Source organism: Pseudopodoces humilis, chromosome 6 (assembly GCF_049639895.1).
Source record: "Pseudopodoces humilis isolate 2021_Gansu_Grassland_sample_001 chromosome 6, ASM4963989v1, whole genome shotgun sequence".
In the NCBI taxonomy this organism is placed as follows: domain Eukaryota; kingdom Metazoa; phylum Chordata; class Aves; order Passeriformes; family Paridae; genus Pseudopodoces; species Pseudopodoces humilis.
Window position 1 is genome coordinate 45,788,383 of NC_142205.1, and position 144,179 is coordinate 45,932,561.

Consider the following 144,179-nt stretch of genomic DNA (forward strand, 5'->3'; position numbering starts at 1 on the left):
GAAAACTCCAGAAGCACCTACTGTTCCTGAAAAAAAGAAATCACAGTTGATCTTTTCAGTGAAAATGAACACATAACCTTGGGTTTATTCACCTTCAGTCAATAGGTTTGCCCATATGTCAGAATTCTGGTGCGTTTATGGAATGTCAACTTGTTGCCCTTGTTAGAGGCCTTTAGGATTAGCTGGTTTTCTGCAAGAAATAGGAACTTTTTATCTTCATTGACATCTAAGCAGTCAGTGAAGGTCAGGCTCATACCTCAGTAGAAAATTTTAATGGGAGTCCATACTAGAAAAGTCCACTTCCCAGGTATACCAGTATGGTGCATTTGTTGACTTTGGGAATGTTCTGTCTCAAAGAAAATCTCTGAAGTATCTATGATTGTTGCTTAACTTTGGGAAGATGTAGAACAATGTGTAGGTCAGGTATAAAAAAATGTGATGGGATATTCTTCCAGCTACGGGATTTTCTGTCTGGCTAGAGACACGTCACCTTTTGTTTGTTCTGATAGAAACACTGAAAATCATGAAACTGAGAAAAATAGTATCTCATTTGCCAGGTATCTATTTCCCTTCTCAACCCCTTACAATTGTATTGACTCAATTGAGCTGATGTAATAAAGAAGTTGAAATTACCTCTGAGTTTTGTTACTGCTCAGTTCTCTGCTTCATCTGCCAAAAAAATATTGGAGTTTAATGCATGTGTTACACATGTATGGTACCTCCAGTAGGAATTGCTTCAACTAGCACTATGTAGGATTTACTTTGAACAGGAAATTCTAGGAGATTCTATACAATCTAAGACTAAGTGTAGTAAAAAAATAGTAATATTTCTTTTTATGCCTACAGTCAAGATCTTCTTGACTTCTCCTTGCAAACCTTGTCCTGGAACATTTCCTGGAGTAAATTTTGATCTTGATTTACTGAAACCAGTGCAAAGTTTTTTCATTGACATAGCAAGGATGTGGTACAATTGTGTTTAAACTGATCTTGTGTCTCTTTATTGTTGTGCTTGGTGTTCTCAGTGTCACCTCCCAAGCTTACATAGAGTTCTCTTTTGGCAATAGAAGTGCTGGCTTCCACTAGGATTCCCAGGGCTGAATTTGGACCAAAACCTCAGAGTGCTTTCAGAGTGCTTGTGATTTCCTTCTGAAGAGACTTTGATTGTCCTACAAATATCATTGAAGTGTCTAAAAACCTACTTGTCAGACTCTTAAAAGACTAGCAGTGGTGTAGATCTCCAGAGTTCATCCACTGGTTGATGCCGGAGTTCAACACCCAAACACCGTGATTAGCTGTACCAGATTGATGTTTGTATATGGAACTAGAGAACATTTATAGCACCAGCACATAAAATATCACACTGCATCTTTTCCTCTTCCTCACAAGTACAAATAGTTCAGAATATCTTAAAAGCCATTAAAGATGCAGAGAACTAACAGACCTAGTTTTTATTTTAAAAAAGTTCCCCTTGCAAATCTATTAGATCAAATCCTCCAGTCTCACTTCTGCATCCCAACATTTCATCTTAGTGTCATCACTTTCCACATAAATAGGAGCAACCAAGTGTGCAATCCTTCATACTTATGAGGAATTTCTCCCTTTCTGACTCTGAATTTTATTTGTGAGGAGCTGGGATTAAATTCTCATCCAAGTGTTCTGTGTTTCAAAATAAGTAAGTTTTCATTTACCCACAGATTAACTCCATGAGTGTATCATCCTCAGGACAGATAAGGCTTTGATGTTAAAGAATTAAGTCATTAATCTCTCTTGCAAGACTCTCTTGCAAAGTCAGTGTGCATTTTTAGAACTCTTTGGGGTTCTCCTAATTTCTATCAATTTGTGTCTGCATTTTGCATTTAATGTGTCCTCTTTTTTCTCTTCCCTAAAACTTTGTACATCTTTGTCTGCTGATTGTAATTTCTTTCTTGTCTTTTCTTCACTTTTTACTCCTTTGAGGAAATCAATTCTCAAATTTTTAATTAATTATCCTAGCACTGTCTTTATATTGGGCATGACCTTTGAGATTTTACAGTTTTGGCTGATTTAACTGACCAAGTGACACCCTCCTCCTGTTTACTGAATTCCTCTCCTTGCTGTAGAATCCCATTTGTTACATCTGGGTGACAGAGTTCTCTCAGCTGCAATACTTGAAACTATTTCAGAAGAGCTTTTTCTTCCTTATCACTCTCTTCTTTCTTTCAAAATAAATTCTATTAATTAGTTTTTAAATCATAAGTTGGAGTATCTCTGTGTAGTCTCATTCTTATCTCTCAGTCCTTTACACTGAGGCTGTCCTCAATTAGGTTGTGATGGCTATTTATATTACTCTGGAATGTTCATCTCCAATTATAAATCTGTACAAAAGGCCAAGTCTGAATTTACTCGGAGCATACTTCACCAGTTCTCATAATATAACTGACTGAAGTGTGATCAAAGAAACTAGAGAGAGACTTGTGAAGACAATTTAAGGTTCTGTTGAAGTCATTTAAGTTACTGAGGCTCTATTAAAGTGATGAAATCAGGATTTGATGCCAGAATGGGAATTTTACATTAGATTTGGTATCCTATCTGTCAGGCTGTGAATTTCTTTTCTATTATACAGAATAAAAATAAAAACAGATCACTTAACATCATCACAACTAGTTTACAAAAATATTTTTGTTCCTCTATACAGATATAAACTTTAATATTTGTCTTGGGATTGTTTTTTTTTCCTAGCTACCTAAGCTCAAAAAAAAACCTGTCTCTTTTCTCCCAGCTGAGTATCCATTAACTTCAGGTGAATTTCATATGGTCAGTCTTTCTCATAAAATATTTATTTATAATTGTAAATCTTTTTTTTAAATACAGTACAAGGGAATGGCATGCTACATTTAATGTAATAAGCCTCTGGGTAAAAGGTAGATGCAATCAAAAGATTGAACACTAGTGAAATCAAGGTAAAGATATGTGGGGATATTTTTCTGCTGTTATCCTTTCTTTCTCTTTCCTTCTTTCTCTATGTCTTCTTCTAACTTCTTCTCCAAATATATTGTAAACCAGACTAAAAAATCCAAGTCAATGCCTCAATAAGATCCTCGTGTCTGGAGAAGTTAAAGTTGGATAAATTTACGTTTGCAACGTTAAAATTTATTAAGTACCTTACTTTGTCTATATGTTGTTTTCAAATTTGCCAAGTACGTTATTCTACCTTAGCATTCTAAAGTTTGCAAGTAAAAGTTTGCCACTGAAGCTTCTGAGAATGTTGCTGTTTCTCCCACACACCACCCAGAGTGAATCAACCAACCTTCCCCTAAACTCACTAAGCAGACCAGGGCATAACAAGGTGTTTTCACCTTGTCATTCACCTGTATGATCCACCCACAGATGCTTTATTCCTACTGCTTTAATGGGCTGGAATATATTGTTCAGTCAGATTGTGTCATGGAGGATGACTTCAGGATTTTTACAGCAATCTAGAAATATCTACTGCACTGAATTTTAGCTAGAAAACTGCTTATTTCTGAACCCTGATTTTGTTTGGGCACTCTGTAGAGCTGGTTTTCTCATCTATGTCAAGATCAGGGGTGAAACATCCATGGAAAAACAGTGCCTCCAACACTAAGACCTAACTTCAAATTCAGGGCTTTAATTTGGGTGTAGACATCTAAAGGAAACTTCACTATTTACTCAATTTTATGCATTATTTTCCTTCTTTGAGACCTGTGTGCTTCCTTGATTAGTTAGGTGAGGAAATTAGTCTAACAGAAGTTGTAGTGACTGGAAAGCACCAACCAGTGGTGGATTTTAGTGTCTTTTGTCATTGGGATTACATGAGTGATGAATTTAATGCAAGTTTAACAAACACAGTCAGACTATAAAAATGTCTTGTATAAAGCTGAAAATTCCTTTGCCCAGTTCATTAAACAATCTCCATACTGGAGAGTAGTTCAGTGACACTGTTTCCCATTTGTGAACATTTTCCTCTTGCTTTAAAATTCCCAGTTATAATGCATCCAATTGTAGATCTTATCTACAGTCTAGGGTAAACTGTACAATAACACCCTTTAAAAATGGAAGTGTCTTTCCTCTAAGGTTCTATTGTGAAAGCTCCTGCAAGGGCTAGGACTGTTTTCTTCAATACTTTTCACTAGATCACAGAATCTCTCTCCTGCTTTCCTGCTAAACAGGACCCTGTCTGGGGTAGCATTGGCACAGAAGATAACTGATTCCTGTTAGAATTCTTCAAACAGCAGAACTGTTTGGGAGTTCAGGCTTGTTCATAGTAGTCCCAAAAAATATTTGACTTTCTAGAAGCTTATTGTTAAAATTCTAGGTTTAATGTGAACAATATTGTTCTACAAATGGCAGAAAAAAACAGCAGCTGTACTAATAACCCTCATTTCTTATTTTCCAAGTCAATGTTTCTCAGACAGTATGTTGTGGTCACTGGGGATCAAAGAGGAGGAGTCAGAAATCTTCACAATTGAGTCTAATATCCACCTTGGTGTGACTGATGTCCTGTCAGCAAAAGTAGCTCTTATCCTGGCTTGTGTAAACTGCAAAAGGAGATGCATCTGCAAAAGGTTTAAGGAATACTGCTTTAGGGTTTGTATAGAAAATGACAGTTTCCTGAAAACTGGTTAAGTGTTCACAGTCTAAACTTAAAGTCTTGGAACAGATGGATTTGTGGAGATGAGGAATCTGATGTTAATTGTGAATTTATTGAAGGAGAATATACTGCAAATCCTCAGGATCTATCTGAAACATCCTGTTTGAAAATGTCTATTTTGAAGAAACTACTCATGTATTTTCCTTTTCTCTGTGAAGACCTATAATGTTTTGACACAGTATAGTTGACTAGATCAACACATTCTTGCAAGTTTTCTTGTACACTTTTCATGACTTTTTACCCTTTCACTAGTTTACAAATCAAGCAGGAAACTTTAATCAATAATTGCCAGCATTTTAATTCTCATTCCCACATCAAAAGTAATCAATCCCCTTTATAAGTCTCCCCATACCCTTTGTTGTCCTGTCAGCAGATAGCACAACAGAGCTGAAGGAAATAAATTTAAACAGACCTGAGGGAAAGAAGTTCAGTGTGAGTGGTTATTATGTCTTTCTTTCCATTGTCCTTGTTTCTGTCCTTTGCATGGAAAAGCAAATGGATTGTGAGACTGGGAGGAACTGAGAAGAAAAGCTGTCCCTTTTTGCTTGGTGAAGAACAGAGTGAAGCAATATGTATCCAGCCTACTGTTAGCAGTTCCCATTTACCAGCCCACTTTAGCTTGGAATGCACTGTGTTCATTTTGTACTTATATCTGCAATTGATGCACAGATCCTGTAGAGAACTGCCTTGAGAAAATAAATCCTCTTCTATTCCTCTAATGGTGCATTTGATTTCCTGAGACCAAAGTCTCAGTTTATTTAAAGCTTTCTGAGCACTGAATCTCTAGTATGTAAATAACCTCAGGCAGTCCAATCTATTGGGAAGAACATCTCCAGTTATTTATTGTTTTTCTGTAAAATGGCACACATGCAAAAGCAAACTGTGAAAAATATCACTGAGTAATAACATTATATAATTGTGTATATCATAAAGAGGGAAATGTGCTATCTACTCTTAATTGCCACTTCCACTGTAGTATCTTGAGGCACGGGTCCCTTCTTTCAGTAGTACACTTGTTTACAGAAATGGTAACTCCCTGCCAGACAAATGGTGCTGTCATCATCCTTACCAGCTCATAGTCATGTCCTATATGCAGTATTGGGGCAGGATTTCAAACTACTTTGTTTATCCATGTTTCCCTTGTTGTGGATAGCTGTGTTTGTGGGAATAGCTAACACAAAGTAATTGGCAGCATTTTTATATAGTTTTTGCACTAACCTCTCTTCAGTTTTGCTGGGGTGTGCCTATGGGTGGTTCAGTACAGAGCAAAAGCTGACTGTAGGTGTTAGGTTTTACTTCCTCTATATTTTCAGTAGTATGTGCACAGTGTGATCATCTGTCTGAAACAGGCAAAAGAAAAATTAATTCCAAGGAAGCAAAGAGCAAACTGTGCCATGTGGGAGTCCATTCCAAATCAATTTTCTCTAAAGACAAATACAGCAAAATTCTTCTTTCTGTACTTGCTGTGAAACAGAAGGTGAGCCTGCATACTGCTGAACTTCTTGCTTTTCCATTTCCAATTCCCTATTGGCAAATGTAGTTTAAGTGCTCAGTGCAGTGGGATAAGCTCTGTCAGTACCTCTCAACAGAATCACAGAATCATTAAGGTTGGAAGAGACCTCTACTCTCATCAAGTCCAGCCATTCATCTAGCATCACTATGTTCAACACTAAACCATATTGAGTGCTACCTAGAGCCAAGCTGCCAAAGGCAACAAACTTGAAGCACATCTAGAGCTTCAAGGAGTGGGTCCCAGGGAGTGCTAATATTGTGTTGCCTTCCCTCTGTAGACGTTACCTTTGCAGGGAAGTTTGATTTTTTTTTTACCTACTTAGCACCTTTGGGGCACCTAGTGCAGCATATTGGGAGGCTGAAACAAGACCCCAGAAACAAATAATTCTGTTAGCTGAACACCCTAGTTCTGTTGAGGAGGAAAAGATGTTTAGAATGAAGATTTCCTACATGAGCCAAGTCAGAAGCAGAGAAGATAGAATATCAGGTATAACCTGCAGAATGGGCAGCTATAGCCCTGAATACTGAGATACTAGTTTTGGCTGATCTGTATTCCACTAAGAGAAGTTTTGAGGCATTTCTGAGTTCATAGCTGGTCTTAGACATGGGGACAACTGAGAGGGAGGAGGTCGCTGCTGTTGTGCAGAAGGATATTGGCAGGGTTAGCTCCTGCTTGTTTAGTGAGAATATCTGTGTCTGCTTCAACTCTCCCAGCCTTTTTTCTCATTATAGGAGAGCTGCTTCAGCCCTCTGACCCACTTTCTGGCCACCTCAGGACTCACTCCAAGAGGTCCATGTCCTTCCTGTGCCGGGAACCCCAGAGCTGGTGTAGCCCTGCAGGTGGGGTCTCACCAGAGCAGAGCAGAGTGGCAGAATCCCCTCCCTGGCCCTGCTGCCCACACTGCTCTGGATGCAGCTCAGGACAGGTTTGGCTCTCTGGGCTGGGAGTGCCCATGGCTGGATCGTGTCCATCCTGCACCCACCAGCACCCCCAGGTCCTTCTCAGCAGGGCTGCTCTCTGTCTGTCCATCCCCAGCCTGTGCTGGTACCAGGGGTTGTCCCAGCCCAGCAGCACCTTGCACGTGGCCTTGTTGAATCTCACAAGTCCAGATCCCTCTGGATGACATCTCATCCCTCAGGCATGTCAACCATACCACTAAGCTTGGTGTTGGGAATTTTAATTTAATTCAGTTTCTTGAATAATAATTTATTCAGCTGGGACTAGATCTCATTAAAATACCTAAAAGATATTGACTGTACTTTTGTCCATAAAGAAGTGTTATATTTCTCTTAAAATATGATAGTACAGTGCATTTTTGCAAATGGAATTTAAGTTCCTTTCTAAGCTGGATTGTTTTGGACAGACATAGAGAGATTTGGGATTTCTTCAAATGGAATAAAATGGTACCTGAAAATATTGTTTCATGCTAGAACACAAGCTAAATTAGAAAAATAGTATTTTTTACAAATAGTGGGAATTAAACTTTAATTAAATAAAACAAAGAAAGTATTTTCAAGTGTAATATACAACATTAAATTAGCAACATGTCTGGCAAGGATTTAGTGCATTCTGGAATATCTTTGCAATTGTCAGCTGTTTAAATTGTTGTTTCATGATCAGCAAGGTAAAGAGAACTGACATAGGATCAGAAAGTTGACAGAAAAAAAAAGGGTGAAAAGAGATAAGAGTAAAAAGTGAGTTATGCAGCAGCAAAAGAAAAGAAGGAAGCCTCTGCCCATTCAGCTGACTACACAGCAGCTCGAAAAAATAAATTCAAGCTGTGAAAGGCCTCCTGTTACTGGCATCATCAGTAGCCTTTAAAGACATGAGGGGGAAAGCAGAAAGCTGTCGTGCATCATCCTGTGCTGTACCAATTAATATCTGCTGCTGAGGACAGCCCAGCTGGCAGTGGCAGCTGCCTTGGTGGCAAAGAGGTGCTGCTGCACCTTGAGCCTCTGCCCCTCGAGGCTGGCAAAAGGAGCTGTGCAACAGAGGCTGTGTGACCCAGTGTGTGCTGGAACAAGGGACTTCCTTTTCACTGAGTGCAAAGTTACCTTCTCCTGCATTTAACAAGGCTCCCGAAAGTGGGGGGTTTTGATGCTTGCAGTGAAAATAGGTCATTATAAGAAACAGCTACTATGTCAACTCTGTGATACTATTTTTGGATATCAAAACTGTCAGAGTTACTTTTCAAAAAGTAGATGAGAGAAGCAGAAGAGCAACCTGCTCCTGCAGGATATGATCAATTTTGTCATCACACAACTTTTTTTTCTATTAATGTCTTTGATAAACTTATTTACAAAGGAGTAGTAAAAGTGAGTGTTCAGTGTATAGTTTGAATTGCAGTACAGTCAGACCACTAGTTTTCTTAGCAGACTCAGCTACTTTTCAAGGGTTTGCATCAAAGGTTCAAGTCAAGTGCCAGAAAGCAGATATTCAAAACACATACTGAGGTCTTTTGCAGGCTCTGCAAAGGCAGATGTAGCAGTATCAGGCAGAGGTGACCAGAGAAGCTCCTCCTACCATGCTCTGAAACCTTCCTTGAGCAGGTCTGCCAGCTGCTCCTCTCATCCACCCTGTCCTGCCCCCTTTGGGGCAGTGGCTGTCCTTTGTCATGTGATTCTGGTGTCCTGTGGCATCCCAGAATCACAGAACCTCAGAACATCTTGAGTTGGAAGGGACCCACAAGGATCAACGAGTCCAACTTCTGGCCCGGCACAGGACACATAGAGTCACACCATATGTCTGTGTGTATTGTCCAAGAGCTTCTTGAACTCTCTCAGCCTTGGTGCTGTGACCACTTCCCTGGGCAGCCTGTTCCAGTGCCCGACCACCCTCTGAGGGAAGAACCTTTTTCTGATATCCAATAACCTTTTTTCTAATTTTCTAATTTTCTAATATCTAACTATCTACTAACCTAAACCTCTCCTGACTCAACTTCAGGCCATTCCCTCAGGTCCTGTTATTGGCCACCACAGAGATCAGTGTCTGCCCCTCCTCTTCCCCTCATGAAGGAGTTGTAGACTGCAATAAGGTTTCCCCCCAGTCTCCTGTTCTTCAGGCTGAACAAACCAAGTAACCTCTGCTGCTCCTCACACAGCTTCCCCTCAAGGCCCTTCACCATCTTCATTGCCCTCTCTGCTCTGTAACAGCTTAGTGTCTTTTTTAAACTGTGGCACCCAGAAGTGTCTCCAGCGCTGGAGGTGAAGCTGCCCCAGAGCACAGCAGGACAATCCCCTCCCTTGCCCAGCTGGTGATGCTGGGCCTGATGCCCCCCAAGGACATGGGGGGCCCTCCCAGCTGCCAGGGCACTGCTGACTCATATTTGATTTGGCATCCTGGTCCCTTTCCACAGTGCTGCTTTCCAGCCTGTCATTCCCCAGTCTGTCCAAACACCCAGGGTTGCCCCATCCCAGGTGCAGAATCCAACACTTTCCCTTGTTGAACTTCATACATACCATGGGAGTGTTAGAGATATAACTGTGCTACATCTGGAGTTTTGGAGGAAGTCAGGGTAGGTAAGCAAACTTCAGCTCCAGCACTTTCATTTAGGGGTATTATCACCTCTTATCTCTAAGCTATATTAATTCTAAGGGCCTCTCTGCCTTATCTGCTGCCAAATAAAAAGGGAGTCCAGATATTCTGGCAAGGTTTTATAGGCAGCCTGTCGGATAAAATCTGAAGAAATACAGGCGTAAAAAGACTACAGACATCATATTACTAGCCTTTCTTTTTATTAAGTTGCTTTACTGGAGAAAATGGTTTATTTTAGGTAATTCCATCTTTTCTCTGTCTCTGTGTGTTGCAGACAGACAGTGGTAGCTGTAAATGCCGTCGTCTTCCTTCCAGTGACTTAGCAGAAAGGCAGCATGTCTGCCTGGCAAGTACAATAGAAGAAATTGCTAAGATGGTTTTGAAACACTGAGTGAGGTCGCAGAACCTGGAGTGGCAATGCTTCTGCAGGTCCTTTAGCACTACCTTCCTGCTTCACTCAAATAAATTGATACATTCAAGTTTGCTCCTGTATATTGTGCCCTGTGATTGTACCAGGTATCTGCTACCTGCCTACGTACATTTTTATCAGCTGAGCAGTACCTTTCTATTTTGAGATGGTTTTTCAAGTGGGAAACAGTCTCATGAGAAGCTACAGCAGTCAAAGAGCAGTTAGTTAGCAGTCATGAAATGCTGCTGGGAAGAAATGTAATTCCCACAATTTAAATATGCCAAACACAGCCCTGCCGTTTTGATCAGAAAATAATCTTTCAATTCTGATTGTGCCTCCATTCAGACAGCGGCACAATTTTGGTTGCCAGGCAGGGCTGCAGTTGTGTGTTAGCAGAAGGCAGAAAGAAACAAAGCCTAATATTTTACCACACTATTTCCCATTGCTTTTTTAACAGGTCTCCTTAGGTTTGGTATAGTTTGGCTTCTAGAATGGCCCATGCATTTAAGCCAGTCCTATAAACCTGTTAAGGAAACAGAGTAGACCAGATGTAATTTTTCATACCTTTTGTACTTAGTTGCCTAACAGTAAATAGGATTTGCCACCTATTTTTATCTGATTATATAAACCAAGCTTGATAGTACTGCTAGGCACTGATTTAAAGCTGAGATAGTCAAGGTCACAAATCCACCATTTACTTGTGAGGTCTGTCAAGTGTTGAGGCAGATTTATGGGAAAATGTGGGAGGAAGTTTGTGCATTTCCAGGGACTTGCTCAGACTGTTGGTCAAGGTGCTTTGAGCACAAAATTAATTTTATGTTACTTTTAATCCCATTCATTTCTGCCATGGCAGAAGGGTTTGTTTCTCAGATAAGGTTTGGAAAAAAGTAGTTATACCAAGGGTAAGACATGTGAGGTGCTTGCATTTTTCTGAGACTGTTGACCTCTGAGGCTCCCTGTCAGTCACACTGATGGAAGTGTGCAAGGAATTAACCCTGGTTCAAATTTCCATCACACTTCACAAACTTCTTTTTTTAATGAAACCTGGAAGCTGCTTATCCTAAAATATTTTAATGAACTGGAAAAAGCAAATGCACCTTCTAACTGATTATGGATAAAATGTTATGATAAGCATCTCTGGGATTTTTTTTTTTAAATAGTAAGATTGATGGTCAACTTTTAAATGGAAAGAGCTGGCTGAGTTAGACCAGCTTTGATGCCAAGTTCTATAATGGAAGGAGGAGATACTATTAGTTCCAAAGTATTACCACTTTATTCCTAAATTGACAACACCATGCACATGGGTGAAATCCATGTTCCCCATCAGGACTATATAATAGGAGTCAAGATGTGGTTTTGGCAGGACAGTGGAGTAGGAATTATAGGAGCAAAATGGCTCTTTACATACTCGATTAAATAATAAATATCTAACTGACCTAAAGCAGAGAAGGTACTCGCTCATACCACAGAGCATGTTTACTCTGGGAGAGGAAGTGTAATTGATTTATTAAACTAGAATACTTTCAACTTTAAATTCAACTAACCAATACTTAATAGTTGATTACAGCCCACTTAAAACACTATAAGAGACATTGGCGTGAAGCTACATTTAGCTATAAGTGATAGACAGTGTTCTAATATAATATCCTTCAGCTATATACAGCATCCAGCCACAAACTGGGATTTTTTAATTTCAGTGTTCAGTTTGATAGGAGAAAAGTGGTCAACAATTCTAGAAATGTAATTTCCCTTTCATTACGTGAAAAGGAGTCAGGCATAACTAGTACTAGCACTCTCAGGGACAGCTATGGGCACTGTCCTACAAGAGCAGCTAATTCAGCTGCAGCCACAGTTCTGACTGTTAAAATCAGCTGTCAGCATTAACTGGGAAAAAACCCATAATTTTTGCATGGAAGTTGGAGCACAGTATCTACCCTGTGATATTCACTTTAAATTTTTTTTAATTGGAATGGAGCTGAGCCAGTAACAGCAAAAATCAGCTTTTTGTTTAAGAAAATGCTATAAATGGAGGTGTAAAGTACTGGGCAGATACTTTTTTAAATAGATAAGGAACTGTGCTTGAAAGAACATGTAAGAAGGGGCTGGGATCTCCCTTGGCATCCTGCTCTTGGCAAAGCACAGATGGAGCTCCATGACTCAGCTTCCTTGTTCTGCTGGAATGATAGGACAAGTCCTTGGTAGATCCAAAGTGTTATTCTCCTTGTGCCTAGACAGCTTCAAAGACAAATTCAGTTTGGTGGTACATGCAGCCTTCTGCCCAGACCAGAGTACTCTCTCCCTACCTGCTTACACAGCAGATGGAATGCTGTCGGCATTATGTTGTATAACTGTCAACATATTTTTCCTGTACATCTACTGCCAAGGTAAAATTGCTACTTATCCATAGGCTAAAACTGTAACTCATAGATCTTCATGCCCCTTAAACCCCTTAAACTGCTTGCTGAAAATGAAATATGCAGTCTGTATGGATACAGGCATTTATGACTGACTGGCGATACCAAGTCTTCAGAGAGAAACATTATGCAAGCAGATGGTAGCTGCTTTCAGCTGCCTTTAACCAGGAGACTAAGGGACCAGCTGGAGTCTTACTAGTGCTTGAAAAGCAAAGGCAGCCACTCATTGACATTTCCCTGAGCCACCCAGTTTCCAGAAAAATGATTTTTAATGTCTGTTCTGCAGTGCAGAGTTCCAGCCAGGAGCTACAGCCCAGCAAGTAGAAAAGGAAGAAGAGGTTTTATCAGCTGGGACTGATACTGATGTTGCCACTGGCTGTGAGAGCAGAATTTGATTGCCATGTAGGCATAAGAGAGGGAGCCATCTCAATCAGGAATTAATTCTTAGCCAGGCAAACCACTGACAATAGTAAAGTGTTGATGGGGTTTCTACACAGAAATGTGTAGTAGTTTAAATGTGGACAGCATGTGCACCATCCAAATTTCCCTAGTGTAGGACAGCTTGCTGTTTTTTCAGGCTGAAAACTGGAAAAAATCCTGTTTATATGTTACTCAGGAGTGGCAAAATTTCTCTGATAGCTTAGTGCTGTTTGAAAACTATGCTATGCTGCATATAAATGGCTGGTTACAATATGGAAAAAAAAATACACTGTGATTGCTTAGAATTAAGCCACACAGGTTATTTCAATTATATATATATATATAGAGAGAGAGAGAGAGAGAGAGAGATTTTCTCCTTTCAGTTTGGACAGTCCTCTCTCTTATCCAAACATCATGTATGCCAGGACCAGCCTAGAAGGAAATCCCAGGCCCTTTCCTTTCTGCTTGCAATCCTTCTAATGACTGCAGGCAGTATTTCTGTTTCCGTTGAAGTACAAATTTTAAAGTAATAGAATGGATAATTTTGGAAAATGGCTGGCTGAAGTATGTATGTATGCAAAGGCAGTGAGCAGATATTGTTGGTTCAGATTGCCAGCATCCTCTTCACTGCTGTCTGGGGTGCAAATTTCTGCTGTACTTTCTCAGAAGCTGTGAAGCAGGGGCTGGAGGAGCGCTGCTGCAATGCTGTGCTCATATGTAAAGCCTCTCTGTACTGTGTGCACATCATCACTTGCATAACCAATGCCCAGCTGACCACCAGATGGCCTTTGCAGAAGCAAGAAGTTAAGGTCAAGATTTTTATTTCTGATTTGCAGGTTGGCACTGTTTCCAGTCCTGCATAATCAGATTCTCTGTGCACCAACTAATTTCCTGAGGCATAATGTATTTAGATGGGTAGAAAATTGCTTACGTTGTTCCCAAAGCACTACAAAGGTAAGCAACAATCCTCAGTATCCTTCTTGCAGAGAGGCAGGATAGAGACATGAATTGTTAATCACACAGGTTCTCCATTCATTCCCAACAGGCACTGCAGGGTTGTGGTGCCTCCAGCTGGCTCAGGAGGGCTTAGTTTGCAACAGAGTGAATTACATCTGTCTGTTGTACCCACAACATCAGGGACTGCAGAAAATGCTCCAAAATGGGTTGGAGAAATTGAATCAGCAGCAGGGTGGGTATTTCAACACTGAGTTTTACAGATGTAGCAGTAGCTGAAGGGTTTCTAACTTAGGTACATCTGCTGTATTCTGTCATTGTGGCAGCAAAGTCATGGTCAGGAAGCTGAACACTGAACGGTGCAACTTTCAGTATCGGTACTGATAATGAATCCATACCTCAAACCTTTACCACTGGTGTACATGGGAAATAAGAGTGTATATAAATAAGAATGCACTGGAAGGAGTTACATCTGTTTTCAGGGAGTTGGACGCTGAAAAGCATTCCCAGATTATTTCAGTGCCAGTTAGAAATCACCCTTCCTGTGCCAAACTGACACAAAGCTCTGACTCCTCCTTCCACATGGCCCCTCAGATCTACAGAATCCCAAATCATTCTCTGCTACCATCTCACTTTTGCTTCTGCTGCAGCTCCAGGTCATCAGTCTGTGTGTGCATATGGTATCTGAGTGTGCAGTATTGCCTCTCACAGCAGTCCCAGGGAGTCTAGATGAATAGGTGTGCTATTTCATTATTCAGTTTTCTCAAAGACTGTTTCCTTCTTTCTCATTCCAGGTGAGGCAAAGGATGCTTGTGACTTTGTGTTTATATTTCATGGGGTGCTGCTGAGGGAGGGACATGGCATTTTTGGTTATGAAAAGATGAGGATGCCTGGAGTTCCCAGAACTATGTCTGTCTTTCTTCCTCAATGCTGATGGGTTAGCAGTCACCTTAAAGCCTTCAGAGATTCATAGCAAAGGGTGGACTTGAAAATACACTAAGGAATTACATTCAATTGTTGTTTTTGAATTAGATGGCTGGAATAGTCTTCATGCCCTCTTCCAGGTTCAAGGAAAAGTCCGACCAAAATACTGATGAATTTTGCCTTTCACCATCAATAGAGATTTATGTGAGTCCTGTGACTGTGAGTTTATTGAAGCCACCTATTTCTTGTCATTCCCAGATATATGCCACAAAGTGTGAATGAGTAAGACTTCACTTGTGAAGAAGCTTGTGAGCTTCTACATATAGAACCACAGAAGCATTAGGGTTGGAAAAGATATCCAAGACCAAGTCTTGAATCTAACACCACCATGTACATCAGACCACTAAGTGCCATGTCAAGATATTTCTTGGAACACTTCCAGTGGTGATCATTTCCCTGGGCAATTTCCATTCCAACACTTAACCACCCTTTCAGGGAAAAAGTTCTTTCTGGCATCCAATACGAACCTCCCTCGGTGCAGCTTGAGGCTATTTCATCTTATCCTATCACCAGTTGCCTGGGAGAAGAGACCAACACCCACCTGGCCACAGCATCCTCTCAGTCAATCATAGAGAACAAAAAGGTCTCCCCTGAGCCTCCTTTTCTCCAGGCTAAACAACTCCAAGTCCCTCAGCTGCTCCTCATGCGAGTTACTCTCTAGACCCTTCACCTGCCCCATTTCCCTTCTCTGGACATGCTCCAGCACCCCAGTGTCCTTCTGTTTGTGAGGGGCCCAGAACTGAGCACGGCATTCAAGGTGTGGCCTCAGCAGTGCCAAGTACAGGGGGACAATCACTGTGGACAATCCTGCTGGAGGCACTATTGACCATACAGGGCAGGATGCCCTTGGCCTTCTTGGCCACCTGGGCATGGCTGGCTCATGCTCAGCTGCTGTCAGCCAGTACTCCCAGGTCCTTTTCCTCTAGGCAGATTTCCAGCCACTCTGCTCCCAGCCTGTAGCACTGCCTGGGGTTGTTGTGGCTCAAGTGTGGGACAGGACACTTCTCCTTATTGAATTGCAAACTGTTTTCCTCAGCCCATGGATACAGCCAATCCAGATCCCTCTGCAGAGCCTTCCTGCAGTCCAGCAGATCAACACTCCCACAAAACTTGGTGTACTCTGTGAACTGAGGGTTCCCTCAATTCTCATGTTCAAATCATTGATAAAGATTTTAAACAGAACTGGCCCCAACACTGAGACCTGGCGAAACCCCCTTGTCACCAGCCACCAACTGGATGTAATACATTCTCCCCCACTCTTTGGTTCCAGCCATTTGGCCAGTTTTTAACTCAGAAAAGAGTGCACCTGTGTAAGCCATGGCCTGCTCACTCCTATGCCATGTGAGACAGTATGAAAGGCTTTTCTAAGTCCAGCTAGACAGATCCACAGCCTTTCCCTCATCCACTAGGCAGGTCATCTGGTGACAAAAGATCAGGTTGGCCAAGCAGGACCTGATTTTCCTGGATCCATGCTGGCTGAGCCCAATCTCTGGCTGTCCAGTAGGTGCTGCATGATCACACTCAAGATGATCTGTTCCATAACTTTTCATGGAACTGAGGTCACATTGACAGGCCTGTAGTTCTCTCAATCCTCCTGTAACCATTCCTGTAGCTGGGTGTCACATGGTCACCCTCCAGTTGTCTGGGACCCCCACAGCTGGCCAGGATTGATGATAAATGATGCAGAGTGGCTCGGTGAGCTCTTCCACCAGCTCCCTCAGTACCTCCATGTGAACCCATCTGGCCCCAGAGAGTTCTGAGTTTCTAAGTGGCACAGTGGGTTGAGCAAGGATGTCATGGGTGGTGTTGTCATTGAATATACCCTCCAAAAAATGTGGGGGCAGAAGGCTATGGAGGAGCAGCCAGTGGACTCCTGCAGAACCAGGAAGAGTGCAAGAAATTCTCCCAGAAATACCACTGTCACAGCAAAGGAGAGGGTTGTGGTGCAGCTTATGAGAGAAAGCGTTTCTACAGTATTCCTTACCACACAGGTTATATGTCAAACCAAAATCACAACTATTAAATGGATAAAAGTGGGAATCCTGAGCAGAAGCTATTATAATGGCTGAATTCACAGATCAAATATGCCTAATTCTGTGCCATCACTAATAGTTACTTCACAGGCTGCAATCAAGCTTTGGATGAACAAAGCCACAAAACAGGGGTCTTGCTTTTATAAGCCAATACTTTTTGCTGGGTGGCAGGCCAAAACTGTGGGAAAGGTTTACATTTTTTTCCAGGTCAACTTGGAGCCCTGTTTTGGCACAAAATCAGGACATACCTCATTCGGCCAGAAAAATGCACCTTTTTGGCCAGCCAGGAAAATTCACCTTTGGTTTCTGACCCACCACAGTTCTCCTCATTTTGTTTCCTTCCCAAAGCCAAGTTTCAATTAGTGCATTAAGAGCAAAGACTCGTGCCCCACATGGCAGTGTTTACCTCAGTGTGGAAACCACAGGAGATTGCTGAGCAACCAGGACTGCTAAATAGTTCTTGGGAACTAGTGCAGAAAGAATAATTGAGGAGCAAATGAGGAGTTCATGTGGAGCCCGTTCACACAGGCATACACAAGCCTGCTCTCAGTTGCAGCCACTGAGGTTGTGCCTACTAACAGGTCTCAGCTGAAACCGTTGGTTTTACAGTTGACAAAGGGTGTTTGTGCAGTGACAAATAGTTGAAACATAACAGGTTTGGCATTTTTTCCCCATTTTTATTGTACTATATGTTTTGTGAAAGCAATCACTTAGAAATCTCCATTATGTAATGCTGTTTTAGAATGTTCTTAAGCTCCATGAAAAAAATCTCTTTTAATTATATGATCAATTTCTTCCTTTAGCATGCTTTTTTTGCATGCTACATGCCTTTCATTCTACCTTATCTTTCTTTCTACATTATCTTCATGGGAGGATAAAGACAAGCACTGTTTACTGTTCTAGGATTAGAATTTCATAAATAAAACATATAGTGAGAATCATCATGTCTAAATAGGATTAGCATTATTTTTCTACTTATTTTTTAGGTGGATTATTTTTATGTAATTTATTCACACCCATCTTTTGTGTAGCAGTAGAATAGCTTTAAGCTTCTAACCCTCTTCTTCCCTTCCTCTTCCTGCTGAATATTTTCTTAACATAGAAGTTGCTAGAGGCCAGGTCATGTATGAAACAGGATCTGAACCTATTTATTTTTTCTTAACTGGAGATATAAACTGAGAAGTCTATATCTCTCCTTCATCTTTCGCTTCCCACCAGAAAACATGCACTAAGTGGGGCAGTTTAGGAGGGGAAATGTGCCTTCCCTGAGTTTCTAAGAGGTATTTTACAGGCTCTGCCTAGAGAGTGCTGCTGGCAGGGCTCCACATACCCCTACCTGTGGGGACAGCCGGGCCATAACCAACTCCTGGAAGAGTGTCCTTGCTAGACCTTGGCCCCAGCTGTGTGGAAAATGCTTTAGGGAGTGCAGCTTGAAGCCTTCACCTCATTTTAAATCCAGGCTGGTGGTAATCCGCTAGGGACACTCACAGTAGAAATGTCCTCTGAGGCTAAGGGCAACAGCTAGCTCCCATCTCCTCAAATCAAACTGAAAAGCCCCAAGGAGCAGGTGCCTCTGCCTTTCACCCTGCAGGTCACCTCCTGGAAAGGGCATATGGGGGCTCAGAGCTCCCCACTGGGCTTTGTGCAAGGGGCAGGCTCAAGGGGCTGCTGGGAGACACCTGGAGTGTTTGCTACGGTGACACCTGGGACAGCTGCTTTTGAAAGCATGATACACAAACAAAAGAAACCAGTTTGACTGTTCAGAAGGGATTAATTTCAGAGACAGAAATACAGGTGCAATTGGGATGCTACTACTTCTAGGGGTAAGTGGCAACTGAGAGAAATCTTGAGGGCACCTACCTGAAACATGGAGTCATCACTGATAGTTTTGTTAGACAGTCTCACTTTGTTCCCAGAGAACTCTGGGACACATTGGACAAAAACTTTGTTAAAATATCCATTAAAATGAAAGAAAGAGACTATTTTTCTTTCTCAGCAGCCAGGAGTTTTAAATGAGGTGGTTGAGGACCTCAGTATTTCTAGGATGAATTTTAAATAACTATTGCAAGACAAAGGCATCTTCAGCTCTATGCCAATGTTTACAATCAGAAGATGGCATGATTCAGATGCTTTCAACTGCTATTTCTCATTCTGACATTCATTCTGGGTAAAATATTTTAAATGGGATAAAATAATAAAATAGAGGAGAGAATTAATGAGTTTATAATTATTACTTCTTGCTATTTATTAAAAAGCTTAAATTATGCTTTCATATTTGAAATAGATTGCTACATAAAAGGATAAGTTTGGCTAGCATTGGAGAGCATAATGTGCTCAGACATTTGGTAAGAGTTTGATTAGATCTTACACAATATTTTGATAAAAAGTAAGACTGCCACAAAATTACCATTGCCCATCTTTAAAAATAAGATAGGTGACAAGTCTTCAGTATATATAAGCAGGTAACCATGAGCAAGCATATGTGCCTCCACAGCGGTGAGCTGGTAGCTGCTTCTTGATCATTGACTAACTGCCAGAAACCAAAGTGGTTAACAATGACAGCAGTGTTGAGCTTAAAAGCCAGACAGAACGTGGTTCTCTGAATAAAATGAGAATAAGCTAAACAGTGTAGGTCTTAAACTGAAGTTTATTACTCAAATACATGATCTAGGTGCAATTTATAATAATAAAAAATGAGGGGAGGAAATCTTTCTGTGTCCCAAAAAGCAGCATATATGTAAAGGGTGGGAAGGGTAATTTGAACTGTTGGGGTAATAAGCTTCTTCTTGAAAGGATAGGGTCTAATGCAGTCCTCAGATGTACAAACAGGGGTAGCTCAAATAGCAATGAAGCAATGATATTTGTGTTTGGCACTGGAGAGAGCACTAATGGAATCTGTGTCCAGGTCTGTCATTTGGAAAGGACGTTGGCAAACTGAAATGGGTTCAGAGAAGAGTTAGAGAACAATTAAGAATCTGGAAAATACTTATGGACAGAAACCCCACAACCCAGGAGTCAGTGTGTATTTTATAAAAAGAAAGTTAAAGAGTGTGTTATTTGCAGTCCATGAGTTTACAAGGGAGGAAAACTTTGGTGATGGCTTCCTGCAGCCTTGAAGCCAGAAAACAGGAAGTAGAAGTATGGCACGGGATCTAACAGTAAGGATCTCATTAAAAGTTGTGGTAGCAATTGTAAAACTTTTTTTTTTCTTGTTTTTTCTTACAGCTACACTTTAGTAAGAGTCAACACAGGGGAGTGCTGCTCGAGAGTCATCCCCATTGGCCCCAGAAGCCATGAGTCTAAGAAAACTACTGAGAGTATCTCAAACAATAAGTGAGTTAAAATTGCATGATCATCCACACAGAGCCATAAATATAAGCATGAGGTCAGAGTCTTACCTTAAACTAAATGCTTTGAATATTGAGAAAATGATTCTAGACTATTCACATGTACACAGAAGACAGGCACCTTATGGCACACTGGGTGTCAAGAGAGAGGTAAGAAAGTTCCAGTGTTTGATACTGAAATGAAAAAGGAATCCAACATTACAAGTGAAAAGGTTTGGTTGGGCAAATAACATGTAAGGTGTGGAGCAATGAGAGTAGCAGAGAAGCCAAGTAACTCCCTGCCATCTGTCATGGGGTAGCTTTACCTTTAAGACAGCTTAGAAAGAGGGGAAGTTAGAGCTGCTGGTAGCTGATGGGAGTTTTTCCTCCTGACCAATTATCAGTCATTTCCAAGAATTGACAGCAGATCTGACCATTAAAAAGTGAATTCAACTTGTAAACACCCCTTTAAGAAGTACAGACAGAGTTCTCTTGCCCTTTTTGGTTTCCGGCTTTTGACAAGGTAACAAGGTCTGTCTTGGCCTTCTTCCCCCCCCCCCCCTCCAGGCCGACAAGGCCGCAGGGAGGAGGGGGGGGAGAGAAGCAGAGTCGGTCAGCTGAGCTTGGTTTTCAGTTTCTGCTGCTGGACTGAAACCTGACACTATGAACTCTTGTAGCTTTCCTAAAGCTTTTAATTCTTTTACTACCTGGATAAATGAACAGATTACTCCTTTTTTCTCAGAAAAGACAGAGAACGAGAGAGACAATCAACATGCAAAAAACATCATAGAACCACTAAAAACAGGGAAAGAGTTAAGTTTAAATAAGAATAAGAAGGTGCTTGCTGCTGAAATATCTTTCTGTTACAGCTATGGAAATGGACGATAGTAGTTTCAAAGACTCCTTTAATTCATGACTAGAGTAGGGAGGAATAGAGTATTCAAAGTGTGGACTTTAGAGAAAAGAGAGAGTAGTTGTGGTACTGTGAATTGCTGGAAATGAGTAAAGTGAAGATTTTGAAGCCTTGGGGGGGCAAGGGAAAAGCTGTTTTCCAGGAAAGCTCACAGAAACAGATGAAGAAGACTTATGCCTTTGAATACCTCATCCTTAAAATAGCATCCCTAGACTCATTGACCTATGCACACTTTGGAGTAGTGTGGAATAGGAGGAGTGAACTCTAAAAATTCCATAGATTGGCAGAAAGAGACTTCTGTTTCTCTACAAAGACTGAAGAAAAGACTCTAGCAAAAATTGAGACTGTTTTAAACCACCAAAGTTCTAAAGTTTTTTTGTCTCTATGTTATCATGTGTACAAAGAAATGGTCAAGTAGTGAAAGATAAAAGGGTTTTCTGAAAGTTTATCTGGTGTTCTTATTCTTATGGTTTGTTAATAAACTGTCTTTATTCCTTTTAAATTTTAAGCCTGTTTTGCTCTTCTAATCCATATCTCACAAGAAATAAATAACTTTTTTAGTTACTGGTTTAAAACCACGACACCATGGAAGGAGGTCTGAGAAGAGTGGGGTTTTATACAAACATATGAGGGTGAAATTAATCCTGAAAGGAAAATGGACGAGGTAGGGATTTTTGTTGGGCTCAGTTTTTACGCAGGTGTTCTCATTAAGGTGAGAGTAACGGAAACTGCAGATGATGTGAAAGTATAAGTAACTGCCCTGGAGGAAATATAAAAGAAGATACAAAAAAAAGTGGTGGAAGATAATAACACAGGCACAGAATAACAGTGTGAGATTCAGAGTGAAAATATGTAAATTGACTCATTGAGGCAGAGGAAAAGATGGAATTAATCCAAAGGAAGGGAGAATTGTACAGAGCAGCTATGCTGAAAGATAAGAGATGTGCAAAGATGGAAATGCAAAGCCAGTGAAATGAGTCTGCTGTGTGATCTGGTAGCTTAAAAGATGACATTAGTTCTGGATTTCACATGTAAAAACAAACTCAGAGTCTAGACCTGCAGGAAGTTCTGCTGCCAGGCCCCAAGCACAGCGTGAGGTGAAGATGTCCTCCTAATTGTTGTTTTCTTGGGAAGAAAAATACCACGTTGTGAGTTGAAATATCAATAATACAAGGCAATTTTGGAGTCACTGAAATTAGTTCAAGCAGGATCCAGACATGGGCCAAAGTATATTTGAATCAGAATTTAGCTGAGGTATTTTGATATTAGACAGGATTTAGCTTGTCTGCATATTGAAAAGTGATGCAAATTGGATTGAGGCATGTTGCTCAGGAAGCTACAGGCTGAAACTTGGAGAAAATTAGTTCTGAAACTGATCTGGAAATCTGAGTCTTCCTTGGTTGTCAGACAGGGAATTTCCCTAGAAAACTTACAACATTTTCACCGTCTTAGCTACAGCCCTTGTACAACTGTAGCATAAAGAAAAATGTTTCAGAGGCAAGGAGATGGATTAGAATACACACTGGGTTTTTTCCACCTTTGTGGTGACTTTATGAAAGCACTTTGTCAGTGCTTCACTAGCTACTGTGTACTTAGCTCTGATCTGTCCTGTCAGACTATGGTTAGATCTAGGGAAGTTAGATTTAGCTATAAATTCCAATCTGTCTCTCTGAAATCTAAAAATAGAATAGTTGAGAATGTATGGGCTGAATTATGGATCAAATGTGTCACTGCAGAAATCAAGGACAAAATGTGTGACATTAAACCAATGTAAAAGAAAAACTCTTTCCTTGACTATTTCTGTACTCATGTAGTACATTTTTCAAGCACAGAGCTCTGTGAAGACATTAGCTAATTAATCCTCACAGGATGTCAGGGGACCATTACTCACACTTTCATTTTTTAGTCAGAAGAGAAAGTTTAGAGACTCTTTCCATCTACAACTGGAACCTGGAATATGCATATCTTGCCTATTGCCCCACGCTGAAGTCTCCATACTGCCACCTAATGCCTGTCTAATACATGTGAGAAAATGCAGCTTTGAAAAAAATGGAGTAGATATTTTCAAACTACTCACAATGTTTAATAATTAAAAAACTTACATGATAGATAGATTGAGTCCAGGGGGAGAAAAGCAGGAGAACGTGTGATGTGAAGTTGATGGTAACTGCACAGAGAAACATTGTTTCCCCCTGTGAGAACTAGCAGATAGCCTTCCTGGGCTGGGCTGGTACAAATGTGCCCTGTAGCAGCACAGGCACAGCTTCTGAACATCACTAATGGGTCACTCTGATAACTCCTGGCTGGAACAATCATTGGAAGGAGTTTCCTCATCACTTAGGGGGCTTCAGGATTGATATTCCCCACTATTGCTGAGGCAAGCATTGGTGTATGAGCTCCACCTTTGTGGTAGAGGGGGAAACTAGGCCAGGCTGTGATTGCAAGTCTTCTCAGAGACCTCAGGAGCCCAGGAATCCCAAGACGTCATTTGTGATTACAGCAGCTGCTTTGCCCTACATACTGATGAGGCCAAAACTTGTCATGGGACCGCAACGCTGAATTGCTGCTCCCTCCATTGCAGTAACTTCTACCGCATCATCAATCACAATTTCATCAGTTTTCAGATCTGCCACAAGCTGTTACAGTAGCTATTATTCACAGATCCATCCCCAGCACGGTAATATTCATAGCCACACAGGCCTCTGTGTGCTGCCCCTGGATTGTTTGCAGCTGCTGAGGCACACACAGACACGTCCACGCTGGCGCTGGACCAGGGGCACGCAGTTTACGCAGCCATCGACTGCGAGATGCCAGTGTCCTTAAACCAGAAAGAGGTGGCACACTTGTTCCACTGAATTAACATTCCTGATGTACCTACACTCTAGACTTGCTTAAAAAACATGCTTGTCACTACAGCATGCAAGTAGCCATTGTCCAGAGGCAGTATAAAACAATTGTTAGTCTTTTTCTCAAATTCTCCAATAGTTAGAATATTCCATTAACAGTAATATTTGCATGGTCTTGCCATGCATTGAGCAATTTTCCTGTGACTATTATGTTTAGTACTGGTTTAATGAACCCTGATATTTTATTGTCCCAGTGGTGCTGACAGCATTGCCACAGGAAGAAAATAACAAGGGAGAATTGTCACTAAAGGACACAAAATGATTCACACGACCACTCTCAGAGTTAGAATAAAACCCACGACTTTATTCTCTGACTCCAGTATTTATAGACAATGACCAGGGATTGGATAATTAAGTTACCACCTTCCCAAGCACACTGGTCATGTAAAACGTCCATCAAAAGATATTTCTTAGAAAGAATGTGATAAATAACTTATTTTTACAGGACTTTAATGGGAAAGTAACTAAAACTATGAAAACATTATCAATAGGCTTGACTTTCAGGGCGACAGATAATGAACTTACATTGTCATCTTGTTGACCTTGTTATAGAGGTGAAATTCTGTTTTGCTGTGGTTAAATAATCTTTTAACTGGGGGAAAAATCAGGCCTATTGTGTTTTGATATACAATATGCTGAATGTAGGGGATTGCTGACAAGGATTCACAGTGAAAGCCAAGCTTTTTCCATTGGAGAACATTTCTGTCTTTCTGAGACATTTCTGATTTCATTCAGAAATCCCTTATTAATCTAATGCATGACATGTCCAAAACTACAAACCTATGCACAGAAACGTAATGCTATGCCTTTGAGGATCTGGAGATTACACAGTTTGTTTTTGTCCTAATTGAAGTGGAAAAACAAAATGTTTTGAGTCATTTATGTCAGCACTTGAAGGCATCCTTACTCTTGACTTACGTTATCTGCATAGCAGATATTGCTAGAGCCTTCAGTCCTAAAATTACCCAAAATTTGTGCCTGCTGGAGATCTGTGCACCAGACAGACCAGCTCACCTGGCATCTTTTCCTTTCGAAGACAGCTGCCAACTGACTGGGAAATGGAACAGGGAAGAAACCTGCTGAAGAGACCTTGTTTGTTTTCTTCCTTTCTAAATTTCACTGGCACAGACACACATTTGCAAAGCATTTCAGGCTCAGTTAATTCAGTAGCTTGTAGTGAAAAGAGAGTTTTCTCTGTTCTTCCCTCCCCAAAGTGGTTCTAATCTTACCAGAAGATGGCTAAAATTACTCAGTATTAACTTTCATTAGAAACTGTCAAAGAGAAAAATTCATAGCCTGATTTTTAAAAGGTAATGACTGCAGACTTTCCCACTGGAGTGCACATACTTGAAGAAATTAGGTTATTTTCCTGTTTCAGTATCTTTCAAAATAGGCCAAATTCAGCCTGGGAGGAAGTAATTTTATTTATTACAGGAGAACTCAGTTTTCTGGGAAGTCAAGGTTTTTTTTCCAGGATAGCTTCTGTTATTGTTACTGCTATTGGTAGTGGTGTTGTTTCTGTTAATTCTGTATGGCAGTCCCACTATGCTATGTAATATAAAAGAAAAAACACCCCCTACCTCAAAGAAGGTAGATCCCAGGAAGAGCAAAGCAAGGAAAAGAAAGGAAAGGAGAGAGGAAAATAGCAGTTTTCCCATAGGAATCACATGTATAGGCCGCACTGTTCCTTATCAGTCATCTTCTAACTTTCCCCCACTACCACTCGAGTTTAAAAAGGAAATGTTTTTGATGGCACCCACCCCCATTCAGAGCACCACAGTGTCAGTGCTCTGTACTGGATTTCCAAGTGCATTCCCAAACAGCCAATTAAAGCAGACAAGATAGGTACCAAAGGAAAAAATATTTGTCAGCTGCCACCTCGTTATGGAATGCAAGTGCCTGTCTCCTGTCAGAATCACTGGAAGGTTTTTGCAAATGCATAAGTGCATAAATTGTGTCTGGGAAATTGTAGCTACCATTGCTCACAGAGAAGTGCATCTTGTTAGCTTGCTTTTTAGATATAATAATTAAAGGCATAAGTGAGGATTGTGCAAAATTCAAACATATTGAATCTAGAACATGGACTTTTGCAATATTAACAGGCCTTCCATTCTCCACATTTCTTAGCAGATATCCTCCTTTGCCAAATATTTCCATTCTGCTGTTTACTAGGCATGGGACAGGCTGAATTCAGGAAGAAGCAATGTCTTGGTTTTGCCTAAGAGTGCAGACACAATTTCTTGTCTGCACAATCAGATACACATAGTAACCACTCAAATGTTGAAACTTAGTGTGTTAAGAAACAGAGAATTGTCCTTCAGAAGAATAATATGCCTATGAGGCAGCAGACATCAATTTAGATTATTTATCACAGATCAGCCATAATTAGCATGAGGAACACATGCTAGGCTTGAGCATTTTATTGCCAAAGTTATGTGGATACCGTATTTGTATAACAGGAATGCTGTGCTTTTTGTTTTGTTGTTGTTGTTATTGCTAAAACCAGCACATTACAGTGTTATTTGTACTGAAATAGTGACTGTGGGCAGTAGACCTTCACTCTTCCCTTTGAGCAGAGGGTGGAACAGAGGACATTTTGTGATGTGATTTCTACCTTTAATTAGTACTGTTTTGTCCTTCGAGGTAGGTTAGATAGAATATGTATTTCTGAGCCTGATAAAAGAAGCTGAGATCAAAGTGTTGATCTTTTTTCTTCTTAGTGGCATTGCTGTAACTAACTAAATTACTTGGGAATGGAAAGATAATGAATACAGAAAATGGATTGTAAATGTTACCAGAATCCCTTAATGAAATTTAAATTTAAAAAAAAAAAAATTCAGCAACACACTGTCCCTCACAAAGTCACACCTAACAGTTAGTGCACAGTGCAAAGTGCAGGAGGAGGAAGGGCCTACCACAGTGACCAGCTTCCATTAAGTATTAATGTATTAATACTTAATGAAGTATTATTCATTAATTAATATTAATGATTAATAAGTATTAATTTAATTAATTAATACCTAATTAATTAAGTATTAATACCTAATGATGAAGGTTTTGTCCTTGACCTCACCTTTGATGAGCCTTCTTATTCTCCATGAACTTACTTATGAAAGATTAGGTTCTTCAGGGGTTCTTAGGACAACAGGAGTGAAAATCTTGCCATTGTAAGTTGTTGGTTTAAATATAATCCCAGTTGCTAGTGGCCAGAATTCACCACTGTGTGACAACTGCTTGCTGGCACACATGACCAATGCTGGCATCCAGGCTGTAGTGGGATAAATGTCCAGGTCCCAGAGATCACCATGACTGGCTTTACTTACATTTGCAAGGAAGGGATGTAGCTGGAAATTGATCTGCATTTCCGCTTCTGGAGGCCAGCATGATCATGCATACTGCTTTTGATATTTCTTTTCCAGAGGCAGATGATTTGCTTTCAGTCCTATCTGAGGCTCACAAAGACACCTCACTGCCTTGCTGGAGGGGAATGGCTCATGCAATAGAAAAGCAGGTTTTCCCCCACACACTTTTAACTCTCTGACTCCACATCAACATAACCCTTACAGACTGAGTACCCCGTAATAATGCAGTAGGAGTAGAACAGTACTTCAATTCTGCCAATTCCCAGGTGTGCTCATGTAACTCTTAAAAGCCTGGCACCTTCAGAAGTAAAATCCTGCTTTATAAAATCTGAGGTGCTGTTTTTCTGGCAGAGCTGAGAAAGTTGTTGGCATCCAAGCTGCACAGAACACCTTATTGTTCTGCTTGTCAACTACGATGCTGGGATCATTGCCTGCACGCTTCAGTGCACATCTCACAAATTATAGCTGTACCTGTCTCTGGGCTCAATTACATTTGTTTGTGTTCACGGGAGCTGAGACATTTCAGTACTGGCTTTGGCAGTGCCTATTCTCAACATTCTGATGTGGAAAGAAAGAACAAAAAGACTCCTTTTCACAAGAGAGAGCAGAAAAACCAGACAGGAAACCTGCAGTAACACTGGTCACTGCTGCCCATTGTATTTCCTACAGAACACGCGAAATGATCCAGGGTAGTAGTGAGGGCCTGAGATGTGCACAGGCAACTGGGAAGGCAGGGAAGGTGCACCAGTAATATAGTGGGGAACCCAGGCCAAACATTGAAGGACAGAGGGAGGTTGGGAATAGAAGCAATGAGCTTGAAGCTGATTTAAAATCATCTGTCTGGGGTTTCTTCCTTCTCCCTCCTCCCCAAGTAAAGAATGGGACAACAAATTAATATTTCTTTAGTTTTCTGGTAACTGAGGCCTTTAATTTTACTCATAAGATGGAAAAGCAATTAGAAAAAACATTTTCTGAATGAAAATTTGAACTTTAAGGTTTCAAAGGCATTGAGATGAAATTTTGATAAGTTATCACGACATGATATGTTAAGATATTATGATAAGATATGTTATCACGACAGAGGACAACAGAGGACCCAGCCTAATTCAGCTGAATTCATGTGTGATCACTTAAGATTGAATTCTTTATTACACTTAGCTGCATTTGCTAACAAAGTTTAATCCAGTCTTGTTTTTTGTTTTTGTTTAATAATTTAAAAAAATTAAATTTTAAAATTAATAAAGTTTATGGTACTATGCTCATGCTGTAACCTAGATAGTTCCCACATGTTCATGTCTGGCTGTAATGTTATTTCTAATAAATTTGGACTATTTTTTTATTTTTTATTTCTTACTATTTAAAGAAAATGATTTCTGATATGAAATAGATGTAGATGTTGAAGAAAAGGTGATATAAAAATATTGTATGTTTGAAGATTTGATTTCAGTAAATTCACATGGGTTTGGTCAAGTTAAACAAATCTTGCCAGAAGATCCATTAAATACTTTTTATCTAGGTGGTGGGAGATGCTTATAATTTATATAGCAGGAATTGTCCTTAAAATGTCTTCTGCAGTTAAGGTCCTTATGTCGCCTGTATTTATGAATTTTTTGAATAAAGGGGATATTGACCAGTTCCTTAACATCTGACTGAGGTGAACATTTGTCAGCCAGGCTCTGCAAATGTGAAGACAGTGAAGAAACAGATGTTGGAGCAAGGAGGTGATTATTATGGCCAGCAGGAGGACAGGGGCTACAGATGTGCTATTAAAGCCTGAAACCTGTAATTTCATCATCACGCTTGTACTTGACTTGGTCTTCCCTGCAGCTTGAGCTACAACACAGCTTTTTGTAGATAGAGCTTGTTCTGTTAGAAAAAAAGGGTGGTGACCTTCCAGGCTGGAGTTACAGATGAATGCCTTTAGAAAGGCAGCAGGAAAACTGTCCTTAGTTTCAGCTGTCAAAAATGAAAGGCATGTCTATGTCAGTTACGATACATACAGGCACACACAGTTTGAATTGATCTCTGGTCCTTCTTCAAGTTATAAACAGGTTACAAAACCCAAAATGCTATTTTCTTGCATGTTACATTGCATTTTACAAAATACCTTACAAAAGAATTGCATTATTTTACATTGAGGGTTAATGTTGTTTACCTTTAATAATGTGTATGGTAAAGAAAGTGCCCTAACCTGTGCTTAAAACACAGGCATAAAAAAAAAAATTATTTTTTCATAATTTCTATACAAAGAAATCAGTGGTGACGAAGTTGAATGAGCATAATTATCTAACACTCTCCCAAAAATAATTCCCCTTCTACTTCAGTTTCCTTTCTCTCTGCTCTTCATAGTCCCTCAGTAGTTTTTGTCCCTGCTATTTTTCTTCTAGTTCAAAGCATGGCTTCCCTACAGAGAAAAGAGGTGAAAGAAGTTTTGCCGTTGATTTCAAAAGGGACTTGATTTGACTCCAGATCGTCTTCCCGGCCATCACAACAAAAGAGTAAGGGCTGAAACACACAGTCTAGGAGCTTTTATGGAAATTCAGGGCTTTATTCTGAATGCACTCAGGTGCAGCATTTCACAGGAAATTTCCAAAGGTTCAGCCAAAGGATAGAAATCAAAAGTGCAATCTCACAGCCAGTCTGACCACTTCGTCTGAGACTGAAAATCATGAGGATTTCCTTTGAGCAGGGCTGATCCCAACAAGTGCATCAGGCCTTTGAGGTTAAATGTATTGAAAGGCAGTCATTAATGTCACTGGAGTTACAGCAAGGATGTATTTATGCTGAGAGAAATCTGTGGTGTAGAAGTACAAAATGCCAAGCTCAGTTGAAAGGTTTTGGGGCATATGTGTGCAGATGGGTAGAAAGATGTGATTCCTTTCTGCTCTGTTTGGTATTTGTTTTTTTATTTTATTAAATTTTTGGAGTAGTAATTTATTCTATGCAGCATGTAGTGCTATTTATCATCCTTATTCCTTCAACTATTCCAAAACCGAGGCTTACTAGTTTTGGGTGACACGTTTCAGGTCACTAATTTGGGAAATGAAATTAAACTGGAAAGCCAGTAGAAGTAAACCACCAGGAAAATCTCCTTAAGGACTGCTATTACCAGAGCATTGAAGAACAAATATGGGAAAAATATGCCTGTTTCCTATTTATCTGAGCAAACCAGTGACTGTGACCTACATAAGTTGTGCACAGGACAAGGTCTGTTTGTCTAGACCCCAACCACAACATGGATATATACAGTGCTTTCTTCAGGGCTCCTAAGGGAACAGCTTAACCTATCCACAGCAAGTCAGTCTATAATATTTCATTTATAAATGCCAGAATACCAGTAATATGAGAAGGTTTTCCAGTTTTGCTCTGCTATTGGACCAAAATCTCTCTCATCTCAATACACAGACCATAGTAATTGTTTGTGTGCATGAATATTAGCTTTGTTGGAGCACAATCTCCCTACTAAGGAGTCTCCCTTCAAAAATGCCTAATTATTCTAAGGTAAATTCAAGGTGAACCCACAACCCTTCTTGAATGTGAGTGCAGAAACTATCTCCAAAATGCAGATCAATGAAGGTGTCAATGAAGGCATCTCAGAAAGAATGTCACTTACACATTTTATTATTCATTTTGATCTCTCAGGGGTCTTTGCAAAACCATTTAATTAAAATGTGATTTGGGATGTTTGCACTAGAAGTGGAGGTGATACAGAGTCCTTTTCTACATTGCCATTGGCAGAGGAAAAAGCTGTGATGGAATTCATAGTAGACTTGAACCAGCTGATATCAACTGCCCAACCTCTGCTGACTGCCACACAGCTAAAGTGGTTTACCCTCAGTAAAATCTGCCCCAGTAATTCTGATCCTTCTCCAAATCTGTCTCTTATTAGCAAATGAGTTTCATGAAGTACCTTCATCCACCTTGTGCCCCTCTTCCTACCTAATATTTTCCAGAGTGAGACATCCTTCAGTAGAATACATTTCACTAGGTTAGTTCCCCTAAGGTTTATAAATAAGTTGCATAAGCACAGCATCTTATTTGCTGTATCTGCTTCATTTATTTCAATACAATTCAGTTGTATTTCCCTGCATGGGAATAGCAGGAAATAGCCTACAAGTACCTAACAGGACAGTACAGAAGATGGTACTGAGTAATGAACTCAGCACAGCTCAAACATCCAGGGACAAAGCTGTGACAAAAGCCTCTCACAGCCCACAACTTACAGAGCCAACCTCCAAATTATCTCTCGGTGCAAGAGTCTTGATTGTCCCTGCCAAATAGAGGGAAGCAACACTAAAAGCTAGTTCAGCAGCTGGACCCACTTATCAGGGTTTCTCAGTCCTAAGGCTGGTGCTTGCCATCCCTCTACTCAGTAGAGAGAAATGGAGTTGGCATTGGGGAAGAAAGCCTGCTAACAGGCTGGAAATTGCTGTATAGACTGCAGGAATTAATTTAACTTCCCCTGGAGCAGAGAGGAACCAATAGTGAGAACTCTTGTGCTCTCCACCTAAAATTTACCTGGGAGCAGAACACAAGAGCTCAGGTGCCTGGCTCTAGGGTTTATTCAGTGCCTATCCCAAACTCAACAGTGACACCATTGCAACTAACAGGACCTTAAAACCAGTGGGGGAGAACGGCTACTGGCCCCAACCCTTGAATCAGCAGCCTGGGGCAGCCCTCAGGGGCACACACTGCTGGGAGGGGGACTGTGGAGGGCTTGCTTGGATTTTAGCACTGGCTGGCCCCTTTGCCCAAGCCTGGTTTTGGGTCTGGTCATTACCCAGTGGTGTCCAAAACGCAGGCTCCAGCAGAGGGCACAGCCAGCCAGCGGAAGAGGGGAGCTGGGCCGGCAGCAGAGGCAGCAACAGCAGCAGGATGTTCCTGGGAGCAGAGGTCACAGATTCGCAGAATCTTCTGAGTTGGAAGATACCCACAAGGATCATCGAGACCACCATCCCAGCCCTGCACAAGGCCATCCCCAAGAGTCACACCACGTGCCTAAGAGCATTGTGCAAACACTTCTTGAACTCTGTCAGGCTGGTGCTATGACCACGGCCCTGGGCAGCCTGTTCCAGTGCCCAGCCACCCTCTGGGTGAAGAACCTTTTCCTAATATCCAACCTAAACCCCCCCTGACACAACTTCAGGCCATTCCCTCAGGTCCTGTCATTTGGTCACCACAGATCAGTGTCTGCCCCTCCTCTTCCCCTCATGAGGAAGGTGTAGACTACAATGAGATCTCCCCTTAGTCTCCTCTTCTCTGAGAAAGACCAAGTGACCTCAGCCCCTCCTTCTAAGGCTTCCCCTGAAGGCCCCTCACCATTTTCATTGCCTTCTTTTGCACACTCTCTAACAGCTCAATATCTTTCTTACATTGTGGCACCCAGAACTGACCCCAGCGATGAAGGAGAGGCTGCCCCAGTGCAGAGCAGAACGGGACAATCCCCTCCCTTCCCTGGCTGTGCCTGATGCCCCCAGGACAGGGTTGGCCCTCCTGGCTACCAGGGCTCAGTGACTCATATTTAACTCGCCATTGACCAGGACCCCCAGGTGCCTTTCTGCAGCGCTGCTCTCCAGCCTCTCGTTCCCCAGTCTGTACATCCCAGGTGCCAAATCTGGCACTTCCCCACTCTGTACATCCCAGGTGCCAAATCTGGCACTTTCCCTTGTTGAACTTCATATGGTTGGTGAAGTCTCAACACTCAGCAGAACTGGCTCCTGCTGACCCCAGATGCACCCTAAGAGGAGCTGGGGTCTTTTCTTAAAAACACCCTTGTCCTTGCCACTTCCAAGAGAGGCACGGCATCTGCTTTTAGCACCAGAGCACATGAGCACCTGGTCTGGGCAGGTGAAAGGAAGGCAGAACAGCCAGAATGTTGCATTTTTTTCTTTTCTTGCAATGTTATGTTTGATCTTATTTTGGATATGTGCATCAGGCAGGCTTCCTGAGCTGTCAACAGAGGTTTACCATTTCTTCCCACTAAACTCCGGTACTAGACTCAGGGGTATTTGGGAGTTACCTGGTGAGCAATGTGCTTGCCTTGAAAGAAATAGAAGACCCACCAGGTCTAACCTGTAACTAGGTTTTCTGCCTAGTTCAACAGGGAGCCATGGGCCTGAGGAAGGGCATGGAGGCCCTTCCTCTTCAAGCTGGGACAGCTCTGCTTCCTTTCCACTCTATTAGCCTTTGCAGCATTTCAAAGGAACCAGAGCAAAGGGAGGGTATTCATCTTTTTCAGCCAACATGTAAGGAGAAAATGATAAACATCCTTCAGGGAGTTACAAATCACGAGATGTGCCTTCCTTGTGCAAGGGAGAGCTCAGGGACCCCTTCTTCCTGTGATGCCTCCCAGTGTTCATTTTAGCTGTCTTCTCCCCAGTCAGTCTCCCTCTGTGGCATGATTAAAAGCACACTTGAGTTTTCTGTTTGCCTCAGTAGAGCATCATGGCAAGTGCAATTGTCATATTATACAATATGACAGCAATTAACACCTAGCTACAGCACTATGGCATCTAGGTCTTTCTTCACTGATGATCACAAATGACAGACAAACATTTGCACTATGAACAGTATGAATAGGATACTGTGGATAATGTGTGTAACAGATAAGCAACATAGCAATTATGCTTTGTACATAAAATAGCACTTTCCTTCTAAGGCTCTCTCTACATTTAAAACTTGGTAATGAATTTAGTCTTCTGTATCAGCTGTGATGGGAAAGTTTTGCTCTTTAGAGAGAAAATGAAGCAGAGAAGTGACTTGTCAGAAGCATCTTGGAAACTCTGCCATTGACCCATTTAGGCTTAATGAATAAAACCCATAAAGTTCACAGGTTTGGGGTGTGACCATAAACTGTGTTTGCACATGCCTGCTTCTGGGGCCTGACGGAAGCCCAACAAATATTCTGTTGATTCCCGTAATAAAGAATTAGCACTTTGACCTTCAGAGAACGTGCCATGACACAAGTTATAAGAAGCAAGTGATGAAATTTCCTGTCTTCTGGGTGTTGATTTGAACAGATGAGGGGCTCAGATAGGAAGTACATTGACTTGCCGTCCTTCATAAGGAAGCTAGTGAAAAGCCCTATAAGGAAATGCAAAGATTCTTTCTCTGGTCAGTTCCTCATGCTGATCAGTGCTCATATCTGACTTATGTATATTCAAACCTTCATCCAATAGTCACATTAGCATGGTGGAAAATTCATCTCTCTTCTTTGGACTGTCCTGGACAAGACAGAGAGAGAAATGACAGGAAAAAGGATCTTGGGATCAAAGACAGTGGTATATCTCTGTGTCTTCCTATGGGAAGGCAATTTTTATGGAATCTTCTTATCTCCTCTGGAAGGATCTTTCCCAGTATCCATACCTTTAAAAATGCTGGAGAAAAACAACAAAGTTCCAGATTTTATCACCCTTTTTTCATATTCAGTATTACTTAAACTGATATAATAATGTCCTACCTTATGTCCATATGACAACTTATGTATGGCCTTCATACCAGAACTCTGAAACTCCTCATTTCCAATCGAGAGCCAAACTTTAATTGGAGCCCTCTCCCACACTGAGCAGAAGTTAACTAAGCTGAGCAAACTTGAACCTGCCCCTTTCTGATCAGAATAGTTGGCCCAGGGCTAATCTATTTCAAGCACTCTGCTTCTCTGAATGAGAAGTTGTTTCTGCTGTAAGCTTGCAATGCTGCAGGCTTCTCCTTGGACAGCACCTGGCTGTAGCAATACACATTTCCTAGTTTACAGATTGGTAGATAGATGACCACTGAAGCAGTAAAACAAGATTAAAACAAGCAGATAGCTGGAACTGAGGAGCAACCTGTCTGCTCAGTAATATATAAAACCCAAAGAGAACTGACACTTCACATTTTAGCACCCTTGCCATACTTGGCAGGTGGTCTTTCTTTCCTGCCCATCCCACAGCCCCTGGAGATGTTTCATGATTTGGCCATCAAGTTGTCTTGCTGGCTCACTTGGCCCCTTTGAGAGAGTGCAAGGAACCATCCCAATTCCAGCTGCACCACCAAGTACAATACTCACCCTTTCTATGGGCCAGATCTGACCTTTCAGGAAGCCAACACGATTCATTGCACAAGCTATTTACCTTTCTTTTTTTAGCTGAATTACCTACTGTAGAGAGCTGCATCAGCTGATGGAGGGGACGAAGGGAATGCCAGGGTTGCAGAAGTAGGGGGAATTCATGACCAACAGGAGAGCAAGGAGAAGAAACTCCCCTTCTGTGGCAACCAGGCTGGCTCAGCCCTTCCACCCAGGCAGTCTCTTCCTGCCAGTGTGGCAATCATTGCAGTGCAGAGAGCAAGATGACTTGTTATTTTGGAACACTCCCCAAATAACATTCATCCTCCAAACAACTGTCATTCCTGTGGCTCTTCTGTTGGAATGCAAACAGCTTGAGGTGCACAGGCATGATTATGTGTCCAGCTGCAGGTGACTGCATCCATGGGTTGGTAGGCAAGGGTATCCAGCACACTTCTGGGGCTGGCACAAAGGACATGAGGTTTGGGGGAACAGCTGCTGGAGGCAAAGAAAAATACTGGAAGACATCTCAAATAGCAGCACCAGACACCCACCTCTCTGAAAATGAGTCAAGACTGAAGCAACTTAAGGGTGCTCAGCCATGACATAACATAGCTCCAGCTACACTAATGAAAATGCTGGGATAAAGGATACTCCAAGGCTTGATTAGCAGGGGAAGAACCTTCCCACGGACTTCCCCAAACCTCTGAAATAGTGACAGCAGATTTAGCATATAGCTGGGTACCAAAACTTGTCCTTGATCCCATCGACTTCCTACAAAACTCCTTGTAGTTTTAATTTGTTTTCCTTTTTTCAAGTATTCAATCTAATACTATCATAGGCCACATTTTTATGCCAACAAAAAGCACTTATGAAGCCAAAAAATACATGTGCAGAAGATGTTCAAAGATGTGTCTAAAAATTAAAAGAAGCCATTTAAAAACAGCTTATCTGTGCAACCGTGCAACTTTCTATAAAGCATTTATTTCTTGTACTTTAAAGTGCATGCATCTCTAAAATGCAAAGTAAAGTTCTTTTCTATACTATTTTTGCACAGATTCCAGATGGCACAGAGCAAGTGACTTTGCTATTGAGAGCTAAAGGTTTTAAAGAAGGTGACTGTAAAGATTTCTTCATCTTTTGCACCCTCTTCCTCATTGACTGCAGGGTTTAGTCTGACTGATGAAGTGAAAGACCAAAAGAAAAGCTCAGCAATCATTTGCCATTTTGAGTCTTGTAGAATCAGCCTAAGCATTGTTTGAGGCACCGTTACTTTTTTGATAAATCCCCAAAAGTGAGTACAATCAAATATTCGTATGGTTAAACGTCTCATTATTACATGGAAGAGTGAGACCTCCTTTTTCCTTTTTCTAATCAGTGAGCCTTTGTGCATACCTGTATGATCTCATCAGCAGCAGGAAGATTATGCAGCATACCTATGTCTAGTCCTGTCCTTCATTTTGGTAATCTCTACATGGCCCTTTTGTAGCACATTCACATTTGATCTAGTAACAGTAGTAAGTAATCATAACCTTAACAGTTAATCAATAATTAACAGGAATTAATCCTGTTCCTGCTGTGAAGGAGCCCAAGTGATAATTTTCATCTTCATCTTTCCAGATCCCATTGCTGGCTGCATTCCCTCAGATAGCAAGTGTGCCGCCACATCTAGTCCCTGCTGAGTGGCTTTCCAGAGCCACTGCAAGATACAGCACAAAACTGCAGCAGAATCGCAATCTGTTTGTACTGCAAGCTGAAACAGTTGGGATAGAGCCTGTAAGCCATTTGGCAATGCCACTGTTGCATTATCAGGGTTTTTTTATGGAAGGGAGTGAACTGGTTTGTTCAGGAGTGATAGCAGTATCAGTTGTGTTGGCTCTGGAAGTAGTTAAACCTGCACAGGGCAGAAGCAGATGAAAAGTCCAGGCCTGTTTGATGACACTTTCCTAATCACAACTGGCAAGCAATCTCACTGCTAGAGAGTGAAATCATGAAAAAAAACCCCAACCACAAGATTTTCAGGGTGCTCAGTATTTTGCTCTGTGGTCACTTTATCAAAGCACCTGTCAGCTTTTTGCTCACTTTCCAAGACCACGTAATATGCGGAAACAGGCTTTCAAAAAATCCAAACTATAAAAAAGCATGGAAAGTAAAGGTTGAAGTGCACACACTTGTTGCTATGTTTATATCTTACCCCTCTTCAGCCAAAATACATGTATACCTACCCAGACACTGGTCATAACAGAACTAGGCATCTAGAGCCATGTTTTCTCCTTCTGTCTCTTTTGTACTGTAATGTAAAATTAAAATAGTCTTTAGAATATGAGTGCACAGACCCCATTACTTCAACCGTATTTTCCATTTTTAAATTAATTCAATTAAAAAGTAATACATAGGAATGTCAAGAAAATACATGGATTAACATCAAATACCATAAGTCAGCTCCTATTCCAATCTCTGCCATAGACCTTTATCATGACCTCAGCCTGCAAACAGGTAATACAGCACAGGCATCCAGCTCCAAAATCATGTATTTCTTTCTTGCCTTTTGTGCCTGCATCTTGCCTCCTAGCCTTACAAAACAGATTCTTTTTGTTGAGCTCTGAACAATGAAAGCCAGTTTATTTTCTCTCCCGTTTACTGATAGCATCCTATCCAATGCTTTAGGGATGGAAGGACGCTGTTGGTGTTGTGCTTTCCCCAGCTTGTACAGATGAAGCACTCCACAGGTCTGCAGATGTACTGGCAGATAATGCAGAAAGAGACTCGTGTCTTTTGCCTATGAATGAATACCATCTGGGATATGCTAAGAACTGCTACTAGTGTGTGCAAAGATAGCAAACACAAATTTGGTGATTTATATGGAAATGGCTGTAAGGAGGGAGATCTTGCTCTTGGATTGTGCTTTATATACAAGATGTCATGTGATCCAAACCCACAGATATTTTCCACTTCTTGCCACAAACCATGGCCTAGAGTTTCAGCTCAAGCTGAAGAATGCTTCTGGTTCTTATGGCTGTGAAGGAAATACTGAGAGGGGCTGAGGAGGTGAACCATGTGAAGACAAAGATAAAATTACCCCACTTACAACAGTAAGCTTTTATCGAGCCAATCTAAACCAAAGCCCTGACAATGAGGAGGGGCAGATTTCCATCTGAGCTACCCACAAATGCTGCACCCTGGAGCTGCTGCCTGGGCCCAGCATGCACTCTGCAGCTTGCTCGGGCCCATCATCTTTTCTGTGGTAACTGGCATGAGCTGCACTAAAAATATTTCAGAGCTCAGATCTAGGTGGTTTCAGAGCACACAGGTGACTTCTAAGCACGTGATCAAGATGAAGCCCCTGGGTACTGTAGCATGACAGAAGGGAGTACAATGAGACATAGGCTATTTTACAGGCCTTAAAGATGACACAATAATTCTGCTTTAAATTTCCTTGTAATTCAGATTAGTGTTTGCCATTAATTTGTTATGTGCTAACACTTCCTGTGTACAACAGTTGGTTCATAGGCTTAGACTTAGCATGGAATCCACTCAAGCAGCTTCCCAGCTGCCCACGGTTGAGACCAGGAGTAATGCAGTGGCACAAGCAATTTGCGGGCCTGAGTTGTTAGGTAGACTTGGGCTGACCATAAACATCCTTTGGACATTTTTTGTTCATTGCCTGGCACTTGATGAAACCTTTCTCTTTGTTAAGACCATTCATTCTTGATACTAACTCCCATCTCCTTATCCAAGAACATCACCGAATTGTTTCCAGATTATGGGGTATATAGAAGAACTCAGTTTTCCATGGCTTCCATTATTGCCTGTTGCTTTCATTTCAAGTATGGCAAAATCACAGACAGAGAGATTAAATCCTTTGATGCATTAATTGATACAGCTGGAAATAAGCTCTGAGCACACAGGCCTCCTTCAAATCTTTGTGTGTTTTAGTAATCGATGTTACATTTAAATCACAATGTCAACTCTCATTGCCACTTACTATACCTTATGTTGACTTGTCAGTAGTACAGCATCTCATTTTCCAGCAGCTGCTAAGAGTTTAGTTAAGACCTAGCTGTTCATCAGCAAGACTAACTATTCAAAATTACTTCTTACAGCAATAGTAGCCTAATGATTTTTGCAATAAATTAACTCTATGACAGAGAGGGAAAAGTATTTGCTTGGTAGCAGAAGTGATAATGATAAGGTGCCCAACCTGATTAGAGAGTTATCTGTGAATCCTGAATGAAGCTGCTTGCATTATTCAACCAAAGGGTCTTGGATAAACAGAAACAGCATAAACATATATCTGGTATAAAATGTATCATTTACCTGCTATGCCTTCTACACAGCCATAGGAGACATGCTAAATAAAGGGAATAAAAAGTAATGCTCAATAACTATCCGCTCACTGAATGAGATGGGCATCCCATAAAAAACCACAATATAGAGGTATGCACATGAACAAGCTCAGAGTGACTAACGTTGTACTCCCTGTCTCTTGAGACCACATCATTCTCCCCACATCCTTTCTCCTGAGAGGCATTTCCTACTTTCACTTCAAGTCTGTGCTTTTATGTGAGAACTAACTGAATTGCTTCAAAAACAGTTACATAAAAGTTATTTTCGTTTAAAATAGACTATATGTTTTTGTTTACTGTTCTTAACTGTGATCAGTATAAACTGGAGTAGGTCTTACAAACTCCTTGAGGTCAAGAAGGTTTTATATGCTCTTCCATTGTTCACGCAGATTTTTCAACTGACCCCAAGCCTCATGATTAACTGGTAGACAGTAAAGTGCTAGGGGAAATTTTCAGGTAGAGCAGGACAGGAAAGGAAGTAAGATTCACTGCAGATTGTTCAACCTATGCAGAAGTCCTGAGAGATATAGAAAACTTGGGAAAGTCCCCAGTGAGTTTTTGAGACTCACGTGAATCTCAGTAGGGTTTAGTATTTCCAGGCTGTTAATGTATTTCCTGAAACTGTTACAGTAAATTTTCAAGTGTTGCTATGACTTAACCTCTACCTGATGTCTTGCACTCCACAATGAAGGCTGAACGCCACACGGATGCTTTCTGAGTTTGGTTGGCAGCTGAGCTCCCAGCTAGACAGAAACCCTGTGGGGGCAACAGACAACCTCATCTGAAGCCCTATGGCCATCCTACCCCTAAAGAAGCCGTTGTCATAATATTTCATAACCTTCGGCTTCATCCTGTGAGCTCCACCAGCTCTGACACCAACTTTAGGATGCTGCCAGTATAAGGGAGCAGGTCTTCAGACCTTTGGGTTAATGTGCTGAAAACCATGACTCTGAAGAGCATGGTAGTCCAAGTGCAAGCAGGATCATCAGACTGGTTAACAGTTGATGTCTCTGTACTTGAGGGCTCTCTTTTTTAATTTTCTCAGTGCTTGGGTTTAATGATACTAAAGCCTTCCATGTCAATGAGAACTGAAGTCCAGGAGAGCCAAGAGCATGCTGACCTTGCTAGACCTGCTTGCTTAGGCTGGCTTCCTTGACATCATTTTCCTCCTGCCTTAAGACTGCAAGTTCAGTGGGGGCTGGGACCACTCTTTTAGCTCTGCTCGTACTGCAGTGCACATCCAGGATGCTGCTGGAATCGGAAGAGCTCAGCTGGAAACATCAGCAAGTGGCAGATGAGACGGGAAGGAAAATTAAGGCTACATAAACACTGTGTGACCTAACTGCGAGAGCAGCTCAGCAGGTGATGGTTAGACCTAGGGTCTCTTCCCCACACTCCACCAGCCCCATGCCTACTGTAACATCCAAAAGCGTGTATGTGCACAGCAGGGAGCTCGGGGCAGCCTGGCTACAGGACGGCGCCCCCCGCATGGGGACCCCCAGCTGCAGCCCCTGTCCCCATGCAAGCTGGACCCGGCTGGGCAGGGGGGCAGAGAGCCCCCTCCCGCGGGATGGAGGCACCCGCAGCAGGTGCGCTGAGATCTAAATGCAAAAGAGGACATATCGCGGGGTGTGTAGGCTTCTTCTGGGGGAGATGCATGCGTCTGCCCTTCTAGCTAAATCTGAGCTTGTGCTTCTTTAGCTCCCGGCTGGCCGGCGAGGGCACGCAGGGCGCTGCGGCACGGATTCAGCACAGGGGTGGGGGCTTCCTATTTTTGTAGCTATTTTTGACACCTGGGGTGGGGGGGGAGGTGCCGGGGGGGAGAGGATTCCTCCCTGCCAGGAGCGCAGCCCCGCCGCGGTGCACCAGGAGCACCAGAGCTGTGCGAGGGGCGGCGAGGGGCGGCGGGGGGCGGGTGTCCCGGGCAGCGGCGGCGGCGGCGGCGGCGGCGGCGGCGGCGGGCGGGCACTAAGACCGCGCCGCCCCCGGGCGCTGCGCGGCGGCCGCAGAAGAGGAGGAGACCGGCGGGCCCGGGAGGAGAGGCGCGGAGGGGAGCGGAGCTATGCTAAACCCGGGGTACCGCTGAGGCGGGGCGGGCCAGGCCAGAGGCGGGGGATCTCCGGCGGCGGGCGCGCAGGGGCCCGGCTCCCGAGGCGGCGGCAGGCAGCATCTCGGCGCGGGGAGCGGCTCCGCAGCCACCGGGCCAATGAACATGTCAGTGTTGACTTTGCAGGAATACGAATTCGAGAAGCAGTTCAACGAGCATGCGGCCATCCAGTGGATGCAGGAAAACTGGTGAGTGCCGCCCCCGGGCCCCGCCGCCCGCCCGGATCGGGGAGGCGCTGAGCCCATCCGGGTGCGCGGGTTGCGCCCGGCCGGCGCGGTGCGGCTCGGCTCGGCTCGGCTCTGCGCCGCCGTGCACGGGCACACGGGCGCTGCCGCCGGCGCTACCTGCGCGCCCGGGCGGGGTTCACCGCGCCGGGTTACACAAGGCCGGGGCATCCCGCCGCCGGCGCGGTGCGGTGCTCTGCGGGGCCCGAGCCCCACCGCCGCCCCCTCCCCCCGCGCCCCGGCCCTCCGGCTGGCCCGGCGGCGCAGAGCCGCACACGTGCCCCGGCTCTGCCCTCGGCCTCCCTTGCCTCCATCCTTGCCCGAGCCTAGCGCTCCCCGCGCTGCAGCCTCGTTCAAACAAGTTGCGCCTTTGCCCGCGCTCCCCGCGAAGCCCCTTTGCCTTCCCCCTCCCCTCCCCCAGCTCGTATTAAACTTCATTTGCAGCCATGCGGTTATTAACTTTCCCGGCGTGTGCGTGTGGCCGGGGAGCCGGGGCGAGCCGAGCCGCGGCGGGACCGGGGCTGCGCAGGGACCCGTCGGGGCTTCCCGGGTCGCGGCGAGCCGGAGCCTGACGGCCCCGCGAAGGGGAGTGGTTGTGCCGGGAGACTGCTCTCTGCCAGGCGCTGCCCCGGGGGCATCCCTGGGCCTTGGCCGGTAGCAGGGAGACGAGGATGGAGAGCGCCCCAGCCGCCCTCGTCCGCTCCGCGGGGCCCTCTGAGCTGTCCTCGGGGCCGGGATCCCTCTCTCCATGACACTTGCCCACCTTGCCTCAGTCCTCATCCTGGCTTTGTCCACCTGCACGGGCCTTGTGTTCACAGTCTGCCCCCGCTCACCTGTGCCTTGCTGATGCACTGTCCCTGACCACCCTTTCCTAGTGCTCAGTCCTGCCCTTTCTGCTGCTCCTGCAGCCCCCAACTTTTGCATTGCCTGCATGCCCTCCTGTGGCTGCGCTGTCTGCCCTTTTGAGCTCCTGAGGACCTTCCCCATGCCACCCTCATGTGACAGTGGTAGGATAGGACTGTCTCTGGGCCCAGGCTTTGGTGTCTACATTTGTAGGGCAGAATGGTCCAGGATCCTAGGTGGACCTCAGCCAGGGATTTGCTAGAATCCTTTATTGACTTGTCTGGGGAACGTCAAGGGCGGTATAATTAAAATGACCATTTAAGTGCATGTATGTATCCCTCTGTTCTGCAGGTGAGTTCATCACCTCTTGAAGGGTGCCTGGTGTCACTCATGTTTCAGGAGAAAAGAGACCACATAGATATTCTTGGGCTGGGAATATTGGATGATTCCCATTCTGTCCATGTTCCAGAAGAAAATTGGTATCAGAATAGGACATGCTGGTGAAAGAGGCTGGAGGGGATGATACATGAGTATACATAATAGTCAAATAACCCAGGAGAGGTACAGTTTATTTTAAAGAACATGCCTAGCAACTAACACTCCTGCATCTTCTCCTTGACTCTCCTGTGCTTCATGATGTGACCTTGGGAACATTACATAACCTCTCCTGGGCCTCAGTTTCCCCAGCAAAGAAAGACCAGGGGAGTGCAGAATAATAATGCTGAAATGCCCTTATGAGGTGCTTTAATGACTTAGGTAGTGTTTGCTGAGTGCCTTGAAGATGTCAGGTACTATGTAAATACTAAGCAGTGTTACTAAAGTCTCCCTGGCAGTTTCATGTGCTGCAGAGGTCGCCAGCTGGGACTCCATAACACCCGGCTCCCACTTACCAGGTTCAGAGGAGGAAACACAGTGTTAAACTGCTGCTGTACAGCTAAAGAGACACAATCATACATGTCCACATGCTTTTCAGTCCAGTTTCACCTTCTCTGAGGGAACCGATGAATTAATATCCTTGATTCTCGTGAAAGTGAAGGAGAATGATCTTCCTGTGTCCTGGGAATGTTTTTGGAAATGAAATAGAGCTGTGGCCTCTGAGGTCTCTGTTGTGACAGGCTTTTCCTGAAAATGCTGCTGAAGACTCTTCTGAGTTTCAGGTTAAACTGTGCATTTTTATTTGAATTTGCATATTTATTTGCATTTGAAAAAATGCTCTTGCTTAATGAAACAGGTCCTGTTCAAGCGTTAGAGTTTTGCAGGGAGCTGAACTGGTAAAATATAGCAGCTTTTTTTACTTCCTATCAGGATGACTCAATAGGTTTGTGTATGCAGACATCAATGGCAGTATATGGCTCCTGCACTTTGTAGGTGTAGCCTTAATGTGCACAACCTTAACATAAGAGCCATCCAAGGTGAGATTGTCAAGTAGTAGTATGTAGGGATAAACATGTTCCTTCCCTCTTTGAGCAGGACAACAGACTAGGGGGACTTGCTTAAGGGAAGACTGTGGCAGGATTTTATACTGTAATTATTATTTAAATTTGGGTGCAATACTATTACAATGTCTAACATGAAGGTAAACAAATTCTGTAGGTGTGGCATTTGCTATTTTACCTCAGAACTATGTCTTGTTACCTTGCAACATATACACACACAAAAAAAAGGCTGTAGGGTGTTAGGGGGCATGAGTTGGCTCTAAGGAGTTGACCCTGACTTCAGGATTTTGAGATGTCTGACTAGGTTCCATATAAAGATGTAGCCTAGTTTGAGGATGGATATGAATAATTTTACATATCCTCTGAGTTCTGAGCTGGTTAAAGCACCATCAAGCCCTTTTAATTAAAACTAAAGCTGGAAAAGCTTGAATGCAAAGCCTAGGGGTAGTGGCATACACCCCTAGGTACTGGTGTGGTTGGTCGGGAAGGGTCATGGTGCAAAGTCTGGTTCTGTTCAGCCAAGGCTTGCACCTCTTTGCCTTGGTCCTTTGAGTGTGCTCCAAGCTCCATCATTCCCTGGGGCAAGTGCATGTCCTCTGCCCTCACCAGTAGCTGGCACCCAGTCTTTTCTTCCCCATCCTAGGGCTTGTTTCCTTACTGCCATTTGCCCCTGAAAATTCCATCTGAGGGCATATTGGTCTAATGGCAGTGAATGAGGTCCTCCTTCCTTCATTCCAGATGTTCCTGCTTCACTGTATGGAGGACCCCATCCTGCAGCATGCATGGCACTGATACCTCCTCAAAATTTGGGCCTGGATTCACAGTGGTGTAAAGAGGGTGCTGTTTTTGAGCAGAAATGAATAGTCTGTTGCCTGATACTTACAAGCTGATGGGTTTCATGCCTTCCTGAATGCCTGGCTTTATATTTATGTACACCTTTATGGTATAGCCACCATAAAGGTGTACATACATACACCTGGCTCTCATGCAGGGAGGCAGGAGTGGCAGAGCGAGGTTGGAGGCTGCAAACTTGGACCTGCAGCCTGATGGTAAGAACTGCCACTTAGTTGCCTTCCCTAAACTAACAATGACGGGATTTTTAAGGAGGTTAAAGAACAGCAGGTCCGTTTACTGTCATGAAACTCTTTACACTTTATGTTGTGGGAAAACTGTTGTTAATACACATTGAAGTATAGTGCCATTGAATAGCTTTGAATATAAAATTCTGTCACTTTAAGATACTTTCATGGTGTGCTCAAACTGTCAGAGGTGTGAAGTCAGTATGTTCAGGTTTAAGTCAAATGTTTATTAAAATACTAGCTTAAAATTATTTCTCTAATCAAACTCTCAGCACCTCTTTCCAAACTTCTTCGAAGAGGGAAGTGGTATGAAGTAAATAGTCTGGAGAAGATTTTTTTTCTTTAAACTGCTGCATGAGAATTAATGCAGTTACAGTCCTTTATGTAGTCCTTTATTTCTTACGGATAAGTATATTAATATTTTTGGAGAAAATTCACGGTTTTGTCAGACCTGCAGCTAAAAGTGTTGTAGCTCTGAGATCCCAATTCCCAGCTGCAGCCAGTGAGGCAGCAAAAACTGGCTGGTGCTCAGGAAAGGCAAAGGGACAGAAATGCCTGGACGGGGTGGTGACCACCACCGGAGTCCTTCTCCATCGTGCTGCAGAGCACCAGGTTCAGGCATCAGCAGAAAGTGACAGTCGTTCCTGTTATAATTGTCTGGCCAATAATAATTATCTTCAGATGTCTGCTGACGAGGGGCTCGCCAATGGGGAGGCAGGAGGCCTGTGCTGACTGCGCCGAGATTATCTGGGAGAGCTGACGTCACACCAGGGCTTGCCTAAAATCACAGAAACTTTTCCTCTGCTGCTCCGCTGGCTGCTGCAGCGCTCCGGACATCCCTGCCCCAGCCTGATGTCCTCCTGCCAGCTGCTGCCCTGAGCAGGCTCTCCTCAGTCCTCTCTCTCTCATTCCCCTCCTGTTTTGCTTTCTAAAAAGCCAAGGTTTAACCCTTGGCTGCCAGCAGCATGCTTGCAGGTAGTACTGGGAGGAGGATGAGCAGGATGAAAGTGAAACTGGTTATTTCCTAAAGATGCTGTTGGGCTCTGCTGCAGAAACTGGCTGGTTTGGTTATCATTAACTGAAGTAATGATTCAGTAAAGAGAGAAGCGCTCCATAAGGACTGCTGGGTATTTTTTGGTTTTAAGGGGATCTGACAACTCAAACTTGATTCTGAAAGCAGTTTAATGGACCTTAGATGAGGATAAATGTTTACATACTTGGAAGAAAGCATCTGTTTAGGAAGTTATTTTTAACCTTTTGTTACCAAAGCTTTTATGTGGCAGAGGCAGGAAATGGAGCCAGTGCTGGGAGAAGTTTATCCTTTGGTGTGATTTTCTTTCAAGTCAAAACCAGAGATAAATGTTGAAGGGCAGAGGGTCAGCTAATTTGGATTTGTAAATGCACTTGCCTTTTAATAATTCACAGAAGTACCATCGTCCTAGACAGGTTTGTTTCCTAAATGCAGAACAAGCTCTCCTCATCCACTTAAGGTACTCTTGCCTCATGCAGAAATCAAGAGTGAGAGGCTGTGAGCGTATCTCTCCAGGCATATGTGTACAGCAGCCAAAAACTGATGTAAATTACTTCCCCCCCCAAGCTCTTGCTAGATGCCAAGTGAAGGATGTAGAGAGGGATGCTGCAGTCAGCCTGTGCTTTCCTCTGTGCTGCAGCAAGGACTCAAAGGGAAGATGTGAATTGGTTCTTTTCAACAGAGACACTATTTTACTTGAGCAGAATTCTGTTGGCCCAAAAAATTTAGCCTACCTCCTACACATGTCATTCTCCAGAGGGGACTTTTCCTGCTTTCTTGTGCAAACTGCCCATGAAGCTGAGCAGAGCATGGCAGAGATTAGAGGATCCACTTCTTTGCCTTTCTTTCATCCTGCAGGCCTTTCTGAGCCAAAGACTGATGTTTTGGAGTATAACAGGGTTTTGGCTCTTTGAAAATAGAAGGATGGAATCTATGAGGAATAACAGCAGATGTCCTTTCAGAGTTCAGGTGTTTTCTGTCTGTGTGGGCTTAGGGAAAAAAAAAAATTAAAAATATGGTGGACACCAAAATATCATCCTGAAGATAAATACATCAGTGTTTTCTTGATTCAGCCTACCACTGAAGCATTGGCCTTTTTTTTACTCTGTCCCTGGAGTATGAACACATTTGTCATCATGTTGCTTTCGTGATCTTAAACCTCTTGAGAGTGAAGATTTCTCTTCCACTTTGTGAAAGACCACATACTTCTGGGAAAAATAAACTTATAGGAGTGAAGCAAGGAGTAATTTAGGAACTTGACATCATTTTCAGAAGTGAATATGATGTTCAGGAATGTGGATGTTCCAAAACACTTTCTGGAAAGGTTTGTTAAGAATTTGGATGCTTTTTCTTTTAATGGAAAAGAGCAGAGATTAAAACTTTATTTTTAACTATAAATTAGCACTGTCTGAAGTATAAAATAAATTTTTCACTGGATTAAGCTATATCAACATGTGAGATGTTTGTGTAACCACATTACCTTTGTGGTGCTACCCAATAAATTTCTTCTTGCCAGCAGTTTTGTCAGCCCACTTGAGCCTTGCCTTGGGTTGGAGTGGTAGGGTTTTGTCTTCTACTGTGCTGCTGCATCCCTGACCAAAGTGTCCCAGACTGCTGCTACTACTACAGGCTATGCTGTTCCTGTGTGCATCACAGCCTCAGGTCTCCTGGGGCTTCCTGGGTTCTCTGGGGAAGGCTGGTGCAGCCCTGTGGGGAGCTCTGCAGGGACACCCAGGTTAACATTCCACAAGCTGTCAACAGAACAGGAAACAGCGAGGCTGTGGCTGCACCTGGGCTAGTAGAAAAAGAAAATCATATCAGTTTGTGTGCAAGGTTTGCAAATATTATGACTGCTTTCAGAGCCAAAGTAGCAATGGTACTGATACTGCCCTTCAAGGTGTGCCTTGTACTATGTGCTCTGTTGCAAACCGGCAATTGCAAGTCTTGTTGACTTTTATGAGGACACAATTTTTTTTTTGCTGTGAATTTTATTTACATACTAGGACAAGGTGGAAGGACTCCAAAAGCAACATGACCTCGCTTTGCCTAAAGAAGGGACCCAGGTCCCACAGAGCAGACATGGCAGAGCTTGCATCTGCTGAGCAGTCCTTGACCTCCTGTGGGAAGAGCTGGTATTCAGAGTGGGGCAGAAGAGGGGAAGATGCAAGTGGTTTACCTCATGCCAGGGGAGCTGGGACCTTGCAGAGCACAGGTAGTGTTTTCTGCAGTGCGTGGCATGCAGGGGAATGATATCTCTTGAGGATGTGGGGAGCCAGACTTCAAACTGAAGGCAGCCATAGCCACTTTTTAGATGTTGGGCATCAGTCAGGTGCCTGAGTGCCATCATTTCAATGGAAACCAAGGACCTGTGTCATTTCTGAAAATTGCTCTTTGTGCCTCAGTTCCTCTGCTGTAAAATAGGGAACAGTTCCTTTCTGGGGATATTCAAAGTTGGTTTTCTGCCATGTCACAAAGATGATCCTGAGGTGGTAAGATCTGTATATAACTACAATAAAACAGTACAGAAAACATAATGGTCTTACACTATTACTGTGCAGCTTTACATTTGTACTAGCAGTGAAGAAGACTTTATTCTTGCCAAGGATGTGGGGCAAAGTTTGTCTCCTTGATTGTGGTAACTGAGGACTGAGAAGAGCTGCTGTAATATTAGAGGCAAGACAGTTTGGTGTTGGTATCGTGGGATTAAACTGCAAAAGTCCAGACCATTTTTAACTGCAAATTTATGAAAGGAACTGTCCTTCAAATAGTCCAATAAAACTTCAGACTATTCAACATCTGATGATAACTTCTAAACAGAATTTTTAAAATTTGTTGATAATTAGTTTCAGTATGTGAAGTCTGCAAACTGAGTAAAAAAATGAATTGGACATCATCCAGGGTGTGAGCTCGTCAGATTGAATGTGTTGATTTTCATATCTGATGGCCTCAGTTACCCCTGGACATAAAACTTAAGGTCAGTCAAGAGTGTTATTAAGGCCAAATGTCTGTTCTATATGCCTCAAGCTATCAGTAGTATAAATACGCCTGGAAAGAGCAATCCCAGGGAGTGCCAATTAATATTTTAAGGAGAAGAAACAATGGGCCAAGTTAATTTTTGAAAAAAGAGGAGTCTTACCTTTGACTAATAAAATTTCCTGTGTTTTTCTCTTTCTCTCCATCCCTTCCGTCCTGCCTTCCCTCCTGCCTTCCCTCCTGCCTTCCCTCCTGCCTTCCCTCCTGCCTTCCCTCCTGCCTTCCCTCCTGCCTTCCCTCCTTCCCTCCCTCCCTCCCATCCTCTCTTCCTCTCTCTTACGAGCTACTTAAGATAGCAGTAAAATCCCCTAAGTCTAAACAAAAGTGGGATGCCAAAGTTGTTGCACTGTGCCATTCAGATAGTGGGTTTATTAACAAATGTTTATAAAGTCTGTCTTTTTCCTTATGTAATTTTCCTTTTAGCTTTAACTGGAAATTTACCCTCTAGGTCCCCTGATGTGATTCTTCTGAATGCAGGTCCTCTGTAAACATTAATGGGAAGTTTGTTGTCGCCAACATACATCATCTCCAGGCAGCTGCAAGCTGTGACTTTTCTTCCTTTTTGTTCTCCCTGGAGGAGCTGGCTGTCCAACTCCTTTTCCATGTCTTTGCAGGACACAAGCAAAATAAATGTTAGTTATTAGCTGGAAGTGATGTAGACACCTTACATTTCAATTCCTTCTTGTTTCCTCGCCTGCCTTGTCTTGACAGCCAAGCAGAAAACTCCAAGCTCTTTTGTCCACCACATGGATGTCTAGATACTCTTTTCTACCTTGACTTTCAGAAAGACTTTTGCTCTGCTGGCACAGTAGCTCTGGGGCTGCCAGCTGCCCTGGACCCTGTTGTACTTCACCCCAGGACAAGGATCCATCCTATTCTATGTGTGCGTGGCGTCTTCCGTGCTCATGGGCGTCTGGCCCAAACCCGTGAGTGATTCCACTGCCATTCCCAGGTAAAAGCAGAAGCTATGAGGATGAACTAAGTGGAACTGCTGATTAGAGTGTGCAGCATTCATTTCAGACCCATGATGAAACAGGTTGCTTAGCAGGTAGAAATATTTCAGAATGCATAATGTTTGCTTTACATTATTTTGTGAGGGCATTTCCCCATTATAGTTTTCCATAAAATATTGCTGTTGGCACTGTCTGAAACAGCATACTGCCTGTTTCAGTCTTTGATCTGACCTGACTGCTCCTGTGTGCTTAAATATACCATTTTTGGTCACATGCCTGATAAAGAAAATACTACTTTAGGTCACACGACAACTGTCTGGAAGTGACATTGCCTCTTTCAATGACAGTGTACACAAATGATCAGATTATTTTGTTACACCATTATTTGTTGTTTTAGAACTCTGTAAATACTGTGGAATTAAATACATTATTTTTAAATCTTGCTTGGGAGTCTTATGCTAGGCAAGGTTCCTTCTGGGCAAGGCACTGCCTGTGGATGCAATGAAAAACTCTTGTCTTACCCCAAATTTGGGCTTTAGTTTAAGACTAGTACCCCAAGCAGACAAAACTCACTATTTTTTAAAAGTTTAGGTAAATTATTGCTTGGACTATGAGAGCCAGATCTGTGCAGCATTGCAGGCATTGCCACTATCTCTCTGACCCGGTGGGAAGTTTTGCTTCTGTTCCATTGGAGAGAGAATGGCTCCAAACAGCTGGAGACCACAAAGAAAACTAATGTTGTAGCACTGAAAGGAATCCTCAGTGTCCTTGTTCACTAACTTCTAATACCATGACTGAAATGCATATTTTTAATTTTTAAGAAATTCACATAAGCTTTCCAGCATTTTCCAAGAGCTCCTCTCCTATATCAGTGGTTAGATCATGGACAAATTCCAAAATTTTGTTTGAAAGATAGGATCAACACCAGCTATTCCTATTGTAACACTTGGAGCCTGACTGTTTCAAGGCTGTTGTATCCAGGATGCTCACCCTTGTTAGGAAATAAAAGAAAACTTATTTTCCAGTTTTTCTGAAAGGAAGATTCTGAAAACCAGTCCTGATGTTCATGAGAGGTGGTCCTTGTGTAATGGTGCCCGTGCATAAAGATGGTAGTTACAGTAGATGTGCTTCCCACATCCTTCCGCATGATTTTTTTGATCCTGCTCAGGATGTTTGCTTGGGATGTTTTCTTCAGTGTCCAAGATTCTGGTATTTGATGATTACAGACAGTTTATAGTACTGTTCACTCAGTCAGGTCCTAGGAGCACCTTGCAGGCACTGGTGATGGCATTTGTTGACCACACATGCCTGCTATGTAAGGTGTCTGAGTCAACAGGAAGTGGGCAGCTGAGAGAAATTTTATTGTAAGACCACTCCCTCTCTTACCAAATACAGAGACCCAGGGAGTGAGCCAGACCATAGTTATTTCTCTTGATCCTTCTTCTCCCCCATAATGCATTTTCTTCTTTTTTCAGATACTTACTTGGTTTTTACTTCCTACCACCCTTTTCCCATACCCCTTTCTTTTTCTGTATATCTTTTTCCTTTTAGGAGCAGTCAAGTCAGCAGCGCAGGTGGCTGGGGAAATCCTGGATGTTTCTGTAGAACACTCTGCACGGTGGGGAAACAGCTCGTGCATATTTTGGTGTTGGGCTGGTGGAGCTGGGAAGCACAGGCTTGGCCTTGTGTTGTCTCTGGCTGAACACAAAAAACAGTGCATCAGGGTAGTCCCACTGCCATCTTCTAATAAAATCATTTGGATCCTGGTTTCTTGAATAAGTCAATAATAACAAAAGAGAAGAGTGCTTGCTTGTACCTTTCCACAGCCCCATCATATACTGGTATAAAAGGACCCTCCCTCTTAAAAGCCACTTCCCAGTCACCCCGTGGAAAAACATTAAATAAAATCCAGAATTAAACAGTGGTTTGCTTCATTGTAAAGATTTATTTCCTAAACCTATGTGTGTTAGCTAAATGTAATGTAGGATCTGGTATGTGAAACAATTATGACAATTCACACATTTTGAAATGGTCATTACTCTAAATGAAATATTTGGAAAAGATGTTAGGAGAAAATGAAGAGAAAAGAAGTTGTGCCTACATGTAGAAAAAAATACCCCAGGCTGATAATATGGGCAATCCAGAGATTAGAGAGAAACCGTAACTGCAAGACCTGCCTCACAGCTTTTTATTGTGGGGCGAACAAGTAGAGCTCCTTCCTCTGCTTTCTGTAGTGGCATGCCCTTGATGGAGAGGAATTGAACAAGGGTAACAAAACAGGATCTGTTAGCATCTATCATGTATCAGCATTATATCTGGGAATGCAGATTTTGACCTCAGGCTTTCCAAATATTCTTCTTGACTTGGCAGTCCTTGTGACTTCAGCTGTTGGGGTGTCATGGGGCATCTTCCCTAATGAGTGCTGGTGGCTCTGGGGTAGGTGTGCTAAGTGTGTAAGATACTGAGGGTGGTCCTTTGCTGTGTCTCAATGTACTGTTACAAGTACTGTGAGCAGTTTTCATTGCTTCCAATAAAATGGCATACAGGATTAAGGGAGATTCTTGGCAGACCACAGGTATCTCGCCTATGCTTTAATAATCGTGGTCCAGCATTTTGTCTTCATAGGCTCTGTCCTGATGACCTTAGTTACAATCCATATTTATTGCTGGCAGAGAGTTCCTTTCCATTAAACTAGATAGTGTTATGTCTGTTTACAGGGGATATGAATTTGGCTTCAGACATCTTTAACTCACTTACCTTGTTTAAATTTTCAAGAATGAGTCTTGACTCAATGGAGTTTCAGGTAGTTCTTATGTTGTAAAGTAGCTGTGCATCTTGAAAGAGGAGCACTTGTGTTCACTGTATTACCATCAAGAGTTATGGTATTTTAAGAATCTTTTTTCCCTTTGTTAAGATAATACAGAATCCCGCAGTCACATTCTTGGTGAGTTAGATGCTTTAACATAGCCACAAGGGCTGCTCTGAGTGTTGCCCGAAGCCACTACAGCTGGAGGTCTTCCCAAATGAAAACAACCATTTCCATTGACTTTCAGCTGAGGTCTCTCTTCTTAGCTTCCAAGTCCTGTGCGACATTAAAAGAAAGCAAGACTTTGGTTCCCAAGACTTTGGAGAGTCTTCCATTGCATGTACAGACATAAACTTGGTACTATCATGCATTTTTCCTGACTGCTGGATCACATGCTCCCTCCTGAATGTCAGCCAGTCTGTGAAGCAACAGGGACAGCCTCCCTGTCAGCCAGGTTGCACAAGGGGCTGATAGCGGGGTGGGTTGCCTCGGGTTTGCTGGCACTGGAGTAGCTTGCCAGGGCTGAACTTTGGCCCCTTGCCACAGCACTGCCACAGCTGGGTAAACTGAGCCTTTCATGACTCCTCCTGGGTCTGTGATCTCCTGTGGCAGAGTGGAAGGGACCAGCAGAGGCAGTAAACTATCACACTGCTCCAGCTGCCTTGCCTGTATAGCTGTCCTGAGAGCAGTCCTGGAGAAAGCACAGCATGGAGGTGATGTGTCCTAAATAGTACCCATGATGGCACCACCCACTGGTGCTTGTGTGTCCAGAATGTTGCACCCATGCAGTTTGGGCTGTTTAATTATGGCTGCAGGAGTGGGGATAAACACTCTTAAGCTGTGAATTTGACAAACATCCCTCTCCTACTGGATCCCACGGTATGCTGTGATAATGCCCTGTGGTGTGGTCCCTAGACTATCTTGTTTGACCTGCTTCATTCAAAGAATGGGTAAGGCACCTATCTGGAGAACTAGAGACTGTCAAGGACCTTCATTATTAAAATTGGGGCCTGGGAATCGTCCAAGCCAGTATCCATGATGGGAATGGTAAGAGGATGTAAATTTTTATGAATGAATAATGCGGTGGCTCTACCATTACCTGTAGCTTTGGTGCAGACAGAGATCTGCGTGCTGCTGAAGTTGGACCACAGGCTTCCTGCAGAAATGCCCATGAAGAGTTTTAAATGCAGGATCTGGCTGTGGAGTAAGTGGGTACGTGTGGGAGATCACTAGAAAACAGGCTAGATTGAAAAGGCCTTGTTTCCCAGAGACGGGCTTAGATGTAATTCTCTCTGTACAAGTGCTCCTCTTCCAGAATAGAACTATCCAGTGTTGAATGAGTTAATATGAGCAATGGCTTAGGCTGCCTTCTGCCATGCTCTTAGGTAGTGGCTGTACACTGCAGAAAGCCTTACAGAACAGAAAGAGGAAAGATGTCATTTCAAGTCAGGCTGTGTTGACTCATAGGAGACGTTCTGAAGGTTATGGATATATGTTAAGCAGGTATTAAATAGCTCTTGCTTTATAAATATCATTTGCAAAAGCAAGTATCCTTGAGGCGCCAGAGTATATAAGCATGTGAGTTAATTAGAGTCTGCATTTTCAAAGTGGCGGAACAACAGGATTTAGATCAGAAAAACTGCAAATAAGTTTGCTGGTGACGTGAAATCCAGTGACTTCTGTAAAACTTCCTGGCTTTGTGCCTTGCTTTTTATTCCCCCTCCCTGCTTTCTGCAGCTGTGTCCCTTGGACTCAGTGCAGTGGGTTGTGATGTGTGTGGCCCCAGAGAGGAGAGGTGCAGCCCTGCTCCCCACGGCTGTTGCGCAGGTTCAGCACTGATGGGGATGTCACAGCAGTACTCTGAGACACTCAGTCACTTCTTTTGCAGAAAAAGCAGGCTGACAGGAGGAAGAGCCAAACCACAGGCTAAACAGGCTCAGTGGAGCATTTCATGGCCTGCAAAGTGACCAGGCTAATCCTGGAAACCTGCAGCCTTTATCATGACACCTGACACAGCAGCACAGCCAGCCTCCTCTGCTTTACCAGATTTCCATGCTCACATCCCTGTCTTTCTAAACATGGCACAGATTTTTTTCCTTTCTCAGGCTTAAGGATGGGGGTGGGGTGGGAGCAATGGAAAAAGTCTACATTAAAGTCTTCCCAAAACCAGTTCGAAAATGTAGAGGTCCCCCTGCAAAAGGGTGGGGGCCCTCACACCAGGATGGTCTTCTAGGTTGTCAGGGCTATGACTTTGCAGTGTGAGCAGCCTCGTGGTGCATTCAGAAATGCTTGCCTGACTAACATATTGCTAACATTTGCTGACTCACTCTTGCACTGCCTTTTCTTTCTTGTTCCCTGGGATGTGTTGATTTTTATCTCTGTTACTAGGGCTGTGACCCAGACACTTGTGTAATCAGTGTGTTTGTGTTTGGCTCCTGTGTCGGTGAGAGGTATTTACATTTGGATACCAACGTTAATATCATTCACCCACAAGTGAATAGCAGCAGAGAAATACCGGGGTCTGAAGACCCCTGGCACGGGAAGGAGGGCAGGAACGCTCTGCTCTTGGCCAGGGCCATCCCCAGCATCACTGCCTGGCGTTTCACACCACCACCTGCATTCGGTTTTGCTGTCTCTTCAAGCCCTGCTCCCCCAAACTGTTTTGGACAATGAATTCAAATTCACAATCACAGAATATTCTGAGCTGGAATGGACCCACAAGAGTCATCAAGTCCAGCTTTTCAATGAATGGGCTGTTGGCAGCTTCATGCTTTCACCTGCAGAAGACTCCAACGCAGGCAGCCTGTATCTGAAAGCACTTCTTAAGTGGGAGCCGTAGATGGGCATGGCTAAGAACTTTGGCAGAGCTTCTGGGTCTCCACTGTCCTGCTTTTCTAGGAGAAGCATGGGCGATCAGAGGCCCTGATTACCACCTGTCCTGGTTGTAGGTTGCTCCTGGAAGGGCTTCATCTGGCTGCTCTTCACCAGCTGTGCTGCAGCAGCCCTGCATCCTCACAGCCCAGACTGCTTTCCCACTTTGATCTCTCACCCGGAGCCATTAAGTGTCTGTGTCTCTTGTCACTTCAAAGAATGCCTGTTCTTGATATGCAGTGTTCATATACTTCTGGAGGTACAGCTCATTTCTTGCATGTCTTTTCAGATACTAGTGATCCTAAGTGATGGTCCTAAAATATTTGAGGGTCCATATTAACCCTTTAAATCTTAGGCTCCCAAACATTTTGTATGAGTAGCACAGATGATTGCAACTGTCTTGTCTTCCCAATGGCTTCTAAACCAGCCACCACTGAGTTTTCTTGTCCAGCTTGTTTAGGTCTAGTTTGAAGACCATCTCATTAAGATCCCGTCACATTACGCTCCTTTCTCTTGTTTTAATCAGATGATGTCCAGTGTATTCACAGTAGTCCTCATGCAAGGACACTGCATGGCCAGTTACCAGGGAACTAATTAGCAGCTTCTTCCTCGTGGTTCAAAGAGCATTATGTACGCATTCCCATGAGATCATATCACACAGCATCACCTTGCAGCAGCATTGCTGTAAACAAGACATGCTGTTTGCCTCTCTGCCTTCTCCTTCCTGCTCACCACTTTTGTGTCAGTCTAGGTGCAAACAGACAGCGCTCCCCAACATCACCAAGTGGAATCCAGCTTCCATGGTGCCTTCAAAACTCTCCCTGTGTTGAAACTACAGCCTCTCTGTGCTGGTTCTGCACATCAGCAGCTGAACAGAGCCAGGCTTCTGTGTGCCTGGACACTTTGAAGAACTTTAGCCTGGAAAAGGCTGCCTTTTTGGTGCTTCTTAGGCATGATTGTTTTTTCTCAAGTTAAACAGTATTTATAGGATTTCTTATTGCAGGTTTCAGTATTCCAGATTCAGTGAGATCAGTGATATTTAGCATTTGCAAACAGAAACTTCAGAAAAATCTTGGCATTTTTGGTTGTGACTTTTGTAAGTGCTGGAGGGAGTTTAACATGCAGCTTCTCTGGTGTCTTCTGTTAGCTGTTTCGTCATTGTGGAAATGACTGTCAGCTTCTTGAATCAAGCTCTGAAAGCCCTCCAGGCATTTCAGTGGCAATGCTAAGGACTTGTGCCCAGCTTTACTCACTTTAGCATTTACATTTTGTCATTGATTCTGAATACATAATGGACCAAGTATATATTCAAACAATATCAGGACAATGTGTGCTTGCACACGTGCTTTTGTACATTTGTTAATGCATTTTTCTCAGTCCCTTTGACAGCAGAATGCAGGTTACAGTCTGCTTGGAGGGGCATGCAGTACACCTGAAATCCACTGCCCCAGTGGTAGAAATACAGCCCTGCCATCTGCCATGGATTTACCCAGACTACACTGGAGTGGGTTACAGCTGTATCCCACTGTAGTGGGATACAGGAACACCTGTCATTGGTGATATCACCATGTGGGGCAGTAAAGCAGAGGAAGTTCTTAAAAAAGGGAAGAAAATTATCCAAATCCTTCTGAAAGCCACTTGTCTTTACTGAGTTCCAAAAGCAGTACCTGGCACCTTGAACCCATACAGTGAGAACTAAATGATGAGCAGAGCTTTTGTTTTACATTAAATTAGCCCGTCTTCTCCATTCCAGCTGCCTCTGAATTTGTGCTATACTTACTGGCAAAGAGTATCTGGCATGACCTATTTGTAAGTCATATATTTAGATTTATTTTGCTCAAGTGAACAGAAGCCAATTCCAGAACCCACAATAATATGAGAGCTCTATCAGTTAGTGGTAGTGTGTATTCTGGTGAGGTCTGCTCTACTGAAATATTTCTTAATTTCTGTTGCCTAAGGTGAGCAGTAAGCTTTTTCTTCAGCGTGACACTCTCACAGGACTGGGTGAGCAGTGGCACTTCTCCACCTCCAAACTGCAGCACCTGCTCCCAGTAATGTTTTATGTTCCTTTGTGCAGCTGGATGATGAATTTCTGGGATGAAAATCTGCTTCAATGCAGAGTATAAATGGAAACCAGGACTTTGCCACCCAGCTTTCAAATCCCCTCTTTTGGAGAGTTGAGAAGGCTTTGTTGCCTTATCAGAGTACCCAGTAGTCTGGAAACCCTAAACCTGCACCCACCCTGGTTGACCTCCAAACTGCTGACCCCTTCAGCTTTGTGCCACAGGCCTTCCCCAGCCCAAAGCTGGCCACTTGGCTTTTTCTGTAAGATAAAGAAAGAGGTTTGTACCTCTGGAAGGTGCTTTAGGCTGCAGTCAGAGTCAAGGAAATATCCATATTTTAGTTATATGGATAGTTAGATCTGATTTTCCAGCTGTTTATTTTACAAGCATGTTGGGACATCTTAATGCAGTTAGAGGTTATTAAGTCCAAGTTGTTAATTTTAATGATTTTAATAGACCTGTAGCATTCCTGTTTAATCCAGTACTACTTACTGGCCTACGTTGTATGTTGATACCATTTAAAGCTTCAGATTTGCCAGCTCTCTGAAAGAGTACCTGTATTTCCCAGGTACTTGGATGAATTTCTTTCTGCTGCTGCTAACCAACATAGATTTCCTACCTGCATTTGGACTAAAATGTAAAGCCATCTGCAGAAAGGAGCCTGATGCTGTCATTGTAAGCAGCATCACTGACTGATTTTGAAAATGGTGCCTGGATGTGTCTGCCAGGCAGAGGCATTGGGTGGAAGGCTGATTGAGAGAGAAAGGAAAAGATTTGGTTTGGTTCAAATGAGGCATAAAATATTGTACCAGCCAAGGAGGTCTGAGAAGCTGCCCAACAGACCATGTGAGCTTGATCACTGAAGTGAAGCCTAGCACAAGATGCTTTCAGCCCTCCCCAGATTCCCTGGGAGAAACATCCTGCTGGCTACAGGACAACAGAGTAAGTATCAACAACCACTTTTTTTGTGTTAGTTGAACGTCTTTTCTTTAGGTTTAGAAGTGCTTCTCTACTAATTCAGTTTTAAGTTTCAAAGTTTCTCGACTACATTAGCATTTAATCTGCCTTCTACTAGCTGGCAGTTTCTATCCTGATTTGCAGTGATTAAAAAGTAATCTAGGTAGGATTTGATGGTATTCCAGGATTCAGGCATTTTGATCTTTTAAGTCAGATTTTAAACTAAAAGCACATTATATGTACACCTTATTAAAAAAAAAACAAAACAGAATCAGAGTTTCATTTTTCATGTAAGGACTATTGATGTTTTTCTGATTTACTCAGAATTCTATAACTGAAGCCATACAACGGGAGAGTACTTTTCGTTTGACTGGGTGCATCTTTTGTGGCTGGTATCAGAAAAGTATAAAAGCAGTTTGTAAGCCCTTACCTGTGGCTGCTACATTTTTGCTGTTGTGTTGCAGGAAGCAGACCCAGGCAAAGCTTCCACTAATGCCATAGGACAAGTTTTTTCTATACCATGAAGAACCATAAAAGAATGCTAACTCAGAAAAAGAAGAGCCACGAGGCCATATAAATACTTGTTTCTCTTACAGAGATTATCCCTATGTGACTTTATGTTTTGTCAAGCTTTTCTGTCTCTTGTTTTTGTTAGTGTATGTTGGCACTGCATGTCTGCTGAGTTTCTTTGGATCAGCCTTCATTGTTTAATAACTTGAGGTAACGTGTGCAGATCCTGGTATTTATTTATTTCACTGGTTTATGAGTAAATCCATCTCAGTGTTTGTTTAAATCTGCTTAAGTCTTAAGCAGTGAGGATGTTGATACACTACAGATGTATTGCAGGCATATTGCAGGTACTTGCACATGACAAAATTTTTTTAATTATAACAAATTACCAAGTGGGAGTGCTGATTGGGGTAGATGACATAGGCCTGTTGGAGTGAGTCCAAATGACGCCACGGAGATGAGCAGAGGACTGGAACGCTTCTGTGAAAACAGGTTGAGGGAGTTTGATTTGTTCATTCTGGAGAAAAGGAGGTTCTTGGGAGACCTTAGAGCAGTTTTCCAATACCCAAAGGGGGCTGTAAGAGAGCTAGAGAGGGGCAGTTTACGAAGTCATATAGTGATAGAACAAGGGGTAATGGCTTTAAACTTAGTGTAGCTTTGGATGCGATACAAGGAAGAGATTCTTCACTGTGGGGTTGATGAGGCATTGGAACAGGTTGCCCAGAGAAGCTGTTGATGCTCCATCCTTGAAAATGTTCACATCCAGGTTGGAGGGGGCTTTGAGTAACCTGGTCTAGTGGAATATGTCCCTGCCCACAGGAAGGGGGTTGGAAATAGATGATCTTTAAGGTCTCTTCCAATATAAACCATGCTGTGATTTTATACTTTTCCATAAACACACTGTAATTAGTATTCATCCAAATTCTTCCTGGCTGCTTATTAGTTCATAAAGGGCTATGCTGCACTTTCACTGGTTAAATTCAGTGATTAAACATGTATGAAAAAACCCATCTAATCAAAGCTGTAGTCTGTGGTTCCTGGTGTCAGTGCTTTGTCCGTATGACTTTCATGGCTTGCCTCTCACTTTTTCATGTTATGATCTGTTTAGCTTAAGATATCTTTTGATCTTTGGCTTGTAAGCAAAAGCAATAAACAGTTCTGTAATGTGTCAAGAGCTTTGTAGAGAGAGGAGTCTGTTGTGCCATTAGGTAACTGTGTAGTGAAATAGCTTATCCCTGTAGACACTGAAATGCATTTAAATGGAAATCCTATTTCTAACCCAGGTTAGGCAAATAACTGTATTTGGAGTCTTCACCAAAGGTTGGTGTGTTACCCAGTAGTGTAGTCACACTAATGTCAAACACTGTTTTATCTCCGTTGAGTAGAAAAGGCATCCTTGGGTAGCATCATGCAGTGTCTCAATTTTAGGCACTGCGCAAAAGCAAATGTAATGAGCATTGTTTTTTAAAGACTTATTGTATCTGCAGTCATTGACACATGGGGATAACCCATCTCCATTTCACTAAGCATGGTGTATACTCTTGTGTTTTACATCATTGCATTTTACTTGGTACCAGCCTGGACTGTGGTCCTGCACGAGGTAGTGCCCTTTCTCTTCTTCTGGGACCTGCTTCCAGTTCACCTCAGGGTGAAGATGCAGCAAATCTGTGTGCAAAAAGTGAAAGATTCAGACCCAGGTTTCAACTATATTAGAGCTTTTGAATATTGAAAATCTTTGATTTAGATTCTTATTAATTTCCTACAGTGAATGTGAACTAGGTCTAAAATTCCAACATGCTGTACGTTTTTAAGTCAATATAAGTTCATTTCATTGAATTCAGAGAGTTTAAAACCTTTTAGGGTTACTTTTTCCAAATGAAATCCAGAACAATGCTGTCATTGTTCTTTTGTATATAATTCTGTTCTATGACTTCTTCAGTTATGTGCAGCACATTTTTGCTATTACTTGGGTAACATTCCTAAGTCTGATAAGAGGTTAATTTAGAAGATCTAATTCCCAAACTTCTGTCATTTTAGTGATGTGGTCTGGCATATATTAGCAGAGTTTTCAGCATTATAAATTTGTCATATTCTGCAAGTAAATTCATAAGTCAGAACCAAGTTTTAAGTCAAGTAAGTAGGAAATAAAATATCAAGTACAGACTTCCAGAATAAAAAAGCACAAGGCTTTAAGCAAAAAACCCACAGGTTTTAAAGAGATGTAATGTTCTTACCTTGCAGAAAAAGCTCTCTAGAGAAAGATCACTGCTGTCTTTAGGTTATTCTCTAGAGTCATATTTTTTTCTACTAACAGCTAATCTCTAATACACTTACTGTTCAGTTATAAAATAATTGTGCTTGAAACACCAAAGCTCTCTTCTATTATTTAGAGTTTCTTCTTTTTGCTCTCCATAGATGGGGCCATGATGACTGTCCTACTATACAACAGGTATAACAGACCAAATACAGGCACAGTAGTGTCTTGCCAATTTTCTGACAGATCAAATAGGGCAAAATCAGGTAGCCAGATTCCTGAGAGCATTGAAACTTCAAAAACTTGATGTGTGGGAATCTGGATGCTCTGCACTGAACTTCAGATTGGAGTTAACTCCAATGGAGACAGACCCTGTATTTAAATGGTGAGCTTTCAGAAGGTGATAAAATACATGAGCTATTCCTCAGTAACAAAAGGTGATGCAGGAACCCGCACAGGTTGGTGTAACTAGACTAGAGTGTCCAGTACAGAATGACAATAATGCTGTTCCTTACTACCTATTATCAGTAGAAGAATGATGGACAGCCCAAACTGCAAACTCATGTAGACACTGCATGCTCTTTCCCCCTTCCCATGCTTGCAGAACTGTGCAGAGATCCATCTGTTCTTCTCTGCACTTCAGAGTCTACGTGGGGAGAGAAAAATCACAGGTTTGCAATGTTTTTAGGCTCAGTCAGTCTTCACAGAAGGCAAATTTTGAAGTCATTTTGGAAGATCATAATGAATGAATCAGCTAGCCCTGTACTTTTCAGTTGTTAGAATGATTACATAATTCTATATTAGATTTAGTTCAATTCAGTGTAGTTTAGGCAGTTAAAATAGTAGGGAAATAAGCAGGAAGACAGGAGAATGAGTCCAGGGGAAAAAAAATTACGCAAACCTGGTCAGCATCTCAAAGGCTTAAAAAATTAGCTTATTTGCAAAGAACTTCAAGCTGCCATTTCCTTTAAGGCCAAAAGGAATTTCCTGTATTCTGTCAAATATTTTTGGATCACTCCTTATGGCTTCAAAGTGTAAAGGTGGCTAAACCTAAATTTGCTTAATGGTCACTAGAAAGGGGCTATGTATTTTTTAACTCTTCCTTTCAATCCAGGATGGAGAGAATTAGAAAGAGGAGAAAAAGCCTATGAAGCATGGTCTGTACCTTTCACTGCAGACCTGATTAAGCTGGGGAGCTCTTAGTAATTATGGGGTTTGTCTTTGTAGTGTCTCTTCAGTGCTGGGCTATGCAAACAGGAAACAGTTGGAGAAGAAATACAGCGCTCTATTTCCATTGCATTTCCTGTGCAATGCTGAGGGTTGAGCCATTTGGGAATTTTCCCTTAATTGCACCCTTGGTTGTGAGAGGCGTGTTGATTGAGTTCAACAAGACCCAAGTTCTGCGTCCTGGACTTCATCCACAGCAACCCTGGGCAGTGCTACAGGCTGGGGGGAAGAGAGGTTGAAAGTGGCCCTGTGGAAAATGACCTGGAGATCCTGGACAACAGCCAGCTGAAGATGAGGCAGCGTGTGCCCAGTGGCCAAGAAGGCCAATGGCATCCTGCCTTGTATCAGTAATAGTGTGGCCAGTGGGACCAGGGCAGTGATGAGGTACTCAAGTCCAGTTCTGGACCCTTCACTACAAGAAAGGTATGAAGGTACTAGAGTGAGTCTACAGGAAGATGATGGAGCTGGTGAAGGGTCCAGAGAGTTAAATCCTATGAGAAGCAGCTGAGGGAGCTGAGATTATTTAGCCTGGAGAAAAGGTGGCTCAGGGGGATTTTATGGCTCTCTTGTACAATTACCTGAACAGAAAGTACAGCCTCATGGGGGTTGGCCTCTTCTCCCAGGCAACAAGTGACAGGACAAGAAATCTTCATGCCATAGTCTAGTTGACATGGTGGTGTTCAAAGACTGGACTTCATGATCCTGGAGGTTTATTCCAGTTTAACTGATTCTGTGATCCTGTGGCTGATTTCACCTCACACACCTGCCTACACACACACCCGCTTGGAAGTGATTAGGGCAAATTGCCTTGTGTAATGAATGGTGCTTCAGCTCAGTTTGCTAGCTAAAAAAACCTGAGGGCTGAATTCAGTCCTCAGTTATGCAAGATAAGTTGCAGAGAGATTGTGACCCTCTTGCCAACTGTGGGAGGAAGATAGCATGGTATGAGCTTGGCACCATCCTCCCTTCAGGCAATCCCAGAGAAGTATCACCGTGATTATGGCTTCTGCTGGTTGCAGGTAGCTACACAGTGTGGTTGGGGAACGCGCCCCTGCCCTTTGGTCACACATGGAGTTGTGTGTGTTGCACAAATAAGCATTACTATATATAATCCTCTGAGCTCTCCGGGATGAGCTGCACTGCTTGCCTTGGGGCTTCCTGTTTGTTGCCATGTTGCTGTAGTAATAGTAATGACATAACTTCAAATCAGAAGAGACTGTCTTAGGCAGGCAAGTCCTTTGAAAGTTTCATGAGTGCCAGCAAAATGAAACTAGGACATCAGGGTATCCATAACCCCTTGAAAGTTCAATGAATTTGTGCATAATTAATAGCAGTAACCAAAGCAGAGCAGCAGTTGAACATTGGTCTTGGCTTGTTTTGGAAACTGCTTGGTACGTCCATTTTCTTGACTGAGAAGGATCAAGACCAGAAGCAGGTTTCATTGCTATCAAACTCAGTGCCACTGGTAAGCTTTAGCACTGTTGAAGATCTCAGAATTGTGTTGCTCTTTCATTTGCCTTCAGAGTTGCATTAGTTCTAAGGTATCCAAAGGATGATTTTGGCTGCATATACACTAAAAGATTCTAGAATTGCCCAAGATGACTAAGATTTTTCCAGATTTCTGTAGTGCTGATATGGAAGAGGGTGCAGGCAGCTGTTCTCAAAGTCCTCCTGTAAGTCTGGAATTAAAAACTATAGGGTTGTGTGATACTTGCTAGAGTATTCATCTGGATTCTCCAGAATATGTAGCTGTGCTGTAGGGAGGGATGCATGTATACAAGTAAACTTTTGAAAGGCAATTTTAATGGAGAAACAATGAAATGACACAGTACGGGGATTACTACCAGAAAATGCTTTAAGCACAGAAAGGTAAATAAAAAATAAGTGCATGGTCAAACTTAAAATAAATTACTTTATGTTGGTTGGTTTGTTGGTTTGGCTGGCTGGTGAGATGTGCAGTCTTTGGTAAGATGGTTTTTCTTGGTGTGATTATGTATGTAAATATCACTGGTTGGATTAGAAGTTTCTGTGTGAAATGCCATTTGGCTTCTCCCTGAGTTTTCATTAAAAAAAAGCATTTTATGATCATCCAACTTGAAGTATGAGATTGGATTAATAAGATGTTCATAACTATAGAAAAGAATACCTTTTACATCTAGTGCAGAATTACTCTTTTTACATGGTTGTATTTGGAGGGATGGTATTTAAATTACAGCCTAGAATAATTACAGGAAAACAAACAATTACATTCATGCATCTACATTTTAGAAGTTCAGTTTCTTAAATCTATTTGCTGAATAAATATTACCTTTCTGGAACTTTCGCAACTGGGTGATTTGTTCACTTGCACAATCCAGAGCAATTCAAAGAAGGCAAGAGGACAAAGATAAGCTTGGTTTTGTAATGATAATGCCAAAGGCCTTTATTTTTATGCAATTAAAATTTCACCTTAAAATTGCGTAGTGAGTTGTTTGCAAAGAATTTCCTTTGATTCTTCAGCCATCTTATCACAAGAAATATATGTAAGACATGTGTTAAACAGGTGCTGAGCTGCACTTTGGAGCTCTTCTGGGCTGTGGTGGTTACTTCTGATGAGGCAGTGGTTAAGGTCTCAGGTAGCCATCTTAAGTTTGTCTGCTTTCTTATTTCTTTCCAAGGGCTGAGAATGACCTCCAGTGAAACATTTGTGGGTAGCTTAACCATTTTGCAGTTAGTCTTGTGCCTCTCGGCCTCTGAGTGCTTTGGTATTTGTTTTTTATAGCAAGAAGGAGGAAATCCCAGCTTTTCTTGATTGTTTTTAATCTTTGGTGAAGTGCCTTGTAGAGAAATCAAGCACAGAGGGCCCTTGTTTAATGGTACATCCAGTATGCTTGGGGGTCGTCTGATTTCAAACATCTCTTTTGGAGGATGTGCCAGTGCATCAGCTGTTGTTGTTATAGACAGGTCAGGTTTTTCCTTCCACAGAACATGCTCAAGTCAATGTCCAAAGAGACAAACATGGAATAAAGTAAAAAAAAAAAAAAAATGTTTTGGATATTGAAAAGTTATGTATGTATCCAGCATTGACAGTATTATTGCAAAGATGGAAAAGTTGTGAAAGAGCTGTCAGATGATTCAAGGGCTGGAGAAGATGCCCTCTGAGGAAAAATTTAAGCATTTATCTGATGATTTTATCCAAAATTGTCATGTTAGTGCCAGAAAAGAAAGAAAATACTGGGTACTGAAGAGTTCTTCCATCTTTTAGAGGGAGGATAAACAGGGGTCTGTGCCTGAGAGGTGAAGTCCTATGCACAGCATTTGTGACTGGTAATAAGCCTGATTATGCATTGGAACAAATTAGTAACCTACATAAGGAGACTACTGTAAAATGTTTTGGCACCTAGGAAAATGTCATCCTTTCCTTAAGTGTATCCTGTCAGTTCTTCTTGTGATAATCATATCTTTAGAAAAAGCATGTATTCTCATCAGTCCCTAGGTAGAAGCCTTTGATGTAGAATTTCTGGAATTTCAGTAGTGAAACAAGGTTCAGAAGTTGTATTGCTTTAACTGCCATACATGGTTCTTTATTTGTAGCATTTCATGTGTTACCAGTGTTGATGATGGCGTTCTGGGACTTAAGGCTCATTGTCACATAAACAGCTGCTGGAGACAAGACGCCTCCCTTTCTTTACTCTTCCTCACTGTTGTTCACAGGATCAACATAAGTGTATTTTCAGTCTGTTACCTGTATAGTTTCATTGCATTAGTTTTATTTATTTATTGCTGTGAATGTGACAATATTTAGAGATACCGTTGCCTTTCATTTTCCACTGGATTATCATGTTTGTTTACTTACACCTTTGCTGAAAATATTTAGCCAGAAGGTGAAGCTAAAATGAGGGAAATGAGGAAACTAAAACTACTGAGGCCACTGAGCTTTGGTATGGGTAGCAAACCTTTTTTTATTTTTTAGTTTTGGGGTTTTTTTTAGTTTTTTTAATTATTTTTTTTCCTGAAAACAGAAAGTGTTTGCAGTGGGTAAAGCCAGGGGATGACAGAATTTTTGATCAAATACTGCTTCTCAGAGCTGCCACTTGAGTTTCAGAAAACAAATCTTTGGATAAAATAGAACTAAATACTTGGAAAAAAATTATTAATTAAACCCTTGTGAATTAAGTTTGCATCAACATGTAATTTTCTGCCCCATTGTTTGAACTGTATTGAATGCTGCCTAATTTTTTTTTCCGTAAGGCACTAGTTCTGAGAGTTTAATGATAACAATTTAAAAGCATTGTTTGCTGATTCCTTTGTGGGCAAACACAAAAGAAGTGGACTGGAGACATCACATCTGAGTGCTGTCTGTCATCAGAGGTGTGATGGGCTGCGTCTGAGAAAGCAGTTTTGGGGTTCGTTCCACTCCAATTCCCTCTCCTCCCCATACAGCCCAGTATCAGTATGCACACAGTGGATGTGTAGGGTGTGTGTAGGTATTGCTTTTGCGCAGTGCAAGAGACATAGATTTTCCAGATAGTAAATTTTGCAAGCTTGTCTTTCCTAAATGCATGTATTAATAAAAAGCCCATTATTGGCTGTTTGTGGAGCAGAGGCAGGAGAGCTGATGGTGGGCAGCAGAGAGGAGCCTGTCCCTTATGTAAAAGACGTTTCCCCAGTCCAGCGGAGCTGCGGGCGGTCCCTGCGGGTGCTGTGCTCCAGCAGCAAGTGACCTCATGCTCTCTGCAGGGACACGGTGACTCAGGAGCAGACAGATCCCGTACAAACACCGCGGCGCTGATGGGAGACTGCTCAAACACAGCGGCCAGCCGGGATCTGAACAGTGCCTGCGCTTGAGAAAATGAATCAGAGGCAGTGAAAAAATAAACACACTAAATGGCTGGAAATTAAAAAAAAAACCCAGCAACCAAAAACAAACCCCACACAACAGCCATAGCACACTGATCTGCTTATTGAGATATGTGTGTGTGTGTCTGTCCTCTCTCTTTCCAGTAATCTTCTACACTGTTGCTTGGTATGTCTGATTTTTGAAAGACTAGGATTGTTTTTTATTAAGAAACTAACAAAAGCTCTATGTCAGTTAGTCAATTGTTGTGGAAGCAGGCTGCTTATTTTAGTTTATTGTAGGAGTAAAATATGCAGTTAGGTCAGCAGAGACTAGCTAAGCCTTGTAAAGCTGCTTATGTTGTATTAGAGAACCTGTAAAGTAAGGGGAGGCTCATTATTTCTTCTTCAAAGTTATTTCAGGAATGTCACTATGAAGTGCAGAAGATCCCACTTCAGAAGAGTCCCAAATACTTGGAAAAAAAAATAAATTATCATTGCAAACAATAAAGCGATCTGTCAGTAGTACAACAATGCCATACCTTGCTGTTTGAGGAAAAATATAAATACAGAATAAAAAGCCCCATTTCTAGAGAATAAAAGCTTTGTGTTCAAGCAGTGCTGTTGAAAGTGCACATTCTTCCTGTCAAGTCCCTGAATTCAGACAGATTTGGTTTTGCTACACTGAGGTAATTCTGTTTCCTTTGCCTTGAAATATCAATATGTTTTGGAAGCTCCCATCCAATCTGTTTAGAATAACTATTAAAGTCAATAAACAAATAATTTGAATGTAGTTATGATGACAACACTGACTGATGGTGAGGCTTCCTACTAGCCACTCATCAAGACATTGTAGTGTGTCAAAGATTTCTTTTGGTTGGAGCCTTTTTTAGTGTTGAGGGTTTTACCTAGGAAGGTTGTCTGTGTGCAAGCAGGTGTTTATGCAAGGACCACAGGGGTGACTCCGTATCCCAGCTGGAGATAAGTGAAAGCACAGAGTAGCTGGGTTATTACTGGAGGGTGTGTGTGTAATTTAGGTGAAAACCATGTTTGTTTATGTGGTGTCAGATTTGGAGGGTTCTTAACTAATTAAAGAAGTATTTGTTTGAATCTTAACACGTGACATTCATTACTCTGCTGCAATATTTGTATGAAATTTGGAAGTGGTGGGAAAAGAATGCCTGTGAGCAGACCAGTAGCTATGGAGTTAAGTCTGCCCCATGTCATGTGAAAGTTTCTCTTTGAAATGTGTATTGAAGTGAGGTGTTTAGTCTTGGATATCTGCTGTGTCTCAAGGTTTTCAAAGTGACTAGTAGTTAGAATATCTCCCCAGGAGTTTCCTAGTGAGAAACACCATGTGAGAGTCTGCAAAAGGTACTGAGCAGCTCTGCTCTGAAATCCAGACTGGCTGCCAAGATCTTGGCCACAAACATTTACAGTCACTATCTCCTGTGACATCTAAGACAACACTGCTCAGAAGTTGTTCTTGGCTCTTTCATGTATTGCCAATTGCTGAGGCTCAGTCATATATATGTAAAAGTAAATATATGACAAATTCCCAGTTAGGTCAATGACTGCTTTTTACCCAAGCTGCAATCCTTTTTCTTTTTAAAAAAGTAAGCCAGAACTACTATCCTGTACTATATGACTAAATGCTAAGCATTATTTTTTTAAAATTCAATAAATAACAGTGTCCTGCAAACATTTAATTTATCCTACATCTGCATACATGGACATTGCAAGGTCATAGCCTATAACTGCATTTGAAAGAGTGCTCTGATCATAGTGTCAAATCCACAGAGGACTGGGTGCTACTCAGCAGTTTTAATTTCATTTCCCATGGCCAAAACAATGGTGAGGGTTTGTGAGATCTCCCACCAGCAATCTCTTGCAGAAGATAATCCAGTCCACATAAAACTGTTGTGAGGAGACTGTGGAAGGGGAAGGCTGAGGTAAGCTAGGGAATTGCGTTTATTGCGTACATTGCCTATTTTGTCAAAATCGGTGCTTGATGAGGGTGCTTGTTCAGGATTGATTGAGTGTCTGTTGTGACTCCATGTAAAAGCAAGAGTTAGATGGCAAGGTGAAGGGTCATGATGCTGGAGGTATCATCCTGTTAGTGAGACACATAACCTCGGTCAAGCCCATGTGCAGTCATAAGAGAAGGGTTGCCAGCTTGAGAGCTTAGAATTTCTGATGGTAGGTTGTGCCTACCCATCCTAAAGTTCCCCATGAAAAAGTAGTAAGTCCCAATTTATTTAAGTCCTTGAGAAAATAATTTTGTTGCATGTCCATGTCACATTTTACTGTCTGTGAAGAGGCAGCAATATATTTTAAGGCTTGCACTGGAATGCTGTCAGGGTGAATTTAATATTTTTAGTATGTGCTTATGTATGGGCTGAATTGTATCAGTACCAAACAGAAGAGTATAAATTTTTAAAGGAGTGGACATGGACACTGTATGTGTTGGCTACCGCTGAAAGTTGTGTGTATTTTGGTTTGCTGGACTGACAAGAGGGTACAATATACCAGGATTAGTATGGTTCACATCCCTAAATGCATTTCTGAACCTAATGAATGACTAGCTAAACCTTAGACACAGTAGGATCTTTTATGGGTTTAGTATTTATTTTCCTGTTCTCTTTACAAGTGTGCTAAAAGCAAACAATCTGTGACAGTGAGTCAGAGAGACACGTGGTGTCTTGCACAAAAAATCCACAAGCTTTTTCACCTCCAATTATTTCTTTTTCACCTTCATTTAATTCATTGCTGATGAAAGATGCTGGGTGAACAGTCCTAATGTCTCAAATTTTCTGACCACAGCTGTGTAAAAGTAGCAGTGACCTTCCTCAGCTTTGCCTTTCTGCTGAGAGGAAATGATAAGGCTGTTTCTTGCTTAAGGCATGGGCTTAATGCTTAATGCTACCAACTCGTCTTGTGCAGGTTATCAAATAGTTTCCAGGTAGTAATGACCTTTGGTCGTGGTGGACATGGGCCAGATCTAAACTAGCAAACTGTAAAAGGATCTATATCCCATTACCAAGCCACTATCTGGTCTTACTCATTAACATTTTAGTGGCAAAAGTTCAAATGAGTTATTTCATTAATAGTCATGAAACTAATTACATTGAAGTGAATCTGTCAGTGGTAAAGACAGCTGACTTGTATGCATCTGAATAAATTCAGTCTGTGTTAGGAAATGTTATTCTGCTTCTAAATGAGAGAAATACATTGCAAATCATGAAGATGTATTAAAAAGGAGAATGTAAATGTGTCCTACATGTGAGGTGCTTGTTGCTGCAGTTCCCTAATGCAGTCAGTTAATGAAGTGAATAATCAGAAGTGCACTTGAGTAGAGGCAGGGTCTTGGGCAATATTTTGTGCCTTGTTTCCTCCCACAGACACCAAAGATTCTGCAAGATAAGAAAGGTTATGGGGCAGAAGGGTTGTCACTGACTTGAGTAAAACTAAATGCACCCCAGTACCAAGATTAGTTTGGGCATATAGAGACATGGGTATAATGAGAGTGTGTCAGGGGCGAGAGAGAAAAGGGAAGAAGTCTTAAATCTGTTCCTGCTAAGTTTTGTTGTTGGACAACATTCAGCCACTGAAGAGACTCAAAAGCACAGGTAAGACTGGGGCCAAGCCTATTTTTTTAACACAGTCTTCTGTCTGTTAAATGGCACTGGCCTGTTCTTGGCTGAAGTAAAAAAGTGTGTGAGAAGAATGTGAGCAGTAACAAGGTTATGCAGGCATTTAAAGCAGATAAACCACTTTGTGTAGTAATCATGGCCTGAAGTCATCTGCATTTACCAATAGTCCACTGTTAGGAACAGTACTGTATGTGAGTGGTTGTTACTATGAATCTGTCCATATTAACATGTCTTTATGTGTCCCATGATGCTGTGGCATTTTGCACAGGTATGAGAAAGTAGCAGAAAAAGATAGTTTTCCCTCTTGGCTTTATTATTTCTGATTTTTGTGCTTTAAGGAGGCTCTAGCAAACAGTTGTGTTCCAGGACATTGCAGGAGGTGGGAGTCTCCAAAGTTTTAAGAAGATGATGCAGAGAAAGAAAATATAATACATATTTATTTTACCTCTGGATAACCAAACTGAGATACTTCAAGTGACCAACAGTGAAGTTCATGAGGTGGTACTTTGATATCTAACATACATGCTTGCATCTAGTGAGCTATTGTAAACCAAAGATGAAACTCAGTTACTTCTGCTCCTGGTAAATTCTGGTTTTATTTCTGTTCTTTAGACATTACTCTAGAGAAACCTGCACTAGAGTAAGTGTACAGTGGAGTTGTTCAATGCAGATTCACAGTGCAGACAGCCTGGCACCAGTGCAAATTACAGTCTTGTAGCACTGCCACAAATGCCAGTGAAGTGAACTGTAATGGGCACAACTGGGTTTTACAGGCCAAAAATTAATAGAAAGAGAAAAACTGGTTTTTTTCTTTAGTAGAGTGCAACTTGCTCCTACTTTGTATGTACAATGTTCTCCAGCAGCCTGGGGACTCCTGGTTTTTCTTGGGAAGAAGCTAAGCTGTAGTGGGCCAAGGGATGATGCTACCTGTATGCAGTGAGTGGGAGTCTCACAAGGAAGCAGGAAGGCATTGATGTCTATCCCCTTCTGACTCCCAGCTAATGTCTGTTGTAAGGATGCAGAGGCTGTAAGTGGCTTGAATTGACTCCTGTGGTTGACCACAGCAGGAACATGGTCAGGATGCATAGTTCCGCCTTTGAGATACCTTTGTTTAACTCACTTTTGAAAGCTGGACTGAGTGAATTTTTTAGATGAGGAATAGCTTTTTGAATTGTTTCTTTTTCACTTACTAAGCAATATAGATATAGTCAACACACCCATATAGGGAGTGGTAATCTTGCCAATCCAGTCACGAAAAGGCAGAACACTTCAGAGGTACTGCAAGGTCCCCCATGGTAGGGGAATAGATGTTCAACACACTTCTGCCTGTGAGTAAGTCACACAGAAAGAGAGATCACCGAAAGCTGATCAGTCCCTTAAGAAAGTTTGCTTAATCAAGAAAAAACATTGGGTAGGGACTTGGGGGACTAAGAAAAAAAATAAGATTGTTAAAGCTGTTGAGTTTTGCTGTCTGACTTAGGAATGTCAAATGACAAAAACAGGGTCCACCAGTTAATATGCAACTTTTTCAAAGTGTTCCAAAATTTTAAGGAATTTTCCATTAATGCCCCTAAGCTTGGACCAGACCTAAGTATTTTTCTGGCAGACAGAGGGAGGTGAAATCTTTTCTGGCTTCTGTGTAGTTTCACCACATATTTTGGCAGTGTTTGGCATCCTCTGTCTATTACTTCCCACTGGGCCTGTGCAGATAAAAAAGACAGGACACAAATATGTTTGTTCTTTGACAGGCAGTAGAGCAGCTTTGCCTGCAGCATTTCTGTTTGGCTTGGAGTTGCTGAGCTATGTTGCTCAACTATAGAAATAGGTGCTTTCTGCCAGCTTATGCCCTAAGCAAGAGTTGTTCCCTACCCGCCCTGCCCAATAAGTTGCACTAACTTAGGAGTGTGTCCAAAGAAGGACAATGAAGCTGGTGATGTGTCTAGAGGATGAGTCCCATGAGGAGTGGCTGAGAGAGCTGGGGTTGTGTAGCCTGGAGAAAAGGAGTGACCTTTACCACACTCTACAACTGTATGAAAGGAGGTTGCAGTGAGTTATGGGGTGGTCTTTTTTCACAGAATGATTTGTGTTGGAAGGGACCCCTGGACATCATCTAGTCCAACCTCCCTGCTCAAGCTGGGTCTCTTAGCCCATGTTATTCAGGGCTGTGTCCAGATGGCTTTTGAGTATCTCCAGAGAAGAGACACTACAACCTCTCTGGGCAACCTGTTCCAGAGCTAAGTCACCCTCATAGTAAAGAAATTCTTTCTCATATGGAACTTCCTGTGTTCCAGTTTCTGCCCATTGCCTCTCATTCTGCTTTCTGGCACCACCAAGAGGAGTCTGGCTCCATCCTCTTTACATCCTTCCCAAGTAACAGGCAATGGGACAAGAGGAAATGGCCTCAAGTTGCACCAGGAGAGGTCTAGATTGGATATTAGGGAAAATTTCTTCACATGAAGGGTTGACAGGCACTGGAGCAGGCTGCCCAGAGGTTAGTTGAGTCACTGTCCTTGGTGGCTTTAAAAGTCATGTAGATGTTGTACTTAGAGACGTGGTTTAGAGGTCATCTTGTCAGTTCTGGGTTAATGGTTGGACTCAATGATTTTAAAGGTCTTTTCCGACCTCAAAGGTTCTATGTTTCTATTTTTTCTTGATACATGCATGGTTACACCTAGATAATTACATGGAAAAACACATTTAGCACAGTGGGAGTGCCATCTTGGCAGCCCTTTGTCCAACCTTACAGGCTGATCAGTGCAGGTCTCTCTGCACCACCTCAGCTGTGACCTGGGCTGACCTGAAGTGAGAGAGTGACTCAGTTAATTCCCTGTCAGCCCTTTTGGCGTCAGCTGCCACAATGGCTGAACTGCCAAGTGCCGTCAGTGCAGTGCCGTGCTCTCCTTAAGGAGGTCTCTTGGGAAGGGGGATGAAACTACAAAAGACTTGTCAACATCAGTTGGTAAAAACTTCCAAGATTTACCAAGTCCTGAGCTCAGATAAATATTGTTATCACTAAGAGCCAGACTCCCTTTTTCTCTCCTTTGTGCACACACAGTGTAGGGACAAACCCTGAAATCTTTATCCTATTTCTATTCTGTGGTGATGCATAATAAATGCCATTGATCCAAACCAAGCCAGACAAAAATATGCTCTTACTACAAGTGACATATTTGCTAGGAATGGGCTAGAAAATAGTTGACTGTTTAGTTCCCAGGAGCGCACTGTTGTCAGCCTAGTGAATGCACTGCTGCAGCAAAGCAAATAAAAAGAAGAAGGAGGAATCTGTGCATGGCTACTGCTCAGTAAGCTTTTTTTGAGTAAGGGGTTTAAACATTTGGCTCTGAGTTGCCCTCTAAATTGGAGCCCTCTAAAGTGTTTGGGTAGCTGCAGGGATGTGGGGTGTTGAGCAAAGCTGGGCTTGGCTTGGGGAGGTGTGGGAGCCTGTTCACTGGTAAATTGTAGTTCACTGTTCTGCTGTGAGGGAGGCGAGCACATGGGGGAAGGGAAGGACAGGCCAGTAAAAGACTTCATTTCTGTTATGAGTCAGCTCCAAAGGAATCTTAATTTTAATTTATTAGTTTTGGGTTGAGCTACGATCTATTACCAGTGCAGCCAAAACCCCTGGATCTACAAAGCACTGCACTGGAGGCAGACTTGATACCATGACAGGGACCACTTCAGGATCCTTGCTGATTCCACTGCCACTGCAGCCCATCTCAAGGTCCAGAGTAATGAGATTTTCTCAAGCTTCATCCCAAGTACTGGTCTCTGTGTCTGAGTGGTTTAGACAGCACTTTTCTTCAGGGGCCCTGGAGATAGAGACCATCCTTTGTCACTGGGCTCCAAGGATGCAGAAGATGACGTACCAGATGGGTTGGACTGACAGTCACTATATGGCTGTGCAAGGGCAGACCTTTGTGCCTCTTAATGCTTGCAAACTTACTTTTCCTTTCCTTCTTTCCTTCTTTAGATTTCCCTTCCTTGCTGATAGCTCTGCAGCTCTCCTAGGTATGTGGTTTATAGGAAGTTTGCTTCCCAGAGGACGGCTGTATATCATCTTTATTGCTGTTGTGCTGTGCAGGAGTCTCAGTCAGAGTTTCACGGTGTACATCTTGCTCAACAAGTCCCAGCCTTGCAGACTGGGGGATTTGCGTTGGCATTGCAAGTGCTGAAAGGCAAGGGAGAAGTTTTTGCAAATTAAAGGTGCTAGGCTTGTATGCTTCTGTCTGCAGAAAGACTCTGTTGTAGGGTAGAGGTGAGACTTGTCTGCCACCTTTGTGCATCACATGCAGCCATACCCAGCACCACCAAGCTTTTCCTCTCCTGGGTCTGTGTTCCCAGTGACAGCTTTCAGCACAGTCATACAGGAGTTGATGGGGCACAGGCAGGAGTGCCCAAGCTCAGTTTAATTTTGTAAGGAACCTGAAGGGTCATGCAGCCCATCACCTAGTCTTTAATTATTTTTTTCCCCAAACTTGCCAAGCACCATCTTTGATGCAGGCAAACTTTTTTGCACTTGGAAAGCAGAGTCTCCCGGAGTTTGGATGTCCTAATGACTGGGAATCATCTTCCTGCCTGCACTTAGTGGTGGCTGGCGTCTGTGGGTTTGTTCTGCTGCCAAAAAAACTGAAGCAATTATATACGTTCCTCACCTTCCCTCTTGCATGAGAGCAAGCTCAACCTGCCAGGGCTTTTTAACAGACATGAAGCAGGGAAGAGTTGTGTGAGCCTATGTAAGGCATCAAAAGATCTTTTTTTTAAAAAAATAAATTAAAGCATGTGTAGTTAGTGCAGACTGAAGAGCAAGATAATCCTTCAGACCTTGTGAGATCAGCCACCCGCTGTGTCTGTTGTGATAGATTTTCCCAGCCTAGCCAGCTTGTGCTAGAAACTGTTTCTCACTGTTATTTTGTTAGTGTTTATCATTTAATATGAATGCAGAAATCCTCTATCATTTAAGATGCTTGCTTGTTCCCCCTCTCTCTCCCAAGCTAAAGAATGCTGAAAAGTAAGGCTGTACTTAAGCAGAGGCAGCAAAACCTTTTCCTAGTATTAAAAATGGAAATGGATTATAAAAGGCATCTGCATTGTTTGTTTTTTCTTTTAGTGCAGAGAAGCATGTTTCCTTTTCATTTGTTAATTATGAAAGAAAATTCACCAAGGAGAGTCTTGTAAAACAAGTCTGGCATTGAGCAGGGAAAGAAAGCAAAGAAAAGGACCTGCCTTCACTCTGTAGCTGCTTGATCCAACTCACAGCCATGACCTGAATTTAGTTTCCTTCAGCTTTTTCTTTCCACATTTTTCCTCCAGTTTTTTTGGTCCAGTAGTGACAGCTCCGGGAAGGATGATAGAGCCCTATATTTTACCCCCAGGCACCGCATAGAAGCGATGATTTAGAAATGGAATCGTCAGGTAAGGACTTATTTCTTGTGACACGCTCTTGCAGCCCAGGGAGCTACCGGAGCACTGATGCGTGCCCATTGCTGGCAGGCAGCTGCAGGGACTTTAATTTCCCGACCTTCTCACTGCCTGTCTGACTTCCTCTTCCTCAGACCCATCAGAAACAAATATTTCCCCAGCCCATTTTATCTCTCCATAAAATGTTTAATTTGGGGGAAGCAGAGATTTTTTTTTCCAGACAGACTAAGAGGCAGTGGGTGTGTGAGCATTTGGGTTGAGCTCCCTTGCAGGATGCTGACCTGAATTCACGGAAACATCTCATGAAGAGCTTTTGACTAATGAAGGGAAAGAACTGCAGCTCTAGGTCTAAAACTCTGCCCCCCGAGACACCATTCAGGAAGCTCACAAAGTTTGCTGGAAAACCAATTAAATAGTGAAGGAGCCTTCCTTTTGTGAAGGAAGTCCTGGTACGTTCACGGAGCTTTGGATGCAGAGAGGTTTCCAGGACTACTCACTCTCTCCAAAGTGCATTAGCATACAAGAATAAGCCATGTGGGGACATCAAGACATTATTCTGTCACTTTCCAGTTATATTAGCTACAGGATGATTAGGTTTTGTACCAGGATTTTCACATTTTCATTTTGGCTGCAGGACATATGCCGGAAGGGTTCTTAATGTGCCACCCCTATAGTTTAAACAACTGTATGGTTTAAAATGCTTCAGTGTAGAATGGTGAGGAGGAGAAGCAGCTGCTTGAGAATGTTTTTGCTCTGTTGCTCTTTTGGATCAGTGCAGCCACTAAATTCACATAGACACATTACCAGATTTTTCTTGGTCTCAAGGAGCTCCCAAACCATTGCTTATTAACACGTCCTGTCACCAGTAGGTTTTAGAAGGTCTAATGGAATCAACTCATGAGTCTCCTCAGAAAGGTGTCAGCCTAGCACAGCCTGTGAGCACCAAATTTAGCCAAGTCATCTGAATGTAGTTTTACTCAAAGTTTATGGTCTTTCTGTGAATGCAAACGTAGCGCTAGGGTTAAGGTTCAATTGCATGGTGCCACATTCTCAACTAGTTAACTCTTTTGTGAGTAAATCCATTTTCTTTAATTATTATTTAAGAGGCTCATTTAGTATATTACCAGTAGTAGTATTATCAGTAGTATTTAATTTTTATCCATAGTGCTGGTTAACAGAGTGAGTTAGGAGTAGGAATGGGATTTATTCTTCTCACCATTCAAGCAAACAAGCACATGTGAGACATTAATAAAGTGTGTTATAGTGCAATAGGGAATTTGGTGTGTATCAGCACAATGTTTAAATAGAAAGATAGAAGAACAAGGAAGCACAGGCTGATTTAAGTAATAACAACTGATACAGTTGTGACTAAAGTCTAGTTATGTCCATCATCTGGTTTGTAGCCACGCTACATACCTTGTTTTATTTAGAGCAAAAGCTACCAGGGGTGGAGCAGGATGGGTGTAGCAGTAACTGTAACACAGATCCAGCATTTTCCAGAAATGTGGATGAGAAGCTCAAAGCTGTATTTATGACAATTCTGTCCCCAAAAGAACAAACTTCTTCTGCAGCTGCAGGCTTGATACATCTTTGAACAAGTCACCTGGGTCCTATGAGATTACTAAATGTCTAAGGCGGGGAGTTACTGATTCTTTTTGCTGATAGAGTAGACAGGTAGAGGGACTAAAAACATAAACAGTAGGCTGAAATAAAAAAATTTGCAATGAATCACAAACTGACTGTGTTTTTGCTGAGCCCAACCTGTTCTACCAACAGGACTGAAACTGCTGAATCAAAACTTTGAGCATGAATGTTGTTCCTTCTTGGCAAAAGACAGACGACTCGAATATTTTTCTTCAGTGGTTTCTCTCTGTCACTTGTACTTGCTGTCACTTCGGTGATTCAGACTAGCAGGAAGGACCAGACTGTAGGGCTGCACTGGACATGTCCACATGAGCTGGTGCACCCCTGCACTGTGCTGAGCATGTGGACATAGCAGCTTGGAGCCCCAAAGAAGCAAAGCAGAGCTTGAGCCCGAGACCATTGCTGCTGGCTCTCAGTGCAGGTACAGGCTGACTGCACCACAGCAGGCCTGTGGCCAGGGTGCAAGCAAACGCAGGGGCACATATCTGTGTTGTGGTCACTTGGTGCTGGTGCAGGTCAAGGTCTCTAAAATGTTTTTAGTGAGCTGGAGTCCCAGTGATCTGGAGAAATTGGATAAAGTAGAAAACCCCTTGCAATGGGACAGAAGGGAATCAGTGGCATAGCTCCCTAAAACATGAGTAAACTCCTTCCCCTTGATGCTTTCAATTCCAAGACTATCTGCCTTTTGGAAAACAGGCTGGAGTGAAGTGTCAGTCCAGATGCAGAGTAATTGTGGAAGTCTCTAATATGCATTTATAGCATGCTTACACTCATAAATCTCAAAGCAAGCTATAGCAACAGACGAAACAAACTCAAAAGCAGTAAGCATTAGCAAACTGCCATTTGTTCTAGGGTGCCATGGAAGTGAAAAAGCTAGTTGAATACACAGCTGTGCAACTTTTTCTCCGGGCACTTAGGTTAGCTGGGTTGTAAATGTGCAGTTGTGTTGATCATTACCAATTTCAAAGAGATAGCATTTACCTTCCCAGGAGAGGCTCATAAAAGCAGGATAATGTTAACGTTTACTTAATGCCCAGAAACTGGAGTGCCCCACCCCTGGAGAGTGTGGTAGGTGCTTGGGTCGTACAGGTTTAGCAAGAAGGCATCAGATATTTCCCAGTTGCATGTGTGCGTTTTGTGATGGGGCCACCAGGTTCAGGGGCAGTGAGGGTGACCAGTGCCTGGGTGTTGCTTTTGTTCAGCTGGTGGGCTCTGATGGGAGAGTGGCAAAGCACTGGAGCACCTCAGGGCATCCTCTGAGAAAACATCATCTTTGGGAAGATCCATTTCTTCCCTCTCTCTTGCCCACCAAATCCTGCACGCAGGGGCCAAGGGACTCTTGTATTCTGTTTGCCAAGGGAATAGAGCATACTTGAAGGAGATACTGATGCAAATCGGTTCATGTGTCATCTGATCATAACATGAGAGAAAGAGTGGACAGATACAGGAGAAAAGCTCACTGCTGACTTTACAACAGACCCGCAAAAGAAAAGCGGTAAGCATAGGTGATGAGAGAGGAGAGTATTCTATACAGTAGTTGTGTGATACAGAAATTAATGTAGGACTAGCCTGGCTTTTGACCAGAACTTTTTGAACTTTTTTTTTTAACCTCTTTATAGCCACCCATAAGCTAGTAAACCTGCCATGAAGAGATATTTGAGCAAAATTCACAAGTTACAGTGGTGTACAATCCAATGAGGAAGAGAATGGCAAGTGGAATATATTAGGAGATGTAAAACAAATTTTGGTTATGTGACTTTTGAGAACAAACCAAGGTCAGGTAACTTAAATAAGTTCTCTACCTTCACAGGAGGCTGCTTCCTGTTTGAAAAGAATCTGAAGCAGGAACACTGACATGCTAACAGGTTCTGTTCATTTGCAATGATCTGGTTCTGCTTTTTGTCCCTTAGTGACCACAGTCATTAAATTCTAACTGTTGATGCCTGTGAATTGTTTAAAAATTTATTCATATTTATGTCCTTGCTTGTTCCATTTGTCTGCCTGTCCAGGAGAAGTGTCAGTCACTGCTCTCTCCTCATAATGCTCCTTTTCCTTTTCTTGGGTCATGCATGCAGCCACTTCCACCATAGTCCAGATTCACCACCTTGTTTGTCTGTGATTTCTTTCCTTTTGGCATCTCCTGTCTTTTAACAGGTCCCCTCTGAGCAAGATTTAGCAGAGACTAGGACAGGCAACTCTCTTTGTGTATATAACACTTTAATGTTATACTTCCTAATCCTTTAGTAACCTGGTCTTCTTACACTGCGATGGAAAGTGAAATACGGCTAAGTAGTTTAGGATCCCATCTAATTAGGTGAGGGGGTGGCTAAGGGCAGAATGCAGTCAGTCAAACCCTCATGGCTGGAAGCAAAAAGAGATTCAGACTCTTTAATTTGGGGGACCCAGTAGGTCCTGCCACCTGTTGAGACAGAGGGGTGTGTGCCAAGCATGACGCTGTAGGCAGAGGTGGAAAGCCAGAGCAAGCTGTCACAGCCATATTGCTGACAGGATGAAGATAAGCTACATTAATGCCATGTACTTTGTACTGCTTTGTGCCACTCCTTCTGGTTTATGCCGATTGTTTTGGACTTGTTCAGGAGTGCAAATGGGATGTCTGCAGGAAATAGCCAGAAAACAGCTGAGCTGTGATATTTAGCTGAGGAATGGGTGTTAGTGATTGTACAGTTTTTGCTACATTCCTTTGTCGCTTTAAACCCATGACAGGTTTAGGAATGTCATCCTGCTTCATAAATTTTCTCCATCTCAGATCCTGAAAATTCTGACAGTAATTAGAAAATTACCTCCACTGGTTTATTGCTTGCAGTATTTCTCATGGTGTTTAATATACTCCTCAGAGACTTTTAGTTGGATTCAGGCCAGTTTGCCTCTACCTTTGCGTTTGAAAGGGTCTGCTTTAAAGATACTGCCTTGATGGATTTCAAGTAAAACAATTCTGGATTTAATGGAGAAGCTATAGGTCACGGTCAGTCATATGGGAATTGTGACAGGTTGAAAGTACCTGGAAATATATTAGCAGATTATTCTGGGTATTGAAGCTTCCACTGGGAATGAAAAACAAGAAACTCTTAAATAAGTAGTAGTGATGTTTAGTTCACAAAAATGCCATTCAATAATGATAACATAATCAAATAATGCTACCTTCTCTGCCAGTGGACACGTTGGACAAGTGGCAAAGCATTGTGCTGGAAGGAGGTAGCAGCACGTAAACCTGCCTCCTAGCTACTCCAAACTGCTTCCTGTTGCAAGTCTTGAGCTCTGCTGAAACACCTTTCTCTTTGTTCTGACCAGATTCCCAGCTGATTAAGAAGGAAAACAGCTGTTGGGAAGAGCTGTTTGTTTTAGAGAGGTAATTGAAAAGATTGTGAAAAGATTGCCCCATTTTTAATCTGGATTTTTACAGCTTCTAATTGGTCAAGAGTTAGATCTGGGTTCACTGCGGCGTTAGCATGTCCATTAGCATCCGTTGTCACTTGCTCTTTCACCCACAGAGAGAGGTCACTTGTCCTTGAAGATTTTATTATATACATCGAGCAGTCCTTGACATCTTGCATCAAAAAGTACTATGGGACCAGTCAGAGCAGGCAGTTGTTCTCAAGATGACCTGATTTTTCTTCAGTGGGGAATGTTGGAAGATATTCTTTCATTTGCTTCTCCACCAAAATGTCCTTTTTTATGAGTTACATTTGCTCCCTTCCCTTCCACAGGTTGCCTGGACATTCAGAAAGTTTGAAAGCAAGACATTTTATTCCACAATTCCATTGCTGCAATACCACTGGTACCAGTATCCCCTTTTAATCGAAGCTAGGCCACCAAATTATATTGCTGGCTTGCTCTCATCCATGTATATGGTTTTAGATCTTTAGGCAGGGAAGAAAGGGGGAGTTAGTGTATATGTGACATGGTTCAGGAATGGTATGTTCCAATTTAGAATTCCCACTAAAACCAATGCTCCTCTCACTCCCTCCCCTCCTGGCCACACCCCTGCTGTAGAGGAGATTTGGAGGCACCACTGTTTGAAATAAGAACAATTTACTGGAAGGAGCAATGACATGAGAAAGCAAACAGTGGCAGCAACAATACCAATGACAGAGGGTATAGGAAAGGAAGGATTCACACAGAAAACCCCCAGCAGCAGACAGGACTGGACAGCTCCCCCTGCCATGCTCACTTGACCAAAAGGAACCCCTTCTCCCCAGAAGACACTCCCTAACCTCCACCCTGGGCAGTGACACAGTGCCATGTGATGGTACAGAATAATCTCTGGGCCTGAGCCGTGCCTCATTCCTGGCTACTGCAAAATTAACCCTATCCTAGCCAGAACCAGGACAGTATTCTAAATTATTATGCTCTTCAAGCACCCCTTTAGTTTGGTTTCCTCCAGGATCACTTAATGCTTTCCAATACTGAAAAAGTTATACAGTAATGCTTTCTGTAATGTGATCAATAAGCCCTGGCTGTAAGGTCTTATCTGAGCACTACCTTTTGCTGTCCTGTTTTTGCACTCTGCTCTATGGGAAAATCATGCATGCCTATTTTGGCTGAGAACACACTCAGGGAAATCAGAGCTGTTTTATTTATTTGTGTTTTGCAATCCACTGACAGTTGTAGCAACATCATTTTCTGAGGTCGTATTGCAGAAGGCTGGAAGGGAGCAATGCCTGCTGGAATGTCTTTTAGGGCGGATAGATAGAAAAATAACACACTACTCACAACCCCTCCATTTTCCATGTTTCATCTTGAATGACTGCTTTTATTTTCACTTGAATATTTTTGGAGATCCGACAGACACTTTTCCAGTATATTTATAAGTTGCTTTGCAATGGTAGAGGGACCTGATCTTGCCAGTGTGGTGCTGAGGCTTTCCACAGGTGCACAGGCAAAGGCTGCTTCAGTAAGGTATTCTTATTGATCTTTTACTTGAGTTGTGTTTTGTCCTGTTTAATAAACAAATATGTATCTGCTGAGCAGTTTAAAAAAACAGCAGTTGTCTATATAAATAACATTTTGATTTTCTTCCTGGATCTGAAAGACTTAGGTTGACGTAGTCCTTTAAGTGTAAAATTACAAAATGTCATAACCATTGATTAACTTGATCAGATAAAGCAGATCAAAGGAGAAAGGCAGTTTGGAAATCTAGTTATTTTAATGCTATGTGTGTATGACATACCTCTATTAACATCTTCATTAACTGCTTTCAGGTGAAAGGCAGGAACAAACAGAATGACTTCAGCTGGGAAGGATGTAGGTTAGTAGTCCCCAAGTTCACTTGCAGTTGTGTTTACTAGCTCCAGGTTTTTACTGTAGTAGCCAGAGGTTTACATTTACATTGATGAAATTAAAAGTGAAAGTACTGTAGCTTTTCATCAGAACTGCAGTGCCTGTAACCTACATTATCTCCTCTGCTTTCTGCCATCTCTCCACCAACTGCCTGAAAGTCTCAGCAAAGCCTGGAAAAGCCTGTGGTGGGTCCAGGGGGAGTTGGGACATTCTGATTTGTCACCTGTTATAACTCCAAATCTTTGTCTTAAGAACTATATATGTTGTCAGAGTGATACCAATGGATTTAGCAGTGGCTCCCAGTCAAGGAGTTTCTCTGACTACACTGAGGTTCTGTAAAGGTTCGTAATAGGGACAGGGATGGTCATTTTTCCAGTAGGCTCCTGTGAGGCTAGATTCAATTCTTAGCACTGGCACTGTAAATCTTGAAGGGGGTTGTGCAAACATGGTTGTTACATATGATCAGTGCCAGCAACAGTGGGGTCAGATGCCATCCCTGGGATGTGGCCCATCCTTGGGATGTGTGGTGGCACTGAGGATGGGGTGACACAGGCTTTGACTTAACAGATGCAACCCTCAGGGAGGTGCAGGACATGAGCCACCTCCCCCCATGCCCCCGCACTTCCGTGCCCTTGTTTCTCCTCTCTGTAATTTTAGGGCTGTTGGCTGCCCTGCCGATGCAGGAGTGGTTTCCTGCCCCTGGGTCTGACTGAATGCAGCGTGGGCAGAGGCTCAGGTGGGCACAGCCTCTTGCTCCCCTGGGACAGTGCTCATGCAAATGGGCTGGTGGTGAGCTGGGGCTATCTCCACTGGACCAGAGCAGGCTATGAGCTGGTGATGTATCACAAGAAGATAGTTACTCTGCTCTCCAGAGGTTGCTGCCGCTGCAGTTCTCACCTTTGGCGCCCTGACCCGGGCAGTGGGGGACCTGGGCTTCAGGCTGCCCCTAAGCTCAGGCACTGATCCTCACAGAGCAAGAGTGCAAGTCGTCCTCATCTCCATCCTTTTCAGCAACGTTGTGTTTGGGACAGTTCCCACAGCAGTCTGGGCAGCCTCCCAGCCCCATGTTTCTTTCCTTTGTGTGGGTTAAGTGGTGGGGGCAGCAACACAAATACTGTCTGGCAGTAAGGGCATGAATTGGATGATGGGAACAGCACCCCAGAGAGAAGGCAGATGTGGAGGAATAACAGTTCCTGGCCCATATGTGTTCCCAGGGCCCTGACTCCTCTTTCTTTGCTCTCAGACAGTAGAGAGGTGCCTGGAGAACTGCTCCAGCTTTGGGGGAAGCACAGACTTGCACAAACAGTACCATCCAAACCAGACTATTCAAACAGTACCTGTCACAAGGAGGCTGAATGGCTTTTTGAGACGCAGGCTTCAGAAATCAAGGGATCAGATGATTGGGATAAGATACGTCTATGTTCACTCTCTGATAGCTTTTTACGTCAGACCATCATCAGTGAATCACCTACATGTGTGTGTGACTGTCATCATTGCTGTGCTAAATATAAATGTCAAAGGACATTGGGCTGTAGGAATAAATCAGACTCTGTCAGACAGGTCTTCCTCTTTTGTGTGTCCTTCTCTCTCTGTTACGAAGGCTGCTACGGTCAATGGGAAGCAGCTGCAGGAACTCAAATCTAAGCCAGGGGAGTACAGGTTATATTTTTGTATAGAGATCTGTCATATCCATACAGTGGATCTCTTCTTGCTGGTTCTGTCAAAATTATATCAGTGAAGAAAGAGAAAGGTTTGCTTTGACAGTATTTCTGAGATAGAAACACTGAGAGTCTGAGAAGCATTTTCACACCCTTTTTTATACAGAATGTGTGATTTTTAAATAAGCACCAGAGAGAAAGTAACTTTGCCAAGGCTACCAGCCCTGCTGGCTGATTTTTGGACATCGGTGTGGTGTGTCTTTCACATGGGTTCAGGTAAAAGCTCTTGAGCTAGACTCTCAAGTTAGCAGTTTCAGTTATAAACACAAGTGATTGTTGTTATTTTCTGTTGAAAGCTGGGAGAAAGCAGTAGGAAAATTCCCTTATATTTAATGTAGCCAAACATTCTTTCATTTATTTTTTTTAATTTTCAGTGTATTTTTTTTTTTTTTTTTAACATCAATAAAATGGTGATGAAGAAGGCCAAGAAAAAATGTCAGGAACCTGAAACTGCCTGTTTACTTTCCAGCAACACTCTGCTCTGGCAGTTGCAGTGTTTTGTTTTTTTTAACCTGTTGTGCTCCTTTGGCAATAGATGAAGAAGCAGTAGCGAATTTAAAAATGAGCTTTGAATGTGCAAAGTAAATAAGTCTTAATTTTAAAAAAGCTTAAAAAAATCCTATGGAATAGGATTTAGAAATAGAAAGGGGCCTAGGACCATTTTACAGCTCCCCTACTGAATGCTGTTATGCAGATAATCCTGTATTACATGATAAAAAGATAGTTAAGCAATCTGTGATAAGGTTGTCCTTTGGGCATTTCTATAAGGACTTTCCATAATAATTAAGGAAAATCCTGTGGAAATAGTCAATTTTATAATGCGCGCACACACACATATCTATGTGTGTATATATATATATATATATATCTGTTTCAGTTTACTCATTAACATCGGAGAATGCTACAATAATGACTCAGTCTGCTGTTTTCAAGGGGAAAAATGGCAACAGTGCATCTGGGCTTGAAAGCACCTCCCTCAGCAGTACTGCAATATTCAGGGCTATTTCACTTTGCATCAGAGATGGGGGGATGTCTCATGCTGCACATGAGGCTCACCCTCAGGCTTTGGCCCCTAATTTTAGAACACTGTGGTAATTCTTATATTTTCAGCATTTTATAAATAAGTGCTTCTGAGGAAGTCAGGATTTCTTAGTCCTTAGCCATTTGTTTACCACTGCTTTCCACTTTGAATTATTTGCTGCCCCTTCCCAGTGTTGTTGTGTTTTCCTGCCTGAGGCTTGGGTGGCTGATGGTGCCTGAGTGGGCTTTTCTGCGTGGGACTTCCTGGCTGGAAATGAGAAGAAGCTTTGTCCCTGTCTTCCTTCATCATTCTCAGTTTCTGCCTGCCTCTTCTCAGCTATACTCTTCCTCTTTCCTGTCTCTGCCATCTTTCCACTGTTCTTCTGCCATAGGTTTGCCCATGGATGCAGGAAGCATCCTCCCAGCATTCCAGCACAGAAAGGACTTCAAGCCTCCTTGCCTTCCATGTTGTCCCAGCTTTATGTCCATTTCATGGCTGCCAGCTCCCATCATTTGCTGCCATGCTTTCTATTCATCCTTCCTCTTCTCTTTCTCCTGTCATGTCTCCCATCTTTTTCCTCTCCCTTTGCCTCATGACACAGCCATCTCTCTACTACTGTCCTGGAAGATGTGTCTCACATCTTCAGCCTGTAGCCCCTCTTGCCTCCCTCTCTTGTAGTAAGCCCAAATATAGTTTTTAATAGGTTCTCCAGTAACATATAAAGGGGGAAAGAGCTGGCAACTTTTGTCACAGGAACATGGAGTTGTATTCAGTAGAGATAGTACTTAGTCCCTGAAGTCTGAAAATGTAGGAAGGTGGGAGACAACTGTGAGAAACATAAATGACAGAAAAATGTGGAGGATTTGGCAGCTCTGTCTTTATGTCTACTGTGTTACCCTGCAGAACAGAATTGAAGACAAACATATGAATGTGCTAACATTTAAGTTATTGGATGCAAGTCTGTTACTGAATTACTTTGAGGGATTTTATTTATTTTTTTTTTAGTTTCAGGGTTAATTTGTTTTGTCATTATTCTGCTCTATTTAGTTTCTCTTCAGGTAATAGTATTGAAAAGTTATATTGCTCCAGAACAGCTCCAAACCTCTGTCTTTCAAAATGCTTGTTCAATATTACTCTCCTTTGGCTAAAATCATATCAGGCTGTCCTGGTTTAGGGCAAATTTGGGAGAATTCTGTTTGAATTCTGTCAGATTGCCATTGCTTTGTGTCACTAGCCCAGGACCAGACTGTAGTATGAACCTTTGGGAAAATCCATCACAAAAACACTAGCAGAAAACTGGTTAATACCAGTCTAATGGAGTTTATCAGATTAAGAGTACATACTTGTGCAACCCCTTTGTAACTCTATCACTTGGCCTGCCCAGTTCTTTTAACCATTGTTAGGCTGAAAAAATGATGAAAATTTGAAGTCCTTTGAGTGCAAAAAGTAGCAGGCATCAAAACAGTGGATGATTTCAAGATCAGCTTAATCATTATTTAGTATTGTGCTTACCTCTGATGGGAGATAATACTACTGTGTCCCTCCTTGTCTGAAACTGCTTACAGCTGCTCTCTGCAGTTCACATCATGTGTGCAGTCAAATCTTGCCGTGCCTGCCACTGCTGATGCAAATCTGCCACTGCTGAAACAAAACTACATACTGTGGGAGTACCATTTACCATCATTGTAAATAATGCTATACTCATTACAAAGCTCTAAAGTGACCTAAAATATATCTGTTCTAATTTCTGTAACGTAACTATTGACCTCAATAAATTGATTGAACTCACAAAAGATAGTTTCAGTAATAAGAAGCAAAATGAAATGTGTCTTGATGTAAATACATAGATTATCTGGCTTAGGAAGAAGTGAAGACAGAACATAGGCCTAAACTGCTAACTCCTTCAGACTGCTTTTTTTGTCTTGAACTGGAACTGAAGTCAAACCATTACTTTGAAGTCTCGGCTGTATTTGATCTAGAACAGAACGGTTTCCAGCTTGCCTTCCTGCAAAGTGTCTTACATACTGGTCTTGAATCCTGACATCTTTCTGTGCCAGCCTGCATAGCCTGTGCTGTGTTGGCAGCTGCATGGCAGCCCTGTGTTGCAGTCTTTTCTCCTGCAGTACTTGGGATGTCATCCTGCACTGCTCTCGGTTGCTTTGGAGATCCATGCATGGATAAGTGCAAGACGGACCTCACCCATGCCCAGCGTGGCAGTGGGCTGCACTTCACACTGCTGCTGAAAAAGCTGCAGGGGGAAGGAGATGGGAATGCAGTCCAGACTCACACTAAGAGCCTGCTTCTATCTTTAAACCCATAAATCTTGTGTAAACAGTTAGGTGGTTCAGTACGAGCAAGCTTGAGGTGGTTCATCATTACCCAAACTGGTTAACAAATATTTGCTGATCTCCAGCCAAGTTAAAGTGCACTCATGCTTTCAAAGTGGTGATTCTGCCCCTTCCCTGACCAGTGAAGTACAAGTAATTGTTTTTTTTCCTGTATTATATGAATAAGGGTCGAGGCTTTGTGATTTTCAAAACCTGGTCATGATAACCAATGCCATGGCAGTTAGACCATCTCAGTGCTCAAGGTGAGGGTGCTGGCTCTGCGATCATCCTGATCTTCCTGGGGTTTTTGCCAGCATGGATGCTAAAGCTCACCCTGTGGATTACAGGCACTGGGCCCTCCCTTCTCAGAGCATGAGGTGTATTTTCATGCAGTTACCTGTGTTTTACAGCACAGAGCTATAAATACATCAGTGAAAACAGATTTTCTCAGTGTGAAGAAAATGGCATACTGCAGAATGTGTACTGATACGCATCTGTCTCTCTGGAATTAGTTTTTACTTGGCTTTCAAACTTACATAAAATTCAATTCATTTATCTTGATTGAAGGTTACGTGTGCTTTCTTTGTATTTCCGGTCAGATGTGCTGCAGCTGTTCTTAGTTTTTCTGAACCTTCCAGGAAGACCCTGGTCTATTGAGGGTCTCGTGATCCATTACCAGCGGCCTTGAGGAGACACAGGCACATGCTGTGCTGTGCCACACCGCTTGGCCCTCAGGACCATGCTGTGCTGGATAGATTTCTTGCCACAGGGTAACCTCAGCTGGCCAATCACAATGGAAGGGCCCAGAGGTGGCATCTACTTGGTACCAGTAGTGACACCACAGCACAAGTCTTTTATCTTGAGGTGAAACAACATACTGCCATTTAAACATCCAGTTGAAAATCCCATGAAAAGTCTGAAGATGTCGATATGGGTGAGCCTCTCTCCCAGTGGGAAGCCTGGGCAGCGTGCCATGCCCTAATCATAGGCCTTTCTGCTACTGGTGCCCTCAGGATTCCAGTGTCAGGAGATAAAGGTCTTGTAGCCTGCTGCTGTCTTTTTCTGTCACATTAATGAAGTAGTTACCTTCCTTGGGAGTGTTTGTCATTCTTTCTTGGTGTACAATAGGAACCTCCTCGTTCAAAACCATTGTCCACCCTGTATTTGTGAATGTAACAATGAATTGTGTAAAGAAAATTCTGTTCTTGAATAGATGCCCTCCCAGTTAGGGCACCATTAATGGTGTACAACATTAAGCCTTAGTCAGTGTAATATTGTGCTGTGTGGGAAGGAATCCCAGGCTGAGTCTATTTTTGACCTCTAATGTTTGATTTACAATGCGTTACAGTAGCAGAGTTCAAATATTTGGTGATTATTGCTGAGCTGGACTACTATCAGGCAGTTTTAAAAATAAAATTTGCAATTCGAAGAGTATAATTGAAGTTCCTTAAGAGAGCCATGCTTGACTTTTCAGCAAATGCACTGCATTTCCTGAACCAGCACTCATGGGCAGGGTGATGCCACAGGGCAAGGCCGACCGGCATGGTCCTGCTGCTTAATGGGGCTATTGACCTCTCCTGGCTGATTTTCTGCTTCTTGTGAGGCTCATCGCAGTGCTCATGATCCTTAAGTGTCTTTTTAGGGGAAACGTGGGAAACTAAATTGCTACGTAGGGAGGATCCCGCAGGAAACAAAAATTCGTATGAAAAAGGTAAATGAGGTGCAAAATGTGATCAGCTGGTTCAAGTACCAGCAGTGTTTCGCTTGCAGAAGTGTGTCTGGGCTCTGCAATATCTATTCTGTTCCTCACTGAAGTTCAGGCTTCTGAAACTGGCAAAGAATGGGAGCCAAATTGTCCTTTTCCAGAACTTCCCCAGGATCAGTTTTGCCTGCACCCAGCCCTGAGTGTGTGTAGTTTCATACAGAAACAATCAGCTCAGCTGGGATGCAGGAATGTCTCCGAAAGAATTTCCTTTCAAGGAAGCACACAAGCCCTTAGCCCTTAGCAGTCCATATGTGACTCTGCTGTGTATCTAATACTAATTAAACATTTGACAGGTATTTTTTGGTTTTGTTTTGCAGGAAGAAATCATTCCTGTTTTCAGCTCTGTACGCTGCCTTTATATTTGGTGGACGGCACCTAATGAACAAACGAGCAAAATTTGAACTGAGGAAGCCGCTAGTGCTCTGGTCTTTGAGCCTCGCCGTCTTCAGGTAGGCACTTCTTCACACCACCTGCCTTTGACATCAGGCCCTGAAGAGGTTCTTCACATACAGCAGCACTGCTAGTGCAACAGCAGGCTCACACAGAAGTGACATTTCTTTGCTTCATTCTGGTATTCAGGGTTGTGTCCTGATCCGCTCCTTAACATTGAAATGATCCCCTTTGACTTACAAGACCATAGAACATTTGAAGAGGAGAGAAATCAATAACCCTCTTGAAGAACAAAGGTGAAAATAAAGGAGGACATGAGAAAAAGTGCTTTGCAATACATTTAGCATGCAAGCTACAATTGGAAATAAACACATTAAGATGTCCGTCTTGTTCTCACATACTAGCAGTATTATGTTTATGTGGTGTGTATACATAGAATATTTAGTCAGGACTCTGATCTCCATTACAGTGAGATAAAACAAAAGTCACTGCTTTGACGACAGGTAAATTAGACCACTGCAACTGGTGTCAGTTATTCCATCACAAATTGCTTGTGACTGTAGCAAAAAGGTGGCTCCACAGAGAAAGGCTGGTTTTTAGTGATGCACATCTCTCAGCTGTGTGTTGCCCCTGTATTTAGTATGGGGAATGTCATGTTCAGATTGTTGGTAGTTGTTGAAGTCAGAAGTAAAATTGACCAACCTGAACTCCCCTTTATATGCTTAGTATGCTGCTTTTTAATGAGGCTGAAGATAAATGAATGAATAAACAAACGCTTATAAAAATAGCCCTTACAAACACCTGACTTTTGGTACAAATTACTAGTAATAGTACACAGATGACCTGAGGACTATCCTTCGTATCAGGGACTATTGGGACTGTAAGTTAGAGCGCACTAAACAACATATAGACCATCCACAAATCATTAGCAAACACTGCTCCTTGTGTCTTTCTAATATTAATATAATAATTACTGATTATATTACTCCACAGCTACATAAAACACATTTGCTTACTGAGCAGGTGTGAATGGTGCATTATTTTCCGCAGAATGGGAATAGTTTTTGCCTAGAGAGTCTACAGAGTGAAATAAAGCAGGAATGGAGAACTCTGGCTTTGTTCATGGCTTTTCCATTTGTTCTCCAAAACTGTATCATCTTGAAACTTTCCAAAACTTTGGCAGGGGAAAATAAGTTGTATTTCTAATAGCTAGGACATGGTAACAAAAGAACTTTAATTTGGCCTTAATTTGCTTTGAATAGTTCATCAACACATCAAAGAATATATCAGAACAGACAAAACTTTTAGTGGTCTGAATAACTTTGAGAGCAAGTTCTAACACTGTGGAAATCTGTAATTTGCATTTGATTGCACCTGGTGCTGTATTTCTGGCTGTGAGTCTAACATAATTTTGCTTTAAGGTCCTGTAAGCAATTGTCATTGTTTGTTCCAGAAATGGCTGAATCTCAGCAGCTGTTGAATTGGTTCCTAGATGGCATTTTGGTTTTGGATCAGTTTGTAAAATTGTTTGTAGCCAGCAGGATCGCAGTTCTGATAGCACTTTCTTAATGAATGTGGACACTAGGAAATAGCCGGCTTACACAAAGCATTTGTAGTTTAATTCTCAGTCTGAGGTGGGGAAGCATGATTTTGGAATTCTCCTTTGCATAAGATGTCTAGGGCGAATTTAAAAATCAAATTATTTTGAGATGTGGCTGACATTCACAGTGTGGGGTTTCAAAGCAATTTCACTAGCTAATTTCCTCCCAAAATCACAAGTGATCATTGATCAGTGGATCAATGAATAGCATGAATTTACACTACACTGCCTAGATGGACTTCGAAATCAACAAATTCATTGCTTGCTTATTGGAGTTTCCCATCATAATCATATGAAATATATATATATATATATGCCAGCATGAGCTGCTGAGTGATGCTGGATGATAAGAAAATGTGGACTTGATGTTTTGAAGCTGCAAGCTGCCAGGATGAGTCTGCCACAGAGACCACCTCAGGGCAGGCACACTCTGCTTGTGCAGATGAGAAGCATTGGCCAGAAAGGTTAGGAGAGGGATTCTCCAGTTAGGAGAGGGATTCAAAACTTCTCCATCTGCTTGCTCCATCAACTCAAGTAGCACCATTCAGGGTTCCCCCAGCACTGCAGAACTCACCCTTTCCTCTGTATGTTAGGAAAAGAGACAGCAGAGTGGAGGGGGTGTGTGAGACATTTGGCCTGCACAGAAGCACTGTGCATTTAACCTGCTGGATTTGCCGTGGGCATCAGTTGATTATGAAAATTATATGACTATGCTTCGCTCTTCTGAGGTTCCCAGTAGTGTGCAGAAGAGTGAAATAGGGTAGGGGGAAAACCAACCCCAAATGTTAGCAGTGAGACAGAGCATGAAACCTTTGTAGCTTCCATAGCAACCAATATGCAATCGCATACAAAACCCCTTGACTTCTTGCCTGGAAAACAGGAGAAGTGACAAAGTATGCATTAAAACGTGAGACAAAGACTTAGAGAAGTGTTCACAGGAACATCCATTACCTGGTGATTCAGCACCAGTGTCCCTTCTGAGGCTGTCACTCACAGTCTTACTGACTGTCTCAGCAAGCAGCACTTGAAATGCTGCAAATGTTCAAAGTAACTTGGGTTTTTTCTGGCTCCTGTCATAACTAAGTGTTGCATTTATTTATGCTTGGTCTGAAAGGCATTCTGGCTCCCAGCAAAGGTCAATTCAGGTACGTTTAGAGGGCTGTAGACTTACTATGGATCCAGGAAAATGCTCCTTAAATTTCAAAATACTTCCTCTGGTTTTCTGGGATGCTAAAATGCTCCGACTTTTATAATACCTTGCAGAAATTCTAAGTAATATACTTGTCTGCCGTGAGTGGTTGTACTGAGGAAGAAAAACCTGCCTGGAGAGCCCTCAGTATTCTGCCTCAAGGTCAATGTGAGGCTTTTTTCTGGACTCCTTGTTTATCTCACTTTTAGCACTCCTACCATTTTACCTGCTTCAAATATCCTCAGAAATAGTAACACTTAAGAGAGGCTGAAAAGATGTGTTTTGGGCTTTAAAAGAAAAGGAAATTGCCTGCCAGGCAATCACATGGTCCTTCTTCAGAATGTATCCTGCATGCCCTCGCACTTGCCAAGATCATTTAAATGTGGTAGCTGCTACAGTAGGAAACTTGCCACGCTTATAAATAAACAAAACAATTACACCACCCTGCTGAGCTTGCTGAGCATTCAGGAGCCTGGTCAAGAGCAAGTTTTGTGTCAACACTGGCAGCCAGCAGGATTTCTGAGAAAAATAGCAGCTTTATTCCCCTTTGAAAAACATTGACTAGTTTTGAACATTTTGTCACTGAAAACTTCAGTAGGAGCAATGACAGCAAATCTTGCTTTTCACTTGGAAACCACTGTGAAAACATCATCTCCTGAAATCTTTTGCTGAGATATCAGTTTAAGACACTGGAGTTGCTAGGCTGTTTTATTTTTTGGTCCATAGCAGGTTTGTTGACTTGTTTCTGTCACTGAAGATTTGTTCTGTTTTGTTTTGTTTTCTACACTTTAATTAGGTATGTTTACCCAGCCTGGTTATGTACTGAGGTCGTGGGGGAGCAGCCCCATGTTGCTGTGTGGTAACAGGAACCTGCTGTTAGGAAGCTACACAAAAGATCTTTCTTCAGTCCAATAAGACCCCAAGGAAACCACTGCTGTTTCACCTACACAATCAAAGTGACAGTCTGTCCTGTATTTCTGAATGTTTCTTGGGGTTAAAATCTGCAAAACACATCAAACCTGAACTATCAGTTTTATATTTGTGACACTTTGACTATAAAGTTGGGACCATTCATTGAATGTTTTACTTGGACTCCATCGAAAGTGTCATGCTGGCATTTGTAGAAATCAGCAAAGCTGAGGCCAGGACTCGAAGGCTACAAAGTCATTAATTCATGTTTTCATTGCATCTCAGATTTTTGTAATTCCTTTTACATGTGTATGGGTAGGTTTTCTTTCAAGGAGCTTAAATGTGTTTGATTGCCTCATCTTCACAGAGGACAGCAGCATGGCACCATTTTCTTGTGCATCCTTAAGGGGCTGACAACAGAAGTTTCAGGGTGAAGGCTCTAACTAATAATAGTAAAAGGTTGTCTTTCCTAGGGAGTACTGTCACATCAATGCAGGAGGCAAAGAAGCTAAAACATCTAATGTGGTGCAATCATTTGTAGGCAGAGGCTAAGCTTGACCATGGCTGGTGGGTGCAGTGAGAGGAGGAATATCTCTTCATCTAGCCAAGCCATGCCACTATAACGCTCTTATCATCTCCTGAGATCGCTTAGGTTCTAATCCAAACCCAGCTACCCAGCTTTGTAGCAGTAGTGGAAATGAGCATGTCAGTGCAGGGTTTCCAAATAGCTTTCTTCCTGGTACGCACTTTCTGTAAGCAGTGGAAATAGTATCAAATGTAGCTAAAAGGTAGCTAGCTGCTTGCCACACAGCTAGCCAGAGCCACAAAAGCGAAGTAATTCCCACAAGAACAGGTCATATATTTAAAAGACAAACCCAAAAAGAGTCACTAAAGGAGGGTGACTCACTTTGCCTTTACTGACCTGGTGTTGACTGATTTGCTACTGAAAGCACAGCAGCACATGTAGAGGGGTTTGCACCCACAGAGGACTCCTGACAAGGAAACCTGAGACATGCCTTTATGTGAAGAGCTGTATTCTGAGCTGAATTAAACAGAAGAGACAAAACAGATGTTTAAAGAAAAGATTTCAGTTGCTTGGATTTGTGACTCTGAAATATGTCCTAATTATCATGCGTGTAAGTAGGAAAATTGATGAAAGATGATTGAGATTTATGTCCCATTGTAAGAATGGTTTACAGGTACTTGCCATGGAGATTTAAACACAACTTAATTTTGTGGGTTGCTGAGCAACCCATCAAAATCATAAAACACTCTGAAATTTTATAAGGTCCTGACAGTACATTCAAAGAGAAAGTTAATTACCAAAAAGAGGAATGTTTGCCAAATAACATTAAAATTAATAAGCAGCATTTAAGGTGAATTAATAATCTTCTCACTTATAAATTTAAAAAGAAATTAATTCAAAAGTAAAACATTCCCTGTATTTGTAAAGCATTAATGCATATTCTCAGGACATTCCTCAGAACCCAAATCAGTAAAAGACTTAATATACACCTGCTTAACAATTTGTTTCTGTAGGGCCATGTTCATCTTTACATACTTATCTGATTTTCTTACATAACAGATAAAGAAACCACTTTTAATTACCATTTTGGAGATGAAGTTGAATGTTGGGTGAACAGTAGAAATTTAGAATGATTGGAGAGAAGACAAAAATCCATTGGATGAGATTTAACAGTTTAAGAAGAAATGTTTATTTTCCATGAGTTACTGTAATTCCAGTAGGAAAATACAAACAGTGTTGTGTAGAGCAAATTCATACTATGCAAAATAAATGCTAGCAGGCTTTTAAAAAATTGTGTAGAGGTGATAAAAATATACAGACTAAGAACAATAAAGTACTGTCAAGAAGATGTATCTCCAATATCTACCTTACTTATTCTAACTATCCTTATTCCCAGATTTGTAATTGATGCCATGTGACAAAATGCTGTGCCCATCTTCTAAAATCTCACCCCTTTGTTCACTCTGCTCTTACTCCTGTGGACTTCTTTGTCCATCAAAGTAATTTTGAATGTAAGCTGATTTTACTGTTTTTACTTATTCAGGCCTAATTAAAAGTAAAACAAGGAGTCACTGTGAGACCTGGCTGATTCTACTTTATGGGAGATATGGATAAGACTGTCTAAAAATTATTTAGAAATTATTTAGAAATAGATTGAGAAAATCTCTTTTCTCAGTGCTAAACTGGGCCTTCTTTCTTTAAAACATTTTCTTTCTCTCTGACTTAGCTTGCTTGTCTTTATTGCTGGAAAATGAACATCTTAGCAAAGTGAATTCAATATATCATTTGAAAAGCTGTTGTTGTGCTCATTTTGGCCCCGTTCCTCCCCCTCTCTCGGAATCAGTGAGTCTGTTGACATTCAGTGTGTCACCTGGAATTACACCTTTCTCATGAGCCAGCCTGTCCCAGCACACAGGAACCCTCACAGGTCACCCATGCAGCATGAATAATGCCCGAAGCAAAGCCCCTGAGAGTGAAACTTTGCCTCAGTTTTATACAGGGATCAGGCTGAAGTGCGCATTTGAGTAATAAAGAACATCTGTCTGGTGGCTTAAGCAGGGAACTGTACCAGAGAGAAAGTATATAATTAATTTAAAAGCAATCAGTCAAACCTCCCTTCTCTCTGAAGTGCCCATGTGGCGGCACTTCTGTATTTTACTCAGCCTCAATACTTGCTTCATGAGCATGGTAAAAGGGCCTCCTCCATGCAGAAATCCCTGGGGAGCCGGTATCTCCATGTATTTTCTTCTGAGTAAGTCCCTGACAGCTTGTGCTTGTTGGAGGCAGCGGGAGTACAGCGCTGAGAGGTGTTAACTTGCATGACCTATCAAATCTAAGCTTCGTCTGCGGACGAGCTGTTAATAAACACTGCCAGAGCCAGCAGCGCTCGCTGGCACGCAGGGCTTGGCTGCGTACGGGTGTCCGCCCGTGCTTCAGCACAGCCACTGTTTTGTCACAAGTTTAGCTGCTTCCAAACAAATGTGCCCCTACCATTCAGAATCTTCCCCCTAGGTTGTTGAGTTTAGAAAAAAAAAATTATTTTCCAACTGTAGGCGAATCCCTGAGATGTGAACTTCCCTAGGTGCTCACCCCACTGAGGACAGAATGAAAAAGAAGATCAGGGGCTCCAGACCAGCAGCTGGTATTAAATTTATGGTTCTGAGCAGTTCATTACAGTTGTATTATAACTTCTAGCTTATTTAAGCCTCCTTTATTCTGTCAAATACTACTGTTTCCCTGTAACTTGGATTTTTCTTGCTTTATTATCTGCTGGTTTTACAGCTTTACTGATGGCTGGCTTCATTGGTTGGCTTGAGTCTTTGCTAAATCTTTTTACTTTTTTAGTGTTTGTCTTTATTTGCATAGGATAATTTCAAACTCCTGAATAGATACATTTCAGTGCTGTACATGACAGTTACTCTGCCAGCCTGATACTTTTGATCCTATAAGTATCTTTAATTTATCCTGCAGAACTAGATAATGCCACTTTTTTGGATTATCATTTAAATCACTGTAATTCTGTACTTACTCTAAGATTGCCTTGAGATGATGTTGGATGCTGAGAATAATTTCAGTAACAACACAGGAACAAGTGCAAATGTCCCTGATGCATTCATTAAGGATTGCTTAAGAGGCACACTGTGCATATGAATCCTCATGGGCTAATTTAGAAATCCTCAGATGGATTCCTCAATTCCAATGAGATTTTGCACCAAACACAAGGCTTACATTGAAAATTGATTTTTTTTTCCTTTTTAGTAGTTGAGTCAGAGTCCAAACCTGTTGAAATAAATGTCCAAGAACTAGGAAATACTTCTTGAAAGAAAAATATCTCATTGAGTATGCAGCCTTCACAGGGTGTAGAGAATTTCAGCTACAACAAAGTCCAGTTACTATTCAGGGATGGTATTGCTTGAGAAGTAACAGCTTTCATCAAGAAATATTGTTCCTGCAATTAAGTGTTCCTGCCCTCCATGTGCTAGCTCACCAGGAAGCAATGTCAGGTAGCAGCACACTGAAGAGGGTAGAACCGGGTGATAGGTAATTACTATTGATTAGCTTGTAACTGACTCTGGAAATCAGAGGAGATACAGGGATGCTTGAGTACAGCTGGAAAATAATTTCTCATTCTCTGTAAGAAAACAGTTACATGATTTTTGGCAGTGTGTGGGTACAAGAGTGTCCCTCTGGTGTTCCTCCGGTGATGATTGAGTGCAGCTGCCCTTCAGCCTGACCATTGCTCCCTGCTTATCTCTACCAAAACCCAGCGGGGCTTGCAGAGCTGCTGAGTGCTCTGGGTAAAGCTCTCTGTGCAAGCATAACTCTTTTCACTTTCACCAGTTAACTTCCCCTCTGTTGCACAGACTACTGGTAGGGATCTAGACCCAGCATTTTTATTCTTTTTTTTTTTTTTTTTACCCTACTGTGCTTTTTAAGCAGCGCAAGTTCTTCTACCGGCTCACAAAGCCTCAGTTATTGATTAATTTTTTTGTGCTCTGCTCTCAGGATTGTCTGAATATAGCTGTTCCCAATCATAAGGAAGGCAGATCTGGAGAATCAAACTACATTTATTCAGGCTTCATGAGGAGAAGGCGGTACCTGTGGTAGATTGATTTTTATCCACACATACAAATAAGTCTCACGAGTAGTAGTTGCAGCAATTGGCAGAATTGTTGAGTTTGCCACTTTAGCAAGGGAGAGTCAGATGGGTTTTCCTCTGCTGTGGTGTTAATGTGATTAAAATCTCCAGATGACAGTGTCCATTGATCGGGGGCCCTGCAGAGATGTCACTGTTTGGGTATGCTTAATGAGGTCCCCGGGGAGGGAAAGAAAAAAGTTAGGTCTGGCTTTCCTTCTAGTTTTGTCAATAAAAAGGACAAAGAAATGCTTTGGGGAGCCAGGTGAGTTGTGCCTAAGAAATCTAACAACAAGAGGGAAGGGCTGAAGGGAGTGGCATCACACTGAGGGATTTATTGCCACTAAGAAAAAAAAGAGTGATGCAATATGGACAGTATTTGCCCTCACTTGGAAACCACAGAGCAAACCATCACTTTAACAGACCTCATTACCTCCCCCAGAATTTATCACATGGGATCCTTACACCACCCAGGCATGCGTGCATATGCTGATGGGTCTATAAAGCTGCACAAATGATATATTATTTCGTGGAGCCATATAAAATATTTGCACAATTTCTAAATTAGTCTGAGCTGGCCTGACTTCAGGTTTTGGTCCCAACTGAAAACTCAGATGATTCGCACTGAAAAGCTTTCTAGAAAGGCATCTGGATCAATGAAGTAGGCAGGTCTGAAAAGCAAGGCTTGGTTCAATGGTAGGGGTCTTTTTTAGAAATGGAAGAGGAATTCTCTCAAATTTGCTTTGGGATTTTGATAGGACTGAGCTCAAACCTCAAAGTATGTGTGAGTTTACCCAACAAGAAGTTTTCCACCAAAAAGACTGATAATAACTGCAAAGATCAGCACAAGTTGTGCTCACACACATGGTCCTGAGAGCCAGAGAACCTCATTATAAAACACTTCCAGTACTGCTAACCAGCAGGTTTTAGGATAAGCAAGCATCATAATGAAAAATCGAGTTATTCCTCATCTTCCTCTATTCCTACTTTTTTTTTAATGTTACTGAGGCTTGGACTTCACCCTGAATGAGTCTCTTTCACCTTGAAGTCTGGTAAAGGAGGACTGTGTGGGTGAACTGCAAGATTGGTTTGTTCTCCTTCCCAGTTAGAAAATGGTCAGGGGGAGAGGCTGAGGAGCAGCTAGGCAGGAAAACATCAGAGGGAAGGTTTTGCTGTTGGAGCTTGTTAAATTCTTAGTGCTCTCGTGCCCTTACATTTGTCTATGTTTTGGAGGGACCCGTTTCTGTTATTCAGAGCAGTGGATTACAGAGTTTGTAATAAACATAATGGTACCTAGTACAGCACTGGTACAGTTCCTGCTGCATTCTCAACTGTAGCCTGTGTATTACCGAGCTTTTGAGTCAGTCCTGGGATTTTCTGTCACTCTGTAAAGAAGCATATTTGAAACAAGATCCAGCAGAGATGCCAACCACTGTCTCAAATTCCTTTTCAGTGGCTTCCTAGAGCAGAGTAGCTGCTCAAGAGTACGGTGCCACATTTTGAACTGTCTAATGCCAAGGCTGGCTGGAGAGGCTCCTGCCTTTCCTGGCCTTTGTTTTGCCCACTATGAATGAGAGCAACGAAACCATGTCTTTGAGAAGTGGAGGAGAGACTATTTTAGCTGCATCATTCACCAGTCCAAGTAAATGGCATGGCCATGGAGCCAGCCAGAGCAGCACAGTGGGGTGGGCAGCAAGGCACTGGAGGCAGCACCTGCTTGTGGGACTGGTGGAGGGGTGGGATAGCTCCAGCAGGAAGGGGCTGGAGCTCACTGTGCAGTGCTTGGATACAGGAGCTTAGAGCAGAGAAGAGCCACAGAGAATGCCCATTGCTAGTAATCACATTCACCTCCCCAAAGAAAGCAAATATTTATAAATAGTGCACTCCCTCTCCTCTCTCAGCTGGAGGGGTAAAATTGCAAGTGAGAACAAAGGCATTAGTCATTACAGCTTTCAGGCAGTTTAGGAAGTTAAAGACATTTTCTAGCTTGAAACATTTGTGAAAATTGTGCTCTTAATTACAATGGTTTAGTCATCTTAGAGATACCTTGCAGACTTTCAGACATATGGGCTGAAGAGGATGAGTTCTGTCTTCTTTTTAAAGAATGAGATTTACATAAGTGCTCTTAAATGACTGTTACGTTAATTTTTGAAAAAGTGCTTTTAAAGGTGTTCAGTTACCATAAAAAAAAATGTGTATCAAAGAACCAAGGTGCTTATTCCTTAAGATTTTCTTTTTCCTGCCTGTTGTAAGAGAATAAATAATGGTCCCATATAATTTATCTACAGGCTAGGCCTTGGAGGACACAGGCATGAGGGAGTTGTTCCTGTGCTTTCAATTATCTCCTGCAACTGAATTGTAGTAACTGAGCACATGATTGTTTAAACAGTTAACAAGGGGTAAAATATGGTGGCAAAAACCTCCTTCTTTGTTTTTACAGTTTTACACTAAAATTGCTAGATGTAGAATGAGCACGTAAATAGTTAATATAGCTCATCAGCACCAGAGAAAACTCGGTAACAATTTTTCACATCTGTGCCCAAAATGACTTTTCTTAAAGGAAAATGTGAAAAAAATTCAGCCAGTGTGATTTTTTTTTCCCAGTGAAATGCAAGCAATATAGAGCAGAAAGGAGTTCAGTTTAGGGGCTCAGTAATGTTATGATAGTCCTAAATCCCAAACACAGAAAAAGAAACATTACGGTCCTCTGAAAGATTTACTTTGAAATAATCAGATTTTTTTCATTTTACAGTGAGAGTTTAGGGTTCTGTTTTTGTCCATAGTTGACTCACTGGTTGTGTTTTCAGGCTTTTCCTTCACAGACTTGGCTGGATAGAAGCCTTTTAAAAATGGATTTCTCACATACTCTGTTGCTGCTGAATAGGATTAAAACTCCATTTTTCTAGTTTTGAAGGCATAAGTAAGGGAGAACAGGAGTTTTTAATATTGGCATTGAATTTTCCACCTCACTTTTGTATCTGGTCATGTCGCAAGGAGTTAAGCACCCCATCATGGATTCTGATCCATACCTGATGTTATTCTGGAGTTCACTGATGCTAAACAACTGCAATAGTAAAAACAAGTGGAAAACTTGAGGGAGAAAATGCACTCCTACCATTAATGTCAGTTGCTGCAGTCTGGTCCTGTGCAAACTCAGGAGGTGTGACAGTGGGGACAAGGTAGAAACATGGATGCTGTTGACACTCACTTTGGAGGTTCACATTCTCTGTCATTTCTGTACAGCTTTGTCAGGCCAAATCTACCCTGGTGTTTGCCTAAGATATTTTCCTGAGAGAAAACAGAGGGAAAGCAAGAGTTTGACTGCATCCGTGGAAGGTACATCTGGTGTTCAGGCTAGGTCAGAAGGTTTTCAGCTGTTGGTGTTTCTAGGACAGCACATCTTTGTAAATTTGCACTGTATGTCTCTGCACATCACTCTGTATTTTTAGATCCTGAAAGTGTGCTGCCAAAATATCAAAGGTAGAAGCAATGAAGTGTTAAGAGGTCTACAAATAGCTTTTATGTCTATAAACTATTTATCTTGAAAGATATAGGTGTACCGTAGGTAGTTAAGATGAAGGACTTCGGACTTGAAGGTTTAAAGAGCAGCTTCAAAAAGTGAGAAGAAAATCTGCCGTAGGTCAAAGGACTCCGAAGAAAATTCCTCCCGCTGGAGTGTGTTTACTGTCATTTCAACTGTACTGTTTTCACTGATACAGAATGAGGTCAGACCTCTTTCTGCTTACATCAAACAGACCTCATGGGTAGGGCACTGAACCACAACTCACAGATTCACAGAATAACCTGAGCTGGGAGGGACCCACAAGGATCATCAAGTCTGACTCTTAAGTAAATGGCCCATAGGTGACTGAACCCACAACCTTGGACTCATGAAGTTGCACATCATTTCTTATCCCAACTCAGACACAGATTTTTGACACGACAATTAAATTTCACTCTGCCTCACCGCTCTGTATTTGAAATGGGTTTTATGCTTAACCACCTTACAAGGCTATCCACATGAGTAAAGGCCATGAAGTTCTGTGAGGAATTCATACATACAATGTTAAGGGCCTTGGAGATGCCAACACAGATAGAAGTCTGAAGGAAGTTACCTGAATAGCCCCCAGATTATGAACAGCTTTGTACCTAGCAGTTCTTCACACAGGAACATCTGACCTAAAGCACTTGCTGGCCTGAATATTACTTAGGTTGGGACAGCCCAGGCTGGAGGTGGTAGGTCTTGGCTGTTGGAAAGCAGAGAAAACCAAGATTTTGGAATGGCATAGGAAGGTCTGCTCTGTGGAGAGAATGGAGATGTTCTTTTCATCCAAAGTCGATTCAGTGAGGAGACAGAGCCTTATGGGGAGGTACCTGGATCAGTTATAGGAGGTAAAACAGAGAAGCGCTTTACAAATGTCTTAAAACAACAGCCTTTCTGCAGGAACAGGTCTCCCTCTGCATCACTAACCTTGGCATTGCTTGAAAGCACTTTGAACATGTTGAAAGACAATGAAACAATAGCCTAATTACATTAATTTTCTTTGCCATTTCTTATAAAATAACATTTGGGCTGAGTTCATCATCAGCTGTGATTTGAGGAAGTGTCTCTCTAGGATTTCAAGGCAACTCACTGTTAAGAAGTCCTGTCTTGTAAATGCTTATAAAACACCTCAAAACTATTACATTTACAGTTAAGAGTGACCAAATCCATGATCAGTACCATTCTTTTTCAAACATTTTTGGGAGTACCATATCGCTGTGTATCCTTCACTGACCAAGAGACTGATTAGTTTAATTTGGAAAGTTAAATGCTCTCCCACAAACCTAGCAAAATAATTTTAATAACTAGGAGCAAACTTACAAAGCTGGTTCTTCTAGTCAGTTACTAATGCAAATGAATATTTCATACACGTTGCCCTTGTGGCACATTGACCATTTAGGATGTTGGGTGCCAGATCCTTTTCCAGACTGCTTTTCTGTGAGTTTCGAGGACTCGTTATTTTGCAGTGACTTAACAAGAGATGTCATTAACTCCGTGAGATCAAAATAAGAGCCATTAACTCCATATAGGTCACTACATGAAACAACAGTCAAATGATAGCTTTCAGTCATTGGTCACATTTCATTTGTGCTTAATGATTGGGTTTTCATTGTACAGTACAAATGTCATGATTTTGCAATCAAACATAAGTCTAAAGAAACCATATAGTTTCTACATCAATTTAAATACAGGAAGATCCTGGACTTCTAATAATTCATGGAATTTATGTAAGTTAAATTTTATTGAATACCATCAAGACAAACTGAGACAGGAGTCACATCTGAGATAACATTTAGGTAGTCTGACAACCTTTTTGTGACACTATATATTAAGATTTTCATAGGTATTATTGATTCCTTCTCTCTTTTATAAGATTTGTTCCATCTGGAAAATCAAACTTTTCTTTCTTAATAGTGCACTATCACATATTGTACATTGCCCAGTGAAGTTGGTGCTGCTTTTCTCTTCCCCTGGCAGAGCTGTCCAGATGTGGAAGAATATGACCATCAGTGGAGAAAAAACACAAGACTTAAGAGGTGATTCATTTAAAAAAAAAAGTAGCAGAGGAACAGCTGGAATGAAATCTAATCAATCCACAAACACCCAAGAGCAGCTTGGGTATCAGAAATCAGATCAAAACAATTGCAAATTCTGGTGGGTTGTGGTGCTCCTTTGCATGCTCCTGCACACATCAGCCCCCCCTGAATGTGGGGCCCACAGAACCCATATTCTCTCTCAGTGATACCCTGTAAACATGTGCCCATGGACACAAAAGTTTAAGGAAACTTAATTAGCCAGGAAACATATTTCTCACTAGTCCTTTGCTTCAATACACTGCAAGATTGGTGTGTGACCAGGTTTTTCACCGTCCCCTCCCCATGGAGGAAGGACTGCTGTCTGTTGGACAGGCTCTTAAGGAGGCTACTCTCATGGTCCTTATTCATTTCCCAGCCTGGGAACAGTCTGGCACATCTGCCCACAAAAGCTTTTGGAGCAAAAGGCTTTGAATAAGCTCCCAGGCACCAGTAAAAGTCAGTAGGCTGTTGATCCATAATTCTGGTCAGAACAAACCAGACTGTAGTGTATCCTTTCCTCACTTGTCATTAGCCAGGTAAACATGTTAACCTGGACATTCCCTTTTGATATTGCTCAACTTTAAAAAGAAACTACCCTTTCTATAGCCACATACTTGGAGAACTGGAAAAAATGCTGTTTGTTTTTTTTTTTTTTTTTTTTACAGATGATGAAGACAGACTCCCATAAGCATTCTGATTTAACTGCTAAAACTCTGTTTGACTGTCCTCTCTTTTTGCCATTAAGGTTAGCAGTTTCACAGAGTACTCTGCTCCTACGGGACCTGAAACCACCACAAAATATAAAGACAGATTTTAGATTAGGACCAGGCCAATGGTTCATTAAATCTTCTCTCTTCCCCACTGGGCTGATAGTATAATCACCACAGCAATAGCAATGCAGCAATCACACTGTGATCTGACTACCTCACCTGTCTACACAGATAACAGTTTAGGTTTATCTTTCTGCAATACAGCTGTAAATACATATCTAGTATGCAGTTGCCACACAAATGCACATTCCCAGAACTCCTGCCCTGTTTGCTAGGTAGGACCGGTCATCTTGTCCTTCCTCCCTGGAACAGGCCATTTCCCAACACTGGTCTGACAACTTTACCTGTAGTCACCTAGGAAAAAATAATACAAACTTGGAAAAAATCCCTTTCCCCTGCTGGTTGGCAAGTGCCCCCTTCAATGCCTGCATCCTCTGGAGGCATTCATCCCCAGTGAATATTGAGTCAGCCAAAACTACCATTCTTTCTCACATGGCCAAAGCAGGGTCTTATGGCAGAGAGATAGAAATCTCCTACAAACAGCTTCATTTCCATCAACAAAATCTGTCCGTTTCTTAAGAAATCTGTCACCTATCTGTTGTGTTACCTTTGTGGTGCACATTTTTGATGGGTGGATACTCTGGAATCACAGAGGAAAGGAGTGATTGGAAAGAAGCTCGCCCTTATCAGGTGGAGAAGAAAAACTATAAGTACTTCAGAGAACTGCAAAACAAACCTACCACTCATGTTGAAAAATTGCTTTGTTACAAACTTATTTTTAGGAATGAGCTGAAAAGCACAGCAAGGGAATGACTGAATGATATGAGGTGTTCTTTGACATTTGCACCCACCTTGGTGCGTGGTGCTTGGTAATATCAGGAGTTCCTGGGTTTCTTTACTCTTTTGACAACTTGTCCTAATGGGGAGTTCAGCAGTGTTTGCTGAAGCTGCATTTCTTTTCAAGAAAATTAGTTCTGAGAGCTGGTTCTTACACATGTTTCCTCCCTCCATTTTCCCAGTATCAGTTCATAGTTTGCTTGTGTTCTGTTGCTTGGCTAAGCACAGGAATACTCTGCTGCCCCTTTTTACAGCTACTGCTGTCTCTAGGTGTGCTCTCAGGACTGCTGCTTGGAACTGACAGACTGAGAGGTACTTCCCCTCGTCCTGTGCTGACTCAGCATTAGCAGTGCAACTCCTTCCTCCTTCCTGAGGACTGTGGGATTTAAATCAGAAGGGCTGCTGCTGACCAGACCAGGAAGGTGAATATGGTTTGATTTGTCATGAAGGAAGGTGTAAGAAGCTCCACATTCTTCACCTGCTGCCCTTTAGACATTTCAGAATGCTCCCTCTCTAAATATTTAACATGCTAAAATAAATTTAAAAACAAACCAAAAAAAAGAGTCAACAAACAACTGAAGAACCTGCTTCTCCTCTTTTCTTGCTGTTACGGTACAAGTGCGCTGCCGTCAGTGTGGTCACCTCAGCTGCTTTCCCAGGACCACTGTCTGCTCAATGTGGCTTTCACAAAGGAGGATGTTGTGCTTTTTGCCATTGCCTTGTGCTTCCAGGGCACAGACTTATCTGCCAGAACTCCTGTGAGTCACCATGTAAGCAGGCCGGGGCAGAATTAATGTTTTTTCTCTTTTCCAGCTGGGCCTCAAGCTGGGAGCTGGAGCTGGACCTGTGAGAGCTCTGTCTGGGTGGCCGGCTGGCTCGCTGCTGGACTAGCCCAGCACACCCACAGCAGACTGTAGTCCAACACCTCAGAGACTGGTTAAACCATCTTGGTGCTGCATTTACAGACTGCATGGTTTGTTTGGTTAAGTTCTTTTAAAACCGGAGCAGAGACTTTCCTTTAGAACATGCTGCTATATTCCGTGCTGCGCTTCTAGATTTGTTCTTATTTGGAAGTCACATTCCCTGCTCAGTTCCGCAGTGCTGATCCTGGACTGGGGTGTCCAGAGGTGTCAGGAGCCAGGTGTCAGGGGATGGGTCTCCATAAAAAGCAGCCCTAGCAAAATTGGGCAGTGACCTCCACTGTGAGGAAGAGCTGAGCCTGCTACAATGCCAGACTGAAGGCTTGAGGTACCTGCTTCTCACCTGGGCTTTTGACAAACAAATACTTCACTCCCTACTGGCAGGTAGGATGGAGACAGCACAAAGTAGCAATAGCCTTCAGACAATAACACCTGCGTTGTCTTCCCATGAGCCAGCTCTCCAGCCCTTAATTCTGTGCCTAACCCCTGCATGGGATGTGTTTTGAGGTCCTCTGAGTACTGGATTTCTGTGGCCAGATTTTGGTAGTAAGAAGTCTATTCTTCATCCCCCTCCTCCCCTTGCCACTGAGGAAAAAGACGTAGAGAATTCAGGAGTAAAGTTTAACCCAGGAAGAAGAGAAGATGGGGGTGTTTTTAAGATTCAGCTTTTATTTCTCGTTATTCTACCCTAATTTGATTGGTAATAAAGTAATTTCCCCAGGTTGACTCTGTTTTGCCCTTGATGGTAGCTGGTGAATGATCTTTCTGTGCCTTTATCCCAGCCCAGGAGCCTTTTGATATATTTTCTCTCCCCTGTCCAGTTGTGGAGGGGACTGATAGAGCAGCTTTAGTGGGCATCTGACATGCAGCAGGGTCAACCCACCAACCCCTGCTTGAAAACAAGTTTGAGAGAGAAAAATATTAGTTTGTATTTTCATCATACTGTGGACAGTATGATGAAATTGGGCATTTTTTAACTTACCAGAGATGTCACTGCCTGAAGGGAGGAGAATGTAGGACATTTTGAGCCTGAATAGATAAGAAAGCTACATTAGATGGTGCAGTTTGTTTCTGATCAGTCTCTCTAGTTGTAAAAGTCTGTAATTGTACAGTAACTCACTTCTACCTTATTTTGAAAATCCCTGCAGATGATTCCCACCAGACAGACTGCTTTGGTAAGCAGTTCATTTCAATACCTCACAAAAGCTACAGCAGAGAGCAGGGCAAGGACAGAATGAAGCAGAAGTGATTTACTGAGTAAGCAATGTCATCACTCTGCTGCATATCATGTCTTTGCAAGATAGAAATTTGTTGGTTGATTTTACCTTACAGAACAAACAAGATTAAGTGGCAGAGGCACAAAAAGCACTCTTAGTTCTATGGCTCCAAGACACATTTGCAGGCATGCATTGGATGTTTTTCAGTCTTGGGTGGTGCATACTTGTTGGCAAGTTAGTGTTTTGGCATGCAGCACTTCTCATAAGCAGCTCACTGTTCATGGTGTCTGTTTAGGTAATTAAATCAGTTACTTGGAGTTTGCTATCCTTTTGCATAAAGCCTTCCATGGTGAATTATGTGAAAATGTAATTCGGTTTCTGCCAATAAAAAAAACAACAGTTTAGTCTGACTCTCACAATGTAGAGCTGTAACTGGGGTCACTTCAAGAGTCATGGAACTAGGGGAAGCCACCATCCTGTGGAATTGTAGAAAAGTGTGTGCGTGTGAATTGGTGTGTGTGTGTGCTCCAAAGACAGCTCTGTAGTAGTTGCTAAATGGAAAGACAGGCAGAATTAGATCAATATGATGTCAAAGACAGCAAAGGGACACTGTAATCCCCAGCAGGCACAGACATTGTGGCTCTATTATCAGTCTAGGTTAGATCCCTGGGTGTCCATACCCCATCACAGTTAGATCATTGTTTTCCTGTTGCTCGAACAAGTGTCCTTCTCGTTTGCGTTTGTGTTCATGGCACAGCATTCTCTTTGGTTTTAAAACTTAAGTAGCAAACGATTTTTAGAAAAGCAATACAGCTTCTTTATAGAGAAAGACATATTGCTTGCAACTACTTGATTTCATTAGTTAAAATTTCCTTTCCTTCCCCCATTTTAATGTCAGTACTGAGAGACTTGCTAATGGGAGAGCCAGTGTTCCTTAGGTATTCTGCCTGATTTTCCTCCACCCAGTTTTGCAACCACCCAAAACATAGGAGCAGGCAGCAGCATGCCCTGGCTAGCCTGAGGAGTTCATTGCCTCAGGAAGTGATCAGATCACATCTCTTTCAGGATCTCCTGTCTTCTTGGGAATGAGAAATGCAGCTCCTGTGAAAAAAAAAAATAATAAGGGGGCATGTTTTAAACACCAAAGAGGAAACACAGAATGAGTTGCACCTCATTTCAAAACTCCTCCTGCAGGTTTTGGCACTCTCTGATGAGTTAAAATGACCGATGCCTGAAAGACGTGAGAAAAGTGTGCTGAGAGAGAGTTTCTGGGAGGAGACAACCCTGCATGGAGAGGATGTACTATGAGCTGATGCTGAGAGCACTGCACTGTCTCCTCTGCATGCAGGAGTGGGTGAACATGAAAGGCTGCAGTGGCTCTCTTCCCTAAGCCTGGGAATATGTGCATTGCTTTGGGTAATGCTAATGGGAAACACAGACTCAGCTAAACTTCTCCAGCACACCTGAAAACCACAGGAGGTGTTTTTTTACTTGCACATAGCACAAGAGGACTCATCTGGCAGGAGAGCCAATGAGCAAATACCACTGTGCAAGTAGCAGATAATAATAGTAGCTTCGTAAGTGCTCACAGTCGTCTGAATTTCCTGATGGCGCAGTGAAACCTCAGGCATCAGAAGGTAATGGTGCAGGAGCCAGGATGCAGCACTTCTCCATGGGTATGACCTGGCTGTAGAGCCCCATCTGATGCCACTGACAGCTCAAAGAGCAGCAGGCACTGTGGAAATCCACTGGGCTGCAGATTCCATGCAGTGGACAGGGGAGAGCAAGCTGCATTGTCCCTTAGCAGCAGGCAGATTTGACTGGGTGTATCAATGCTGCAGATTTGGAAATCTAAATACTCTTTGCATATTATATATAAGCTATGTAGCTGTTTTCCTGTGGAGTAGACTTACTAGAACCATCTAATCTGACCAAGTACTGTAAAAACTGCCATCAAACTCAGCTTTTTGGGCTGCCTTGATGATTTTAAAATATGTTTTTTATGGAATATTGACCTCACAAGACAAGGACAAATAACAGAGTATCTATAACTTCAGAGGAACTGTTCCTCCTTTCACACACTTTGCATAAATGGTAGCTTGCATTGCCCACATGTGTTTATACACCAGTTTTAGGTGGCTTGTTTTGCCTGTTGCCATGAAATAATCATGAAAGACAATGAGGCAGAGTGGGAGCCAGGCTAGGTCAAGGTCACAAGGAAGTTAGAGAGGAGATAAGATGGAGCTGGGTAGAGGGATGAGGACCTATGATGTAGACATAAAGTAAGATATACTCAACCCCAAAATAGATTGTGACTGTCTTTGCTCGATTTCACTTTGAAAGCTGCTTCCTTCATCCAGTATTCATCACAAGTTGTGCAGGGCCAGCAAACTACAGTGGCAGACCATGGGAAGGCATGTTCTTGCTATAAAACAGTGAGACAAAACTCCTTCTGCAGAGCTCTTTGCTGGTGAGACAGAAGCCATTGTTCTTGATATGAGCTGGATGTCAACCTATCCCCTCTGTAATTGCACTAATTAATACTGTTACAAATCTCTTGAAGTTTCTCATTTACAGAACACTGTTACCTTGCATCTCACTTTGATGAGGTGAAGGTGAATCTGCTGTTTACAGCTTGATACAACTATCTGTTTCCTCTGTTAGCAATGACCTGCTAAGGGATGAAGTCAAGCATGTGCATCAAAACACTGGCTCTGACTGAGATGCCTCATGAAAATCTGTGTGCCCTACCTGGGTATGGCTGTGCTCAAAGCTCCTGTGGATGTAACAAATATATGGAAAGATGAGAGAAAACTCTGAGAAAACCAGAAGAATGAATTGGTCCTGATTATGTTGCTAATACAGCATTTTATCAACTCATTTCTTGTTCAAAAGTTTCCCTCCCATCAGCATTAAAACTCTGCATGTTGTTTTGAGCTGAAATGGATGTTTCCCTGCTTCTGAAAACTGAAGGATCATTCCTGTGGTAGTGAAATGAAAAACACTGATGTTACCATTACAGACTTTCACCAGGGGATGTGGCTGCAGTCCAGCTTACAGGTCTGACTTCAGAGTAGCTACCTAGAAGCCAGCAGAGTTTCTCCAGCTCAAGCTGTCTCACACTTATTATTTCAGCACAGTTTTCCTCATAATGATTTGAAGTGATGCCATGTAGATTTCAAATGTCCACTGACCTTTCCTAATTTTCTCTTTTTGTTTTAAAGTATATTCGGTGCTGTTCGAACTGGTGCTTATATGCTGTACATTTTGATGACCAAAGGCCTGAAACAGTCAGTGTGTGACCAGAGTTTTTACATTGGACCTGTCAGCAAATTCTGGGCATATGCATTTGTGCTAAGCAAAGCACCCGAACTAGGTGAGTACCCTGTCTCTCTTTCTCTCATATGCCTTTGTGTATTTTTAGAGAAGAAATGTCCATGCAGGAAGCACAAGAAGGGTCTCATCACTGTCAAAATCCCATTTAAGTCTCAGAAAAACTGAGTAAGCATGACCAACCCCAAACTACATGTTTTAGTCTCTAGAGGTCAATTCCAGCTTGGCTGAAGTTAGATCAATGTGCAGCTGAATAAGACCTTTTCCAGCCCAGGAATAAACTGCAGTGATTATACACAGCAGGGCAGACAAGAAGCAAAAGCAATCTGGCCCGTAGCTCTTCCTGAACTACTTGTAGGCAAATAGGAGTGGCATAATCAGCAGTCACACACCCCGTGGCTACAGAAGTGGAGGGTGGGCTGTAGCAGCTGTGTCAGCAAGAAGCTTGAGTCAGGCTCTGCCTCCATTCTGCAGCTTTCATTCTTCAATACACATCTAAGTGTACAATTATGAACAGTAAAGTGCTTCCTTCCAGACTGTGAAAGCTGTGGCTGTATGCTTCCTCCAAGTAGAAACTAATTTCCCATAATATCCCTTGCTTTTCCAGTCCTTATTTTTATAAACTGATACCTCTCTAGCAGTTTCTTTATAAGGATACTTAACAATATACATGTGAAAGCCAACTTGAAAGCCAGTCTTCATGTGTTCTTATCCATGGCTGATTAGTGTAAGAAAGGATTGTTTTAATGGAAAGGAGCAGCCCTCCAGCTTTCGTTTCGGAGGATGCCCTTATTAAACCCCAAAGAACTGCAGCCCTCACTGTGTTCAGGTGTACAGCAAAAGCGAGACTTTACCTTTCACACAGGTAATTTGATTCAGCAAATTAGAGGACAGCAATTCATCAGCATTAAAACTAGGATGAGACAGCTGAATGACACCAGTTGCTTTGCTGTGTCAGAATCCCTTGGTTTCCTGTTGCTTAAATTGCCACAAACCCACAGAAATTTAGTTGTTAAAAATGGGGAACATCAGCTAGAGCTGCCCAGCAACAATAAGTTGAACATATGATTACTTATTAAAATATGAGTCAACGTCTTGCAGTTAATGAAGTGAACAGCATTGTTACAGTTTATTATAGACCTTGTGAAGACAGTGCAGTTTTGCTTCCATCCATGACTAATATTCATGAGTTAGATTTCCTGGGACACTTACACATCAAACTATGTTCCTAGGTTCAAATCTCAGGGATCCTTTTGGAAACACTGTGTGTATAACAGTGGAAATCAAGGAGCATACATATACATCCATATATCTAATTGAGACGCTCATTGCAATCATGAGAAGCAGACAGAAGAAAAAAAGCAAGAAAGAGGAATAGTATTTATTTTTCTACAATAGTAAGATGGATTTGTAGAAAAGTGACATGTATTTCAATATAACCCAAATTTCTTTCTGGAAGCATCCAGAAATCATCTTTCAGTATGGTGGGTTGCTTATGCAACAGCTTTTTTGTGTATTACTTCAAAAGGCTCTTCTGCTTTTTATTAGGTTGAGTTTGCACATAGACATTTGAATCAGAGGACACTGTGCTGCTTCCTCTAGGTTTTCTGGTCTCTGTCAAGCTGCATTTCTCTTCCAGTCACGGTATAGAATGGGCAGTCTCACAGTGAGGGACGTTGCACATACATCCACCCACCTCACCCTAGACTTTTGTGGATAATGTTAGCAACAAAGGGCTACCAAGTAAACCTATGGAGTTTTCAGATGGAGTTATCCATACAGGAAAATGTAGATGCATTGGTTTGCTAAAGATTGCATAGGGATTAGGAGCCAAATGGGCTCTCAGATCTAGAGCTGAGGTGGATTTCATGCTCTAAAGTAGTGTATACTCCAGCAACGGCAAAGGGAAGAGAGCACTGCGTTAATTGTGGACTTGTTTGATATGTTTCTCATTTCCTCCCCTCTTCTTTTGTTTTGTGTTTTGTTTTTATTACAGGTGATACAATATTCATTATTCTTAGGAAGCAGAAGCTCATCTTCTTACACTGGTACCACCACATTACTGTGTTACTTTACTCTTGGTACTCCTACAAGGACATGGTGGCTGGCGGGGGCTGGTTCATGACCATGAACTACGGAGTACACGCCGTCATGTACTCGTACTATGCCTTGCGGGCTGCTGGCTTCAGGGTCTCACGCAAGTTTGCCATGTTCATCACCCTGTCGCAGATCACTCAGATGTTGGTCGGTTGCGTGATCAATTACCTGGTCTTCTCCTGGATGCAGCAGGGCCAGTGCCATTCCCACGTGCAGAACATCATCTGGTCCTCTCTCATGTACCTCAGCTACTTTGTGCTCTTCTGCCATTTTTTCTTTGAGGCCTATATCGGCAAAACCAGAAAAGAAAGAAAGGTTGACTAGTGGTAGAAACAAGAAAGCCATAGCTCAGGGTCATCAAGAAAAACAAAATTATAAGACAAGAAAAGGCACAAGGAAACACATATATGTATGGTGCAGCTAAAACTTGGCAGCTTAGGGAACGTTAGCATGGTTTAACCCAGTAAGTTTATGATCCTATCATGGTGAGGACTCACTGAATTCTACTCTATCTCAAAGGACTGCTGATGAAAAACAACTTCCTTCTTGTACCTCTCTGCTCTAGAAAAGGAGGAGAAAAGAAGAGAAAAATCAAGAAAAGAGGAAAGAAAAAAGAGAAGAAAAGAGAAATGGAATGATGTTAAGGGGGGAGAAAAAAGTACATTAAATAAGCATTGTGTTTCTCCAAGGTGGAGGAGAGACTTTTATTTTAAAAAAGAAAAAAACATGTTTCTAAATCCTTTCTAATATTTTCTCTGCATTAAAGAAAACAAAAAAAAAAAAAAGCAGAGATGACAAAACAATAATCTGTCTATAATAACAACAAGATTGCAGAATTAAAAACTTTTTCATAGAAGGTTGATACCTTTAGCCAAAATGAAGCCCAAAAATGTGTTTCCTGCATGGAAGCTGGCTGAACTCCACACTGTGGTTATGTATGGAAAAGAGAAGAGATTGATTTCTCTGCTATGTGCTCTGCCAGGAGAGCAGATCTGGGACACAGATTGACCTCCCTCAGAAGGTGGAAAGGAGCAGTACTTTTACAAGAGTTTAATGTGAAAAGATGCACTGTTGCAATACATATCTCAGAGAGTGCATTTTCCAAGTGCATTTTTCAGTTAAAGGCAAGGAATTTCTGCAGCAGGATAAGTCATAGAGGGTTAAATCAATCAATATTTGCTAAATTACATGGGGCTAATAGCGGAGGGATGTTCAGGAAGGAGGGGGAGACAACTCCCCTCACAAGATTTTTAGGAATTATCCATTACTGTTAATTTAGCCCGCAGCAACACTGAAATGAAATGGGGGAAATCGGGAGAAATCACAGTTAGCGAGAAGAGAGTGATTTATCTGCCCACTGTTTTCAGAACAGAGCCCTGTGGTACAATCTGGATTCTGTGTTTTTGCAGACACAAGGATGCCTGCCTGAGCTGGGAGAGGTGGCAGGACTGTGCGACATTGGGTATCACTGTGCTTCTGCATCTGCCTCCTGGGCAGTGCAATGATGTTCAAAGTGCCCTCCTCTGGTCATGTGGAGATACTACTACAAAACATACTTTGAATAGGTTTTTCTTGAGATTTGTGTAGAAGAAAATAGTCCAAATGAAGTAATTTTGCTGCAACAGCTTGACTCTAAAGTCCAGAGAGAGAGAGTTATCTTTCATTAAATAAATATATCTCTGCAGAATCTGTACTGTAACATCAGATTGACTGCTTAAGAAGACACTCTTTCTTCTCTGAAGTCAGCTACAGATATATGGAGAAGTGTATTTCACTCTGAACCTTAGAGAGTTAGTTGAGAACAGCCATATTCTTTCAAAGACAAGTAGATTGCATTATCTGTGATATTCCAGTCCTTACAAAGCCAAATAAAATGTGTAAAAGTTCCTAGTATTTCAAAGATGCAAGTATGTAAACTTGATGTTAAATGTGTTAATGTAGTATTCTAAATTGTAACAGCTAGGTAGTTTAACTAAACAATTAGAAGAACTAGATCAACAAAATAGGGACTGCTGTTCTGCATAGAATATACACACACCTATAACTACACCCATATACACATTCTGTGAATTGTCAACAAGAAAAAAACAGCCCAGTGGCAGAGAATCACATTTCCTGGCTAATGCAAAAGATTGTCATTATCTTTCTTGCTTTAATTTGAGATTGTACAGTACAAGGGGTTTTTTTAATTATGATTTTTAGCTTTAATTGTGCTGTCATTCATGAAACAGAGCTGCTTTAGTATCCTGTTAAGAGATGACAAGGGCTTTCGGTGTCTCATTATATACAAAAGAAAAACAAATAAAGTTACATTCCATATTATGTGAATGGTCTTACAAATCAAAGGCCTTTTCAGGCTCAAATCGTAATTATAACAAGCAGAAAATGAGTTTACATTTGTGTTATTTAAGTTATTGATGTGCTGACATTATTTTATGGTACAAAACATAGCAAAATGTGATATGCAGTAATGAAGCTATGATATTCATTAATAGGACTACTGTATACGTGGAAATATTAGACAAAACCAATTAAATGTGTAAACCATTTTGTTATACAGCTTGGGAGTAGATAATTATAATGCTGAATAAGCCTTTTTCCTCATGTTTAATTTTGCTCTGGCTAAAAAGCAGGTTAAGAAGACCGGTAAAGAGTGGAAAAGGCAAAATTAAAGTTAACTGCAATTAGCTGATAAAGCGTTAGTAGAAGCCCACCATTGTGCCATTTAGAGCCTCAGTCCTGTGTGTCTCGAGTCTCTCAGACAGAGCAAGAGGGGCTGGAAGTGGTCCAGGGTCTGGAGCAGAGACCTTGGACTCTCTGAAGTCAGTGGAGGCTTTGCTGTGCTTTGAACAGTGCCGGAGTGCCTGACTGCCTTTATCTGAGCAGAGGGCAAGGAGCCCCGCTATCTCCCGCAAATTTGAGGCTTATGGCTCATGATTCAAAACCTTTATCAATGGCAAGTGACATCACAGCATGGCAAGGACTTGCGGCCCAACATTAACACGGGCGTGAAACAGGGAGGGTTGTAAACAATCTACCCTGCTTCACACTCTGTTTTCCTTAATTGCATAGGATTAAACCCCCACTTTTCTAGGTCCTGGATGGCAATGCTGGCAGTGCCAACACTGATTTCAGCAGAGAAAGAAATCCACCTGCTCTTTCCCCATCTCGCAGAGCCCTCATGGGTACCTGTGCACCGTTGTTCCCAGCTCCTGCTCCTCACCATGCCCGCTGCCCTCCCAGATGAGGCTGGGTGTGGGAGAGGCAGCTTCCCTGCTGCCTGGGAAGCGGCTCCAGTGCAGTCACCAGCCCGAGTGACCTCCTCAGCAGGCAGTGCAGCTGCACCCCTGGTGTGCAGGGAGCATCCTGGCAGGTGACTGGGCTGCTGACAAGCGCGCTTGTAGGGATGTGGCAGCAGGATCAGACATGTAAGGTACAGTGACAAATTAGGGAACTTTCATTGTCACTCTGGGAAGTGGCTGTGACACTGCCATTTGCTTCAGGAAATTATAACATCACACACCCATTTACACAGGTCCTGTGGCCCTGCTTTGGGCTTTTCCCATGAGGTTTTCCACTGGAGCCAAATGGGGTAACTGGCATTAAAGAATTAGACAAAAAACAACTGACACTGTTTTTCTTACTTTTCTTCCCCTGAAACATACATGCATCGTATTTAGACATCACATTTAATCCACTTGCATATATTTAAACACTGAGCTTGTCAACCCTAAGGTAAGGACACCTCAGCAGTACTCCTGCTGTTCCAGCCTTTGAGCCACAAGATACAAACAGAGCTAATTGGGTCCTACTTATTTACCCTGTCTTGAGTCTTGGAGTCATTTTTGCAGATATTTCTGTCCAGTACCAGAACTCTTTTTTCCCTAATTATTTTAAAGAAATCTGTAATTCTGTTGCATTCACACATGCCACGGGGAACTCAAATTTATATAAATTATGATTATAGGACCTGTGACAGCCATGAGAGATGCTAGAAATGCTGTTATGGGATCCACTGTTAAAGTCAGGGAAGTTCCACTGGTGATGAGATCACTCTACCAGTCAAAGTCTGTGTTTTATGTTTTGGTGCATTAATCCAATGTACTGAAATAAAACCAGGAAGGTCGGTGTGGATTTATGCTTAGGCAGCTGCCAGCAGAATTTGGCTCTTCCTTGACACTACTTCTGTGTAGTGAACACTTGAAGGAAAATATTTTAAACTAGTTAGTGAAAGAACAAAAGCTTGGATAATTCTGCAGCCTCTTTAAACTGTGCCTGTGATGAGAAGGAAACCTCTCATTCTTACAGACCTTCTGTAACTCAGAGTCACAAATTATTTATGTCTGGGCTCACCAATAACACCCACCTAGGAGCAGCTGGCTCCAAAGAGACCTCTCACCAGCACCTCACAGTGAAATGATACAAGTTTTATTTGCAAGATAAGAGCAAAAGTGTGCAAAAGGAATCACTCAAAACAGTCAGGCAAGGTAGCAGGAACAAAATACTGGGCACAAGTTGCAGGAGAGCCAGAGAGGGAGATCTATTCTGTACCCCAGGACAAAGTATTTTGAGGCTGAACACTCCTTTCCAAGATGAGGAAAGGCAACATGGAAGGAGGGTGGGCTGCACAGTGCCAGGTGCTCAGGATGGGATGGCTGGTGGAAAAATGCCTCCATGTAGGGGTCCCTCCTGCAGAAATTATTTAGACAGTCACTCCCTGAGTGCAAAGGTGGGTCTGTGGATTTTTTTGGAGCAACATCCATGGTCTGATAACTTGTTCAAGTCCTGGGTATATTTTATATTTTTCTCCTGAAAGTAAAAACTTGGGACATTTTTGTTGAAAACAATGGTACCTCAGGGTTCAGGCAACATTCAGGTGGGTGGTTTCAGGCAACAAAGAGCACAAGAGACCAATTATTGTGACCATGCAACAGCAGCCTTTGTAAGCAGTGTCAGATACAATGCAGTAGTGCTATAATATCTCTAGTAGTCTAGTATCCTGTACTTCAGAAGCAAAAGTGCAACATCTTTGTATAGAAACCATAAATACATAAAGTAATGAAGATGGCTTTGATCAAGGAAGAAATGAAAACCAATTTCAGACCATACTGCATAAGTTCAGGACTTGTTCCAATGCCTGTTGAAAGTGAGATTGTTGGTGAGATGTCCAATGACTTCAGGTAGCTTTGCTTCAGCCCCACTGGAGCCCAGTTGCAGAGGTGATGTAAGACCTAAATTCCCTTTTTGCTTAGTGGTGACATAAACCATCTGGGGCATTACTCAGCTCTGACATGGGTCTTCAGTCATATTTTCCAGCCTATTATCAATGAGCCCTCTACAAGGGAAGAATTGTAATTGTCGGCGGGTTTCCACTGTTTTATTTCAATACATTTTCCATTCCATTTATTTTATTAAAAGCAAGCTAAAGGACAAGTCCCTGATCCTGCTATCATGAACGCTCCATTGCAGCCAGTGCAGCATACACAGGCTATTGCTTACAGGGGTAAAGGCAGGACCAGGGTCTTGTTACTGACTTAATTTCTAGCAGAGCAAACACTACAGGGTAGGATTTGATTTCTTAAATTAAATCAACTGTACCAACACAAATAAGATTGGGTCTGCACATTAACTTGACAGCTAAGGGGAACCAGGGCCCTCCCCAGGACATCATAATGTAAAATGCTGCATGAATAGGGGTTAGAGTGTATTTCCCAATGGGTATAGAATAATACTTCCCTGAAACAGTGACCTTCCTGACAAATCTCCCTTCTGTCCAGTCCTGGACAGCTTCAAACAGGCCTGTCTGCTGAAAAAACGCAGCTCTGATTGACTTATCTGCTTTCTCAAAGGGCCACTACATGCTTTAGGCTTTTTGGAGCCTTAAAGCTCAAGCTAGATTTATATTCAGAAAAAGAAAAACAACCTTAATATGTGTACAATAACTAGAAGAGAATAGTATGATAAATATCTTTATTTTACCATTTTCAAATGGCTATTTCATTACATAAAAGGAAGTTTTTATTTTTATTTTTTTGGGGTATATTGATATTCCAAATAAATTTTAACTTTTGGTTCAAAATAAAATCTGTCTCTGTGTCTTATTAATTTATAACATCTATTTTTTTTGTCTCTACTGCCACCAAATCCATCTGTTGAAAAAGAGAAGTGGTTCTCCGGATATGAGACTGCAGCATGACTACTGCTTCACTTCCCAGCAGGTCTCTCTACCAAGTTCATATTTTTGTGCACCACACGGAAGTATCATGGTTTGTTTTTTTTTTCTTTTTGTGTACCTCGCATGCATCTGTGTGATGAGAGTGTGTATCATACAGGTGCTTAAATGTCCTGATTGTACATGCTGACATTTTGGAAACCCTACTCCGTTTTGCTTATATTTTGGGAACCCCCTTTGCATCTGTGGCAAGAAACTGAATCCCTTTCTGGCTTGGTACTGTCTGTGCAGGGAGACCATGAGAGCAGAGCAGCACTGTGAGCCCAGTGAGCCCTGCCTGCACTGTGCTGCTGCTGCTGCCATACCGATGGCACTGACTGCTCTGCACCAGCCATTTTCTGGATAATCCTGTGTCCATCGGTCCCTGAACACCCCAGTTACCCATCCCTCTGCTGGCAGCACAACCTGTGCAGACAAGCACCCCTGCTGAGTGATGGACACAGCCATCCCCGCTCTGCACAGCAAGAGCAGTTCACGCTTTGTTTTGCTCTTACCCTTTTGGAGTTAAGCTAAAACAGGCTATAAAGGAACAGCTTTGTTGCACTGTATACACAGATCAACAAAGTGACTTGCATTTATCACAGGACTAACCAAAATCTGAAGGAAGATCCAAAGTGGAAAATGTCTGGGTTCTGCTGAACCCTCACCACTCCCCCTCTGGCTTCCAGCCCCACAACAGCTTTCTGAGCAAATACAGCAGAAGCTGGGGGCAGAGGGAGGAGGGTAAAGCAGAGTGGGAAGCCCACAGCAGGGACACATGGGGATGTGAGAGACCCTGGTGACCTTCCTGAGGACTGGCTTGGGAATCAGCCCAAGGAGCAGTCTGAAAATGAAACAGCAAGAAGAGGGAATTGCACATATAGACTGGGAAGTGCTGCCTACCATCTTCAGTATTATCACAGGGAGAGTGAAAGAGCAAATAATGTAGCAAAGAAGATGTGTCTTTCCAAGGTAGGTGCAGCTCAATAACTGGTTCAATAACCAGGCAGAAAAAAAAAATGGGATGTGGGCAGTATAGGATTTCAGGTTTCAGGCTTATGGCAGAAACTACATTTTCTTTCCTCCAGCTCTCTATGCTTCTGACAGGTACCTGTGACACTGTCTGTGCCCCAAGTACAAAAATCAGCTCTTCATTCTAGTTTCCTCTGCCAATCTGCTGTGGCTTGCACTGAGCTTGTGCTTAGAAGTGCCCAGCAGAATCAGTCATCCTGGCATCCCACTAAACATGGGCTGCTGCTAACCCAGAAAGATGATACTGGGATTAAAGAAATTGTGTCGTGCTTCTCCTTCAGCACTGAGTGGACAGGCAGGCGTCCATCACCACATGGCTCTGGCAGTGCTCTGTTTATTGCCATCCCAATAAGAAGAAACATTTTGCTAAGCTGAGCACATGCAGGAGCCCAGCCACAGAGGCAGGGAGCCGTGGAGCTGCAGCTGAGGCTCTCCTGCCAGCTTGTGCAGGGGCTTGGGTACAGCCCCACCTTCAGCTATGCTCTGTCCCTCATGCTCAGCAACTGCCTCAAAGTCAAAGCTGAAACACTTCACAAAGTTCACATTAAGTCCATGCAAGCAAACAAAGATTCAACAGTGATTCTGGACTTGGCCAAGAAGTTCCTTGAGTCTTTGGCACATTGCTTAATGTCAAAGTGCTGAATAAATGTTCTTCATCCAATCTCCTCCAAGTAGCTTGGTGACCTTTGTGCTCCCTCAGAGTGATGTGCCCACAAAATCCCTGCCAGAAACTCCCACATAAATGCCTTCAGCTGTGCCTGCTCTGCCACCTTCCAGCCCTGTGGAGGGCCTGAGAACTTGTCAGGCAGCGAAGCCTTGCTGCTGCTCTGTCAGAAGCTCACCAAAGAAGGCTTAAAAGGAGTTATTTATGATTTTCACAGCGATGGAGCAGGCTCTGTTACCTAAATTACTCGTCTGGGGGAGACAGATGAAGCCAGACGAATTCTGCTGTAGCACAGTGCTCTGTCTTGCCTCTCGTCTACACTGCTTTTCATATTTCCTCTCTGCTTTACACAGCCCTAGGACCTGCTACTTCAAGGCTTTTGACTGTCTGTCTGTCAGCCCAGGCTGAAATCCATTGCTTTGTGTAACAGAGGAGGACTTTTCTGCCCACCTGCTCCAGTCCCCATCCCACTGTTGCCAGCTGCAGTTTTGAAATGAATGTTCAAATCCTTTCTGCTGCTGTGGTCACTTGTAATTCTTCATATTTTTCATGCATCACCAGTGCATCTCAGCTGCTGCCTCCCGGCACTGCTGGCACCTCCACAGGGCAGGTGATGAAGAAAATCTAACCACAGAAATGCAGGAGATAAAGTTACAACAAAGGAAATAGCAATAGAAAATACCAGGTTTTGAACATTAGAATAATTTACTTTTGCTGAAAGGACCTTAAAGGTCACATGTAAAAGATTTTTTTGGTCAGTATTTTTTCTTTTAAAATTTTACTACAAATACCAGGGATCTGAGGCTTATCCAATGCAATGCTGGCACTTGCATACAAATGGTGCCACTAGAACTGCTAAGAGCATTTAAAACCTTTTTCCCAAGGTTTGAAACCTTTTTCCTATTTGTTAGACAGACAGCAAAATACAGTAAACAAAGACTTTGCTGTTCAACACTTCTTCATTCTCACTACAGCTTTTCTTTCAATATGGCTTTATCCATATAAGATAAACAGCCCACAGAGGCTGATGAGCATTAAGGGTATCTGTCTGTAAGACAGGTAAGATTTGGGGGTGTGCTGTCTGCTTGGGAACGTTTTTTCTGTTGTGTAAGTCTTTGTCTAGGTATATGAAAGCTGTTCAGGCCTGTTATCACTTAGGATAATTATGCATTTCATGATGGCAGCTCTGTACCATTTCAGTACTTAATTCACAGCTATTGCTGTCCATAAAGTTTTAGGCTGGAAGGATGTTAAATCACTTCAAGCATATCTCATGAAACTGTTGCTTCAGGTGGGGCTTTTGCAAGCCCCAAGTAGATACGAGCTCCTTTGTCCCACCTGGCAATCAGCATGATGTAGGTGTGGGGCTTGAAGCCACACGCAGGAGCTGGAGGTGCATCTGCAGGTGTGCTGGGCCTGGCATGCTGCAGCTGTGAGGAATTCCCACCTCGGGGGTCCCTGGCCCTGTCTGTGGTGTCAGTGCTCCCAGGGAGCTTGGAGAAGGCCTAGTCAGCCTTGGACCACAGGCTTGGACCACAAGACGCTGTCTGCAGGCTACTCCTGGTGGGATGTCTGCCCCTTGGCTTGCCCCAGGCAAGGTTTTAGGTTTGTTTTAGGTTGGCAGAAGAGGACCTTAGCCCAGGCGTGCAGAGTGGCTGGAGTTAGTAGATGCAGTTTGTGTGCGGCTGTTAATTCTCCTAGTGAGTTGAGCATAGTGCAGAAAGTCATACAAGGATGGTGCTAATATCTTCACAAGGTTAATTTAAAACAGAAAAAGGTAAAACATACAGGAAACTTGTCTTCTGAAAAACATCTTCTGCTTTTAGCTGATGGAACTTTCAAGAGAAAACTGGGAAAATCTCAAAGACTTCAGCTTAAGGTCTTGGTCCTGTCTGAGGTCCTCTGTGAACTTCCACCCTGCTATTGCAGCCAGCCTTGTCAGTACAAAACCATTCAGTGCAACAAACCATGTGGGCCAGGAGAAAAAAATTTGTGAGTTAAAGAGTTTTAAGTATGAACTACACCCAGGAAACAAAATTCCCAAATATCTGCTCCTATGCAATATAGGTCTCCTTGAGAGAGCACCTTTGAGCTGCTATTTTCCCTGCTTTGTCCTAGACTGGTTTGAATTAAATCAGGACACCTATTCCTTCAAGCAAAAGAAGAACACAAGAGATGAGATGTGGCAGCTGGCCAGGACCACTGCATGCACATATAATGTTGGTGGCTTGTACAGATTTGCATCCAGAGGCTGGGAACGCCTGGCTTGCTAAGTGTGAGGAAAACACGCAGAAGTCCCAAACAAACAAACAGCTACCATGGACTTGCAGAGCCTTGGCACTGGATTGCTCCCTTCCATGCAGCTGTAAGCACTTTTAACTTTCCTTCAATGATTTGCCCACCCCTGGTGCCGCAGGAGGTGGTGGGCAATGTGCAGCAGCACTCTGGCACTCAGGAGCTGCTCACTTCTTGCACTGTCTTGACAAAATACTTCTTACTCCCTGTTCTGCCACCCCATGGTGTGGCCTCAGTCTGTGCATCAGTAAATGAGGAAAAGGGCTTTTCCCTCAAAGGGAAAAGTAAATGATTCCTTTCTAGCAGGGGAGGAGGTAGCTGCAGTTTTAAGGCTGTGTGCAGTCCTGGAAGGCAGCAGAGACGCCACTGGCAGGTCCTGCTGCTGCCCATGGGACTGGTTTGGGCTCCAGGCCACCACACAAAATGACATGGCTCAGAGAGAGCGAGCTTGGCAAGGCAACACTGCATGGGAGCCTCAGGAACAATGACATCTCTGTCTTCTAAAATCATACAACACCACAGGGAGGATTGAGTGAAGGAGGCAGCAAAAATTGGACAACAGAAAGCCTCCTTTCCATTCCACCTCCCTCAGTAGGGCAGGGACTAATGAGCTTGAGGGTCATATGTTGGAAAAAAAAAAAAGCATTTAACTTCTGAAAAATGAACTTCAGATGTAAAACAGAAAGAAAAAGTTGCTGATATTTAAAAGAGGACAAACTGGTTGTCATCATTACCCAGCCAGACTCTCCCAAGCAGACACTGCACATCTGACCAAAAGCCTCTGCCACAGCTTGGCAATACCAGGACATGCTGTGATGTCTCTGGCACACCAGCACAGCCAGAGCCACCTTCTCACCCATGAGTCCCAGAGAAGCTGAGCAGTCCCTGAGCTCTGCCTGCCCAGAGCTGGTGGATGTGCATCACTCCATGGCAGGGAGAGCTTTCTACTCTTGTAAAGGAGTGAACTTCAATCATGTACATCTTCAGTAAGTCCAAACTGTACAAGTGCCTCTAGAAAATTCAAATTGTTCTCAACTGTGTGAAATCTTTTTAACTTCCTTTCTTGTTTTTTTTTACTTTCTCAAACTCCTTTGTGTATGATAGTGGCAGTAAGAGGAACCAGGAAGTAACTGCTTCTCAAATTCTGTGGAAATCTAGAAAATTCAAAAGTATGAGTGCATTTATATATATATAAAATACCAATATTTTAACTGCAAAGGTCTCATAGGTGAATATTTGATGTATAAAACTTCCTGGAGTTTTTTTTTCTTAAAAGGCAGCAACTGAGTTTGTTCTTAAAATCAGGAGATTTTTAAAAGAACATATAACTTCCATTATGAATAACAGCTCACTGCTTGAAAGTGTCTCATAAACTTTGAACTTGCAGTGTTACAAGCAGTGCTGTGAAATGGCAACCAACTATAAAGTAAGTTTTGAGAATACAGTTTTGTTCCTGATTCTGCCCTCAGAAGGGACTTGTATAACTCCTGTATAACTCTGTATGCAGCATGCACTTGCCAGTCCTTCATGAATTTATTCTTCAGTGGGAAAGTTCTCAGCAGTCAAAACCCCACAGTGCTGGTCAGCTGCCTGCAGAGTGAAGGATGTATATCAGACACCAATTCTGCAGCTGTCACTTTTTAATTTTGAAATTAGCAGTAATGTTTGAAGCACACTGTTCTTCACTCATACTGATAAGCGTAATCCTTCAGTATGGCAAACACTCTGGGTTCAAGACCTGTATTATATTTTTGTAGATTTTTTTTTTTGTAAATTCTTACCTGCTGTAATTCTACACATGGCCTCCTGCTCCTGATTCATCCCCTTCTGAGCTGGAGTGAAGCACAGGTTACCTCTGGCTTTGAGTCCATTACTTTGAGCAAATCCTTCTCCTTGTGTAATTCCTCTCTAATACACTGGCAAGCCTAAAAGAGGAGAACAAAGGGCAAGGACATGAATTATTGTTCCAGAATGATGCCTGGTGAAATAGTGAAAGAGTCACTTTAACTCACCACGTGTCTGAAGAGTGCCACAGTCACTTTGCTGCTACCAATGCCAGGACTGCCAAGAGCTTGGGCAGGCTGGGCACTTGTGTCATCTCTGCTGCAAGAGTTAGAATATGTGAGCCTCAGGCACATCCCCAAACAAACCACAGAAATGGAACAAGGAAAGGCTTTGCACATACAGTAGCCTACAGAAATGTGACTGGGTATTGTGATGTACCGAACCAGTTCCTTTACCAAACTCCCCGTTTAGGATTATTTATATCCCTTGCTTAATGACTGACTGCTGGGTGAGATGCCTGCTGGTGCTTGTGGCTGGTCAGTTGTGAACCTGCCACAAAATATTTGCTGATAACTTATTTTCTTTCTATTTCTCCCCCTTCTCTCACTGGGCTTAAGTGCAGCTACTGATGAGCTCTCAACATTGATGCTCCTGTTTGTGTACTGAACCCAATCTTTACCCTCACAATCAGTGGTAATTAGGCAAAACTTCTATTTTTTTACTAAGATTGCCTAGATAAGACAGACACCATCTGGGTAAGGCAGTGGTAGTCATTCTAGGTGTCTCCAGAGCTTAAGCTACTTTTTTAACTTTTCCTCAAAATTCTGCTCAGGTCAGATCTACAGGATATCTATTTGTTTCATCATTTGTTACCCTTTTTATTGGCATGCTCCAATTAGATGCAATCACTGGTTCCAAAAATTAAGGTAATATTATCCATCACCTTTCACAATTCTTTACAAGAGCTGCAAGAGTGAAATATTTCCAGTCCTGCTTCTTATTTGGTTGAGCTGTTCCATAGCAATAGTCATAAATTGTGCAAGAGGAATACAAATAGCTCTTATTGAATTCACAAAGACTAACTATACTGTTAAGCAATATATACCTTACAGGGATAACAGCTCTGTAGAGGATGAAATAGAATTTTAAAAAATCAAGTTAAACTATAGACCTTTAACTGTAGAAAGTAGCATGCAGTAACAAATGACTCATCAGTTCTTTCTTTAAGTCCACAGTTACAGCTTGAGCTGAATACTGCTATAATTAACTGGGAAAGCTTCCAAAACAAACATAAAGAAAGATCCAGACAAACATATTTTTGTATTTTAGCTAAAGCTAATCTCTCCTTTGGTCATATCAATGGTAGAATGGGAGCCAGTGTTTTTCTTAAGAATAGATATTTCACCAGCAAGAGTGTTATGAATTCTATGCTTTTGGGTAATTATTGCATCAGGACCCTTGAACCTTGAAAACATTTCTGAAGACACAAAATAAAAATCTTGATGTCATAATTAGAGAGTAGTACATAATGATGGGATTTGTGTGACCTAGTCTCTAGGCCTGAACCATCTTTCAACAAAGTACTTGTCACTCATTACTTTACTCCTGTTTCACATGGATATGAATGCCCTCACTTAGCCTGACAGCTGTCCTGGAGAGAGAGAGAGGAGGGGAGTTAGAAGATGTGCACAAGAAATGCCTCAAAGAGCCTCTCCTGGTTTATGAGAGGCCATGCTGGTGTTACCAGTCTCTGCTCTGCAGTACAAAATTACTGCAGATGCACGGTCCTTATGCAGACCCTCCACTGACCTGCCTTTCTCTGTTTCTTCCAGTCCTCCCAAAGATGGGATGTGAGGGCCAAGGGCACCTCAAATCTCCCTGTTCACATGGTTAGCCAACAGGACAGTGAGTGCTGCGGTATCCTGTGATCCCACATTTGGATTGCACCTGGCTGACCAGTGACTGCTGCTCTTCACAAGTTCCTTCTCTCCAGAGATGGTATTTTAAGGGATGAGGGGTTATTTACCTTCCTCCTACCAGCTGGACGTGAAAAACATAAAATATTTTTTTTTTACCTTAAAAATTTCTGGAATCTGCCATTTTGGGAAAAATGTTTCCCAGCTTTCATCACAAGCTCAGAACCTAAGCCAGTAGGTTTTCAATCTTTCTCAGCTTGAACTTTATGAGAAGCTTAGTTTTGTTCTTGTGGTAACTCTTCTTCCCCCTTCCTCTGGCACCAGAATTTAAAGGAAACTTTGAAAACATTATCTTTGTACCTAAAATTGAAGGAAAAACAGTCTCTACTTCTGCTTGGAACAAACTTTAGTCCCATAAAGGATGCCAGCAAGTAGCTCCTGGGATTTCCCTGTGAAAAGAGAGCACGACTGGGTGATCAGCTAACCAGAGGGGTGACAGATCTGTAGACAAAGGACTCACTTCAGACACAAAGTATGTGGAAGAAGTTGACCTTCGAGGTTTTTCCTTTCTGAGTTGCTTTCCAACTGAGAAATACCATGCCCTTCCCAGCTCCAGCTTCCTTTTTGCCACACAGCATGAAGGTGAAACCTCCGTGCCAGCCTTCCATCATCTGCTGGCAGCACGTGGATTGCATTGACCTGGATGAGCAGGTCAGCACGGATACGTGCCTTGGCACTTGGAAAGCTTCGCTTTTGGTCCATTGTCTGCAGGCAGGGCCTGTGTCACTGAGTCCCTGAGCAGGGAGCAGCAGCAGCAGCTGGGCACCTCACAGCCATGAGGATCACTGTGGGCTGGAGTAGCAGCCCCTGGTTTTATCAGCCAGTGCTTTTTCTCCCTGGAAATATATTTTGCTACTAAACTCCAGGCTGACAGCAGAGAGCAGCAATCCTAAGATCACAGTGTGCCTAGGCTTCTGCTATTGCAGCTCAGGAGCAGAGGAAGTGAGTGCTCCAGCCCAACTCTGGAGATGGCTACTGTGGAGGAGTCAGGAGGCCAGGGCTTGCAGACAGAGAGGGAAATTGGGTGGCTTGGGCAGACCAGCCTGCAAGGGGAGACCAAGCAAGCCCATGCAGAAGCCTCTGGAGTAAATATCAAATGGGCTTTAGTTTGCCTGCCCTGATGTAATTTCTTACTCTGTCACAGGATACTCAATCACAGGACAGGGGAAAGAAGACTTCCTCAGGATCTGGAAAGGGATTGTCATATGTTTGCATTTCTACAAGCTCTCAGGTAGGTAAAGGGATATATGTTCATGTGAAAAGTCAGCCCTGATGGAAGACAATATGGATGCTCACTGGGAACGTAGCAGGGAAGAAGGGGTGTTTTCTGTCATATATTCCTTTTCTTCCTGCACATGTAAGCCTATCTGAGGTTTTCTGGATAGAATCTGAAGGAAGGGAGATGAAACAAGTCTCCACCAGGACTGTTTTGATGAAGCTGTCCTGTGAGGGTGAGGTGTAACTCTGAGTCTGTGTCCACTGTGTAGCCATGGCTCTCCACGAGCAAAGCCTACTGTAAGGTATGTGCAAAAACTGGGAGAGAAAATGACTGGCAGGGTACCTGGCTGCTTAATGCTGCATGACTTCCAGGGGGAAAATATCTGCTTGTCAGCCCTCTCAGTCAGGCTAATGAGGGGGGAAACCTCCCATTCCCAAAAATTCCTGCTTTTTAAACAAGATAGCTGAGATCAGGTGGGAACTAGGAAGTGACTGAAAATGAGTGAATAACAAATATCTCTGCCAAGACATATACTGTGGGAAGAAAGTGAATGTCTCTGATGTTTTCTTTAATCATCCACATAGGTGACCCTCAAGAGGAGCACTGGGGACATTTAAAAAGAGAAGGAATCTTTGTTTTACTTTGCCATGAAAATTAAAAATGCAAACCAGTGGATGATGTGTGCTGCAGTTCTGGAATCCTGCCTTACCTAGCCTGGTGGGCACCTGAAGGCTCTCCCCAGGAAAGGTGGGAAGCACCTATCGGAGCTGCAGTGCAGCCCCAGCCCTGCTCTGTTGTAGCAGCTCTGTCAGTCAGGCCACGTCTGACCTGTCTGAAGTGCAACAGAAATCACAAAAGTAATTTGGATGCTCCATGGGACACCAGTCTGAGTGTAGAGATTCTGCCAAAAGTAACGTGGGTCTGAAAAGTGACAGCCACTCTGTTGTTTTCCACAAGTGCAAGACTCCTGAATTTGCTAGTCAGGCTGTTTCACTACCTAATAAAACTTCAGTCCCTTGAAATAAAATTTAGCCTTCAAATTAAAAAAGCAGTCGTGTTGCTCCTCCTGTCTGCAGACTTCTCTTAATGGAGTTTTCAGATGTTCTGTAAACTGATTTCCATCTCTAAATCCTCATGTAACAGTGCAAGGTGACAAGCACTGAACATGACAAATCTGGAGAACAGAACCAGGTAAGGGCTGGCTCAGTGCTGCTTGTCACACAGCTTCCCTAAGCACTTTTGATTTCCATTCTTTTACAGACATTAACTAGCTGCTTTCCTGCTGGATAGTTTCATTTGCTTCTGGGAAAACCAGAGAGAATTTTCAATAGGGAGGCTCACTCAATAGCCTGGTGGATCTGGTTTTCCTGTGTAAAATGGCCATAGTTCACATTCCTGCTCCCATAATTTAAATATTTTGTATATAAAAGGGAATGCAGGAGCTGTGAAGAAAACCTGCTCTGTTCACTGTCTCTTCAATTAGTAGACTTTGTCTGATTGATGAACAGATGATAAGAGATGCCTTCCCTTATCAAAGCTGATATAAATCAAGCAGAGCAGGGTGTGGAAGCAGCATTTCCCACACCTTTGGGAAAGCCCTGCCCAGCAGCCATGCTCTCACCCTGCTCAGTCACACCAACAGCCCTGTGTTGCCTTTCTTTGACAGATGGACCAGACAGGTGGGAGTACCAGGAATTCCCCTTCTGCTGGTGCCCCTGAGGAGCTGGATCACCTGGCAGAGCTCTGGCAGTGGGAAGCATCCCTGATGCCACCACAACCAGCATCCTTGGCCCATTAAGGAAAAGGGCAGCAGGATGTGGAAAAAAGTGTGGCCTGCATGCCCATAAGGGGTATGGATAAAACCTTTCTTCAGAGACAAACATGGCTCTTTGATTTCTTTGGCAGCATTCAGGGCACCAAAGGGACAACTGCAAGCCAAGGTAACCAAGGTAACCTGTGTCAGAGTCAGGTCCCACCACATCTCCTACTAAACCTGTGCATTTTATACACCCATCCTCATTCCCACCTGTTGTCCCTTTCCTCCCAGCTCCCTTCTCACTCCTCCTATCCATAGGCCCAGGCAAGCAGGCCAGGGGATGACTGCATATAGATGGTAGATGGGTCAACCCAGTGGTCCTCTTCTTTCATCACAAAACAACATTTCAGACATCACTCGTGCTTTTGAGTTAATCTCCCAAACCTACAAATTGTGAACTAGCCCCAAGGTTTTCTCTACATTAAATGTGGTGTTTATGTGATTTGGTGGAATGTTTGACTGAGTAGGAGGTGTTTACATAAATAATACAGGCCAGCCAGAAACTCAGTGGAGAACATCTTACTCAATGCAAATTGGCAAAGATGGCAGCATCCCCTTGAGAAGACTCAGAAAATTGAATTGAGGCAAAAAGCTAATCTTCTTTTCATTCACTAGGACTAAGTGCTCCAGTGTCACTTTCTCTCTTAAAAAAGTGTTAAAGACTTCTTGATATTTCATTGATCAATGTTACACACTGCTGTTAATAAGGCCTGGAGAAACCTTGTCCCTGAAGGAGCCATCCAGAAAAGTCAGCAGCCTGAAGGGACAGACTAGTCCTTAGGAAATGGTGAAGACAAAAGTGGTCTAATCCTCTAGGACTGTAATTCTGCACACCCAGTGAGAAGATAAATACACAGAGGCTGGAATAAATGTAGGGGTGGACAGTGTGAGGAGCAAACAGAGGCTCTGACTAGAACTTGGCCTCCAAGACAGCATGAGTTCATCTCACAGCAGGGAAGCAACTAGCACAGATTGCCATCCCGTGTTTCCATCGCTTTCCATAGCAGAGGCGAGCAGTTATGCAGTGATGTAAGGAATTTTAGCAGGATTAAGTAATTTTTTTCTGAATTGAAAGAGCGATCTTTGATCTTTCCCCCTGCAGAAAGGATCAGTCCAAGCACGGTGAGCACGTGGACTAGCATGAATGGTTTGCATTGCTGTTAGGCAATACATCAGCCAGGAGACCAACCTCCTGAGAAGTTAAACACTTAATTTCTGCAGGTCTATGCTCTGCCACAAGAAGAACTGTCAGAATCAATTTTTTTTGCTTCAACTCACAAAGCCAGGCGAGCTTTCAGCATTTTCTTTCCTTCTCATTTTCCTTCTTCTTCTTTCTGAGGAGTCTTTGTTTGTCTCACACATCTTGCAAAGTTGTTAAGGCCAGAACAAAGTAGAGCAAATCAATCATTTCTCCATCTTTAATGAGGTGATCAAAGAAAGAATGAGCATACACAACCAAAGCAAAGTGGATGCTCAGAGGTTTCAACAAGACAGACTCTTGTTTGGGAATAGAAGCCACTCTTTCTTCTGATGCAGCTACTTATTTTCCAGGAATCTGACATAAAGTATATTGAAGCAAATATATCTTTCCTAACAGCCCGACTACCACAAGGATTTTCAGCAGCTACACTAAAAAAAAAAAAAAAAAAAGCGCTATATTATTGATCTAAAAGATTGCTTTAAATGGCAATGCTAAAAACTGACAAAAGAATCCTTATTCTATGACAATTCCCTCAATTGCAATTTAGACTGTAAAAATCTTGCCAACAGAGAAAGATCAAAGAGCATCACTAGAATAAAATTCACAGCATTAGCTACACTATCTACATGTAGAACACAGCAAATTAGATGTGGTTTATTATTCTTTTATTTTTAATTCAGAGAGAAAGAGTGAAAGAAAGAGGAGATCCCCAGCCTATCCACTCCCCTGAGTTACTTCTAGCAGATGGGCATTGCAGCACACTGCTGTGGGTGTTTGGTGGGTAATCTGGGGCAGTGGTAATGGGGGCTTCAATTTACCTCCAGCCAGGTAATACACAGGCAGTAACACCACCCTGCAGGGCTGCACCAGCTCAGCCAGGCTCTGGGCATGTATTTCTCAGCTCTTCCTCTGCCAGTGTCTCTGCCCTCAGTGCCAGGCGGGGGGATTTAGTCAGAAGGGAATTTCTGGCCCCAGACACACTGCCCAGAAAACCTTGAGGTGCTGAAGGTGCCTCATGCCTGCATTGAAGTAGCATTTGCAAGCCTCATCTAAGACGTAGGGCTGTTTGGGCTTTGCTACAAGGTGGTCAGGTCTTTAGCTGCCCAAATATAGGCTGTCTGGTTTTATATAAAACTTTGAGGGTAGGCCATTCTCACAGTTGCATCCTTTCAACACCTTTTTTTATTTTTTTACCTCTTGTCAGCACACCAAGACACAACACAGCCTGAGCTCCTCTCTTAATTCACTGTGGTATAATTTTTCCCTTAGAGTATCAAACCACAAAAACAGCTTATAGGAAATCTTGGCAAAGTTATTCCCATTTGTCCAAACACAGTCACTAGTCAGCATGATAAAGAGCAAACAAGGATGAGTGGTTTGCTGCTCTTCCTTGGTTACAGATTAACTCTGTATTTATGTATCAGCTGAGATTTGATTTCTGTTTTTTCATAGTGATCTGCTTCCTTTAATTCTTTACAAACTTTTTCTGGGTGTAGGCAGAAATTTTCAGGGGCAGCAATAACTTCTAATATTCCAGTGTCTTTCAGTCAAAATGATTGGGCACAGCAGAACATGTTGTTCCGTGCTGTCAAGTAATTTCAAAACTTCGTGAAATATCATTCACAGAGCTTTCCCTGAAGCATGCAAACCACAGAGCATCTCCTTCTCTGGAGGAAACTAATCCTGTTTTCAGACATAACCATGCACATGTATGCAAGCTACCATTTTGCTATTCATTTCCTGCCCTGTACAAAGGCTTTTTGAGGGGGGAGACATTTTTCTCCACTCACACTCATAAGCTAAAATGAAGTCATGTTTCTTGATCCTGATTCTTCATGAATCAGAAAGCCCCACAGTTTCAGTGATGCTGGTTTGCAAACCCACCACTTTGAGGAAGGTCAGTCAGAAAGTTTTGCTCTAAAACAGATGTGTGGCTTGAACTTTTGGGGCTCATCTGTAATATTTCAAAGCATCCACAGACTGAGTGAAGGATTTATAGCTCACACTGTCTCAAGGTGAGACCCAGGGTAGCGGAAGAGGAGACAGGTACTGCAGTGTGTACTGCAGGCAAGGCTGTGGTGTGGTGCCTCCAGCACTGGAAATATTGAAGAATGTATTAGGAAGATACAATATGAAAATATTTTTGTAATATTTATAATAATATTTTTATAAGGGCTGTTGTTCTTATCCTGCAGCAGAAAGAAGCAGGCAAGCTACTGGTTTGCCTTTCAACCCTGTTCTGCTATGATTTTTATTGCAACCCTCAATGGGTTTTCCTCAATTATTTTTTCCAAGCCAGAGCTGTACAAAGTATTTGCTAAGAAATGTAAAACTCACAATTACCAAGTTGCATGGTCAGTAATAAAGCTGTAAAAGTTCACTTTTTAAATAGGAACAGATGGGTTTTATTCCAGAGGATTAGACATAACCAAGAAAGTGTACTTAACTTGCATAAAAAGGCCAAAAGAAATCTTCCAGCAGCTACTAGGCAAAATGGTACTAAAAGCATAATCAATCATTCTGCCACATACAGCAAATTACAGAAAAACTGTAACTCTCTAAAAATCAGCTGGTATTTTTCTAGTGGTCCCCCTTGGCCAGTGATGGTGGCAGAATTTATATGGATTTCTAACAGCAAGTGTTAAAGTTTAAGATTAGTGTAATTTTTTTTTTTTAACATAATGGTGTATCTTGTGTCTTCCCACTGAGATTTATCATGCAGACAAAGGAATAAACCACTATCACAATTTTGATAGCATGGGACTACACCTGAAGAATTGGTTCCAATATTAAATTACCATGCATGGTCATTGTTAATCACTGAAAACTTGCTCTGTTAAAGATACAGGCTTAATGAGTAAATCTCAGTTACTTATTTACTCACACAGGAAGTTTGGAGTTTTGCTACTGATATTGGACATGCCTGAGTAGGAGGGAAAAATTTGAGTCATTAGAAAGAAGTTGAGGGAAACACTGTCAGATTTGGATTACTTGAACAAACTATGCGGTGCTAACTTGTGATTCTTTGTGGCTGGGCTAGAATTCATACAAATGCAGATTTCACTCTGTCACAGGGAGTAAAATGCTTAAAAGTGTGCCAAAAAATTGCTCAAGTGTTTTTTTTCCCAAGGAAGGGTATTCCCTCTCAGTTTAAATATCATATCCTTTCTTCACTGTGTAAGCAGCTCACAGACTTAACCTATTTCACCTGCATTCCCTCGTATAAATTCCTCTGCCTTGCAGAATCCTGAGTCCAAAGTCTCAGGTAGTTTTCTGGATTTTTCCATCAGTATATAAACCTTGTGAATAAAATTTTTGCCAAACTGATAATAAATCAAATTCCCAGAAATGTTCAGGAAAAAATGGTCACTCTGAGAGTTGCAGGGGGAAGTTCTCATGAGATGCAGATTTCACCTCCCAATCAACACTTAGACATTGCAGGAGCCACGGCCTTCCTACAATTCTCTTGATACAGCTTTAAGGATGTCCCACACCTTTCTTCTTCTTTTCCTCCTACCTGGTTGCCAAAATGTATTTTTCTAAACACTTGTCTCTTAAATCATACTTTCTCCTTCTTGAATGTTATTTGACAATATTCTATTTGAAGAATCAGTGCGGGTTGCAAAACTGTTCAAGGCAAAAGTCTGCATTTACTGCAAGAAAAGAAAAAAAAAAACACTCCACAAATCTAAACTATCAAGTACAAAAAAAATGAAGATGCTGAGATGAATCTACCCACGATGCTTTATGCATTTATAAATACTCCTTATGCATTAGTATATAGAAATATTAGAAAATTAATCACTTACAAGCAGCAGATCAAAATACACATTGCACATGGACAGACAAAGCCAGTGGAAGTCACATATAGATTTCAATAGCCAGGGTTGCTCCATAAGGTAGAAGCCACCTTATCAGAACTTTCATTTCTCACTCTGCACCTAAAATTAGCTATATGAAACCTTCAACCATGCTGGAAATATCTGGAAAGATATTAATTTTTTTGGTCACTACTCAGATATGCCTCTGCATTAAAGAAAATAACCATCTTTAAAAAACAAATTGTTAATGGGTGAATGTCTAATAAAGGCAAGCCATAAGCAAGGAAGAGCTCGGTCATGGCTCTGCACAGAGACTATCTGGCTACAGAGGGAGCTAGGAGTTTTTGTAAATGTTGTTGTATGATTTCAGGATGTATAAAGGAAATCTGAGGACAGCAATGCACCCATAGTGGGACTGGCTGCAAGGAGTGGGGCTTAGTGATCAAAAATGAGGTCATAAGCTTCTCTTGTTCACTGAGGCCCTGCTTGCACAAATGGACAATTTTCATTTCATGGGGTTTTAATTTTCCATGTGTAGGAATCTAACTTAACAGTCAAACAAGATGTCAGAGCCACAAATGGAGCTTTTGCTTTGTTATAAAGGGTCAATTCTAGGTGTTGCATAAATGTAATACTAAAACATTTTGAGGTTTTACATAACTGCTTCTTCCAAGATCACATCACTGATGCTGCATTTCGTCAGTGTGAGCATTTTTTATAGCAGTTTTTGAAACACCCTACGACTGGGAAGGTGGAGTGACAACAGGGGAACATTTTGTTAACAGACATAACAATACTGCACCAGATGACTGGCCCAGGCACAAATGAAAATGGGAAATGTCTCCTGCATGGCAAATTTAATGCAATAAACCCATGCCTGTGTTTAGACAGTAGATACAGTAAGTGGATTCTGGTCAGACTGCTGTTTCCTGCGGCAGGAGCACTCACACCTGCGTGTTGGGGGCTGCGCACGCAAGGCTGCCTCTCTCTCCTCTGTGTGAAAGCCCCCTCTGCTGGACCAGCCCCACATGGAAACTGCACAACACTGAACCAGCAGATCATCCTGCTTCCTCCCCAGAAATGGACAAGTCAGTAAAGCAATTCTCCATCAGCTCTCCCTTCTATAGGGAGCCCTTTTCCCGACTGACACAACGCAAGTCACTGGAGTGGTTTTCTAAAACGCTTGGATGACCACACGCCTTACCTGTCCTACATGTGAGGTGGACAGAAGGCCTTTTCTCCCAAGTATGGAGGATTGCCAAATTTCAGGCTGTTTCCTGGTGTCCTTCCAAGGAAGTTCTTGCCTGCTGGAGGGCAATGCTATTCCCCAAGTTCTGCACTCCAAATCCTTTCATCTTTATGGAGGAAATCCTCTTAATGCTGAGGAACATCTGAACTGGCAAGATATCAGAAGGTTGAGGAGTGAAACCAAAGTGTCCCAGTGAGTTGAGCAGGCTACATTGACACCTTGAAACCATCAGCATCAGAGAAGTCCTGGAGCAAAAGTAAAGAGTGTTATTTCCCTAAGCATGATGTTAAAGAGTTATTTACTCTGTTCAGAGAGACCTACAAAGAAATTAATGTGTTGCACCCCAGCTTCCTCGCTCTAATTTAAGGGTGTTGTGTATGTCCTCTTCACTCACGAGCCACTGAAGAAAAAGAAACTCCACAGCTACCTTTGATATATTCTCATGACTATCTGATTCTTTAGACAAGCACCATCTTTACGAGCTGCCCACTTTCAGCTGGATCTTGACTCCAACAAAAGCTTCCTGATTGCCCCTTCTCCTTGCTATTGCCACACCCAATATCTAAGCTGCACCCAGGGATGACCCTGTCCAGCTGCTCAATAATGCATTAGGACATCAGTCAATGTGGCTTTTGTCAATGAGCTGCTGTCTACAGCAGGAGAACCTTTTAACGTGTGGGAGGGGGAAGAGCTGTGGGTGCTTGCTGGATAAAACTGGATGCTGTTATCAGCTGACTTCATAATAAACCAAGTTATGCTGTGTCATACAGTGGGAATGTTCCTGCCAGGACTTCTGCTTAAGCAGTTAACAATGGCACATATCTGTGGGTTCAGCATCTAGGCTGGCCATAACAAAGTCATTTATACAACCTATGTGGGGCTCTTTCTGGTGTCTGGTGACAGGGGTTTCAAGTTTCAGAACTAACAAAATGGCTTATCTTCACCATGTGGTGTTTTATAACACATGCTGAAAATGACATTTAACACAAGCTCGTAAGTGAGAGGCAGCGATGCAGCCACTCACTCTGCCTTGATGGAGACTAAACATGACAGCAACTTAAATAAACATGGGGACTATCATTAGTTTGCAATGAATCTCTCTCACACATGGCTTTCTGGAGCTGTGTGACAGCATCTCACAAAGACAAAAGGGAAAGCATCCCCAGTGAGCAAAGGGAAGAAATGGAGGGGAAAGGTCCACAAACCATTGAGAGGTGAGAGTAAAAGGCAGCTGAAACGTGACTGAGGAGACGGGAGCCCTGTGACTTTGTGAGGACTCAAGTGAAAAGCATGTGAGCCAAGATACTCAAGGAAAGGCTCACAATTAAATTTTTGCAAGTGGAGTAATTAGTAATTAGTAATTAGTAATTAGTAGAGCAATAAATGTAACTAACATTTTCAGTGCGGGTAAAAATGGCAGAAAGGAACTAAAAGGTGGTAGGAGAGACATAAATGTGGAAGAGCTGGCATAGTTTCATGGAAGAGTATCACAGGGTTGGAGAAGGAGCAGTCCATAAATCTGTCTGAACTACTCACTGTGACCCAGCACACCTGGAAAGCAATGAAAATAAATAATGTTCATTTCCTTTGGAAAACACATTTTAAATCAGTCTATTAATCTGAGCCCCCAAATTACTTTTTTTCTGTTCCACGTGGGCAAACTGTGAGATAATGACACTCCCCTTTCTGCCTCAAACATGCTTCTGTCATAGTACATTCTCTTCCTGATTCTACCACCTGTAAAATGAGAATAATAGTACTACCCTGCTCTATCACACCTTCTCAAAGACAAATACTCTGATATTGCAAGGGGTCGGGTACAGTGGTGTCCTGAAAGAGATGAACACAGAGCAAGCTTAGCCTTCTGCTCAAATATGAACATCCTACCCCTCTGAGATGAAATAAGAGGCAGTATTTGCTGCTTTGCTGCTGTAGTCACGGTCTGTCCCTGATGGCCAATCTCTGAACTCATGTGGAAATCAAAACAGATCAGTAAAACCCACTTCAAAGTTTACTTTTAAAGTTCACCAAATCTTTGACAAGAAAAAAGGAAAAAAACCACAAATCTTGGTCAGCACTGTTAGCTAACACAACATTTTCAGTTTCCTCTTTAAATCTCTTGAAACAGGAGACAATAGAAATATCTGGCAAAAGAAGGTATGACCAAAGCTTTCACAATGCATCTCCTTGACATCCAGAGGTTTTGCTGAGGTCTGAAACAGTGCAGTTAAATTTACCCTTCTGTCTTCTCCTTCTCCCTATGCACTCCACAAATTTGGCTCTTTCAATCCTCCAAGCAATTCCTTGCTTGGACCAGGTTGTGTCAAAGGGATTTCATCCCTAGTCATTATCTCAGTTCATCCATGTGGAAATGGCTCTTTTGCATTTCTGAGCTTCCACCTACTTTTAGTTTAAACCTCACAGTTGCAGCTCTGTATCAGTTTAAATTTCCTCTTTCATCCACAACTGGACCTGGAGAAACTTATTCACAACACATTACACATCCCATGATGTAAGAGTCTCTTTCCATCTGCAGAATATCTGAGACCAATTGTAATTGTCTCAAATGTATTTTGTTTTCTACCACTGCCAAAAGAATTATTTTCTTCTGTAAAACTCTAGTTGCAAACACCATTCTGCAAACATCTATGCAACTGTTTAATTTACCAATTATTTCAATAAGATTTATAATTATCTACTAAGTCAGACTGCAAGGAAATACTTAATGTTCCAGACTGAGGTTTGTTCAGCTATTATTGGCCATGACTGGGACTGCTTCCAGCCCTTGGCTGAGAGAGCAAAAATAACTGTGTAGCTTATATGTATTTCTGTTCACTGAATTCTTCTGCTTTTAGAGTTTGAACGTAACTCCTCTCAGATATTCCAGATAAAGTTTTGTACCAGAGAACAAAAAAAAAACAGACATAAAGTAGCTGCCAAAATTCACTTAAATGCTAATTCATAGCAAATGTGTTTTTGCAATGCTGACTTTCAAGCATACTCATACACACCCTCAGTGAGCAACAAGGTGTCCCATAGATAGTGCTAAGGTCAAAAGCTTTATGATTAAATTACAGTGTTTATGGCCCTCTCCTTCACAGAGAATAGGAAGGCTTGTTAACAGGTTCATAAATCCAGGTGTAAAGTTTAACCTAGTCATCCAGGTTTTATAATATGTCATTATTTTTTGGAAGATGGTAAATAACAACATTAGTATTTCCTGTTATGTGCCGAATGCAGACTGGAGTCATCTTTTCCCTTTATATATAATATTATATACTATATAATTAATCCTGAAAAGCTATCAGCATTCTTATACAGCATGCTTCCAAAGAGCGTTTATTCTTCTGAGTCAGGCTGAACAGTTCCTGGCTTCCTGATTATACTGAGTGGTGAGCAAAACTAACACATGAAGAAGCCAGCTCTCTGTGTTAGCTTGCTACAGAACTTGCCTTCACGCTTATCTGGAGTGACAGCCCCTCTGGGTATGCACTCCTTACTGCCCTTCCTTGAAATGCTACACTCCTTTTCTTTAAATGTGCTTATTTTGAACAGAAGACTAAACAACTGTTATATCCTAATTTAATCCATGTAAAACCTCACATCTAAAAGGGCTGGACAATAAAATGAAAGGAGATACTAACACTGAGTACAAACGCCCAAAACCAGGCTCCAGCACACAATTATCTTACAAATAAAAACTACATGACAAGCCTCCGAGGGCATTTAGAGCCTCGTTCCTGATCTTCCTGCAAGATACTCTGAAAACCAGGGACACTGAACCCCTTGGCAATCTAAAGCTTGTTTTATCAGAGTTACAGTTAACTTCTGCTCATGGACAGATTATCCAGGTTGCAGCTGAGTGGGCTCCTGCTTTCCCGAAAAATTCTTTGGCTACCACACAGAGCCCAGCACAAATCTTCAACTATTCCTGCAGGAAAAAGAACTTCTTTATAAACCAAACTCTCCAAATATACCCTTTTTTTTTTTTCCTCCAGTTACACATTTCTGTACAGAAATTAAATCAGTTCTTTATCTCTTTGCCTTCATCCCTGCCATATTAAAACAACAGTTCTTGTTTCTATTCCTTAAATGTGAAACTTCTTCCCAATTGATAGTTCGGGGAGAATATAAAGCAAAGTAATGTACTGAAGATACTTCCTTTCCCAGAAAGGAAAATAACATGGTACAAATCCCTTAACATATTCAGTGCTGTTGCTATGCATTTTCTCTAATATATAGTCATTATTGTCAAATTCTCCCAACATGTTCCCAAAAAGTTTGATATGAGCTTTAGGAGAAACACTGAACAGGTTGTTAAGTGCATACAACTTAGTTCTTTGTTTAGTGGCACTGTCAGGCAGCAATACAGGTTGGGCTTTTAATAATAATATCTTATTTTACAGCTCCAAAGGAAGACTCAGCTCCCTGTGTCAGCAGCTTGCACTTGTGCATGTTGACATGATTGTTGCCAATACCAGGAACTGAGAAAAGTGAAAGTAAGAGACAAAACAGTGTGTAGTGTAAAGCCAGTGGGGAACTCACCTGAGATGTCCCAGCTTTTATGATGATCCGTCCATCTGCTGCCTAGGCACAATGTCTCTCATGCTCGAGCTGTCTACCAGGAGCTAGAAAGCAAAGAAACATCATCTCAATAACAATGGTTTAGAAATTATTTTCATTCTGATTCCCCACAGTCATAGAAAACCATCTACTGGAAGAGAGCCTGTACCATTCCCTTGCCAAACAGTTCCCCACAGGCTGTAATCCTGTCATTACACCCCAGTCAGCTCCTCTGTACGCTTTGAGAAGTTGAAGAGTCAGAGACCAGGAGGACTCCGCTCAGATTCAGCCAGCTGCTGCTGAACCCTCTGACTTTGCTCATGATCTCTGGCACACGTGCCCCTGGCACGGTCCAGGATCATGTTGTCCTGGTGATTCCTGCAGGGACCTGGTAGAGGCTGTCACAGCACCTTTCTCTCCTGTGCACTGAGGTTTCCATCACTTGGAAACGAGGTGCCAGCAGCAATACATGCAGGTGTCATTGAGTGATGGTGACACATTCGGCCAAGGCAAGCAGGTGACCTGAGACCTGGGAATTGATCTCAGTTTAGACACAAATCCTGGAATCATGAGTTATTTTTTTCTACTCTGTCAGTTTGTGAATTGCTCCTGCACAACTGGAAAATACTAAAAGCAATGAAGAAGTGCACCAGGAAATCTGCAGAAGCATCCAGACCTTTGAAAGTGTTTGGCATTTTAGGTGAAGGACACTGAGGACAAGGAGAAGACAAACGAGGGCTAGCACTGGCACCATCCACGAGGGTGCTGCCCAGCCCCAAGTGTCAGAATCCACCCAGCTTTAGTAAATGCAGCCACAGAGAGGAGCATGTTGCACAGGCGGGTGTGTCCTTCTGCACTCACAAAAATTACTCTCCAAATGCCTCAGGTGCCCTGTTCAAGAATACAAATAATGTTTCTCTCCAGCCAGGATTCATTAAGATCATTAAAACACTTCAGGGTTTGAGTGGAAGTGTTTTCTCTATAAATATGGCCAATAATATTACACACTAAGCTATCATTCCTTTAAGAAACACAACTAAAATACATTTAGTGACACAGAAAGGTTTCTGGATCATCTGTGTACTTCAAGGAACTTCAGAATGGCTCAGAGAGCAAAGGTTATGAGATGGCTCTGCTCCATTAATGTAAGTCCTGCTCCATTAGTCTTGGTCTCATTTTTGTTGGGTAAATTGTATAATTTCTACCAAGACTGGAAAACCCAAAATTTTACTTCCTGAATTTTATCAATTTTAACAATAACAGTCCCTTTTGCCAGGAGCCCCCATTATAAATGCATAGTATAGAAAACAGCAACCAGTAAATTAAAAAAGGGTCTTAGACCCCTTTTTAATTAGCATTTTACATCTCTTCATATGTTCAAAGCAACTTTTACAGGTTACCCAATTAAGCCCAGCTCCTTGGGATTCTCTTGCCCCACTGCACCAGCCAGCTCTGTGCCTGCCTGCATGGCTCAGCAGCTCCTGCCAGGAGGAGGATGGATGGTATCACCCTGAGTATGCCGCCCAGCTGCCTTGAGCCCACCTGCCCACCCATGGTGTTCCACCACGCCACAGACCACCTTTCCTAGCAGGTTTCTCCAAGCTTGGCCACTTACCAGAAGCTGCCCGTCTCTGGGCTTAAAAGCAGCTCTGTAGCAAATCTCAACAGCAGCCTGCAGGACCCAGAGAAAGGGCAAACCCTTGTCCAAGCATCAAATTCAGCAAATAGGGCAGGATGGGGTCATGTGTCCCCTGGTGCCCTAAGCCCAGATTATAGGTGAGGATGCCCAAGAGCCAATTCTGAAGGTGCCTCCATGTGCTCAAAACACTCGAGGAACTCTTGGTTCCCTCCAAGCTGCCCAGGACCTCGCTGTGGGACGAAGCTGCAGCAAGGCATGATCCAAAATTCAAACCCTCTGAGACCACCCACAGTCTCCCCAAAGCT

At 42.4% G+C, this 144,179-nt stretch overlaps 1 protein-coding gene across 2 annotated transcripts; it reads left to right on the forward strand.

Moving 5' to 3' along the window:
- The first annotated feature begins 41,837 nt into the window (after positions 1-41,837).
- Positions 41,838-116,725, forward strand: ELOVL6 (ELOVL fatty acid elongase 6). 2 transcript variants are annotated; one of them, XM_005517519.3, is made up of 4 exons: positions 41,838-42,104; positions 91,179-91,310; positions 112,198-112,349; positions 114,303-116,725. In XM_005517519.3, exons 1-4 carry the CDS (start codon positions 42,016-42,018, stop codon positions 114,725-114,727), a joined length of 798 nt encoding a protein of 265 aa, XP_005517576.1. In that variant the 5' UTR covers positions 41,838-42,015; the 3' UTR covers positions 114,728-116,725. The 2 variants fall into 2 exon arrangements, with proteins under 2 accessions (XP_005517576.1, XP_087912780.1); XM_088056654.1 differs by lacking the exon at positions 41,838-42,104 and adding an exon at positions 64,108-64,221.
- Positions 116,726-144,179: the final 27,454 nt, after the last annotated feature.

Bases quoted from the DNA above. Each gene is read 5' to 3' on its own strand.
- ELOVL6 (XM_005517519.3), top strand. From the start codon at position 42,016: ATGAACATGTCAGTGTTGACTTTGCAGGAATACGAATTCGAGAAGCAG. The intron at 42,105-91,178 runs GTGAGTGCCGCC...TTTGTTTTGCAG, and splicing joins CAGTGGATGCAGGAAAACTG to GAAGAAATCATTCCTGTTTT. The intron at 91,311-112,197 runs GTAGGCACTTCT...TTTGTTTTAAAG, and splicing joins TTGAGCCTCGCCGTCTTCAG to TATATTCGGTGCTGTTCGAA.